Here is a 144,179-nt window from a genome sequence, read left to right on the forward strand (position 1 = left end):
AGGGGAAAAACAAACACCCAGCCTTTTCTGGGCTCAGTGCAGATGAGGAAGTAGCCCTCCTGAGCCACACACACTGTCAAGATGTAAATGCCTATACAAGAACCTGAGCTCTTGCTTAGGCAAAGGGAATGGTGTTCCTGGCCCTGAGGGAGGAAGCTGCTTTCCAACACAGACAGCCCCCAGGACAGAACAGCTAGACACAAAGGGGAGCAAGGATTTGAAGAAGCAGGTGACTGCAAAGAGACAAAAGCTGGCCTGGACCACAACAGACTATTCTTTTAGCCACACTGAACTTTGAAGGACTTTAATGCCTTTTGACTCATTTACTTTTTTTTGTCCATTTTGTTATAAACTTTTCAAACATACAGAAGAGTGGTAAGATTTTTACATTGAACACCCATGTATATACTACATGGATTTTACTGTAGCATTTTACTCTAGTAGCTTTATCATGTAGCAGTTCATCCATATACCCGTCTGTCTATCCAGCACCCTAAATTATTTTTTGATGCATTTCAGAGTAAGTTGCAGACATCAGAAACCTTCCCCCTAAACACTTAAGTGCATATATATATATGCACTTATATATATATATATTTGAGTTCAACATTGTTTATAATTTTATTTCTTTGGGGTAAAAGTTATATACAATAAAATGCAAATATCTTTAATGTACTAATCAATAAGTTTTATTATTTTTTAAAATATATTTGCTTGACTATGCTGTTATAGTTGTCCTATTCCCCACCCACCCCTTTATTCCCCTCTGCCCTGCACCACCCCTCCCAGCAGCATTCCACCCTTGGTTCATGCCCATGGGTTGTACATATAAGTTCTTTGGCTTTACATTTCCTATAGTATTCTTAACCTCCCCCTGTCTGTTATGTACGTACCAGTTATGCTTCTTATTCCCTGTACCTTGTCCTCCCTTCTCCCTCTTCCACCTCCCCACTGACTACCTTCCTGTGACCACCATTTCTGTGATTCTGTTCCTGTTCCAGTTGTTTGCTTAGTTCGTTTTGGGGTTGTTTTTTTTTTTGTAGGTTCGGTTGTTGATAGTTGTGAGGTTGTTGTCATTTTACTGTTCATATTTTTGATCATCTTCTTTTTCTTAGATCAGTCCCTTTAACATTTCATGTAGTAAGGGCTTGGTGATGATGAACTCCTTTAACTTGACCTTATCTGAGAAGCACTTTATCTGCCCTTCCATTCTAAATGAAAGCTTTGCTGGATAGAGTAATCTTGGATGTAGGTCCTTGCCTTTCATGACTTCAAATACTTCTTTCCAGCCCCTTCTTGCCTGCATGCAAGCTTTCTTTTGAGAAATCAGCTGATAGTCTTATGGGAACTCGTTTGTAGGTAACTGTCTCCTTTTCTCTTGCTGCTTTTAAGATTCTCTCCTTCTCTTTCATCTTGGGTCATGTAATGATGATGTGCCTTGGTGTGAGTTTCCTTGGGTCCAACTTCTTTGGGACTCTCTGAGCCTCCTAGACTTCCTGGAAGTCTATTTCCTTTGCCAGATTGGGGAAGTTCTCCTTCATTATGTTTTCAAATAAGCTTCTGATTTCTTGCTCTTCCTCTTCTCCTTCTGGTACCCCTATGATTCAGATGTTGGGATGTTTAAAGTTGCCCTGGAAGTTCCTAAGCCTCTCCTCATGTTTTTGAATTCTTATTTCTTCATTCTGTTCTGGCTGAATGTTTATTTCTTCCCTGTGGCCCAAACTGTTTATCTGAGTCCCGGTCTCCTTCCCGTCACTGTTGGTTCCCTGTATACTCTCCTTTATTTCACTTTTCATAGCCTTCACTTTTTCCCCTATTTTGCAACCATACTCAACCAGTTCTGTGAGACTCCTGATTACCAGTGTTTTGAAATGTGCATCTGATAGGTTGGCTATCCCTTCATCAATTGGTTGTATTTGTTTGGAGCTCTGATCTGTTCTTTCATTTGAGTCATTCTTTTTTGTCTTGGTGCACCTGTTACCTAGTAAGGGGCGAAGCCTTAGGTATTTGCCAGTGCAGGGCAACCCAGGTCACTGTGTTGTGGTACCGTCTGTGGTCTGTGGGGGAGGGATCTGAGAGGGAACAGGGCCACTTGTTCAGCTCTCTGCCAGCTTTCAATCACTTCTGCCACTGCCCACAAGCAAACTGGGCCCTTCTGATGCTGATTCCCGGGTGGGTGGGTTTGTGTATGTTCTTAGGCCCCTGTGGGTCTCGCCAACAAAATCTCCTGTGAGGCTGGGAGTTTCTTCTTCCACCTCAACCCCCACAGGTTTTTTCAGTCAGAGGTTTTGAGGCTTTGTTTCCCCTCACCTGAATCCTGTGTTGCATGGTCTGTCTCACTCCCCTGTTGTTCCTCCCCTGGGTTCCTCCCCTGTTTACCTGTTTATCTGCACACAAATGTGGGACTGCCCGCTCCGTCAGCCACCTCCTCGCCAGGTCCACCAGCCACTGCCTTGCTGCAAGTCCTCCCCACCTGGCTGTCTGTCTCTGCCCCTCCTAGCAGTCTGGATGATGTTTCTTCTTTAACTCCTTGGTTGTCGGATTTCCATACAGTTCTATTTTCTGTCAGTTCTGGTTGTTTTTTATTTTTAAATTTGTTGTTGTTCTTCTTTTGGTTCTGCGAGGAGGCACAGTGTATCTATTTATGCCTGTATCTTGGTGGGAAGTCCAAAAATCTACACTTCTTATCATCCTGCAATGACCTTTTGAAGCCCCTAGGATACCTTACATTATCCCTAGCTCAGAATGTTAAATGGAGCACACTTTCCCGTTTGGGTTTTGAACTTATTTTGTTTGTGGAGTCTCTGACTGTTTCATATATATGGGGTCCCCATGCATATGAGATAGGGGACTCAAATGTTGGAAAAAATTTAGTTTCAGGTAATAAGTAATAAGCTTAGTAATCAATGTATGTAAAAAGCGATTGCTTCAGGAACTGAAGGTATGACCCACCTTGACTGCAGGAGAGCATGAGCAGTTCCACCTTTGTGCCTCAGGAGGACTGCAAACCATCAAGATGGTCTGAAGCACTGTGCCCCAGGGGGAGATGCCCACTGTCCAGGACACAGAAAAAGACTACTGCACAGGACCCAGATGAAAGAATGCTGCAGCTTTTTATCTGATTAACTTTTCCCCTGAATTCCAATCCCCTTACCTACACTTTTTTTCTCCTTATTAAAAGGGTTGGTTTAAAATGGAATTTAGTATGGTCTGTTAGGGTACAAACCCTCCATCTTCTCAGATCACCAGCCAACTGAGTAAAGCACCCATAAAATTCAGTCCCTGTCTCTGCTTATTGGGTCTGGTAGGTGACAGACAGCATGAATTCCAGCTTTTCTGGTTTCATACATATTTATATTAAATTTGGTTATTTTCTCTTCTTTACCTTTTTCATGTCTTTTTGATTATTAGACTTGCCCAAAGAATTTGAGGGTAGAGAAAAGTTTCTTCCTCCATGACATTTGTTTGAAAATTCTTAAAAATTAGTTTGAGAACTCTTTTTCTTATAATATGAAAACAATGAGACCCCAGTTTAGGATCTTACTGATGGAAATGTTATGTCAATGGGTAGAAGGAACCAAAATTACTGCTTAAGAGCAGAGTTCTGTCTGCATTGGGCTGGAACCAATGTGTTAGGTAATTCCCGACAGTATCATTTTGCAAGCTAAGGGTATGAAATGTCTATAGTGGTAAAGGTTGCTGCTACTGCCATCTTGCAACATCAGTGGAACAAATTCTCACCATCCACAAGGGAAGGGAAGGGTCACTGGAAGGGAGGTCCTATAGTTTGCATTGTTGTGTGAAATTTTCGAGCACTATCAGTCATCTAACCCTTATAACATCCACGCATTATGTTATTGTAGCAAGGAAGTGACAGAAATCCCTGTCAAACTAGATTAAGCAAAAAGGGATGTAATAGTTCAGTTATCCAGAAAGGACAGCTTGATAGGGGCCTCACTGATAAGACAGGAATCTCAGGCAAGTTAATTTTCCCCAAAATGGTTGCAACAGTGTATGTCATCCCACAGGTCTTTCCTACAATGTGACTTTGACATTTGTCCCATCAGGAAATGGGATCTGTGAGCTCGCTCTCTCTCTTTGAATTTGGGTGGGTTTATGACTATGGCAGAAGTGGTGCTATGAGTTGTGACGGTAGGGTCTCTTGAGACACTCTGGGAACCCAGACGCTATGCTGTGAGGAAACCCAAGCCACATAAAGAGCCAAGTGCAGGCATCCTGGCTGGTGGCCAGCGCTAACCAGCAGACACATGACTAAGGAAACTCTGAGATGGCTCCCTCGCTCTTTCATGTAGCTGCAACCTCACGAGCCATCCTAAACAAGAGCCACCCCACTGCACCTAGTCAAGCCCAGACCACGAGAATGATAATGAAATTATTCTTATTTGAAGTCACAGGTTTTGGGGGTGACTTGTTATACAACAACATAATGTTTTTTTTCTTCCCAAATACAATTGCAGGTCACAGCCAGTCTGTTGAGTAACATGCCCACCCTTGGATAATCACTGTGGCTCAAGGAATGGAGTTTAGTGACCCAGCTTGTTACCTTCCCATTCCAGTATACTCTCTTCCATTTCCCTGTCAATGTCATCCCACTTTTATTTGGGTTGACAATGTACCCAGTATCTCTTGTAACTAGGCATGGGTAGGTGCTTAAATTCTGGCCAATGGCAGAGGGGTGTGTAGTTCTCTAGGGAAAGATCATGTGTTTATTTCCTATAAATCCGCATCATCCCCTGTTGCTGCAACAAGTCACCACCAACAAGTAGCTGAAAACAACACAAATTTATTGTCTTGCAGTTTTGGAGGTCAGAAGTCTCACAGAGATCTCACTGGGCTAAAGCCAAGGTGTCAGGAAGACTGCATTTTTCCAGAGGCTCCAAGGAAGAATCTGTTTCCTTGCCTTTTCCAGTTTCTAGAGCCTGCCACATGCCTTGGTTCATGTCCTCTTCCATGAACCAGCAATGGAGCTGAGTATTTCTGACATTGCATGTGACCAGCTGAGTATTTCTGACATTGCATTACTCTGATGTGAACTGTTCTCCTTGCTTCTTCCACATTTAAGGACACTTGTGTTTACATTGGGCCCACCTAGATAATCCACACTTGTCTCTTATTTTAGGGTCAGATGACTAACAACTTTAATTCTCCTTTGCCATGTAACCTAAGATATTCACAGGTTCTGGGGATCAGGACATGGATATCTTTGAGATGCCATTAGTCTGCCTACCACAGATTCTTAAGGGAGGAAGTGCCCTTTTGTCCTTTCTTCCTCCTTCCTGCTGCCTTGAATAGACTCATGAAATGTCCACCTCTGGATGGGTACTGTGTTGGCAGCCTACCAGAACTACCTTTTGGCAGTTGCTCAAATGAAAGAGCAATTGTTATCAGCAGAATTAGGGAAAGGATACAGGGCAGGCAAAAGCAACAAATGCCCCCATACAAGTGCCTTCTATAGTAATGCTACATGATCAACAGCCACCAGACTCAGGAACTTAATTTGTTTCTCTATGTCTAGCTCACAGGCCTTCAGTTGATGGTAGTTCGGCCAGGCTTGCCTGGGATTGACTGGTTTTAACTTTAGTCTGTGAATTAAGTTCAGTTGTACATTATCTGGTTCTCATTCACCTGGAGCAGCTGCTTCTTGGGAATATTCTCTTCATGACAGATGGCAGAAATACAAGATGGAAAACCAAGGCAAGTCAGTACATTTACAGCTCTTGCTTATATCATGTCTGATCACATTTCATGATCAAGTCCAGGGTCAGTAAGGTGGAGATTAGCACCTTGCCCATTCTACTGGGAAGGTCTTCAAAGGGGCACAGCACAGGGCATGGCTATAAAATTTCATTACAAAGAGAGTTCAAAGGGTTGGGAACAATCATCCAATTGACCACAGTGGCATAAACCAAACAACTCCCCTCACCAGTGGGGAAGTTTTCTCAGATTTTTCTTTATGTCCACAAGATCAGGATAGATACTAAATAATTTTCTTTTCTTCCCACTCTTTTAAAAGATACTTTAACATACATAAAAATGCAGAGACTAATATAACACTTTCTGAAATCCAGTCAGAACCCCAATCCAGTCAGAACCCCAATTTAAACATTTTTTCTTACTCAAAAGAATCACCTAGATTTGTATCCTCATCTTTTTCTACTCTGGGAACGTAAACTTATTGAGGTCCTCAGACAACTATAAATGCAGTAGTTTCTGTTCCAGAATTTGGATCTCACTCACTAGAGTTTTAACATATTTACCTTATATGGACACAGTCTTGACTTATCACAGTACCTGTATCACTTAGGAATTGCATTTGGCTGTGAGTGACAGTACCCTTTAAAAAGGTGGTTTAAACACACAGTGGACTATTCTGTTACAGAAAGAAGTCTAAAGGTAAGCAGTACAGGGATGTCAATACTTCTTCAGAGTCATCAGGATACTTCTATTTTTATGTTTCCACACTCAAGTTCTCTCCATGATTCAATATAACTGCTGGAGCTCCCTCTATTATGTTTGTTTAGAATGTCCTTTTCCTCCCTCATTACTTCATGTATATTCTTTGAAAATTAGTGACTTTATTGGAAAAGATGACCTTCATGAATCAAGGTGAATGTCCTTTGGTCAAGGGCATGAGTGGTAGAGCTGCATTTGTGACCTAGAACTTTTTGACTCCCAAGCCTATTCTCTTTTCTAGATTACTGTTGTCAATTTTTCTCTTCCTCCCTACAGCAGAACTTTACATCCATATCCTTTGCTGTGAAACTCTGTAGTGCCTCCCGTTGAAGTAAGCAGAGTGAACATCCCTGACCTGTTGACTTCAGTCCTGACTTTGAAACTTGTTTTGATTAAAGAAATATGAGCAAATATGGCCAAAGCAGAGTCTTTGAATGTGTGTACATGATGTGGACCTGGCTCATGGGGTCCGCCATATTGTGGATGAGGCACAAGAAATTCACACGGACTACTGAGTCCTGTGGAGGAAAAGGGACAGCATGGCCACTCTCTCAAGGGGAGAGAGCCCCAACCCTTGTCTTGATAAGCTTTTATTCTTTTCTGGGCACATTACATGATGGTCCTCATTTACTATGCACAGGTTCGCTTTAGGTGGTTACCTTTTACAGAAAACAAAGGAGAGGATGTTGCTAATCACATCACAGAAGAAGGATATTTGCAAATGCAAAGGGGAAAGTGGTTGAACTGGTTACACTCATCCTCGGAAGGTTTAGCATGGATTTTAGGAAGTTACAGTAAGCACTTGCTGTCTCAATTCAAGGTGAGGGAGTTTTAGCAAAAGCAAGTCTCATAGCAGTCTAGGTACAATGCAGGCCTGATTCCCCATGGGAGAACCTATCTGTGGGCATGGGTCCTGTGTATCTCGGAGTGGGAGCTGGGCCCATGCCATGCAGAATGGTCTCCTATATGTACAAATCTTGGTTTGACCTCTTGAACTTTCTGCAATCTTCCACATAAAGAACATGCCCAGGTAGTTGCTAGTTCAAGAATGAGGAGATATGTGGAACAGACCTAGATCAAAGACTCAACTTGGATTCAAGTTCAGCTAATCTCAAGGAAGTCTATCAGGGTTGTAGATGAACTGCTGCGAACTCATGAATAAGAAATACATGCTTATTTTTAGAAGACAGAGTTGTGGGGATTATTTGTTACAGAGCATTATAATAGCAAAAAACTAATATACTCACCAGATTGGTCGACTCAGGAGAGTTAAGAATATTGTTTTATACATTCTTCTGTTGAAAATGACAAGAAAGCAAGGTCTATCAATATGAAAAGCTGAGGGTAAATCTGGCACCTTATATAGTTGAATTTAGAGCCCATCATGTTGCAGAGCAATTGTGTTTCTTCCTGTCACTTACCTCTGCTTTTTTTTTTTTTGCATATTAACATCATTTTTTACTATGACACATAGCTTCTTCCATGCCACTGGGGAAAATGGCAGCAAGCAACTCTAGCTGATAATGTCCTTACAACTAGAGGTGTTGGGAATGAGTTTGGTTGAGAGATGGTCAGGTAACCCAAGAAATCATTTTTCCCTGGTATTCACTTTTTTAAAAATCATTTTTTGTTTTCAATTACAGTTGATATACAATATTATATTAGTTTCAGGTACACACCCTAATGGTTAGACATTTAATAACATACTAAGTGATCATATTGATAAATCTCATACCCATTTGACTACATACATACTAAGTGATCATCCTGATAAATCTCATACCCATTTGACTACATACATAGTTATTAGAATATTATTGACTATATTCCCTATGGTGTACTATTCTGTTACTACCAATTTGTACTTCTTAATCCCTTCACCTTTTTCACCTACGCCCCAAGTGCCCTCCCATCTGGCAACAATCAAGTGTACTCTGTATCTGAGTCTGTTTTTGTTCTTCTTGTTAATTAATTTATTCATTTTTTAGGTTCAATTATTGATAAATATGCACTTATTGTTCATATTTTTATCTTTTTCTTCTTTGTTGTCCTCTTCTTGAAGAAGACCCTTTAACATTTCGTTAATACTGATTTGGTAGTAATGAACTCCTTTAGCTTTTTCTTGTCTGGGAAGCTCTCTCTTTTTTATAACATTTTATTTATTTGTCTTTAGCACAGAAGGGAAGGGAAGGAGAAAGAGAGGGAGAGAAACATCAATGTGAGGTGAAACATCATTCAGTTGCCTCTCATTCGTGTCCCATCTGGGGACAAAATCCACAACCTGGGCACGTGCCCTGACTGGGAATCGAACCAGCTATCTCTTGCTTTGTGGGATTACAACCAACTAATTGAATCACACTGGTCAGAGTATCTGGGAAGCTCTTCATCTGCCCTTCCATTCTAAATGATAGCTTTGCTGGGTAGAGTAATCTTGGTTATAGGTCCTTGCTTTTCATCACTTTGAATATTTCTTGCCAATCCCTTCTGATGTGCAAATTTTCTGTTTATAAATCAGTGGAGGTCTTATGGGAACTCCCTTGTAGGTAACTAACTGCTTTTCTCTTGCTGCTTTTAAGATTATTTCTTTGTCTTTAACTTTTAGCTTTTTAGTTACGATGTGTCTTGGTGTGGGCCTCTTTGGGTTCATCTTGTTTGGACAGTCTGAGCTTCCTGGTCTTGTATGTCTGTTTCCTTCACCAGCTTAGGGAATGTTTCCATCACTGTTTTTTAAAATTTTTGTTCTTTCTCTTCTCCTTCTGCAAATATTACAAATGTTTTTATGTTTGAAGTTGTCCCAGAGGCTCCTTGCACTATTCTTATTTCTTTTTATCTTTTTGCTGTTCTGATTGGATGTTTTTTACTTTCTCATATTTCAAATTTCTGTTTTGATTCTCAGCTTTATCTACTCTATTGTTTGATCACTGTGAATTATTCTTCATTTCAGTTAGCATATCTTTCATTTCTGACTGGTTCTTTTTATGATTTTCATGTCCATTTTTATGCTGTTGGTGTTGTTTTCTAAGTTCATCTGCTCTTCCCTTACATTAATTGAGCATCCTTATAACCAGTGTTTTGAGCTCTGCATCTAGCAGCTTGCTTGTCTCAGTTTTGTTTAGTTCTTTTTCTAAAGTTTTGTTCTGTTCTTTCATTTGGAACATGATTTTTTTGTCTCCTCACTTGGCAGTCTCCCTATGTTTATTTCCCTGTATTAGATAGACCTGCTACATCTCCCAGTTTTGGTAAAATGGCCTAATGTAGTAGGTGTCATGCAGGGTCCAGTGGCACAACCTCCCTGTTCACCCTAAGCTGGGCATTGCAGGTGCTCTCCCCCTCCATGTGGCCTGTGCACACTGTCCTGTTGTAGTTGAAACTTGATCGCTTTGGCACATCAATGAGAAGGATTTATCCAGAGAGTGAATGGTTGCTGGGACTGGTTGCAACCACCATGGAAGATCAACTGTGCAGGAGCCAACCCCATGGAGCAGGACTTACTTCAATGGAGCTCTGGTGCCCACTGAATCTGCTCTTGATTGTGTTGCTTGTGAAGGTGGTTGGGATGTGCTTCAACATGGTGTGAAGCTGGTTCTGGGGCCAGCTAAGAAGTGCAGGCCAAGATCAGCCATGCCTATGTTTTGCCCAGGGCCACTCACTTAAGCTACAAAGTAATCTGCAGATGGCTGCTACTTGTCCTTGGGCTTGCTGGTGCCTAGGAGAGGCCAAGCTGCAAACCAAGACCTGCTGCCACTAGCACTGGTGAAACTGGAAAAGCTGGTGGTTGTGCTGCTTGTCATTACCAGAATGAAGCAGAGACAGGGAATGAATCTTTGTGGTGCTTTTTCAGATGGCCAGTGATCTGAGAAGATGGGAGGTTATGTACCCTACAAGACTGTCTTACATTTCCTTTTAAGCCAGCATTTTTTATAAGGAGGAAAACGTGTAGGTAAGGGGTTTGGAATTCAGGAAAGAGGTTAATCAGATAAAAGCTGCAGTCCGGCAATTCCCCCAACATTCTTTCATCCACTGACTGATGATTTTCTATCTGGGTCCTGTGTCGTGGGTGATTTTCTTTATCTGTGTCCTGGCCGGCAGGATGTCTCTCCCTGGAATGCAATGGCTCAGATACCATCTTGATTGCTTATGGTCTCTTCTGGAGCACAGAAGTAGAATGCATATGGTCTCCTGGAGTTGGAGTTGGCTATACCTTCAGTTCCTGAAACAATAGCTTTCTACATGCTTTAACTACTAGGCTTATTAACTATTACCTAAAACTAAAACTTTCCAACTCCTGAGTTCTCCCATCACTGGGACTGAGGCCACTTAGCAAGAGGTACACATCAGGCTGAGGCCAGAATCTGCCTTTTTGAGAGATTTTAGGAAATTCTGAAGCATGAGCCAAGACAGGCCATTCATTTGGAAAAGCCACTTGAAACAGCTTTGGAGGCCCACAGTTGGTGGGGCAGAGTCTCAGGGAATCACCAGGGCAGGGGAACAGTATGAGCCAGGTTGATGGAGACTTAGATATGGCACCCACCTGCCAGGTCTGTGCAGGAAGAACTCAGAAAAAGAACAATGGCCTCTGTTGTACTTCTGCCTGGGAAAACGCTGCCCCTTCCTGTTCTCACCCTAATGCCAGACACCTCAATTTCTCCTTATATGTCCCTAGTGCCTTTGGGCTGTTGCCCCAGTGATGGAACTCAGAATGAGTCAGAGTAAGTCTGTGCATGAGCTCTTTAAGAGGAACTGCCTAGAACTCTAGAAGCCCTTTGTCTTACTGAACCAAAATCTTTGCTGGTTTTTACAACCAGAAGTTATGGGGACTTCTCTTCTTGCCACTGGAACCCTTGGCTGGGGAGCCTGTTGTGGGGCTGAGACCCTTCATTCCTAAGGGAGGACCTCCAAAGCCGAGATATCCACCCCAATTTTTATCTGTCACACATGGGTGTGAGACCAGCCCATTCTACGTCTCTATTCCTCCTACCAGTCTTGATGTGGCTTTTTCTTTAAATCCTTAGTTGTAGGACTTATGTTCAGTTTGATTTCAGGCAATTATGAATGGTGGTTGTTTGGTAGTTTAAGTGTAATTTTGATGTGGTTGAGGGAAGATTTGAGTACTATACTACCATCTTGACTGGAAACCTTCCCTAAAATTTTCATGCTGGGATCCTTAGGAAAAATAGTCTTTCCTATACACTTCAGTTTTGATGGGATGATTCCTCAAGAATAGAAGAGGAGAAATCATTTTTTAAAAGAAGGGATTCTATTCCAGGCACAGAGGAACAAGAAATCTATAACTTAAGTTTAGGGAAGTCTGGGATACCTCACCAAAACCTTTTAAATCTTAAAGCCCTAAAAAGATTAATCCATTCTTTATTCATTCAGACTCTTTTCTTGATTAATAGTAGCTATTATGTATTCATTTTTCTTTTGTGTATTAGACATTTATTAAATCCTCACTCAATTGCACAACAGAGATTATCCCTATTTTATAGACAAAATATCTGAGGCTCAGAGAAAATAAGAAACTAGCTCAAGGTCACAAAGAATATAAGTGGCCACACTGTGATTCAAATTAAAATTTCTCTGTAAAGCTCATGTTCTTTCCAGCTCAGCACATTGCTTGATGAATTGACAGCATCCTTCATGGCCATGCTTAGACAAAATTATGTTAAGGGCCTGGGTAATCTGCCCCTCCATCCCCCTTCCAATTTACTACCCCTCACTTCCTTGCTTCCTTCCTTCCTTCCTCTTTCTTTCTCTCTTTCCTTCCTTCCTTTTTCCTTTCCTCCCCTCCCCTCCCCTCCCCTCCCCTCTTTTCTTTCTTTTCTTCACATCTTCTACTGTATGCTGATGCCCTAGAGCTGGTAGTTGATTTCTCAGTTTGCATGAATTGGCAGCAAACCAAGCTCTAGTTTGTTTATGCTTTCAACCTAAACTGTGCCAACTCCTATAACCTTAAGGGCCCTAGGCTCTAACAGATGAATCTAACCAAGTATTCTCATCAGAGCCCTCCAGGCAATGGTGTCACATGCACCTGACAGAGACTTTCAGGGTCTTACTTTCAATGACAGGCTACTAGTGGAAGAGGCTAGCCCACGGGCAGCCACACAGGGGCAGCCAGGCATATTCATTTCCTAGTGTAACTGGAAAAGACACCGGCATTTGGGCTGCCTGTCACTACCAAATCCAATAAGCAATGACAGTGATTGAATCTTTTGTAGGCGCTTTATTCAGATGGCCGGTGATCCAAGAAGAGGCGGGTTCATACCCTAACAAACCATCTCCTCTCTTTCTTTCCTGGCCAGATCTTTTATAATGGGGTTGGGGAAGGGCAAACAAGGTGTCAGCGAAAGCCTTTGAAATTCAACAGTTGCCTCCAAGGGGGAAAGGTAGTCGCTTGCTTGCTTCCTGGTACAGAAGTCTCCAGATGAGATAATCCCCAGTCAGTGACCCAGGAGGTCAACTGCTTAAAATTTAGGCACCAGGATGGGCCTTATCTGTAGTTGCTGAAACAAAAACTTAACATATACATTACTTGCTAGATTTATGACTATTTACCTTAAGTTAAATATTCCCAAGTCTTAAACCCCTATCATTAGCACTGCCACAGTGAATCACATCAACTGGGTAACTTAAAACAACAAAGTTTACTCTCCCACAATTGTGGGTGCCAGAAATCCAGACTCAAGGTATCAGCAGGGTTGGTTCCTTCTGGGGACTCTGAGGGAGAATCCACTTCATGCCTCTGTTTAGTTTCTGCTGCTGCTGGTGGACCTTAGCTGTTCTTGGCCTATAGCTGCTAAGTCCAATGCCTGCCCTCATCTTCACTTGGCCTTTATCTCTGTGTGTCTCTGTGGCTCAAACCTACCCCTTCTCTCTCTTATAAGGACACCAGTCATTGGGTTGGGGTACATCCTAAATTCAGAATGATCTTATTTTGAGATATTTATGTTAATCACATCTGCAAAGATCCTATTTCCAAATAAGGTCACATCCACAGATATGGTGTGTGCTGGGCCTTAGGACTTGAACATATCTTTTTGGGGGACACAATTCAACCGACTATAGCAGGGTATTTGGGGGCCCTACAAGTCACACCCTTAAGGATAATTGAGATTACTTCCTCCCCACCGAGTGCAGAGTCCTGTGCTGTGTTTGACATGTCACCAATTTCCCTAGAACTGGGGTGTCAAACTCATTTTCAACAGGGGCCCTATCAGCCTAGCGGTTGCCTTCAAAGGGCTGAATGTAATTTTAGGACTGTATAAATGGAACCATGACTTAACAGTTAAGAGAGAGCTCGGCGCTGCCGCTAGGTAGAAACAAGGTGGAGGGCTGGATTCGGCCCACAGGCCTTGTGTTTGCCCCCTGTGCCCTAGAAAGACTTTATGGGGGCTATCTTTGCATTGGAGAGTCACATTCATTCATTACTTAGCAAAGATACTTATCAAAAATTGTAAAACATAAGAAAAAGCTGTAGGTCTACCAATTCCTGGTCTTCCAAGGATTAAGCTATATCTGAGGCAGGGGGGCTGTTGCAAAGCAGGGGCTAGTGTGGAGGGGGCACTCCAGCGCATTCCTGCTGCACTGTGGTTTGTGGTGTATAGCCCTTTCAGGGCAAGGATGGCACCTAAATAATCTATACTGAAGTGGCTTTGCTTGCTTTTTGGACTGTTCTTAGTTACCCTAAGTCCTTTCAAAAAATAGGCTGTGTGCAACCATGCAAATAAATAAGGGAAGAAAGTTCTGACTTCTCTTCCCTGGAAGCTGCCAGGGGCAGAGATGTTGTCTTTCCCTGACCCAGGTCGCAAAGACACAGCTTCACTACAGCCTGCTTCTGCTGGGCGTTCTCAACTCCAAACACCTGTAATTTAATTTTAAATATGTTTAATCATATGGCTGCTTAAACCACCCCCATGCAACTTCCCAGACTGACTTTATCAAGGCAACCACCCCTAGGACCTTCTCTTCCCCCTCCTGTGGCTTTCTTTCCTGTCTGCACTGGGCACGTGACCTTCTGTTCAACCCCATTTTATTGATGAAGAAGCTAAGGCTTACAGAGGTGACATAACTTGCCCCATGTTTCTGTAACTTGGGCAGTGGCCTTTCCATGTCCCATAGGCTGTCTGGTTTCTGATCTATAGCACTGGTTGGTGTGGGGAGAACATCCTAGGAAAACCCACATTTTCTCTCATGGATGACCCCCAAATTATTGGAGCAGTGCTAAGGTGGGGAGCAGTACTTTGTGGTCCCAGAGCAGGACCTGTGCAGATAGTTGGGAGGGAAGTACTGAGGGTGAGGATGCATGCTAAGAAAGACCTCCAGGTTGCTAGCCGTTTGCTAGGTAATGTGCTAAGCACTTTACCCAACTTATCAGCTCATTTTCTACATGAAGTGTGGCTCCAAAAAGATATGTGATTTAGAACCTAAGAGGCTGAAGTGGGATTCAAAAGTAAGTCTGTCAGCAAAGCCAGAATGGCCGTAAAAAGTACCACGAGGATACTGTGGGCATCTCAAAGAGGAGAGGATGAAGAGTGTTCTCTACCCTGCTTCCCTTTGCTTCAAGTAACACCCTGTGAAACACCCCTGGGCTACCTGGACACGTGCAAAAGCCATAGGAGCAGGCCCAGCCCCTGAGGCTGCTGGGGGCTAATCTAAGAACACCACACCAGCATTACTTCCTGAGAAACTGGTACTACTGCTTTACAGTGACTGGGGAGGCCCCTCCCATACCTGGCAGGGCCTCACAATCACCTCAGGCACATAAAAAAGTACAGCTCATCCGGGCCCCACTCTAGCCTTGGAGATGTGACCTGCTTTTCCAAGCCATTCTTCAGGTAGCTGCACAGCAGGCGAGGGATTTCATAGCATCTTATGCTAGCCCAGTGAAATAGGGGTCACTCTCATCATCTGACTGAGAGGGGAGGTACAGAGCTGAGTGGCAGCCAGTGATCGCTAGATGGAATGCGACCGAGGGGGTGAGCAGGGCCTTGTGACCAGAGAGCTTGAGTTTGGATCCACTCACGTTGCAGGAACCTTAATTTCCTCCTTTGATTAATGAGCATAGTAATCCCCATTACACAGCAGTGAGGGGTAGTGCCACCTCAAGGCACCATAGGATCAAATTTGAGAACCAAAGAACCAGAGGGGCATGCCTGGCCCTTCAGATTCTCAGCAAATGATGGCCGTCAATTAGAGGCTACACCAGAGGTGGGCAGATGGGCCTTGGATCTAAGCCTTTTCACTCCCACAGTGGTTCTCTCCCGTGTCCACAAGAGGACTATTGAGTCATCATAATACAATCTTAGTACAGAGCCACTGCTGAGCACCAGAGCACAGTGTCTTTATCAGGACTTCCTTATCTGATTCTGGCCTGCAGCGAGGCAGTGAAACAGTGCCTGAGCACATCTGCCAGGCCCTGGCTGCCTTTCACAAGCTGGAAATAGGGCAGAGTGCTGGGCAGGTGCTTGTCCTATCCACACCCTTTTGTGTTACCAAAGTAGTGATAATTTGTTCTTGGACTCTGTCCTTTATTCATATAGATATTGCAATGGATATTGTCAGGGACAAGAGTTGGTTTGAAAGTTGGTGGGAGAAAAACTGATGAAGTGCCACACACAGGGCATCCACTCTGTGCCAGAAGCTCCTCACATAATCTTTTAATGCTCACTTCCACCCTCCAGGGAGATGTGCTTAGGCACCTACAGCCAGGTCTGTTTGAACTTCATTTAAAGTTGTTTATCTTTGGTTCACTCCTGAAACAGCCAGTGACCAAGCAAAGACTACCTAGATATGGGTACAGGTGAGGAGCTGTGGCTTCCTTCTGCCTGCGATGGTGCTCGGAGATGGCTGTGGGGTGGGAGGAGAGGACTGCAGACTTCCTGCCTTGTAAGCCCTCATCATATCTGTACTCAGGAAAGACTATCTCCCACATAAATGGCACTGCTACTCAGAAAGTCACCTCACTTGGGCCACATGTTGGGGCTTTGGACCTTGACTCCTTTGTTTCATTGGAGCAACCGTCCTCTCTACACCTGGGCTGCCAGGCCTAGTTTTTCACAGGCAGGCTGGACTGGAAGGATCACTGTTCTCAACAGCTGTCAACCATGCACTTCCCAGCAGCTATCCATCACCTATGGTCAAATTCTGTACTTTGCAACTTTGTTACCAAGACTTTGCACTACCTACGCCCATTTAATACAAGTGTGCCATACTACAGCCATACTAGTTGTCCTACTTGCTGTTTCTCCTACTACAGCGTTGGTCATGCCTGAGAGGTGTTGGAAGGGAACAACAGGCTCCTGAACTGGGGAGATCTGCACGTGAATGCTGGTTCTTAGTTTATAAGTATTCACCAGCTGAGTGACCTTGGGCAAGTCACTCTAACCCTCAGACTTCACTGTTCTTCTGGAGTGAGGTTGAACTATGTCTAGGACAGGGCACAGGCTTTGGAGGGAACTGAGAGCTGCCTGGCTTTAGAGAGCTTCTCTCTAATTCCTTTCAGCCTCAATACCCTTACCTGCAAATGTACTCTTACCCTCCCATTTGCAAAATGAGAATAGTATTATGTCCCTTACAGTACTGTGGAAGAGACTGAAGGGGAATGTCTGGCAAGGAGGGTCTGACAGCTATCTTTTTTTACTTTTCAACAACCTACATAACGCAGGTCAAGCTCCCAGTCTTTCTTCTCTGCAGCCTAACCCCTTGTCCTTCCTGGGTCTTGATGTCCCTTCCCTGGCTCAGTTTTGCCTGCCTAGCTATCTGTGGCCAAGCTTCCCCTGGGCCTCCGAGAATGCCCCATGGCAGATACAGATTTCTCCTTTCTTCTTGCTCTGGAACTGTGGACTGGTTGGACCTGAGACAAACCCCAAACACTTGTCAGCCCTGCCTTCCTCAGAGCACGAGGCCAGAAATGTTTCTGACAGGCTTAAGTACCTGCAGACTGAAGGCTCTGCCAGCCCGCCTGATGGGTGCAGCTAGAACTAGGAGGGAGAAGGAAATAGAAAAGGCCACTCCTATAACCCTTTTCCTCCCCATAGGAGATGAGTGTACTCCAGGCCTAGATCAAGTGAGATCGCCGGCCTCCCATTCCTGGCACAGGACAAGGGCTCAAATACTTCCAGACAAAATCTTTAGAAAAAGGAAGTGAGCAAGTGACATTGGGACAAAGTAAATTATTTTAAAAAACTAGATGACCAAAGACTTAAAATAATAAATGCAGTTTTTTAATTGACCTAGAGACAAAAACTACTCAGCAAGGTTAGTAACCGTTTCAGCTCCTTAATCTGTTAGAGCCATAGCCTGGACAATGTTCAAGAAGAGTGCTGATCCGTTATTTCATTCCATCAGCAGCATTAGAAAAACAGGGGATGACCATCAGTTTGGATGGAATGCATGGCTGGCAGCCATACCTAGATCCCATACTTCTTTTTCAGCTCCTCTACTTTGTCAATGTAAGCTTTCATGGCATCTTCCTTGGAAGTCCCTGTAAAGAACCAACAGACTGTTTGTCAGAGGGGCGGCATGGCAGAAAAGCAGGAGTCTCAGAGTCCTAGACAGCTCTGCTTTAACACTCTGAGGCTCGGTTTCTCACTGGTAGAGCGGGGAATCCTACTATCTACACCTCAGAGACTTGGCCAGGATTTGACTTAAAGTACTTGAGAAGCCTGGCCCACAGTGAATGCTCCACAACGCACTGAACCAAAGTGTATGGCTGTCCTGAGGCCTGCCAGTGGTCTGCTGGCCATGTGTCTCCCCTGTTGTGAGTGGTTAGCCTGAACCTCAGGAGAAAGGTTAGGCCCCCCAGACAGGCAAGAAAGCCTAAGGTGAGGAGCCATGGTGGCTTTGTCAGTCCTGCCGACTCTCATGGTTGGCTTTGCCCTACCAAGTATTTCTTTGTTGGGTTCTTAAGCTGGCAGTTAAACAGCAAAGTGAGGTACTCTCTTCTTCCCAGAGGGAAGCTACAAGAAAAGTTTTGAGAACTCTGAGCAAAAGCAGGTGGCTCTTGGAGGGGAATGAGGCAAATTTTTGCTTTTCTGCTGCTGCATAAGAGACACTGACTATATCCTTCAGAGACAGTAACACCTAGTTTCCTGGATTCCACAATGAAGGAGAGATCCTTGCTGGGAAACAAAGTGCATCTGAAGCACTAGAGAGTGCATGGGGCTTGAGGACGGTATGGAAATGCCCAATGAAAATGGAGAGTCAGATAGGTCAGATGGTATGGAACAGATAGGCATTTCTGTTCCAGTTACTTACAAATCCTATAAGTGTTTTTTATTGTATTCTGGCCCTTTTTAATTCAAGTGTTTTTCATTTGCAGGAAGACAGAGAGCTTATTCAGAAACTAGCTAGCAAGAACACAAAAGCTTGTAGGCACTTTAGTGCCAACTTTTAGGGCTTGCTGCCACAGGTGGCACGTGATTAAGTCGGAGCTGAGACACTTCTTGGCTGCTGTTGCTTAGCATATAATAGCTCCATTCACTGAGCCTACAAGTGCCAGAAGCTTGACATGCATTAGCTCATTCCTTTCTTTTTGTATGTGCCTTTCTGGCTGAAAAGGAACTGGGGAAGGTTGCTTGGGCTATGGGGTCACTGCCTGGCCTTGTGGGAGAGGAAGGTGTGAGCAAAAATCCACTTCTTATTCTGAATATATATAAAGTCCTTGTCAATATACAGCCTTCCAATCTGTTTTTCAGTGGCCTTGTCCCTGTTCCTCCTCTCCTGATAGTACAACTGCTCGGAGATGGTGCTTTTGGAAAAGGCATTAATGATATCAGGAGAAAAAGTAGGTGACCCAGTTTTTTTCCATTCTGACAGAGGTCAGACTAGTTTCTAGCATGTGCCTCATCCTCTTTGTTCTCTCCTCACCCCTTACACTCCATAATCAAGAGTATTTCATTACTGGGCTTCACAAATGAGGGAAACTGATTAGAACAGTTACCTTTTAGCTCATTCCAGGCATCCCACTTGGCCTTGCCTTTGAGGTCCAGCATCCCAGGCCGTTCTTCAAGAAGAAAAGGAAAGTCATTAGATCTCCTTCATGTTCTAATGGAAAACTCTTCAACACTCTTGCCATGAAAGCCATCTTTTATTACACCTACCCTTTTCACACTCTGTTATGAAGTTAAACAGGCCTAGGACAGTGTACAGAAATCCAAACTTAACATCCAGAGAAAGTAAGAGGAAAACTGTTCTCATTACTAGAGAGTCCTTGTCTTCTAAGTTAAGTAATTCCAATACTTCTCCCTTAAAAACCTGTATATTTTAATCAAAACAAAGCAAAAAACAAAACCAAAAACAAACCCAAACAAAAAATATGTAGTACATCCATGCACATGGCTTAAAACCCAAATGCTACCAAGGAGAATAGTATAAAGTTTCCCTCCCATCTCATATCTCTGTCCCCTGCATTGTTGTTTTCAGTTTTCTGGGTGTTCTTTTCTGTGAATTGTATGTTCATATCCTCGCCCATTTTTCTACCAATCTTTTTGATTTGTGGCAGTTTTTTTATCCCAAGAGCAAGTTTTAAGCTTTACTGTGACTTTATGCTTACACACTTGTTACCAGTTGCACTTGGGAAACACATGTACTTCTTCCCTGTGGACCTCATTTCCAGCCATGCTGAGAATGGAAACAAGGGGGACAATCACAATGCTCACAGCCTGGACCACTGTGTCAGTGGAACACCACATCCTAAGTGTTTTCAGGGATGCATTCCCAGGCTACCTGTGAGAAACTGCACCTGCAGTCATCAACCAAATCCTAGAGCAGCACATCCCAACAGCCCTTCTGCAATGATGGAAACGTAGCATTATCCAATTCAGGGGCTATTTATCTCTTGTGCAACTGAGCTCCTGGAATGGTAGTTTGTGTGAGTAAACATAGAACTTTTGACTTTATTTAATTTAAACTATTTTAGTTTAAATTTAGGTAATGACATGTGGCTAGTGGCTACTGCATTGGCCCATGAAGTCCTAGAGTGTTCTGATACCTCCCTGATCAAGAAGTGATAGATTCCCAAGCCAGTCTACCTATCCTCTTATAAAAGCAGGGCAGGACCAGTCTCTGTGAAAAACGCTACCCGGTTGAAGAGTATCTCAGCCACCATGGCCACTCTCTCTTCATTTCTCCTTTCCCTTCCTGAACAGAAAGGGGTAGGGGTGACCTTTTGTGGTGCCATGGCCACCGCTCTGAGCTCTTGCATGGACTGAATTGTGCTGTTGCCTCAGTATACACTCGAGTTTCAGGGACTTTGGGGGCAGAGTGAAAATTGGCCAAGGCAGAAAGGGCAGTATTATAGAATGTGGTATATTCAAACTATGGCTTCAAAATCTGTACCAAGATTTTTCAACAGGGAACAGTCATCAGGAAATGATGACTGTTTCAGCCAAAATGCTCTGACCTGCCCCAGGAAGCCAGCTGCTCCTTTGCTCCTGATTTCGGCTAGGCCCCACTGCCAAGTGCTCTGAGACTTTGATCTTGCCTATCTAGGGTGGAAGCAGTATGTTTTAACAAAGGTACTACTGAGCTGAGAGTTTGTGGGTCTTCTAAGCTGGGAGCCTGTGCTTCCTCCCAAGTAGATGGGGAAAGTCTTGATAATCAGTAAAGTCCTTTCAAAACTATGATTTGAATTCTGCTATCTGAGCTATCAAGAAACAATAATAGTACAGGGTCTGTAAACCAGGAACATGTCTTTGGGACCCTCTCCCAGCTTAAATCCCTGGAACATCATGAAAAATTACCATGCCCCACCCAAAGAGTAGGACCTTGGTGGTTTTGAATGAGGTTCCCACAGATTAAAGAGTTCCAGCACAAATCAAGGCTGCTGAGTTAGGTTCGATGAACAGGCGCCCTCCCAAACTCATCCCAGCATACCTGTATTTATGTCACCCACAGTTGCTTGTTTGTAGCGGCTGTAGATGAACAGCATCTCATCATCTGCTGGCTTGGTCTTGAGGTGCTTAACCTCCTCAGCAGCTTTGTCAAACTCAGCCTAAATGCCAGAGAGGGGGAGGCAGGAGTTGCAAAGGCAGTACTCCTGTAACGCAGGTGAGGAAAAACAGCGCTCCCTCAAATGCCTCCCCATTATCTACACAACAGGTCAGCTGGAAAGATTCAGCAAAACAACGATGGGAAGCACATAGGATCACTTATTTCATCAACAACTAGGTAAAGAGAGCTCTCACTATACCAGGTGTCAGGTACTGGAAATACAGTGGTGAAGGAGACAGGCTAAGACTACCTACAGTGAGAGCGTACTGGGTAGGAAAAGCAGCGTGGCCTACTGCCTGGCCACTATCAGGTCACACTGGGGAATGGCTGGGGTCCCAGTGAAGCCCTATCTGTGGATAGGGATGGCACAGGTGCTTGAAACAGCTGAGAAGGCGGCAAGTTATGAGTACAGCAGGGTCAGCGGCCTGAGTCTGTTGGGTCCCTTCCCCTGGTGTCGGTAAATCCTGTGTCGGGCTGGAGTGAGGTGAGGAGAGGAGACAAAGGTCGCTCCACACAGCTCGGTCTCGGAAAAGCGTCTACATTCAAGGAAGGGAAAAGCCTCTGGGTCACCTCTCCCCCGGCGAACCCTCCCCCTCCCGCACGCCGGACACTGGGCCCCTATTTCTCTTGACCTCCAAGCTCAGCCACCGCCTCCTTGCTTCCCCACTCTGCAAAGAGCCCCTACTCCCGTCCAGTCCTCCTTCTTGGTGGTGGACTTCGGTCCCCTTGCTCCTTCAACCCATGCGACCCTCTACGTTTAATCTTTCTACCTCAGACCCTCACTGCCCCACCGTGAAGCCTACTCGATGGGCAACTTCCTAGCAGTTACAGTTTGGATAGCGGTGTTGAGATCCCCAAACCGGAAAGTTCCGCTCGGAAGGCTCAGTCCAAAGAGCTGGGAATGAGTATAGGAGGAAAAGCGGAGCCGGAAAGACAGAGACCTTTCAGGGTTCTGGTGCCGGAGAGTCCCGACACCGGCTTCCCGCCCCACTGCACTATCGTAGTCAGGCTGGGCACACGTTATACCTGAGACATGCTGGCAGGATTACAGTGAGCTGGCGGAGGCGGACAGGAGCGGAAAGAAGTAGCTGAAGACTCGACTACCTGCACGTTTTCAAGCGCAGACGCAGGCCTTCCTAACTTGGCTCAGCGAGACAGGGACAACCAATCAGAAGCCAGTTCTACGCTAGGGCGTGGCCATTCTCTGCGGTGTAGCCAGCCTCACCCGAGCCCACGTGGGTGGGCTCGCGCACGCGCAGACTAGAGCCGAAGGGATCTCCGGGAGCAGGTGTGGACTGCGGAAGTAGGGTGCATGTGGTGGAGAAAGCGCCGTGGTCTGCACGGGGTTCTGCCCTAGCCAGTGTGGGGTGTGGTCCCTAGGGCAAAGGAGAGGGTGTGGAGGCTGAAGAGCAGAGACTTTTAAATTTGTTTCATTAAGTCCTGTGCCCGGCGGGCGCGAAGAGGCCGGAAGTTGCACCTCTGGATGTGTAACTGGGGAGTGCAAGAGGGTCTCTGGTTATCTCAGGAATGTAGAGGAGCTGCGTAGAGAATTGCGCGATGATGGGAAGCTGAACTGGTTTCCAGAAAGGCGAAGCCAGGGCCTTGTCCTCTGAGCATTTGGCATGTTTGCCCGTGGTCTTAGTTTGCCGCCCTGTTCTCCATTTGGTGCCGTAAAGTCGGGGACAGTGTCTTACGTACCCTGACTTTAACAAACTTGGCCGCGCCTGGTGCCCAGCAAACATCCCATGGTGAATAATACTTTGATTCATTCACAAATATTTACTCCACTCTTGTCAGGTAACTCGCAGTGTTCTCGGCGTTGGGGATACAGCAGAGAACAAAACAGGTAAATTCTTGCATTCCTGGAACCTATATTGGGAATAATAGTTAATGAAATAAACGATATGGAAAGTTTGTGAGGGGATAGGAAGTTGGAAGTTTCTAGTTTTACATGGGAGGGGTGGGTGGAGGGTTAAGGGAAGGCAACATTTGAGAAAGACGAAGGAGAGCAGGGAGCATTCCAGGCAGAAAGTGTAAAGGTGCCAGCAGGGAGTGAGGGAAGGGGTGAAAAGAGCTGAGGCTGAAAAGTTAAGGAGATGGCAGACTGATTAGATGATGCACAGCTTGACCCTTACAGGAACTAAGATTTTTTATTTTGAGCGAGATGGGAAGTCATAGGCTTTTGAGCAGAGGATGATGAAACTGAGGGGGGCAGGTGTTCTCCATGGGAATAGCAAGGAGCGGCACAGGTGGATGGGAGAGTTTGAGGATGATGGCTAAGAGACTAAAGGGAGAATTTCCTGGTGGTTACAAAGGAGTGGGTGAAGAGAGGGAATTGGCAGAAAATTCTCTGTAGATCTTTAAAAAGAGAGATCATTCCTTTTTAATTCCTAATTTGTGATAAGCGGACTGGACTACAAATTTCCCTGTTTACAACTGTAGGTGTTTAGAAAGAAAGGCCAGGTGGAGGCTTTCAGAAGTAATTTACTAACTTAATGTAGGTCAGACTTTATAAAATGGGAAGAAGTGGAGGTACAGTAGCATGGAACAAATCTAGTCTTCAGTCTATGAATAATTTTGAGGAAGCAAAGTCAGGCAAATTAAGACAAGTCTTGGAGTTAAGTTTGCAGAAATTACATTTGAATTGTAAGAAATGTAGTTAAAAATGAAAATTTGGAGCTATTTTTTCCCTCTGAGGCCCAGATAAAGCCTGGATTCATTTTTGTTCCATCATTAGTGCTTGCATCTTCCTTGATGGAAATTCAGATTACTGCCTGTGTGGATCAGATTTGTAGTTAACTGTATCTGCCAGTCAGTAGGTTTTAATATTAGGTTATTGTGTTTAGCATATTTGAAAAGATTAGGTACTTGTAATAATGTAATTTTAAAAATGTTCCTTAAAGCCCTGACTGGTGTGGCTTGGTGGGTTGGGCATCCTCCCGCAAACCAGAAAGGTCTCAGGTTCTATTCCTGGTCAGGGCACATGCCTGGGTTGTGGGCCAGTTCCCTGGTTGGGGGCTTGCGAGAAGCAACCAATTGATGTTTCTCTCAAGCATCAATGTTTCTCTACCTTTCTTTTTCCCTTCCTTCCCCCCTCTCTAAAAATTAATAAGTAAAACCTTAAAAAATAAAATAAAGTGTTCCTTAAAGATACGATTGAGTTTTGACTGGAGCTAAACATTGTAGAAAGCAACATTAATGTTTTATCTTGGCAGTCTCCAATTTAAGTGGGGTTGATTTGTCGGTTGCGTGTTGGGAATCTATCTCACTTTCTAAAAAAAAATTTCCACAAGGTGGTTTTGTGCCCAGATGAGTCTACAAAAGTTGCTTAAAGCAACTGAGGTATGGAACTACATAAGGATTGTGGATCCCAAGGACCAAGGTACTAAGTGACCTTGACAAGGAGGAAGAGTGTCTTTTCCTATTTATCGGGCCTACTCTGGGCCAAGTTTTGAAATACCTGAAGGTATGCTCTTTGGCCTACTTCCTGCTTCCTTCCCTCACTTATCAGTGACTCATTTTTGGAAATTGGTCACTGGGAATTGACTCCACCTATGGAAATGCTGCTTTAAGCCCTTCATTTACCACTTCTGTCCTAGGGATTGGAGTGGGAATTCAGCGTTTAACATAAAAATGGTAACAGGCCAACATCTGGGATTTAATTTTTTTTAAATTGTCACATGAGAATATGTTTATTGATTTTAGAGAGGAAAGGAGAGGGAGAGAAGGGGAGAGAGAGAGAGGGAGAGAGAAACATTGATTGGTTGTGCCTCCTGTATGAATCCCGAATGGGGATCAAACCCTCAACCAGGTATGTGCCATAACTGGGAATTGAACCCACAACCTTTTTGGTGTATGGGATGATACTCCAACCAACTGAGCCACCTGGCCAGGGCTGGGATTTAATTTTTAAAAATAAATTTTAGAGTATATTTGGAGCCAATAAATTATATGAATTTTTAATTCTGTATTTCGATTGTGTTAGAAAGGAAATTGCTCTTCATATCTGGAGAAAGTGCAAGTTCCTCAGCTCTGTTTATAGCCATGTTAGCAACTGTCACACTTTGTAATTATTTTATTTACTATTATTTTTATTTTAACTTGTTCTTCTGTCTGAGCCCACTCTACATATAAGTCAGGAAAGATAGGGATCACTGTATATTGGTCAATACCAAGCTCCAAGTGCCTGGCACTTCTTAGGCATTCAACTAATGGTAATTGAATGAAAGAAGTGCTTTTCTATGGTGAAATATATTCCTTCCGATTAGACACAAACTTGAAAACTAGCTAATTTGCTTAGAACTGAATATGAAACTATGGGCTGAAGTGTTAAGTTGGCCAAAAAGTTCGTTATATTTTTCCCCTGCCATGGCCCTAGTAGTGCTTAGTTGTCTTTAACTTCATTTGAAACAATTTTGTTAGATTGTATTGTGACGCCTGTCATATCAACATGCACTAAAAAAAACTTACCAAAATTGGTGAATTTTTGCACAGCCATTCTAATACTGAAGATGGAGAAGGTACGCAACATTTTCAGCGTATATGCTTTATTCAAGAAAGGTAAAAACGCAACAGATGCAAAAAAAGATTGTGCAGTGTATGGAGAAGGTACTGTGACTGATTGAATGTGTCAAAAGTGGTTTGCGAAGTTTCATGGTACAATTGACATTTTGGCCAAGTAATTCTTTGCTGTGGGGCTGTCTTATGCACTGGAAAATGTTTAGCAGCACCCCTGGCCTCTACCCATTAGAAGCCAGTAGCAGAAGATAGCCAACATACTCAAATTATCAAATCAATAAAGTTATTGGTGAAAATGAAAAATGTGTCTTCATTTTATGGAAAAAACTAAACGGACTTTTTGGCCAACCTGATCCATGAATTCTGGTGCAAGGACTGTGTAATTTGCCTGTGGAGATTTCCCAGCCTTGGAAACAGAACACCTGAAATGTTAAGGCAAGACAAGGAACTCCATGAGCCAGTCAGCCTAATCAACATGTCCCAATTAGTAGAGAGGCTATTGTCATAATAACAACTTGTCCTCACATTCTTGGGATACCAGCTTTGACTACTCAGTGGCTTCACTTGCTAGGTCTCAATGTAAAATCAGTTAGGCAAGATACATTAACAGTAGTGAAAACAGTTTTTGCCCAGTGGGTGTGAATAGTAATTTAATATTAGGTTTCCTGTTATCAACTAAACCTCTAATTTCTAAAAGTAACCTATCGTTAAAAAATGGACTACAGTTACAGCAAAGCTTTACCAGAAGGCAAGGGTTACAGTATTAACAAATGATGAATTCTATTCATTTAGTATTTATTTTCCAGTTTCTTGGAATGGGACTCCCAGGAAAGCTAGGAGGGGACTAGTGTGTATAAAGGGAGGGGAGGCACTTGGGAATTGCTTCTGGGAAAGGAGTGGGGAGAGGTGGGCAGATTTGGACATCTTGGTTTCATGAAGCCTGAGGAATGTAAGAACTGAGAGGGTAGGATAAGACTACAGTATAACTTTTCTCTCCTTTGTCTGTCCCTCCATCCTCTTTTTTGTATCTTTTCCTTTTCTGATAGCATAACTGTAGTGAGAGGATGCCTTAACTAGTCCCTCTGCTTTGCCATTCCCCTCTTTAGGTGTCCATATTCAGAGGAATTGCAAGTTGGGTGTAAGAGAAGAATGAGCGTGTGTATGTGTGACATGCATGTGTATGATCTCCGTTCCCCTCACCTGTTTCTGCCCAGACAACATGGTAGGGTGGTGGTTTGGCTGAGGTGAGACAGAGACCAGGGCTTGGGAGCAGGAGGTTCTGTTGGGGAAGAGTTTTATACTGGCTGGGAGTACAGAAGAAAAGACTTTCTCTAGAATTACTTAAACACAAATTTGTCATATACTGGTCAGGTGCTGCCTGTTTTATATAGAAATACTTATAATTTGGGGCAGGAATAGTGAAATACTTTATGTTATTTTGAGTTTAGTATTGCAGTTCTTGTTTATCTTCATCAGAAAGTGTCAAAAACTCTAAATCTACATTGTCTTCTTTGCCTGTTTCCTTTGTTCCTAGTTACACATGACAAGTACTTGGTAAATGCTTTGGAATTAGTTTTTAGAGGTGAATTTCCTAGTGCTTGTCAACAAGAAAATTAGAAATATTAAAATAGTTTGACAAATGCTTTGGCTGATATTTCCCATGGAGAAAAATGCTATTAAAAATTTTATTTTGAGATAATGCCATAAAACCCTAATTTTTATTTTGAGGTAATTGTAGACTCACATGCAGTTGTTAAATAACAGAGATTCTTTGTACTCTTTACCCATTTTCTCTCAGTGGTAACAGTTTACAAAACTGTAATGCCTGCCAGCATCAGTACATTGACTTTGGTATATTTAAGATACAGAACATTTTCATCAAGGATCCCTCATATTACCCTGTGATTGCCACAACCACTTCCCTCCTGCCTTTACCCCTCCTTAGCTCTTTTTTCTCAATTCTCACTTGAGGATATGTTCATTGATATATTGATTTTCAAGAGTGATTTAGGGAGAGAGAGAGAAACATCCATCAGTTGCCTTCCATATGCATCCCAACAGAAGATCAAACCCACAATCTATGTATGTGCCCTGAGAGGGGATTGAACCCACAGCCTTTGGTTGTACAGGATGACGCTCCAACCAACTTAGCCACCTGGCCAGGGCTCTCCTTAGCTCTTGGCAACCAGGAATTAGTTCTCTATTTCTATAGTTTTGTCATTTAACAATGTTATCTAAGTGAATTATTGTTTGCATCCTTTGGGATTTACTTTTTCACTCAGCATAATTCTCTGATGATTTGTCCAGGTTGTTGTGTGTTTGTTCAATAGTTTGTTCATTTTTTATCGCTGAGTAGTAATACCATCATATTACGAACTAGTTTGTTTAATCATTTACCTGTTGAAGGACATCTGTATTGTTTTCACTTTTTGGCTATTACCAGTAAAGCTGCTGCTAGTCATTTATGTAAAGATTTTAATGTGAATATATATTTTTAAAATTTAACCTGCAGTATATTTTTTCTATATCCATTTAGTCCCCTTATACCCTTCTCCCCCCAATAATCACCACACTATTGTTCATGTCCATGAGTCCTTATTCTTTTGTGCTCTATTCCTCCACCCCCTAATCTACCCTGCCCTAATGTGCCCTGACACATTAGGTGTCATCCTGTTCTCCATCTATGAGTCTGTCCACATTTCCACGTTAGTTTAGTTTGTTCATTAGATTCCACATATGAGTGAAATCATATGGTATCTCTGACTGGCTTATTTCACTTAGCATAATGTTCTCCAGCTCTACCCATATTGTCACAAAGGGTGAAATTTTCTTTTTAATGGCCCAGTAGTATTCCATTGTGTAAATGTCCCATACTTGTTTTATCCACTCATCAGCTGATGGACACTTCGGATGCTTCCATATCTTGGCGATTATAAATAACACTGCAGTGAACATAGGGGGTGCATATGTGCTTTGGAATTAGTGTTTTGGGTTTCTTCACATATATTCTCAAAGTGTGATTGTTGAGTCAAAAGGCAGATCCATTTTTAGTTTTTTGAGGTGTCTCCATACTGTTTTCCACAGTGGCTGCAGTAGTTTGCATTCGCACAAACAGTGCAAAAGGGCTCCTCTTTCTCCACATCCTCGCCAGCACTTGTTTTGTTGGTTAGTTTGTCGATGATGGCCATTCTGACAGGTGTGGTATAATATCTCATTGTGGTTTTAATTAGCATTTCTTTGATGATGAGTGATGTTGAGCATTTTTTCCTATGTCTATTGGCGATCCATATGTCCTCTTTGGAGAAATGTCTATTCAGGTCTTTTGCCTGTTTTTTAATTGGGTTGTTTGCTTTTTTGGTGTTGAATTTTCTAAGTTCTTTATAAATTTTGGATATTAACCCCTTACCAGATGTATCGATGAATATGTTCTCCCATTCTGTGGGTTGTCTTTTTATTTTCTTGATTATTTCCTTTGCTGTGCAAAAACTTTTTAGTTTGATGTAGTTCCACGTTAATTTTTTCTTTTGTTTTCCTTGCCTGGGGAGATATATCTGATAAAATAATGCTATGAGCAATGTCTGAGATTTTGCTTCTTCTAAGAAAAAGCAAACATGTTTTGCTTTTTCTAAGAAATCATGTTTTCTTCCATGATTTTTTATGGTTTTTGGGTATAACATTTAAGTTTTTGATCCATTTTGAATGTATTCTTGTGTTGGGAGGTAGTCTAGTTTCATTTTTGTGCACGTATCTGTCCAATTTTCCCAACACCATTTACTGATAAACTATCTTTAGCCCATTGCATGTGCTTGCTTCCTCTGTCAAATATTAATTGACTCTACAGGTGTGAGTTTATTTCTGGACTCTCTGTACTGTTCCATTGACCTATGTATCTGTTTTTATGCTAGTAACATGCTATTTTGATTATTATATTAGGTAGCATGATTCCTCCAACTTTGTTCTTCTTTCTCAGGATCACTGCTGCTATGTGGGGCTTTGTGGTTTCATATAAATTTTTGAAATATTTGTTCTAGTTCTGTGAAATATCTCATTGGAATCTTGATAGGAATTGCATTGAGTCTATAGATTACTTTGGGTAGCATGGACATTTTAGTGATGTTAATTCTTTCTATCCATGGGCATGGTTTGTCCTTCTACTTATTTCTATCTTCTATTTCTTTCTTCGATGTCTTATAACTTTCCGAGTACAGGTCTTGTACATTCTTGGTTAGGTTTTTTTTTTCTATGTATTTTATTCTTTTTTGAAGCAATTGTGAATGGGATTGTTTTCTTAATTTCCCTTTCTGTTAATTCATTATTGGCTTATAAAAATGCAACTGATTTTTGGATGTTAATTTTGTTTCCTGCTACTTTGCTGAATTCATTTATCAGTTCTAGTAGTTTCTTAGTGAAATCCTTGGGGTTTTCTGTGTACAGTATCATGTCATCTGTAAATAATGACAGTTTTACTTCTTCCTTTCCAATTTTGATGTTTTTTATTTCCTATTCTTGTCTGATTGCTGTAGCTAGGACTTCCTAATCTTGAGGGGAATGCTAGTAGTTTTTGCCTGTTGAGTAGGATGCTAGCAGTGGGTTTGTCATATATGGCCTTTATTATGTTCAGGTATGTTCCCTCTAATCCTACTTTGCTGAGAATTTTTATCATAAATGGGTGCTGGATTTTATCAAATGCTTTTTATGCCTATATTGATATGATCAGGTGGTTTTTATCCTTCATTTTGTTTATGTGGTGAATCATATTTATTGTTTGTGCATATTGTACCAACCTTGCTTGCATTCCTGGAATAAATCCCACTTGATCATGGTGTATGACCTTTTTGATGCATTGCTGTATTTGGTTTGGTAATATTTTGTTGAGGATTTTAGTGTCTATGATCATCAGAAATATTGGCCTATATTTTCACTCTTGATAGCTTCTTTATCTGGTTTTGGAATTAGGATAATGCTGGCCTTGTAAAATGAGTGTGGGAGGCTTATCTCCTTTTGAATTTAATGAAATAGCTTGAGAATGAGAGATACTAGTTTTTCTCAAAATATGTGGTAAAATTCACCTGTGAGGTGTTCTGGTCCAGGGTTTTTGTTTGTGGGAGTTTTTTGAGTACTGCTTCAAATTCACTAGATATAATCTGTCTATTTAGATTCTCTGATTCTTCCTGATTTAGTTTTGGAAAATTGTATGTTTCTAGGAATTTATCCATTTCATCCAGGTTATCTAGTTTGTTTTCATATAGTTGCTCATAATGTTTTCTTACAGTGCTTTGTATTTCTTTGGTGTTGGTTGTTACTTTTCCTCTTTCATTTCTGATTTTATTTATTTGGGTCCTTTCTCTTTTTTTCTTGCTGAGTCTGATTAAAGGTTTGTCAATCTTGTTAATTTTTTCAAAGAACCAGCTCTTGGATTCCTTGGTCTTCTGTATCATTTTTCAAACTATTTCATTTATTTCTGCTCTGATCATTATTATTTACTTCCTTCTACTCACTTTGGGCTTTGTGTGTTATTCTTTTTCAAGTTCCTTTAAGTGCGAAGTTAGAGTGCTTGTTTGAGCTTTTTCCTCCCCTCCCCTTTTTTCCCTTCCCCCCTCTCCCTCCTCCTCCCACTTTCCTCCTCTCCCCCTCCTCTCCTCTTTTCCTTTTCAGATAGGCCTGTAATATTATGAATTTCTCTCTTAGGATTGCTTTCCCAGAGTTCCACAGAGTTTGGATTGTTGTGTCCTCATTTTTGTTTGTTTCAAGGTATCTTTTGATTTCTTCTTTGATGCCATTGATCCATTCATTGTTAGATAACATGTTACTTAGCTTTGCATGTCTTTGCATGTTTTTCAGTATTCTTGGGATTGATTTCTAGTTTCATAGCTTTTTTGTCAGAGAAGATGCTTGATATGATTTCAGTTTTCTTAAATTTATTGGGACTTGTTTTGTGTCTTAACACGTAGTCTATTTATAAAATGTTCCATGTGTAATTAAAAAGTATGTGTATTCTGCTGCTTTGGGATGAAATGCCCTGACAATATCAATTAAATCCATTTGATCTAGTGTTTTTTTAAGGCTGCTCTGTCTCCTTGTTGATTTCTGCCTGGAAGATCTATCCATTGAAGTCAGTGGAGTGTTAAAATCCCCAACTATGACTATATTTCTGTTGATCCCTCCCTTTATGTCCATCATGATTTGCGTCACATATTTAGGTGCTCCTATTTTGGGTGCATAAGTGTTTACTAGGGTTATATCCTCTTGTTCGATTGTTCCCTTTATCATTATGTAGTGTTCTTCTTTGTCTCTTACTATAGCCTTGGTTTTTAAGTCTAGTTTGTTGCATATAAGTACTGCTACTCCAGGTTTTTTTTCCATTCCATTTGCATGAAATATCTTTTTCCATCTCTTTACTTTTAGTCTGTATATCTTTTGATCTGAGATGGTTCTCTTGAAGGCAGTATATATATATATATATATGGGTCTTGTTTTCTTACCCATTCAGCTACCCTATGTATTTTGGTTGTAACATTTAAGTCATTTACATTTAAAATGATTATTGATAGATATGTATTTAGTGCCATTTTATTGTTAGACTGTTTCCTCTGTTTTTTTTTCTTTCTCTTTTCTTCTGTTCCCTCCTCCTCAGCCTTCTCCATTTTTCTTCTCCTAAGCCCTTTAACATTTGTTGCAGTACTGAGTTGGTGTTAAAAAAACTCCATTAGCTTTTTCTTGTCTGGGAAGTAATTTATTTCATTTCTCCTTCAATTTTCAATGATAGCCTTGCTGGGCAAGGTAGCCTTGGTTGTAGATCCTTGCTTTTCATCACCTTGAATATTTCGTGCCTCTCCCTTCTGGCCTGAAATGTTTCTGTTGTAAAATTAGATGACAGTCTAATTGGTGCTGCCTTGTAGATAACTACTTGCTTTTCTCTTGTGGCTTTTATGATTTTCTCCTTGTTGTTAAGCCTTATCATTTTAATTATGGTATGTCTTTGTGTAAGCCTCTTTGGGTCCAACTTGTATGGGACTCTCTGAGCTTCCTGGACTTGCGTGTTGTTTTCTTTCACCAGATTAGGAAAGTTTTTGGTCATTGTTTTTTCAAATAGGTTTTTTTTTAAGGTTTTTTATTTGTTTATTTTTAGGGAGAGGGGAAGGGAGGGAGAAAGAGGGAGAAAAATATCAGTGTGTGGTTGCCTCTCATGCACCCCCTACTGGTGACCTGGCCCACAACCCAGGCATGTGCCCTGATTGGGAATTGAACCCACGACTCTTTGGTTCACAGGCTGGCACTCAGTCCACTGAGCCACACCAGCCATGGCTGAAATAGGTTCTCATCCCTTGTTCGCTCTTATCTCCTTGTTATTCACATGATGTGGATATTGTTACGCTTCATGTTTACCAAAATAATTCTTAAGCTTGCCTCGTTTTTAAAAATTCTTTTTTCTTTTTGCTGCTCTGTCTGGGTGTTTTTCTTCTATCTTGTCTTCTAAATCACTGATTCAGCTCTCTGCTTCATCTAACCTACCCTTTATTCCTTCCAGTGTATTATTTATTTTAGATACTGCTTTCTTTATTTTTGACTGGTCCTTTTGTATGGTTTCTATGTCTTTTCTCATGATGTTAAGTATCCTTATAATTATTACTGTAAATGCTCTATCTGATAAATTGTTTGCCTCCATTTCATCTAGTTCTTTTTGTGGAGAATTCTCTTGTTCTTGTTCTTTCATGTGGTATCTGTTTCTTTGTCTTCTCCTTTTGGCTATTTCTGTATTTTCTGCCTTAGTTTGTTAAACTAATCAGTGATAATATCATTAAGATGTAATCAGCAGCCCAGCTTAAGTACCACAGGGTGGGGGAGAGTAATTTTTTTGAGTGGGGCTGCTGCTTCTCATCAGGCTGATGCCACTTGGAGAGTAGCCCTCTGCTTAAGAAAGATGGATTCTAGAGTATGGGTAATGACTCAGCAAAGGGATCCTTTTGGCTGTTCCATCAGTTCTCTCTTCAGAGCCATCAAACCCAGACTCTCCTCAAGCAACTCTAATTCACTGTGCTTTCCTGCTGGAGCCCAGGGTAAGTGGCTGCAAATTAAATTTTGTTCGTTGACTCTTTAAGAGGCTCTCAGCATCTGCAACAGACTCTCCCTGGGAGACAGAAACCCTGCTGCTTTTCACAGCTAGGTGTTATCTGGGTTACTTTCTGGCTCTGGTGTTGTAGGCTGGGAATCCCAAATTGGGGTTTAGACACCACACTACTCAGGGGGAACACCCTTGCTGCTAAAATATCCCTCCAGAACTTCAGCTGTTGACCGTGGGAACCCAGTCAACTCTCATGTGCCTCCTCCGCACTCCCTGCCAGTAGCATGGAGAATGGTTTCTTCTGTCTGTCCTCCAGCTAGTGTTCAGTTAGTTATTCAAGATGCTTTCTCTACAATTTAATTGTAATTCCAGATTGGTTGTGGGAGGAGGTTAGTGTAGCTTCCACTTACCCCTCCATCTTCTTGGATCTCTCATGAATGTACGTTTTCATTTTTCTGGGATAAATGACCACAAATACTTTTCTGGACCATATGGCTGTCCAATGTTTGGTTTTGTAAGGAACTGTCATTGTGGCTGTACCATTTTGCATTCTTTCTAGCAGTGAATGAGAGATCCAGTTTTCCACATTCTCACCAGCATTTGGTGTTATCACTATTTTTTATTTTAAGCATTTTGATAGATGTGACATACTATGATGTGGTTTAATATCCATTTCCTAATGGCTAGTGATGTTGAATATCCTTTCATGTGCTTTTTTTGCCATCTGTATATGTATTCTGTGCAATGTCTCTCTGTGTCTTTTGCAGATGATTTGTTTTTTTTTGTTGTTGAGTTTTAAGATTTCTTTATATATTCTAGATACTAGTCCTTTGTTGGATATGTGGTTTGCAAATGTTTTCTCCCAGTTTTTAGCTAGTTTTTTCATTCTTTTAACAGTTTTTCACAGAGCGTAAGTTTTTAGTTTTCATGAAATTCTGTTTATCAGCTTTTCCTTTATGGATTGTACATTTGGTGTCAAATGAATAAATAACTCTTTGTCTTGCCTTGATCATGAAGATCATGAAGATGTTCTCCCCCCCCCCCCCCTTTGGTAAATGTTTTATGGTTTTGTGGCTTATAATTAACAATCTATTTTGAGTTATTTTTGTATAAGTTGTAAGATTTAGGTTGAGGTTCTTTTTTATTGTGCTGGATGTCAAATTACTCAACACCCATTTGTTGCAAAGTTATCAGTTGAGCATATTTATGTGGTCTTTCTCTGGCTTCTCTTTTTTATTGGTCTATGCATCTATTCCTCCACTGATACCACACAGTCCTGATTACTATAGTTATATAATGTCTTGAAATTGTGTAAATTGATTTCTCCTACTTTATTTTTCTTTTTCACAATTATTTTAGCTATTCTAGTTTCTTCACATTTCTGTATAAATTTTAGAATAATTTTGTCTATGCCTATAAAAGATTTTGCTGTGATTTTGATAGGGATTGTGGTAAATTCGTATGTTGTTTGGGGAAAATTGATATTTTTTTTACTATATTGAATCTTCCAATTTATGTGCACAGTGTATTTCTCCATTTATTTTGATCTTTGATTTTTCTCTTCTGTTTTGTAGTTTTTAGCATAGACATCCTATGCCTATTTTGTTCCATTTACACCTAAATAAATATTTAAGTGATTGCAAATGGTATTGTATTTTTAATTGTGTCCATGTGTTCATGCAAGGATATAGAAATAAACTCGTTTTTGGATGTATTTGTATGTTTTGTGATTTTGCTGAACTCACCTGTTCCAGAAGATCTTTTTTTGGTAGATTCCTTGGGATTTTCTGTGTAGATAATCATATCATCTGCAAATAGGTACAGTTTTCTTTCTGATTTTGTGTGCCTTTTATTTCCTTTTCATGTCTTATTGCACTGGCTAGACCTTGCAGCACTGTGTTGAATAGAAGTGGTGAGAGTGGCTATACTTGCCTTGTCCTGATTCTAGAAAGAAGGCATTGAGTCTTTCACCATTAAGTAAAATGTTAGCTATAGTTTTTTTTTTTAATCCTCACCTGAGGATATGTTTGTATTGATTTGAGAGAGAGAGAGAGAAACACTGATGTGAGAGAGAAACATCAGTCAGTTGCCTTCTGTACACGTCCTGACTTGGGACTGAACCTGTAGCCTAAGTACATGCCCTAACTGGGAGTCAAACCCACAACCTTTTGGTGTGTGGGATGACACTCCAACTCACTGAGCCACCCAACCATAGGGGTTTTTTTTGTAGGTGTCCTTTATCAAGTTGAGGAAGTTCTCTTCTATTCCTATTTTTCTAAGAGTTCTTATCGTGAATGAATGTTGAAATTTATCAGATGCTTTTTTGCATTGATTGATATGATTATGTGATTTTTCTTTTTTGGTCTATTAAAATGGTAGATTAAATGGATATCTTTTCAAATATGTGGACTGAACTAGCCTTGCTTCCCTGGAAGAAATCCACTTGATCATGGTATATAATTCTTTGTATATATTGCTGAATCATATGCACTAATAATTTAAGGATGCTTATGTCTATATTCATAAGGGATGTTTGTAGCTTTCTTTTTTAATTTTAATTTTTTTATTTATTGATTTTAGACGGGGAAGATGGGAGGGAGAGAGAGAGGGAGAGGAACATTGACGTGAGTGAGAAACATCAATTGGTTGCCTCTCACATGTGCCTCAACTATGGACCAGGCCCTCAACCCAGGCATATGCCCTAACCAGGCATAAAACGGGTGATCTTTTGCTTTGCATGATAATACTCAACCAACTGAGCCATGCCAGTCAGGGCTGTAGTTATTTTTTTTTTATAATGTCTGGTTTGTTATAGAAATACTAGCTTCATAAAATGAAATAGGAATGTCTGCTCCTCTTCTGTTTTCTGGAATAGATTGTTTAGAACTGATGCAATTCTTTAAATGCTTTGTAGAATTCTCCATTGAAGCCTTCTGGGCTTGGAGATTTCTTTTTCTGGGTGTTTTAAAATTATGAATTCAATATTCTTAATAGTTATAGAGCCATTTAAATTTTCTGTCTCATATTAGGTAATTGGTGATAATTTGTTTTTCAAGAAATTGGTCCATTTTATCTAGGTTGTGAAATTGCATACATAAATTTGTTCATAGCATTCCCTGTTATCCTCATGATATGTGTAGAGTCTGCGATGACATCCTCTGTTTTATTTCTGATATTGGTCATTTGTGTTTTCTCTCTTTTGTACTTTGCCTGGCTTGTGCTGATTGTTAATTTTTAATAACTCTCCAGAGAGCCAGCTCATTTTTAATTATTTTTTGTCTCTGTTGTTTTTCTGTTTAATTTTATTGATTTCTGTTTCTTCTTACTTTTTCTTTTGCTTGCTATGAGTTTGTGTTGCTGTTCTTTTTTTTTTTTTATGGGCTCTTGAGGTGGGAGCTTAGATTATTGATTTGAAACTTTTTTCTTACTTAATGTGCATTAATGTTATATGCTTCTCTTTTAGTCCTTTGTGTCTCCCAAATTTCATGGTGTATTTTTTATTTTAATTCAGGATTATATAACATTTTCTTGCCAATTTCCTAATATCTTTCTGTTTTTGATTTCTATTTTGATTCCATTGAGGTCAAAGGATACACTCTATGTGATTTTACTTCTTTAAATTTGTTATGTGTTTTTCTATGGTCCGGGATATGGTCTTATTGGTGTATATTTTGTGGGCACTTGAAAAGAATGTGCATTCTGCATCCCCTGGCTGGCATAGCTCAGTGGATTGAGTGCTGTGAACCAAGGTGTCACAGGTTCGATTCCCAGTCAGGGTACATGCCTGGGTTACAGACCATGACCCCCAGCAACCGCACATTGATGTTTTTCTCTCTATCTCTCTCTCTTTCTCCCTCCCTTCCCTCTCTAAAGATAAATAAATAAAATCTTTAAAAAAAAAGAATGTGCATTCTGCTGTTGTTAATGGAATGTTCTATAAATGTAGATCAATCATCCTGTTGATTGATGATTTAGTTCTATATCCCTGTTGCTTTCCTCTCTAGTTATTCTATCAATTGCTGAGAAAGGGATGTTAAAACCTCTCACCATAATTATGGATTTATTTATTTCCTCTTTCTGTTCCATCATTTTTTTTTCCTTCACATATTTAACAGCTTTGTTGTTTTTATACACATTAGGATTGCTGTATTTTGTTAGTGGATTGACCCTGTTGGTCCAAGATTTCTTCTTTTATTTTTTTTTGCTGTTTAGACATCTTTTTAGGGTAGGTGTGCTGCTAACAAATTCTCTTAGTTTTTCTTTATCTGAAAATGCTTTGATTTCCTCTTCATTTCTGAAGAACGTTTTCATTGCATATAGTATATGTGTTGATAGTTCTTTTCTTCCAACACTTGAAAAATGTTCTTCTACTTCCTTTGGCTTCCATGATTTATGATGAAAAACTCACTGTCATTTGAATTTGATTTTTTCCCCCCAGGTAATGTTTATCTTTTCTCTGCTTTCAATATTTTTTTTTCTTTTAGTGTTCAAAAGTTTGATTATGATATGTTTTGGAGTGATTTTCTTTAGGTTTGTTCTGTTTGGGGTTCACTTAACTTCTTGAATCTGTAGAATTATATCCTTTGCCAGATTTGGAAGATTTTTAACAATTACTTTTTTAACTGCCCTTTTTGGACTACTGTAGTGTCACAGGCTCTAAGGCTCTGTTCATTTTGGTTTTTTTAAAGTGTGTTTTTTTTCTGCTGTTCAGGTTGAGTAATTTCTGTTGTTTTATCTTCCAGTGTTCCCTCCATCCATTGAGTTTTTAAATTTCAGATATTGTGTTTCTTAGTTCTAAAATTTCCATCCGGTTCTTCTTTATAACTTCTATTTCTTTTTTTTTTCTTTTTTAAAGTTTATTTACTTATACTTAGAGAGAGGGGGGAAGAGAGAGAGAGAAGCATCGATGTGTGGTTGCCTCTTGCACGCCCCCACAGGGACTGAGTGGCATGTGCCCTGACTGGAATTGAACTGGAGACCTGTAGCTTCCATTTCTTTTGTGAGATCTTTTAATTTTTCATTTGTTTCAGGCATGTTTATAATTGCTCATTGAAGCGTGTGGTTTTGGACTAAAAACATTTGTCATACTGTTCTAGCATTGGATCATCTTGGTGTCAGCATCGCTTGATTGCCTTTTTCCATTCACGTTGAGTTCTTTGAGTTCTTTTTGGTTCTTGATATGCTGAGTGATTTTCAGTTAATCTGGACATTTTAGGTGTTATGTTCTGAGACTCTGGATTTTATCTAACACCTCAGTTTTAGTGAGTTTTTTCTGACACCTCTCTTCACAGAGATGGGGTGCTGCTGACTTGTTACTACAGGTGAGACCAGAAGTTCAGGTTCTTGATTTTGTCTTGTTGGCTTCTGAGGTGGGGTGGGGATATCACTTCCCACTAGGCCTCCACAGGATAAGCTTCTATTTGGGAGGGGTAAAATAAGAATGTCTCATTACTGCTCCCCACCTGTCTCACAGACATTGGGGTGGAGATGGGCATGGCCTAATTATGGATGGGTGGTTGTGAAAGTTCTGACTCACTGCCAGTCCTCCTCTGATACTACTGCAGCTCAACCAAAACCTGCAAGAGAAATTGAAGTAGAGAATTTTATTATTCACAGGTCCTGAAGCAGATACCTGGCACTCCTTGTGAGGCCACATGGAGTGGTCAAGGCAGGATGCAGGCAGAGAGAATGTCAGGACCTGGGGTACATGCCTTTATTAGGGCCTGTGGTTTGCTTCGGGGTTCTCAGGCTAAGGCTTGATTCGTCAGTTCAAACCAAAAGTTCAGGGTTCTGGTAAGTCCCATGGGGGTCTTATCTAAGGGGTACACAAGGGAAGGCTGTGGGAGGGGAAACTGTTGATCACAAAGGCTGTTTGGGAAATCATATAGGAACTTGTATGTCCTGGTGACACTGCTGGCTGCTATCTAGGGTATGTACTTACACGAGGAGGTGGGCAACTGTCAGTTTAAGGTCACTGTAGGTCGCTTGGCCAAGCAAAATAGATGTCCAGGTAGCAGTACAATAGAATTAGCTAAACTTTTGACACCACTGTGGAAGGGGAGAGGACTTGCTTTTACCCTCTGTGGAGGTGGAAGTGTAAGCTCCCGGTGGTCTCCACTGACCAGAAGTTCACAGACTCCCATTGCACAGACTCTGCCGTGGGGCACAAGGAGGAAGTCTGGAGCAATTCTGTCTTCCCTAACAACTCTGGCCAGTGAGCTGACCACAAACCTGAATGCCCTGTAGGGCAAGCTGGGGTTACTGCTCACTTAGTTAAAGTTGGGGACAGATTTTTATACCACCTTTTATAATTGGATAACTCAGAGGTAAAACTGCCCCTGAAGTGCACTTAAGATAATGAGTCAATTAACCCTCCAGGAAGCTTCCTTGGGTAGCCAAGGGCAGTTTTGGAAAGATTGCAACCATTGGTTTGGTAATTGGTTAACTGACAGGTTGCTTATGGTGTTTATGAAATACCTGCGGGTCTAAGATACAAATAACAGTGTTTTTGGGGAGGAAAGTTAATACTGGCTTCCACAAAAAAAATTACAGGCTTAGGGGTATACATGTGGTCCCTGGAAAGGTATTTCTTTACAGTTTACATTTGGGTCCTACGTGGTTCAGAGGGCAAAGGGCCTCCCGTGGGCCTCCCGTGTGACCTTTGGTCAGCTGGTAGGCATTAATTTTCACTTAAATTCACATCATATTTAGAACTTGGTTTTGGAGGGATTGCCTGAGGGCAGTCAGTCCAGTCTGTTTGTTTGTGCTACCAGCTAAGTGACATTTGTCCCATAGAATGCCTGTACAATGTCTGTAGAAATGGGGTAGAGAAGACAGCTAGGGGTATTGACAGGTGTTTTGCATGTGAGATACAGGAGCTAGGGCACATGTTTCTGATAGACTTGTAAGTAATGGGTATCATACTGTAGTCAGAGCCATCTGTCAGAGCTTGGCAGATTCAGGAGTCAGTTAAATTTAAGGTACTTAGAACAGTTTGAGGGAAACTCTCCATGGTGTTTTGCTTCATGAGGACTGCTCCAGGCGCAGTTCTGAAAGACAAAAATCATAAGTGAGTGATCTTCCCTACCCCTGTCATCTGAGTATGAGTTGTTCTTTCCCTAGATGCTGAGGTTATTTCTATCTCTCCACCTCCAGGAACATCTGTGTGACCCATTTCAGTAGCAACACTTTCACCAGTTTGGAGTTTCTGCACTCAGGGAAGGTCTAAGTTCTCCCAAAGGGCTTCTCACTGATGGAGTCAGATCCATCCAGGAAAATCTCCCTTTTGAGTAATTGAAGGTCGGTTGATTATGGACTTTAATTATATTAGCAAAGTGTATGCTGCCATCAACCTGGCCTCACTGACATGTCACAGAGCCACACTGCCTCCAATACCCAGAGTCCAACAATGTGCTAGGCTGCCTTTTTGGTTATGGGGTGCCGAGGAGCCAGTTAGTTGTTCCTTGATAGCTAAAGAGATTGGGCATTGTGAATCCACCCACACAATCCCAAGAAACTTTACTTGGCTAGTAGACCTCTGGATTCTGTTGGTGGAGGTGTGATAATAGCACAGACAGGGACTGTTGAGACAGAGGTTTCTGACTTGCCAATGAACAGAATGTCTTTTATATATAAGCTCTGTCCGGAAAGTATCCTTCCAGGTAATAAGAAAAATAGACATTTATCGAAGAAGGTACAAGATACGAGAATCATTGTACATAGGATAATGACACCTCAGTCCCCTTCAAAGTAGGCATCTTGGGGCCTCATACAGTTCTTCTAGCATTTCTTCCACTGTTTAAAACACTCTGCAAAATCCTTTGTTGGAATTGCCATCAGCTGCCCTGTCGTATTTTCCTCATCCTCACTGATGGTCTGAAATCTCTTCCCTTTCAAAGGTAATTTTAGTTTTTGGAAAAACCAGAAGTCTCAGGGCACCAAATCTGGGCTGTAGGGGGGCTGAGTCACCTGGATGACTTGATATTTTGCCAAAAATGTTGCATGAGGCATGGTGCATGAGCAGGCATGTTGTTGTGATGTAGCTGCCAATCTCTCATTGCATCTTTCCTGAAAGCCTTCTGAATCATCTGAACAGTTTCTGAAGAGGAATGTTTAAGCTCAACACAAAATTTGATACAGATTTGTTGCTTTATTTGCTCATTCATTTTGAATGCGATGGCCACGCAGTACACATGCTCACTCAATGGCATCTACTTGCTCCCACTGACTAGAATAGTAAAGGCATCATTGTTCACACATGTGTATGCCAGTCTACTCTCCTTGGCTGTCAGGTTACATCAATGTCATGCAAACAATTCTCATTATATTAATAATGGCTGAACTTTTTCCCAAGTTCAATAATGGCTGCCTTGTGGTGTAGCCAGTATAAAGGACCAAGTAGAATGTCCAAGGGGGACTGTATCAACCAGGGTTCAACTGGAGAAGCAGGAGCAGTAGGGACAAAATAGAATAACATAACACACATATCATACATGTTGTTGGCTTACTCCATCATGGGGACTAGCTAAGTAACCCAGAAGTCCAGAGGCAGGCAGACAGGAAGGGCTGCATATTCAGCCAAGAATATGAAGTGGATAGATCTTCATATTGAAAACTATGGACATCAGATGGTGGGGTCAATTCCACAAAATCCTGACCCACCCGTTGGACCTGTGACTCTTTCCAATGGGGGAGAATTCCCCTTGACAGTATGGACAGGGAAGTACAAGTATATATAACAAGCCATTTATACATTCACATGTAGAAACAACAATTCATTGAATTAGCCTCAAGGACCCCATCCACTAGGTCATGTTAGTTTCCCTCCCCCACTGGGAATCCTGTCCAAACCTATTAGCAGAATCTGAGTACCCTCTCCCCATGATGGGCCAGGTAGGGTGGTGACTTGGGTGCCTATATCCATAGAACCATAAAAGTTTGAATCCTTTCTCTCCCTGAAGTTCCCCAACATACTTGAATACATTCAGTCTTTCTTGGGGACAGGGAGACCTTGGTTGCCTAATCCTAATCCTTTTCCTTAAGGTTTTCTTAGAGGGTGACTGGAGGTATTGGGGGTGTGGAGGAGGAGGGTAGCTCTGTACCAGTAGGCAAGGCACACTTACTCCCTCATGGCTATTCACGGCTTAACTTAATTAACTTTTCAGTTACCCAGAGTTCTCCTAGAACCTCATTGCTGACATTTGTTTCAGCTCTGGGACTCCTTTACTCAACAGCTACAGACACAGTGCCTGCCACCTGGGGCTGTGGAGACTGAATAACCACCCAGACACCACTAGACAGCTTATTTCAATCTTCCCTTTTGCTGCATATCCTTTAAAGGTTAACTCTTACTCCCCCACAGCCACCACTTGGACAAGAACATTTGCTGCCAGGTCCCAGGGAATCTTCTTATTCCCCTAAGCCCATGGACCTTTGTCTTTTCTGTACCAGAAAGCCTTGTCTCTGCCAGCACCCCATCCTTGTCAACAAGAACTGTGAAGAGTCTAAGATTTTATTCTACTTGTAAGCTGACAAGCCAGCCTGTCAGTGAGTGTCCTGGATACTGCAGAGGACATGGGAGTTTGGGTCAGAAGAGACAAAAGGACTATATTACAGCCCAGCTGACAGCATGAGCTTCATGTTTATGTCAGTTCTCCTTGCCCTGTAAATTCCACAGGGGCAAACAGAGTGGCCCAGATGGGTTTTGTCACAGCCAAAAAACCCCAAGTTTAGGTAACCCCAATGTTGATTTTGGCAGAAGACATGGGACTCCTGGGTCAGAAACAAAGGACCATGTTACAGCCCAGCCAACAGCATGAACTCCCATGTTTGGGTTATCTCATCCTGCCCCAGACGTCCACAGCTGCAGAACCCTGAGTTTAGATAATCCAAGGAAACCTGCTCAACCTTAGCTCAGAGAGACATTATTTTTATTACACTGGACAGTAAACAAGTCTGCCTTCTGCTCTGTAGGGAGATAATATCTCCACCTTCCTATGTTACTTGCTATACACACATCCTTGAAAAGTTAGTTCAGAACTAAAGAAGCCAGCACCTCTGCTTATGAGACGTGCAGAAGTGTGAGAGACCCATGAATTGTCTACCAACACACCGGACAAGAATCAACATTCCCACTGATGATTGTGAGTCAAGAAAAAAGAATTTATATCTAAGAAAAGTGTGTGAAATATTCTTTCCAAGTGGCTAGTTAAGTCTCTATGCCTTTTGAATACTCAACTCTAAGTATTCTTACCTCCCTTGAGCAGAGAAAACAAATTACAATTTTGTGTGTTTGCTGCAAATGGAAGGTCAAAAAGGCAGGTCTGTGGAACTGTAGGTATTGATTTGTCATTGGGTGGTATACTCAAGGTGAACAGCAATCAATGGCTTATTACAGTTGTTTATGACCATTCAGGAAATGCTGCTGCTAATGCATTATCAGTAGTTCCAGCATAGAGAAGCATTTGTGAGCTATCAAATTTAGCTAATACTTATTTTGCATCTGTGCTATCTAAATACCAAAAATGTAAGGCTTTGTTTTAATTTTTTTAAGTTATACTGTATTGATTTTGTTTTTACAGTTGTCCCATTTTTTCTTCCTTTGTCCTCCTCCCCCCAGCATCTTCATTCCCCCAGGCAGTCCTCACACCATTGTTCGTGTCCATGGGTTGTATGTATGGGTTCTTTGGCTACTGCATTTCCTATACTGTACATTATATCCCCATGGCTATTCTTTAACTACCTATTTGTTCTCCTTAATCCCCTCACCTCTTCACTCAATCCCTTAAACTCCCTCCCATCTGGCACCATCAAAACACTCTCCATATCCATGATTCTGTCTTCTGTTCTTGTTTGCTTAGGTTGTTTTTTAGATTCAGTTGTTGATAGCTATGTATTTATTGCCATTTTATTGTTCATAGTTTTGGTCTTTTTAGTAATAAGATCCTCTAACATTTTATATAATGATGGTGTGGGTGTGGTGATGATGAACTTCTTTAGTTTTCTTGTCTGGGAGGTGCTTTCTTTATCTGCCCTTGGGTTCTAAATGGTATCTTTGCTGGCTAGAGCAATCTTGGCTGTAGGTCCCCGCTTTTCATGACTTTGAGTATTTCTTGCCAGTCTCTTCTTGACTGCAACATTTCTTTTGAGAAATCAGCTGACATGGAAGGCTTTATTTTTTAACCCATCTCAGAAATGGTTGAGGTTAAAGACTATAAAATCATTAATAAGTTAATACATTGAAAATGTCTTTCTCAGGAAGTTTGTGTTAGTAAAAGACGATTAAATGGAATTTTCTAATATAATAATGCTTTGAATTGAATTATACAACTGAACACTTGGGGGAAGAAAAGGCCAAGAAGTTTTCAAATGCTTGTTTTATCCTCACATGGTCCTAGTCTACAAATATATACTTAGTTTCATATTTTTAAAATTATGCTTTTGAAAAAAGTTAAGGCAATTTCCTGTTAACTTTTCATTTTTTGGTAATGGCCAGCTTTTGGTATTTTATTGTTACTGAGATAGAGTTTTAAAATACTTTTTAATTCCATGTATCTGTTTAAAAAAAAGTATGCCTTTGAAGTAGGCCAAAATAGATTAAAATGAAAGAAACATTGCACTTTTAGTTATTTGTAGTCTTAAAGGTGACTTGGTTATGATTTATCATTCTTAAGAGCTGCAGTTAAATTGAAATTTTATATAAAAATTATTTATTTGACAAAGGTAAGTTCTCTTTAAAAGGGGGATGTTTATTATTCACTTACTTAGCAGTCTGCTAGGTGCTTGTTATTTTTAAGGAGAGTAATAAATGGCATGTAGATTTTTTTCATCTCTTCCTCTGGCTTAAACATCTTTTTATTTCTGGTAAAATGACATATTTGGGTGTTATTTTGTAGTACATAGGGGATAATTTACTCAAAATCATTAAGGTGCAGTTTCAGAATCATTTGCATGTCCAGTGATTCTTGTCGCAGCAGAACTCTTCTTTTTCCCACTTTTTTATATCTGACCATCTGTCTGTGTTTTGCTTCCTCACATAAAAGAACAGTACACTATGTTTTTAGCTTCTTTTTATTGAATTGTTTCAAAAGAAAGGTGAATGGAATCTGCCCTGTAATTAGTTTCTAAACCTAGAGGGAAAAAAAATTAAGCATTTAGTGTGAGTAATATGGATATATATATATATATATATGTGGTTAGAACATTACTTCTTGTAAAGTTGTACTTTATTTATATGGGTAAGACAAACTTTAAAGCACACTTGATATCCTTAAATTTAGGGAGTAGATATACAACTTTATAGAATATTTTAGTTAAAATGATTCACTCTAGGAGCCTTAAAAATCAAGTCATATATACCACTTCTTGGAAACCTGCCACTTGCAGGGTAGCCCTGCATGCCTCTGCTGGGTTGGGGGTGGGTATAAAATCTTCCCCATGTTAACTGCCCAACTATTGAGTGCTTTTCTATGCTTAAAGCTGCTAATATGTGGCTCACTTTAGATTCCATTCTCTTACAAAAAGGTCAAGAGCATACTTTCTTAAGTACTGGAAGGCACATATACTTTTTTGTTTCTTTTTGGTAATATAGTCAATCCTCATTATTTGCAGATTCTGTATAAATTTGTCTACTCACTAACATTTATTTGTAATCCCAAAAGTAATACTTAGGGCCCTTTCTCAGTCATTCATGGACATGTGTAGAGGGGTGAAAAACATGAATCAATGAAGTCCACTTTTCCAGCTGAGGTCAAACAAAGAGACTTGCTGCCTTCTTCCAGCTCTCACACTAAACAGGTGTCTGGATTGTGCTCTGTTTAGTGTCATGCTTTTCGTGTTTTGATGCTTTTCTTTTATTGGGGGGGTGGTGCTTTGGCTGTTTTAGAATGACCCCAAGCACTGTGCTGAAGTGCTGACATGCTGTCTAATGTTTCTGAGTCCAAGAAGGATGTGTGTACCTTAACGAAGAAAATGTGTATTAGGTAAGCTTTTTTAAGGCTCAACTTATAATGTTCTTGGCTGTGAGTTCAATGTTAATGAACCAACAATACACGTTAAATTAGATGCCTTTAATCAGAAACACACGTAAAGCAAGGTTATGTTGACAGTGCAGTGAGAACCTAGGCCTGTATATATATGCCCAGAAGCCATAGTCAGTCTTCATTAATTCAGTGTTGGGGACTCCTTTATATAAAGTATATCCTCTGAGTAACCAGAACTGGTGGGCCTTTTGTTTTTCTTTTTTTAGCTGATAGAGATCAATCTAAAGTCAGCAATCAAGTATTTTGTGAGTATGCATGTTTTTTGTTTTTCACCTCCAGAGTTTGCCTCAGCTGGTTTACAGCCAGCTCCTCAGCTTGAACTTTGCTGTGGGGAGAAGAGCCAGCTTGGGAATGGGAGCAGCTGGGCTGCTGGGCGATCTGGCATTTGTCTTGGCTTTCCCTGACCATCCCATGCTGAATTTCCACCTTCCCTCTTCGTGCTGTTGGAGCCTAGGACATAAATACCAGTTCCTGCTGGCCTGTAATGACCAGGGGATTCTGGTCCAGGAAGGGGGGGTGCTGGGCCATGGCCCTTCTTGCCTCTGATGATGCAGTAGATACCTGTTAGGGACCTAGGAACTCCATGTTAGGGGATTCATTTGCAGTTTTATTTGTTTCTTTGTTTTTAAGTGTTGCTTTGCTTTGGGTATGACTTTTCCTTCATTACCCCAAACCAGCTGGGTAAGGTATGAGCCAGAACACATTTTTTTAGGTAGGGAGGTTTAAAGACCTTCTTAAGCCCTAGGCATTGTTACTTTTCAAATCCCTACCCTAAATCATATAAAATGTACCCATATCCTAAAGTAAATCTAGTATATATAATTATGACTAGAACTGAGTTGCTATTAAAATGTCATATGTGTAGATATTTAGTTAAATGTTAATTTTTAAAGTTTTTATATTCTAGAGCAGTAAGTACCCAGCCACCCCCCCCCCCCAAACATTTCATGGGCCCTGTTAAAGCTCATTGATCCTGTAGTGCAGGACAGATATGTCAGTGTGTCCTTAGGAAAGGGAGGAATTCGGGTTTTGCTCTGCCCTTCAGCTACTCTTTAATTCTCCAGGCCTTGACAGGGGCTTGGCTGGGCCTCATGCTGCACATGTTACTGTGTGTACAAAAATAAACCACACAGCTATCTTTCCCTGAAGGAACTTCCAAGCTATCCTCCTTAAACAGATGGCCTTACTATGTATGGCATGATCAGGTGCTGTGGGCAAATGGGGGCCTTCAAGCTGATTGAGACAGGGGTGGGGGTGAGGGCAAGGAGGAGCAAAGGTGTCCTGAAGCAGGTGGTCCCAGGCTGAGTTTTGAAGGATGCCTGTGTGGTCAAGTGAAGAGATGAGGGGCAGAGGAAGTTTGGAAAAAAAGTTGCGGGTAGGAAAATGTGGCAGAGACCTGGAAACAGCATGATGTGTGTGGGAAACTACAGGGTGTCATTGCTGCTGGAGTGATATTCAAAAGGTAGATTGTGGTGGTAACAAAACCATCCCAGAGGCAGGGAGGGGCTGTGTATGTGGGACTTTGTGCCATCTTAGACAAGTTTAGGCTTGTTCTGGGAAGGTGACCTGCTTCTGGTACCTCTGACTTCTGAAATGTGTTTTAGTATCCTTCAGTGAATATCAGTTGTATAAACAAGTTTCTGGCCTTCACTGTCCTTTACAGTATTTGCTAAGTTCTGTATTGTTTTCTTTTGTTTAGTTGCCTCTTTTTAAAAGAAATAGAGTTTAGTTTTACAAATAACTTTTTGTTGATGCATAGCACATCAGAAAAGTACAAATACAAGTGTACAGGGAAACAGCTTAATTATAGCCGTTCTGATAGGTGGAAATCATGATTTTTAAATATTACTGTTCTTTCAGTGCTTTTTAGCTGCAGTTCTATAAAAAGAACTTTCTGTCATCAGCTATTTGGTAACCTTGAAATACAATCTGTATAAGAAAGGCATAAAATATTTGATTATTTTTCTCATTTTGGAAAGCCAATTTTAGTAAAACAAGTAAGTGTACTTTCCATAGTCCTTAAGGAAAATTAGATAATGCTTTCTTTCACTTTCCATAGTCCTTAAGGAAAATTAGATAATGCTTTCTTTTCTTCTGGTAATATCTTCTATTGTTTAGTTACTGAGTATATATCACAACAAACTTCTGTTTTTTAATTTTTATTTTTTAATGTTTTATTGTTTATGCTGTTGTAGTTGTTCTGATTTCCCCCCCTTCACTCCCCTCCACCCACTGCACCATTCTTTCAATCAGTCCTCCATCCCTCCTCCCCTCTTACAGCTATCAGTCTATTCCATGATTCTGTGCCTCTGGTTCTATTTTGCTCATTAGTTTTTTTTTTCTTTAGATTCTTCTTGTATGATATTTGTCTTTCACCAACTGGCTTATTTCACTTAACATAATAGTCTCTAGTTCTATCCATGCTGTCACAAAAGGTAGGAATTCCTCTCCTCCCCATCCCCCCCCCCGCCCCCACTGTGTAGTATACCATCATGTAAATATACCGCAGTTTTTTAGTTCACTCATCTACCAATGGGCACTTAGGCTGTTTCCAAATCTTGGCTATTGTAAATAGTGCTGTTATGAACACTGGGTGCATAAATTCTTGTGAATTGGTGTTTCAGTATTCTTAGGGTATACTACCAGCAATGGAATCACTCTGTAAAAAGACAGTTCCATTTTTAATTTTTTGAGGAAATTTTATACTGTTTTCCACACTGGCTGCAGCAGTCTGCATTCCCACCAACAGTGCACTAGGGCTGCCTTTTCTCCACATCCTTGTCAGCACTTGTTTTTTGTTAATTTATTAATAATAGTCATTTTGGCAGGTGTGAGGTGATATCTCATTGTGGTTTTAATTTGCATCTCTCTGATGGCTAGTGATGTTGAGCATTTTTTCATATGTCTATTGACCATCTATATTTCTTTTTGTTGGAGAAGTGTCTATTCAGGTCCTTTGCCCATTTTAAAAATTAAATTGTATGTCTTCCTGGTGTTGAGTTGTATGAATTCTTTATATATTTTGGAGATTAAACTCTTATCTGATGTATCATTGGCAAATATGTTGTGCCATTCAGGCACAAATATGTTGTCCCTTTTCATTTGGCTGATTTTTTTTTTTTTGCTATGCAGAAGCTTTTTAATTTGGTGTAGTCCTATTTGTTTATTTTTTCCATTATTTTCCTTGGCCTAGCAGATATGTTGGTAAAAATGTTGGTACATGAAATATCTGAAATTTTACTGCCTATGTTTTCCACTAGCATTTTTATGGTGTCACAACTTATATTTTTTATCCATTTTGAGTTTATTTAATGTATGGTGTAAGTTGGTGATCTAGTTTCTCCTTCCTTCCTTCCTTCCTCTCCTTTTTCTCCTTTCTTTCTTCCTTTTCTCCATTTCCTCCATTTCCTTCCTTCCTTTCCTTCCTTTCCTTTTCTCCATTTCCTCCATTTCCTTCCTTCCTTTCCTTTTTTCTTTCCTTCTTTCCTTCCTTCCTTCCTTCCTTCCTGCCTTCCTTCCTTCCTCTCTCACTCCCTCCCTCCCTTCCTTTCTTTCCCTTTTTTTGTTCTTTCTTTTCTTTCGTCCTTCCTTCCTTTCTTCCTTCCTTCCTTCCTTCCAGTTCTCCCAACACCATTTGTTGAAGAGACTGTCTTTACTCCATTGTATGCTTGTGCCCCTTTGTCAAATATTAATTGACCATAAGAACATGAGTTTATTTCTGGGCTCTGTATTCCGTTCCATTGATGTGTCTGTTGTTATGCCAATACCAGACTGTTTTGATTACAGTGGCCTTGTAGTATAGTTTGATATTATGTATTATGATCCCTCCAACTTTGTTCTTCTTTCTCAAGATTGCTGAGGCTATTTGGGGTTTTTTTTGGTTCCATATAAATTTTTGGAGTATTTCTTTTAGATTTGTGAAATATGCCATTGGTATTTTAATAGGAATTGAGTTGAATCTGTACTACCCAATTTCTTTGGGTAGTATGGACATTTTAATGATAATTCTTCCAGTCTATGCACAGGGTATATACTTCTATTTATTTGTATCTTCCTTAATTTTTTTTCTTTAGTGTTATATAGTTTTCTGAGTATAGTTCTTTTATCTCCTTGGTTAAATTTATTCCTAGGTACTTTATTTTTATTTTTTTTGTTGCAATAGTAAATGGGATTGTTTTCTTAGTTTCTTTTTCTGATAGTTCATTGTTAGTGTGCAAAAATGCCATCAATTTCTGAATATTGTATCCTTTTACTCTGCCAAATTCACTTATTAGGTTGAGTAGTTTTTTTAGTAGAGCCTGTAGGGTTTTTTATGTACACTATCATGCCATCTGCAAACAATGACAGTTTTGCTTCCTCCTTTCCAATTTGGATGCCTTTTATTTCTTTTTCTTGCTTAATTGCTGTGGCTAGACTTCCAATACTATGTTGAATAGGAGTGGTGAAAGCATGCATCCTTGTCTTGTTTCTGATCTTAGTGGGAAAGCTCTAAGTTTTTGCCCATTGAGTATGATGTTGTCAGTTGGTTTCTCATATATGGCCTTTATTATGTTGAGATATGCTCCCTCTATTTCCACTTTGCTGAGTGTTTCTTTTTAATCATAAATGGGTGCTGGGTTTTATCAAATTCTTTTTCCACATCTATTCATATGTTCATGTCATTTTTGTTTTTCATTTTGTTTATGTGATGTATCACACTTATTGATTTGCAAATATTGTACTATCCTTGCATCCCTGGAATAAATCCCACTCGATCATGGTATATGATCTTTTTAATGTATTGCTGGATCTGGTTTGCTAGTATTATTTTGAGGATTTTAGCATCTATGTTCATCCGAGGTATTGGCCTTTATTTTCTTTCTTTGTTGTGTCTTTACTTGGTTTTAGCATTAAAATAATACTGGCTTCATAAAAGGAGTTTGGGAGTCTTCCTTCTTGAATTCTTTTTTGGAATAGTTTAAGAACAATAGGTGTTAGTTCTTTGAATGTTTGGTTAAATTTGTCTGTGAAGCCATCTGGTCTAGGGCTTTTGTGTGCTGGGAGTTTTTTGATTACTGCTTCAATTTTGCTAGTTATTATAAGTCTTTTCAGTCTTTCTGCTTCTTCCTGATTTAGTTTTGGAAGACTGTATATTTCTAGAAAAATGTCCATTTCACCCAGATTGTCCAATTTCTTGGCATATAATTGTTCATAGTAATTTCTAACAGTCCTTTATATCTGTGTGTTATCAGTTGTTACTTCCTCTTTCATTTCTGATTTTATTTATTTGAGCCCTCTCTTTCTTTTTTCTTGATTAGTTTGGTACAGGTTTGTCAGTTTTGTTTATCTTTTCAAAGAACCAGCTCCTAGATTCATTGATCCTGTGAATTGTTTATTTTTAGTCTCTATGTCTTTTAATTTTGCTCCAATAGCGATTATTTCCTTCTTTCTACTCACTCTGGGCTTTGTTTGTTTTTGTTCTTCTCGTTCTTTTAACTGTAGGGTTAGGTTGTTTATTTGAGGTTTTTCTGTGTTCTTTAGGTAGGTCGGTATTATTCTGAACTTCCCTCTCAGGACTGCTTTTGCCATCTCCCATAGGTTTTGGGTTGTTGTTTGTTCATTTTCATTTGCTTCCAGGTACTTTATGATTTTTTCCTTGATCATTATTAACCCATTCATTATTTAATAACATGTTATTCAGTCTCCATGTACTTGAATGTTTGAGTTTTTCCCTTGAGGTTGGTTTCTAGTTTCAAGCCATTGTAATCCAAGAAGATGCTTGATATGATATTCAATTTTCCTGAGTTTATTAAGGCTTGTTTTATGTCCTACCATGTAGTCTATTCTTTGAAAATGATTGATGTGCATTTGAGAAAAATGTATATTTTGGTTCTTTGGGGTGAAATGTTCTGTAAATATCAATTAAGTTTATTTGATCTATAGTGTCATTTAATGCCACTATATCCTTGTTGATGTTTTGTCTAGAACATCTATCTACCCATTGTTGACAATAGGGTGTTAAAAACCCCTGCAATGACTGTCAGTGGCTGTCTGTCTCTTTTTAAAGTCCTCCAAAATTTTCTTTATATATTTAGATTTCCTTACATTGGGGGCATATGTTTACAACAGTTATATCTTGTTGGACTACCCCCTTGAGTATCATGTAGTGACTTTCTTTTACTCTTGTTATGGCCTTTGTTTTGAAGTCCACTTTGCCTGATATAAGTATTGCTGCCCCAGCTTTTCTCTTAATGTCCATTTGCATGGAATATTTTTTTCATCTCTTTACTTTCAGTCTGTGTATATCTTTTGCTCTGAGGTGGGTCTCTTGTAGACAGCATATATGTAGGTTGTGTTTTCTTATCCATTCAACTACCCTATGTCTTTTGATTGGAGCATTTAATCCATTTACATTTAAGTTTGCTATGGATAAATACTTATTCATTTCCATTTTTTCTGTTTGTATCTGTATTCCTCCCTCTATTTCTTCTACTTAAAGCAGTACCTTTAGCTTCCTTTGAAATACTGGTTTGGTGGAGATGTACTCATTTAGCCTTTTTTTTTTAAATCTGAGTAGCTCTATATTTCACCTTCCATTTTATTATTTTTTAAATTATTTTATTGTTATTCAATTACAGTTGTCTGCATTTACTCCCACTTCTCCTCCCCCCAGCCAAACCCACCTCCCTGCCTTGGTTTTGTCCATGGGTCCTTTATAGTTATTCCTGAAAACCCTTCCCCCCATTATTTCTTCCCATCTCTACGCTGGTTACTGGCAGATTATTCTTAATTTCAATGTCTCTGGTTATATTTTACTTGCTTTTTTCTTTTGTTGTTTAGGTTCCTGTTAAAGGTGCGATCATATGGTATTTGTCCCTCTCCACCTGGCTTATTTTACTTAGCAGAATGCTCTCCAGTTCTATCCATGCTGTCTCAAAGGGTAGGAGCTCCTTCATTCTCTCTGCTGCATAATATTCCATTGTGTAAATGTACTGTAGTTTTTTGATACACTCATTTACTGATGGGCATATAGGTTGCTTCCAGTACTTGGCTATTGTAAATTGTGCTGCTATGAACATTGAGGTGCATAGGTTCTTTTGGATTGGTGTTTCAGAGTTCTTCGGGTAAAATCCCAGCAGTGGAATTGCTGGGTGAAAAGGCACTTCCATTTTTAGTTTTCTGAGGAAATTCCATACTGTTTTCCACAATGGCTGCACCAGCCTGTATTCCCACCAACAGTGCACTAGGGTTGCCTTTTTCCCACATCCTCTCCAACACTTGTTTGTTGATTTGTTTATAATGAGCATTCTGACCAGTGTGAAGTGGTGTATCATTGTGGTTTTAATTTACATTTCTCTGATGGCTAGTGATGCTGAGCATCTTTTCATATGCCTATGGGTCCTTTGTATGTCCTCCTTGGAGAAGTGTCTGTTTAGGTCATTTGCCCATTTTTTAAATTGGGTTGTTTGTCTTCCTGAAGTGGAGTCATGTGAGTTCTTTACATATTTTGGAGATCAAACCCTTGTCCAAGGTGTCATTGGCAAATATGTTTTCCCATATAGTTGGTACTCTTTTTCATTTTAATACTGTCTTCTTTAGCCATGCAGAAACTTTTTATTTTGGTGAGATCCCATGTGTTTATTCTTTCCTTTATGTTCTTTTTCTTTAGGGGACATATCAGTGAAGATGTTGCTGTGTGGAATGTCTGAGATTTTCCTGCCTATGTTCTCCTCTAGGACTTTTATGGTGTCATGACTTATATTTAAGTCTTTTGTCCACCTTGAATTTATTTTTGTGTATGGTATAAGTTGGTGATCGAGTTTCATATTTTTGCATGTAGCTGTCCAGATCTCCAAACACCAGTTTTTGAAGAGGCTATTTTTACTCCATTTTATGCTTCTTCCCCCTTTATCAAATATTAATTGATCATAGAGACTTGGGTTTATTTCTGGGCTTTCCGTTCTGTTCCATTGGTCTATGTGCCTGTTTTTATGCCAGTACCAGGCTGTGTTGCTTACAGTTGTCTTGTAATACAGTTTGATGTCATGTATTGTGATCCCTCCTACTTTCTTCTTCTTTCTCAAAATTGCTGCAGCTATTGGGGTTGTTTATGGTTCCATACAAATTTCTGAAATCTTTTTCCTGTATCTGTGAAATATATCATTGGTACTTTAATAGGTATTGCATTGAATCTATAAATCACTTTGGGTAGTATGACCATTTTGATGATGTTAATTCTTCTAATCTGTGAACATGGCACATGCTTCCATTCGTTTGTGTCCTTCTTAATTTCTTTCTTCAGTGTTGTGTAGTTTTCTGAGTAAACATCTTTTACTTCCTTGGTTAGGTTTATTCCTAGATAGTTCATTTTCCCTTGTTGCTATATCCAATGGGATGTTTTCCCTGGTTTCAGTTTCTGATATTTCATAGTTGGTGTACAAAAATGCCTTTGATTTCTGAATACTGACTTTGTATTCCACTGTTTTGCCAAATTCACTTATTAGATGGAGTGGTTTTTTGGTGGAGTCTATAGGATTTTCTATGTACACTATCCTGTCATCTGCAAACAATGACAGTTTTGCTTCCTCCTTTCCAATCTGGATGCCTTTTATTTCTTTTTCTTGCTTGATTGCTGTGGCTAGGACTTCCAATACTATGTTGAATAGGAGTGGTGAAAGCATTCATTCATCCTTGTCTTGTTCCTGATCTTAGCGGGAAATCTCTAAGTTTTGCTTATTGAGTATGATGTTGGCTGTAGGTCTCTCATATAGTCTCTCATATACGGCCTTTATTATGTTGAGGAGTGCTCCCTCTATTCCCACTTTGCTAAGTGTTTTTATCATAAATGGGTACTGTACCTTATCAAATGCTTTTTCAACATCTATTGATATGATCATATCATTTTTGCTTTTCATTTTGTGTGATGTATTACATTTATTGATTTGCAAATATTGTACCATCCTTACATCCCTGGGATAAATCCTACTTGATCATGGTATATGATCTTTTTAATGTATTGTTGGATGTGATTTGCCATTATTTTGTTGAGGATTTGGGTGCCTATGTTCATCAGCAGTATTGGCCTGAAGTTTTCTTTCTTTGTTGTGTCTTTATCTGGTTTTGGGATTAGGATAATGCTGGCTTTATAAAAAGAGTTTCGGAGTCTTCCATCTTCTTGGATTTTTTTGAATAATCTGTGAAGGATAGGGGTTAGTTCATCCTGAATGCTTTGTAAAATTTTTCTGTGAAGCCATCTGGTCCAGAGCTTTTGTGTGTTGGGAGTTTTTTGATTACTGCTTCAATTTCATCAGCTGTTATTGGTCTGTTCAGGCTTTCTGCTTCTTCTTCATGAAGTTTTGGAATATTATATTTTTGTAGAAATTTGTCCATTTCAGCTAGGTTTTCAAATTTCTTCACATACAGTTCTTCATAGTCAATTCTTATAATACTTTGTGTTTCTGTGGTATCAGCTGTAATCTCTTCTCTTTCATTTCTCATTGTGCTTATTTGTGTCCTCTCTCTTTTTTTCTTGATGAATCTGCTTAAAGGCTTATCGATTTTGTTTATCTTTTCAAAGAACCAGCTCCTGGATTCTGTGATCCTTAGAATTATGCTTTTAGTCTCTATGTCATTTAATTCTGCTCTGATCTTGGTCATTTCCTTCCTTCTATTTGCTCTGGGCTGTCTTTGTTGTTGTTCCTCAAGTTCTTGTAGGTGTAGGGTTAGGTTGTTTATTTATTTGAAATGTTTCTGTCTTTTTTAGGTAGGCCTGTATTGCTATGAATTTCCCTCCCAGGACTGCCTCTGGTGTGTCCCACAAGTTTTGGATTGTTGTGAGTTCATTTTCATGTCTTTTCAGAAACTTTTTGATTTCTTCATCCATTCATTGTTTAACAGCATGCTATTCAATCTCCATGAATTTAAGTGTTTCGGGTTTTTTTCCTTGAGGTTGGTTTCTAGTTTTAGTCCCTTGTGTTTGGAGAAAATGCTTGGTATGATTTCAATTTTCTTGAATTTGTTGAGGCTTGTTTTGTGTCCTATCATGTGGTCTGTCTTTGAAAATGTTCCATGTGCATTTGAAAAAAGTGTATTTTGTTTCTTTGGGATGAAAGACTATATAAGTTAAGTCCATTTGATCTAGGGCATTGTTCAATGTCACAATATTTGTTGATGTTTTGTTTGGCAGATCTATACATGTTTGACATTGGGATATTAAAATCCCCTACAATAATTGTGTTGCTGTCAATATCTCTGTTGAAGTCCTCCAAGATTTTCTTTATGTATTTGGGTGCTCCTGTGTTGGGTATGTATATATTTACAATGTTAATGTTTTCTTGGTGGATTCTTCCCTTGAGTATTATGAAGTGACCTTCTGGGTCTCTTTTTATGGCTCTTTTTTTGAAGTCTATTTTGTCTGATATGAGTATTGCCATCCTGGCTTTTTTTTTACTGACCCTTTGCTTGGAATATTTGTTTCCAGCCCTTCACTTTCAGTCTGTGTAGATCTTTTGTTCTGAGGTGGGTCTCTTATAGGCAGCATATGTGTGGGTCATGGTTTCTTATCCATTCAGCTATTCTATGTCTTTTGATGGGAGCATTTAATCCATTTATGTTTAAGGTTATTATTGATAGGTACTTATCCATTGCCATTTTTTCATACCTGAAAAAATGTGTTCCTCTCTCATTCTTTTTCTTACTGTTCTTAAAGCAGACCCTTTAGCATTTCTTGTAAAGCTTGTTTGGAGGAGGTGTATTCTTTCAGCCTTGTTTTGTCTGGGAAACTCCTTATTTGGCCTTCCCTTTTTAATTGAGAGCCTTTCTGGATACAGTAGTCTTGGTTGCAGGCCTTTGTTTTTCATTACTTGGAATATTTCTTGCCATTCTCTTCTGTACTGGAGCATCTCCATTGAGAAGTCAGCTGCTAACCTTATCAGGGCTCCCTTGTATGTTACTTCCTGTTTCTCCCTTGCTGCCTTCAAGATTCTCTCTTTGTCTTGAAATTTTGCCATTTTAATTATGATATGTCTTGAAGTGGGCCTGTTTGGGTTCCTCTTGATTGGGACTCTCTTTGTTTCCTGGATTTGTGTGACTTTTTCATCAAATTAGGGAAGTTTTCCATCATTACTTTTTTTTTAAGATTTTATTTATTTATTTTTAGAGAGGAAAGGGAGGGAGAGAGAGAGAGAGAGAGAGAAACATCAATGTGTGGTTGCTGGGGGTTATGGCCTGCAACCCAGGCATGTACCCTGGCTGGGAATCAAACCTGAGACACTTTGGTTCACAGCCCGTGCTCAATCCACTGAGCTATGCCAGCCAGGGGCCATCATTACTTTTAAACACATTTTCTATGCCTTGCTCTTCTTCTTCTCCTACTGGTATCTCTATTATATGGATATTATTATATTTCATGTTGTCCTGAATTTCCCTTAAACCCTCTTTATTCTTTCTGAGTCTCTTTTCCTTTTCTTGCTCTTTCTGGGTGTTTTTTCTACCTTTTCCTCCAGCTTGGTGATCCAGTCCTCTGCTTCATCTAGCCTGCTTTTGATCCCTTCTACTGTGTTTTTCAATTCAGAAATTGTATTCTTCACTTTCTCTTGGCCCTTGTTGATAGTTTCTGTTTCCCTTTTCATGTTGATATTGTTTGCAGTGAGTTCATTGTAGTTTCCCCGTAGTTTCTGGAAATTCTCTGTGAGTTCATTGGGCTTCCTGATCAACATTGCTTTGAACTCAGTATCTGATAGTTGAGTTGCTTCTATTTCTTTTAGCAGTCTTTCTGAGGCTTCCTCCTTTCCTTTCATTTAGGGGTTGTTTCTTTGTCTTCCCATTGTTTGTGAGACTCTTCTTGTTAGCCTCTGCTTCTTAAATTGATCTGTTCTGACTCCCTGGGTTTATGGTGTGAACTTCCATGGTAGAGCTGTGAGATTCAGTAGTGAAGTCTCCTTTATCTCCTGAGCTTGCTGGTCTTGGGCTGTAATTTATGTTGGCTCTCTGTATTCTTCAGGTTTTGATTCCTGTTGGGTCTTTCTTTGGTGGGTGCTTCCCTCCAGCTGGTTAACTGAGGTTCACTTTGTGTCTTGTATTCTGTTGTGTGGGTGTGGACAGGTTGTGCTGAAGCTCGTTCTTCTGTCTGTGTGAGGTTTTGAGGCTTCTCTCTTGCTATTGTTCAGTTGTGTGTTCTGGGTAATTGCTGTACCATTTAGTTGTAATTCCAGATCGGTCCAGGGTGGAGGTTAGTGTGGCTTCCATTTACTCCTTCACCTTCTTCCGTTATTATCTGTTGGTGGGTTTCCTGTTGCAGCAGGTATACTGGTATTCACAGCTCCCACCTACTCTTTTATGTGATCAGTTGGAGGGGGAAGGCAAAATGGATTAAGACAGTGAGAATGTGTTCTATAGTATTTAAAACACTGACCCGTAGAGAAGAGATAGGAGATCCTTTGGCTATGTAGAGTGTTAACAGTGATATTTCACCCAATTAGCCACTTTTTAAGAAGGGTAGAAAAAGATAATACTCATGTTGGGCGGGCAGTGGCGGGGAGGACTGTGAGTTGGATCTAGAAAGCAGTGAGCTTGAGGGAGGTCAGATTACGAGATATAGTGAGTAACAGATAGAAAACAGGTGTAGTGTGTGAGAGAATAGAATTAACCACAACAGTGATAAAGTTGCACAAATAGTGAAGGGAGCTAAGATCTCGGAGGGGTGCTGTGTAGTATTTTCAATTGTATGGAACAGCAATTAGTTACAATTGTAATGGAGTAACAATCACATGACATTATCTATATGATCTGAGTAACAAGAGTGGGAAGTACACAACCTAGAATAGTATGCTATTGGAATACAAGTGAAGTGAAAGAAGGAAAATTAAAAGTACAGTATGAAAGAGAGAACAAGGAAAACCCATCAAACAATGCAATTTAACATCCAAGCGAAGACTAAACAGAAAGAAGAGAAATTAAAAAATACTAATAAAATAAAAGATGTAAAAATAATGAAAAAAATAATACATATATACAAAAACTTGCGAGTTCTCTGGAATAGCAAAGTGAAATTTGTCTCACTGTCTCAGTTGTTGGGATGACCCATCTTTGGATCTAACTCTGGTCTTTTCACAGCTCCGGGTTTTATTGTCCCACTTGTAGGAATAAAAATAAAAAAAAAGAAAGGAAGAAGGAGTAAAAAAAAAAAAAAAAAAAAAAAAAAAAAGGAAGAAGGAATAAAAAAAAAAAAAAAAAAAAAAAAAGAAGCCTCCTACTGGCTTAATACAAGCCAGGCCAGTTCTACGAAGCCAGTTCTGCTGGTCTTCCTGGCTACAGCAGGGTGAGGGGGTATTGGTTTTGTTTTTCTCCCTTCTTGTGGTTTTTCGGGGATGGGGGTCAGTTCTGAACTGCACTTGTTGTAGTTGCCCAGCTTCCAGTCCAGTTCTTTAGTTTGCTGCTTGGCCTGCACTGTACCCTTCTTTGCCCAGCTTACACTTTCAGTCCATCAGTTGTGCTGTCCTTGAGTTACTCCAGTTAGGGGCAATTCACACACCACCTTCTCGCTCTTTGCTGTCCTAGATGCTAGGGACTTTCAAAGTCTCTTCTGGGTAGTTTGGCTTCCCACTGAGTTAAGTCTTTCTGGGGATTGCTAATTCTCTGAGCCCTGCTGCTGTCCTCTGTGCGAGCATCTCTGCCTTCCTCTTAGCAAGCCAGTGGGCCCCTGTGGGGGCGCTACAGTGGCTACCCTGGCTGACGCAGGTGGGCCTCTGCTACTGCGACTGAGCAATGGGGTTGGGCGCACAGTGCCTCTTGCGGTGGGGTCAGGTGCTCGCTCTGCCCCCTGAGCTGTGGGCGTGATCTCTGGGCCTCTGCTGCTGGGGCAGGGTGGGCAGCTGCTGAGCTGCAGGGTTGGGCACACTCTGTCCTTGGGGCTTCAGGTGTGAGCTGCAGCAGCAGTTGGGGTGGTGGGGTCTGGGGTGTTCCATCCTGGGGTCTGCTGCTGTGAGTGCTCAGCCTCCACTGCTGGGGTGGGAGCGCAGTCGCAGGGCAGTGGTGTCCGGCTTGCACTGGCTTCTGCTGCTGCAGTGGCGTGAGGGGTGGCTGGGTCCGTCATGCACCACTGGGTTCATGGGTGTGGTTGGTTGCCCCGCATCTCTGTGGCTGGGGGTAGGGGTGCAGCCGAGGTCATGGCAGCAGAGGTGGGCCCATGCTGAGGCTGTGGCCCAGGCTGTGGAGGCTGCTCGAGCCAGGGGTGGCAGGGGTGACTGCTGCGGGAGAATTCCCTAAACAGCCACCAAATGCCTCTTTTTTTTTCTTTTTCAAAATTTCCTCCTATTCAAGTCTGCCTTCCAAACCAGTGCCTGGCTTCTCGCACAGCCCAACTCTCCAAGCAGCCTGAGGACTATCCGGGTCAGGGTCTGTTATGGCTCAACTCTTCTCAGTTGGCCTCCACAGTCTCAGTGGGTGCACACTGCCCCTGTGTGTTTGCCACTTCGTCCTTATTACCCCCAGCAACCTCAAGCATCCAGGTCCATCCTGGTGCTGCTGAAACCTCCTTGTTTGGCAGGGGAGGGAGCCATTGACCTGGCTCTCTCCTGAGAATCCTGTGGTAGACCCAGCAGGCGCTGGGCCTAGGGCTGCAGCTTCTCTGGTCCCCATGCTGGTCCCAGGGACCTTATTGTCTCAAAGCACTCTGCTTACTGTCTGATTTTTCAATGTCTTCTACAGTTTTGGCTTCCAATCTTCATATATGCTGAGATATCATTGGCTGTTCACTCTGTTCCTCTGAAGATCGTCTAGGTGTTCTACCCATGTACAAGGGGAAGTGGACTCTGCTCGCACCGATCTCGTGGCCTACTTCACACTTTCCATTTTAAAAGAAAGCCTTCCAGGATACAGTAGTCTTGGTTGCAGGTCCTTGCTTTTCATTATTTGGAACATTTCATGCCAATCCTTTCTTGCTTGTGTCTGTTTAGAAATCAGCTGATAGCCTTATTGGAGCTCCTGTGTATGTTACTAGCTGTTTCTCCCTTGCTGCTTTTAAGATTCTTTCTTTGTATTCAAATGTTACCATTTTAATTGTGATGTGTTTTGGATTGGGCCTTTTTGGATTTATCTTGATTGGATCTGTCTGTGCTTCCTGAACTTGTGTTACTTTTTCCTTCACCAAGATAGGGATGTTTTCTGTTATTATTTCTTTAAACAGATATTCTGTTCCTTCCTTCCTTCCTTTTCCTTCTGGTATACCCATGATGCGAATATTATTGTGCTTCTTATTGTCCCAAAGCTCCCTTAAACTATCTTTGTTCTTTTTTTAAATATATTTTATTGATTATGCTATTACAGTTGTCCCATCTCCCCCCTTCACTCCCCTCCACCCTGTACACCCTCTCCGACCCACATTCCGCCCCTTTAGTTCATGTCCATGTGTCATACTTATAAGTTCCTTAGCTTCTACATTAGCTTCTCATACTATTCTTACCCTCCCCCTGTCTGTTTTCAACCTACAATCTATGCTACTTATTCTGTGTTCCTTTTCTCCTTCTCTCCTCCTCCCACTCCCCTGTTGCTAACCCTCCATGTGATCTCCCTTTCTGTGGTTCTGTTCCTGTTCTAGTTGTTTGCTTAGTTTCTTTTGGTTTTGCTTTAGGTGTGGTTGTTAATAAACTATACATGTTTTTTCTTTATCTTCTTTTCTTAGATAAATCCCTTTAACATTTTATAAATAAGGACTTGGTGATGATGAACTCCTTTAACTTGACCTTATCTGAGAGGCACTTTATCTGCCCTTCCATTCTAAATGAAAGCTTTGCTGGATAGAGTAGTCTGGGATATAGGTCCTTGTCTTTCATGACTTGGAATACTTCTTTCCAGCCCCTTCTTGCCTGTAAGGTCTCTTTTGAGAAATCAGCTGACAGTCTGATGGGAACTCCTTTGTAGGTGACTGTCCCCTTATCTCTTGCTGCTTCTAGGATTCTCTCTTTTGTTTTCACCTTGGCTAATGTAATTCTGATGTGCCTTGGTATGTTTCTTCTTGGGTCCAACTTCTTTGGGACTCTCTGAGCTTCCTGGACTTCCTGGAAATCTATTTCCTTTGTCAGAATGGGGAAGTTCTCCTTTATTATTTGTTCAAATACATTTTCAATCTGTTGCACTTCCTCTTCTTCTTCTGGTACCCCTATGATTCAGATGTTGGAATGTTTAAAGATGTCCTGGAGGTTCCTAAGCTTCTCATTTTTTTGAATTCTTATTTCTCAATTCCTTCCTGTTTGATTGTTTCTTTCTTCCTTCTGGTCCATTCTATTGTTTTGAGTCCCAGTTTCCTTCCAATCACTGTTGGTTACCTGTGCATTTTCCTTCATTTCTTTAATCATAACCTGCGTTTGTTCATCTAATTTGCGACCAAAATCAACCAATTCTGTGAGCTTCCTGATCATCAGTGTTTTGAACTGTGCATCTGATAGGTTAGCTATCTCTTGATCACTCAAAAGGATGAGTTCTGGGGCACTGATTTGTTCTTCTGTTTGATCCATCTCTCTCTCCTTTCTTTTTTGGTCTGGTTGCTCCTGTTACCTTGAGGTGTGGAGCCTTAGGTGTTCACCAGGGCTGGGCACCCCAGTCCCTCGATTGTGATGTCGTATGTTGGGGTAGGGTTGAGAGGGAACAATGATGGTAGCTCTGTTCTCTGTGGGACCTCAGTCCCTTCTCTGGGTTCCTGGGCTGTGTGCTCTGCCCTGCTCCACAATCGTCACTTCACTGGGTCTTCCGCTGCCGCTTGCGTACTCAGGGTCCACCCACTGTGATCTTGCGCGCCCCAGATGCCTTATGTGCCCCCCGGATGCCTTATGCGCTCAACTCTGCTCTCAGCGCTGCAACCCGCTTCTGTGTGCTCGTCTCCGCCCCTTCTTCTGGTCTAGATGAACGGGTCTATTTCAGCCTCTTGGCTGTCCAACTTCCATTCAGATAAATTTTCTGTCAGTTCTGGATGTTATTCTGCCTCTAAATTGTTGTTGTTCCAATCTTGGTTGTGCGTGGAAGTACGGTGCGCCCACCTATGCCTCCATCTTGGCGGAAGTCCTATCTTTGTTCTTTTAAAGTCCTTCTTTTGTTTTGTTGCTCTGTGTGTTTTTTTTCTACCTTGTCTTCCAACTCGCTGATTCATTTCTTTCCTTCATAGTCTGCTTTTAATTTTTTCTAGGGTATCTTCATTTCAGATATGGTATTCTTCATTTCTACCTGCTTCTTATTCATAGTTTCTACATCTTTTTTCATGCCGATTTAGTTCCCACTAAGTTCCTTGTAGTTTGTTCACAATGTTTTATGGGCATCCTTACAACCATTGCTTTGAACTCTATGTCTGATAAATTGCTTGCCTCAGTTTTATTTAGCTCTTCTGGGGATTTCTCCTTTCCTTTTGGTTGGGGGTTGTTTCTTTGTCTCCTCATTTTAGCTGACTCTTTGTTTGTTTCTGTGTATTAGATTGATCTGCTTTGACTCGACTCCCTGTCTTCATGGGGTGGTCTCATGTGGTAGGAGTCTTGTGGCACTCAGTGGTGCAGTTTTCTTCATCTCCTGAGCTGGATGATCCTTTATGAAGTTTATATGAGCTCTCCTGTTGTATTTGGGTTTTGATTGTTGTTGGCCTATTAGTTGGTGGGTTCTCGCCTCTGGCTGGCTTATTGAGAGTCCCAGCCATCACCACATCTTGTTTGCTCTTGTACATCTGCTGATACAATGAAAGAAAACAACATGGTGAACAAAACCCACACTAGCAAAAATACCCCCAACAACAACAGCAATATCAATGTAAAATGAGCAAAGATTAATAAAGGTGGAAAGAGAATAAGAATATTATAAGAAATAAAAAAAGGATATGACATGAGTAAAGAAAAATGCTTGTGAGAAGATGAGATAGGAGAAATAGTAAGAGTAAGGAGGGAAACAGAATTGCCACAAAGGTTTGAAGAAAGGGAAAAAATAAAATAAAATGAAGAGTAAGAAAGGGACAGAAGAAGAAAGAAATGGAGTAAGAAAAGGGGAAAGTAAAATGAGATAAAAATAAATTTTTGAAATAAAAATAGTAAAAAAAGTAGGAATAAATTTGAAGGAATAGAAAAATGTTAAAAAGGTATACAAAAGAAAAAATAATGTAAATAATGGAAAAGAATGAAGTGGAATTTGTCTCAGCAGAATTTAGTGCTTGCCTGCTAGGTTCTCCTTCTGGATATGACTCTGGTGTTGTCTAAAGCTGGTATAAGCCAATGTCAGATGTTGTCCCTGTCTAGCTGTAGGTAGCCTGTTTAAAGTTATAAGCAATCCACAGTCTGGCTGTCTCCTTCAGGCTTGGCTCAACTAGGATGGTCCTTAACTGCTTTTCACTGCTGGCTTTTTTTCAGCATAAGGCCCACAGGTACTGCCTGCACTTGACTTTATCTGCAGTCCTCCCATTAGTCTTAATCTAGCCACTGACCTGTCTGTTTCTGAGAGAGGTTCTGATACAATTGGGAAGATGGGCCCCCTGGATCTCCCTTGGGAAGAGCTGTTTAGATTTTAGGTGAGATGGTGGGTGTGTTCCCTGTCCTTGCACCGCATGTCTTGGTCTGTCCCAGATCATTTCCAGTAGTAGTGAATAGTTCCTAAAGAGTTAGCAGTCTGTTTCATGTGAGGGGCCGATCTGTGTAAAAGGGTCAGCTCTTTCCTGCTTGGATCTGATGGCAGTTCTGTATAAGAGCTGAAGCCTCTGTGCCCTTTTGTGGTTGCCTGGTTTGTCTCCAGAAGCCTTTTGATAAGGGTCTGTAAGCTGAGACCAGATCTGTTGAAATAGGGCTAGCAGGTTTCCCTTTGTTGGAATTGTAGTCTGTAGGGCACTCAGTGAGGGGAGAGTAGCCCCTACTCAGAGCTAATTCCTGTAGTCTTTACCAGAGATTTGGGCTCTTGGTTCCTCAGGGGGGCTCACTGTTGGTTCAGGATGGGCACATTCAACTTTCCTCTTTGCAAGAGTGGGTAGCTGCTCTGGATGGACTTAAAGGGATGGATCAGAAGTCTCCCTTTGAGTTTGGGGCAAGACCAGACCACACTGGGGACTAAACTAACTTTCTCAGTAGGAGGCTAAACTGTCTGTCCTGCTCTCAGGCAATACCCTCCAAAATTCTCACTTTGAGAGTCCCCGTTTGAGTTTCTCTTTCTTCCTCCTGCAGAAATGCACCCAGTAGGGTAATCTTGCACTTGGCAGGACTGTTTTAAAGAGTTTCCCTCTTGGAGGTGATGCCTGCAACCCTGCAGGAGGGGGATGGGTACACCTTTCCCGTCCCAGAGGAGTGTATTCTGTAGGGAGGTTTGCCTTGCTGCCAAGTATCTTGGGTGTTCAACTCTCTCCTAGTTCTTAGCCCATGGCCTCTGCAAGAGACATAGACCAGAACTCTTTGTTCCTGCAGACTCCAGTTTGCTTGCCAGCAGAGCTGGGCAGGGCCCAGAAAACCCCTTGTTGCACAATTTCTGATCTCTCTGCCCAGCTGGTTTCAGTGAGCTAGAACCCAAAGAACCAGTGTGGCATGGCATGGCTGAGAAAAGTTCAGAATGGTCCTGTTTGGAGTTTCTCTTTCTTCCCCCTGCGGAAATGTACCCAGTTGGGGAATTTTGGACCTGTCAGGACTGTTCTTCATAGTTTCCCTGTTGGAAGTGGTGCCTGCAACCCTGCTGGGGCAGATGGGCACAGGTGTTCCTTCCCAGAGGATTGTATTCTGCAGGGAGGTTCCCTTTACTGTCAAGTATCCCATGTGCTCAACTCCTGCCAGTTTTACTCCCAGCCTTCACAGGAGACACAGTCCAGAACAATCTGTTCTGAAGAGCCCCCAGTTTGCTTGCAAGCCAAGCTGGGTGGGGTCAGCAAACCTCTTGTGCAAATTTCTGATGTCCCTGCCTAGCTCGATTCTCAGGGAAAGGATCTAGAGATCCAGTGTGGCTTGGAGCAGCTGAGAAAAGTTCAGAATGGGTCAAAAAATAATTTTCCCATTCTACTAGGTTCCTTCCTTAGTCTGCACTTGTATAGTGAACTCTTCAGCTTGGTGCTCAAACCATAGGAGCACTACACGCTGAATTGTGATATCTGATTTTCACAGATAGGGTGGAACCTCACTGCCTCCCTCTGCCAGAGCCCACAGCCTCCCTTTCCCTCTCTATTGCTGCAGGTATCCTTAGGACCCTGCAGTTCCAAGGGGAGGGAGCTCCACTGCTGCAATTTCAATTTCTGGTCTCTGCTGGCAGGGCAGCTGTGCCCGGGTCCTTGCCTGGCCACTTGTCAGTTACTTATAAAAAGTTTCTATGCTGTATCTGCACTGCAGTACTGAGTCAATATCTGAATCTTTGCATATACAACCTCCCCAAGGAGTGAGATGTCTCTCAAAGTTGCAGCTGGCTGCAGCCTGCAGGTGCCTCTGACATACCTGGTTGTGGCGACCTGGTTGCTTTAGTAGTCTGTGCCCCTATCTGGAGTTCTCCAGGTTGGCACCTCAACTATGGGAGTGCTACGTGCTATATGTGTGTGTGTGTGTGTGTGTGTGTGTGTGTGTGTGCGCGCGCGCAGCCTGGGTCTCAAAGACTTGGTAGATTTCCCCAAGTTACCTCTGATTGGGGTTGGTAATCCCAGCATGGATCTAAAGCTCTTGCTCCAAGAGAGGAGGAAGCTTCAGAGCTGTGATTTCTGTCTGGTCTCTCAGCTACAGTAGGAGCCACACACAGAGTATTTTCCCTTCCACTTATAAAATCCCATTACCAGATGGTATGAAGCATCTTCTGTACTCCTTGGCTTCAGAGCTTCATATCTGCTAAGATTCCATTGATCAGGTTGGTTGTTGGAAGATCTGTTGAAAATCTGGGTTGGGGGCAGGAACAAGTGAACTCAGCTTCCACCTACTCAGCTGCCATCTTTGGATCCCATATTACAACAAATTTCTGATGAAGATGACAGTATGACAGTATAGTGTTCACCAGAATTAGACATTAATACAAATTAGGGGTTTTAAATTGAAAGCCTCAACTATTTAAGTATAACATTTGGGCTGCTTTTTATTAAGTGAAAAAAACCCAAACCTACAGTTACAAGGTAGTTGCATAATGCCTGGCTTCCTTGGTTAGACCATGTACATGATTTGTTTAATTGTACCTGGGAATCTGGTATCTTTATCTGCTGCCTCTATGAGCTGTCTTTATGCCCAAATGTATTTTATTCCAAGTAGAGTAACAATAATAGCAGCTACTTTTTATTGATTCTACTATGTGAGATCCCAGTGTCACAGTCAAGAGGTAGAATTGATATTTAAACTGCATCTGTCTAGCTCTAACCTCTGGGGGCTGGGACTGTGTTCTAGGCTTTCCCAACCTGTGTGGGTATGTTTTGGAGGGCATCTCTATTATTTTGGGGGCTTAGGTAAGAGGGGGAAGTAGTGGTCATAATTTTAACAAACCTGTTAACACTGCTTCTGAAATGCAGAAGTTCTTTATAATATCCCTTCCTCAAGAGGTATTCTCTATTAAGTACTCTAGTCTATTTTAAATTGTAATTTTTTAGGTGTTTGCTGAACTGCTATTATGTGGTAGATTCTAGGATTGGAATTTTGGAGAACATTTCAAACCAGATTTAATAACAAATAGCATAGTAGCTAATATTGGGATTTTTAAAAGATTTGTTAATTTAAACTCTACCTCTAAACAAGATTGTAAGGTAACCCCTTACCTTATTTTAGAGGGAAATATTATTTCCAGTTCTAGGAACCATTCATTTAATTATGCACAGTATGCTAATTATAATTACAAATTATTTTATGTATTAAAACAGTTTGAACTTTCATTTCCATTATGCTATATATTCTCTCAAACCTAGTAAAATATTTGTATAAGCATTCTACGATTCAGAGAGACTTTCTAGGCCAAATTAGTGTGGCATGTTGCTATCTATTATAAAATATTCCAAATACACTAAAAAGTATAAAATATAATCTACTATCCATGTAACTAATGGCCTACTCAAGACATAAAATGCTACCAACATGATCAAAGTGCATGTGATCTCTCTAATTGTATACTCCTTCCTTTGCCTTAGGGGTAACAACTAATTATTTTCTTTTAAACATGATAAAAGCTGTGTTTTTGAACCTTGTGTATGCAAAAGGTGGTATATTCTCATTCTTTGACTAGTATTTTTTTCATTCACAATAATATTTTTAAGATTCACCTATGTTGATATATGTAGCTGTTCATTTTTATTGCTTTTACTATCCATAATTTACTTACCTGTTCCCCTCTTGATGGACATTTGTTTCCAGTTTTTGCAATTAACAAATATTGTTACTATGAATGTTCTTTTACAGTTCTCCTGGTGTACATAGGTGAGAGATTCTGTGGGGTACCTACCTATGAATGAAATTGCCAAATCAAAAGGTGTGTGTATCTTCAGCTTTACTCAGTGTTGCGTCCTAAAGTAGCACCCATTTGGATGCCCGCCTTCACTGATTAAATTCTCATTGTTCTATACCCTTGCCAACACTAGGTGTTGTCAGACTTTTTGTCAGTTTGATGAGTGACATATCTCACTGTTATTTTGAATTCCTCTGATTACTAGTAAGACTGGACATCTTATATTTTTTAGTATTAAAGGTATTTTTTTCTTATCACGTGTATATTATGGCTGAAAATTGTATGTAAAGTTGAAAGTTGCATGAAGTAGTTACTACTAGATATAAATATACTATATTAGTATCTTTAAAGCATTGGGAACTTTGCAGATATTTTTGGAAGAAATAATTCAGGGCGATTTTCTGGCAGTATATTAGAGGAAACATGGACTTTGGAATTGAATTGATGCCTGAGTCCTAACTTTTTTTTTGTTTATTGGCTTTATGACTTTGGGCAATTTGTACAATCACTCTGAGTCTGTCTCCTCATCCTTAAAGTGAGTTCAGTAATTTATGGTTTGGTGATAGAATCATGAGATAACATTAACACCTGGCACACAGCCCTGGTACTTAGTTTTAGGATGAAATAAACATACTCACATTAAAAAACACTATAAAAGACTGGTAATACTATATCATATAATTAAATCAACACTGAAATCTGGCACATTTGTACGATTAAATGTGACTGTTGATAGTTGAGTCTGAAGCATACGTCATCGCAGGGCCAGGGGCGGAGACCACCAGCATAGCTACACCAAGGCAGCTGTGTGTGTGCCATGCCTCTTTCTGTGGCAGCCCCCACTGGTCCCCATGCATGAACTGCCCCTCACACATGTCACTTGTGTTCATCTTCTGTGCCCTGCCAGCTTTCTGCTAATCAGAACATCAGTGACTGTGACAAAGCTCTCCAGGTCACAGTGGATAGGAGCGAGTAACCTGGAGACTCTTGTGGGTGTCCCAGAATCTGGTTTGGGTTTGGGGACTCTGCCAGACATTATGGGAGAGATGGGCTGTGTGTCAGAGAGCTGAAATGCAGCCCATAACTGTGAGCTGGTGTTATTTAGACTATTCTTGTGTCCCTTGCCACAGGAATTTCTTCACATGGCTTCCAAAGAAGTGACCATCACAGTTCGCCTCATTCGTTCATTTGAGCATCGAAATTTCAAACCTGTGGTATATCATGGAGTTAATTTGGACCAAACTGTAAAGGAATTTATAGTATTTCTAAAGCAAGGTATGAGACATCTTGGTCATTTTGTTCTGTTAGTGTTTTGTTAGTATTACACAGATAGTAATCTTTTTAAAAATATTTTGAAAGGCATCAATCGGTTGTAATAGAGGTTATAACCCTGGCTAGCTCCCGTTCTGGCCTTTGAACAGGAGCAGAGGTGTCACCCTAGGGCTCATTTAGCAATGTGCACCCTTGTCAGAGATTACTACCACCAGAGTTGGCTTCTCTCTTTTTTTTTTAAATTAAAAAAAAATTAAGGCGTAGGTTTGCTTGTAACAGGCTTATACACTTGGAGGCTGATGGCATTGCCTGGCTGAGCACACAGAAGGCCTCCTGGGGGGCGAGGCAGGAAAGTGTTTCACAGCCAGGAAATTGGGAGAGCTGTTACTCACTGTGCTCGCAGGAATGATGGCCGGGCGACTGGTGCTGGTTCACCACTGCAGAGCTCCAAAACGGTCAACGTGAAGTTAGTCTTTATTTGGATCGGTTCTTGATGGGTTTCTAACTAATGTTTTTAATTGTTGAAGTGTTCCAATCATCAACATTTGATACAACATCTAGAATAAGCTTCTTTAATTTTAATTCAAGTGTTATTTATACATGTACAGATCTTAGTGTATTGTTTCCTGAGTTTTGACAAATGTATCACTTTACATTCCAAGTTATTTATTTTTTACTTTGGCATAATTTCAGTCACAGAAATATTGTCAAAAGAGGACAAAGAATTCCTGGATGCCTTTACACAGATTTCCAAACGTCAACATTTTGTTACATTTGTTTTTTTCCCCCTTTTTTCATTCCTTATGCTCCTTACCTCAAGGCCATTTGTTCATCCTGAACCACCTACAAGTATGTTGCTGACACATTCTCCTGTACTTCTAAATATATTAGTGTGTATTACCTGAAAACAAGGAATTCTCTTGCATGACAACAGAACAATGATGAAAACCAGGAACCTAACATTGAAAAAATGCTGTTATATGATTTACAGATCTTATTGAGATTTTAATTGTCCCAGTAAAGTCTTTCTAAGGTCCTGTTACATTTAATTCCTTTAACCTGAAATTAATTTATTTAATCTGTAGTCTTATATTCTATTTCATCATATTTGTAATTATGAATAGTAGAAACCAATTATTGTATAGATTTAGGTTATGCTCTTGGCAAAGAAATTGTGGAAGTGATGCTGACTTCATTAGAAGGCCCTGCTGTCCACTGGCTTCATTATGGGCTGTGGTAACTTGATTAGTTCAGACAGTGTCTGCCAGATTTCTCCTCTGTAACTTTTAATTATAATTGAAAAGTAAGTTGTAGGGGTGCCTTTTGAGATTATAATGAGACTATAGGATATATGTGAATATCGTATACTTCTCAAAATTTCATACACTACCATTCTTTGATGATTCTTGCCTGAATCAATTATTATGATGATGATTGAAAAATGGTGATTTTTCTTATTCCATCATTCCTCTTACCCATGTTAGTCATTTTTGTACAGTTAAGGAAGAGCTTTCTACCCCATCCCACCCCATTTCATTTACTTAATCAATCATTTATATCACTGTGGACTCATGGATTCTTACTGTATTGAAAGGATTATAATTCTTCATTATCATTATTTATTTTGATGCTCTGATTATTCCCATGTTGGCATATGGTAGCCCCTTAAATCTAGCTCCATGTCCTTTTAACATGACCCCGTTATTCTTTGAGCACTTCCTTACTTTTCAGTACAATAAGACATTCCATACTTGTCCTGTTCTTTCTGTCCCCAGACAGGGGTTGGCCATTTCTCTGAGGGGCTCTGATCCCATTACTTGGGAATAGTATTGGGAAACCAAGATCTTGACTTACATATGTACAATGTAAATGTGCAACATAGCTAGCTTTTTTGAATGTTGTGAATTCTTCACATTTTACTTCTTGACTGACTTTGTAAATTTTCTAAAGTCTTCTCCTTCACTTTTTTTTTTCTGTCTAATTTTAGGTAGTTTTCCTGATCAGTATTACTTAGTAAGGAGTAGGTGAGTTATATAGATCATAGAGAAGACAGACTAGTCTGTTGTACTTGGTGGTGACTATAAAAGATTCATAAGGACATAATTATTCCTTAAAGTAACTCTAGGCTTATTAGAGTGTGTATTTTTGTTGCTGTGTTCTTAATTGTTAGAGGGAGATTCAGACTTGGTACTAAGATATTGCCAACTACGGAGTATCCCGCTTTTGAAAGAGTATCACCAAAAGCATAATCAGGTTTTGAAATAAAAACAAATTCCTGTATTTTTTATTTTAAAATCAATGATGTCCTTGGCACAGGGCAGAATAGGTTCTTCTTGAATTCCTCAAACATAAAATGTAATCCTGAAGCTGTTAACAGTGTCAGGGGAAGATGTGATCTTCCGGGGGTCACTGTGTTCTGTTCTTCGCAGGTGCTGTAGAAGGCCTACCCATTAAAACAGTGGTGTGGGTCACAGCTAGAGGCTCAGCTCTACTCACACCTTTCACCTGTGTAATAATTTAAACACTACTTGATTTGATTGTGCATGTGGGAAATGTGTTCCACTGACAGAGAGATAAACTTCTGGGGTACAGATGTTTTTGAGTTGTGGAATTTGTGCCCAAGCCTGTGGAGCTCTGAAAGGTTGGTAGATCACATATTCATCTTTTTAAATTTCTCATCCAAAGATATGTTTACTGATTTTAGAAAGAGGAAAGGAGAGAGAGAGAGAAACAAACATTGATGTGAGAGAAACATCGATTTCTTGCCTCCCACATGTGCCCTGGTGTACATGTGGGAGGCACATGTGGGAGGTGTACATGTTTTTGGTGTATGGGATGATGCTCCAACCAACTGAGCCACCTGGCCAGGGCCACATATACAGGTTCTGGCACAAATAACACCCCTTTTTTAACACAACGGCTTTTATTATAAAACCATAAGCATGTACATTTTTTTTGTAATTCTGTAACATAACAATATCACACTCATATTGACATTTTATATGTCATAATGACATTTTAAATGTCATAATGTACACTATATGACATTTTAGGTGAAATGTTCAAATTAAAACTATAAATTATTACACCCATTTTATTACCCTACCAACCACATTCAAGCAGGCATTACTTCTGCTGGACCCTGTATATCTTCTATGAATTGTGTACATACAAAGACCAAGTAGTTTTGTGCTAGGAAATTTCGAAGTAATAATAATTGTGAAATTACTGTGTACCAGGCAGTGTGCTAAGAACTTTAACTAGATTATTTCACTTTTACTTCACAGCATCCCTCTAAATTAGGAATGCTATAGCCCATTTTTCAGGTGAAGAAACTTGCCTGAGATACATGGCTAATAAAGGCAAAGCTGCCTGCAGTTCAACCAGGCAGTTTAACTGCACGTGTGCTCTTAAACACTACACTCTTGATTCTTCTCTAAGGCCTCACTTGCTTAAGTAGGATCCTTGGAATAAATGGGTTCACTTAGTGTCAAAGGGGTCTTTGATTTAGTTCATCCTGCTCTAGTATTTTGAACACTGAAAGCTAGAAGGATGGTTTGACACTGACATTGTGAATTTTTCCCAGATACAAATCCTTCTTGCCTTTCTATTTTCTTGTAGTCACTCTTTACCATCTGTAGCCTAAACTTGTTACTTGCCATAATTGTATTTCTCCTCAACTGAGAAACTTTGATTAAAGTTGACCCACTCTCCATTGAGAAGGACTATATGTACTATAACATCATGGCATTAAAACACAGGGAAGGATGTTAATCAGATATTCTGATCAGAGAGGAAACATAGATATTACCTTATATAGTTGATTAGTTTTCTAGATTCAGAATATTATACAAACTAATTATGTAGATAATATAAAACATTTCAATTCTTTCATTTGGAAGCATTTTAATACTTTGTCATACCTTAGATCTTGCTTCTGAATGTTAAATCATTTCATCTATAAAAAAGAAGCAAGCTGTGGAGAGTTTGTCTAACTTTCCAGTTCATGACTCCTTTTTAAATACTCCTGATGACAAGTTACTTGGTCAAGTGGCATGTTCCATCGAGTGAATACTAGAATAGTTAGAACATTTTTTTATCTTTTTATTATTTTATATATTTCTTCATACCTAATGCTTGTCCCCAGGTTTTTCTATTATTAACGTCTTATGCTGCATTTGTTGCAAATAATAAACCAATATTGATGTTGTTATTGATATTGATATGTTATTGATGTGTTATTAACTAAAGTCCATAGTTTATTCAAGTTTCCTTAGTTTTTATCTAGTGTCTTTTTTCTGTTCTAGGATCACTTCTAGATATCACATTACATTTAGTTGTCAAATCTCCCTATGCTGCTGTGGGCTGGGATAATTTCTTAGACTTTCTCTGAGAACTTGGACAGTTTTGAGGAATACTAGCCTAGCCTATCATAGGATGCCCATTTATTGGAATTTGCCTGCTGATTTGACTGGCTTATGGACTTTTGAGAGGGAGGTAACAAAGATAAAGTATCACTTTTATTACATCATGTCAAGATAACACACTTTCTACGTGGTTTATGATTGTTAATGTTGACCTTGATCACATGACCAAAGTAGTGTTAGGTTTCTACACTGTAAAGTTACTCTTTTTGTCTCCCTTTTCATACCTTACTCTTTTTAAAATAAATTCTACATATGAGTGAAATCATAGTATCTGTCTTTCTCTTTTTGATCTATTTCACTTCAAGATTTATCCACATTGTTGTAAATGGAAATATTTTGTTCTTTTTATGGTTAAGTAATATGCTATTGTATACTTATACCACGTCTTCTTTATCCATTTATCCATCAATGGACACTTAGGTTTTTTCCATATCTTGGCTATTATATTGTAAATAATGCTGCAGAGGACAGAGGCGTGCATATACCATTTTTAATTAGTGTTTTATATTCTTTGGATAAATACCCAGAAGTAGAATAGTGAATCATATGGTAATTTTATGCTCTTAATTTTTTGAGGAATCTCCATACTGTTTTCCATAGTAGACGTACCAATTTACAATCCCACCAACAGTATGCAAGGCAAGGGTTCCCCTTTCTCCACATCCTCTCTAACACTTGTTATTTCTTGTCTTTTTGATAATAGCCATTCTACAATAATAAATGTGAGGTCATATTTTTGATTTGCATTTCCCTAATGATTAGTGGTATTGGACATCTTTTCATGTGCCCATTGGCCATCTGTAGGTCTTTATTGGAAAAGTATCTATTTAGATCCTCTGCTCATTTTTTAAATTGGGTTGTTTTCTTTTGTTGTTGATTAGTGTGAGTTCTTTATATACTTTAGATTTTTAATTTTTAAAAAAGATTTTATTTATTTATTTATTTATTTATTTAGAGAGGGGAAAGGAGGGAGAAAGAGAAGGAGAGAAACATCAGTGTGTGGTTACCTCTCCAATGCCCTCTACTGTGCTGTGAGGACCTGTGCTGCAACCCAGGCATCTGCCCTGACTAGGAATCAAACCAGTGACCCTTTGGTTCATAGGGTGGCACTCAGTCCACTGAGCCACACCAGCCAGGCCTATACTTTAGATTTTAACCCTTTATTGGATATATGATTTGCAATATCTTCTTTTGTTGAGTAGGTTGCCTTTTTGTTTTGATAATGGGTTCCATTGCTCTGCATAAACTTTTTAGTTTCATGTAGTTCCATTTGTTTTATTTTTTGCTTTTGTTGTCCTTGCTTTTGGAATCACATCCACAAAACATCACTAAGACTGATTTCAAGGAGCTTTCTACCTATGTTCAAGGAATTTTATGGTTTTAGGTCTTACATTCAAGTCTTTAATCCATTTCGAATTAATTTTTGTTTATAATTTAAGATAGTAGTCTAGTTTATATATTTATTTATTTTTGCAAGTGGCTGTCCTCTTTTCCCAACACCATTTATTGCAGAGACTGTCCTTTTTTCATTGTATATTCTCAGTTCCTTTGTCATTTGTTAATTGTCCATGTATATATTTGGGTTCATTTCAGGGCTGTCAATCTGTTTCCTTGGTCTGCATATCTGTTTTTGTTTTAATATCATACTGTTTTGATTATTATGTAGCTTTGTGGAATAGTTTGAAGTTAGAAGTATGATACCTCCAGCTTTGTTCTTTCTTAAGATTTCTTTGGCTATTTGGGATCTTTTGTGGTTCTATACAAATTTAGAACTTTTTGTTCTAGTTCTGTGAAATGGGCCTTTGGAATTTTGATAGGGATTGCATTGACTCTACAGATTACTTTGGGTAGTATAAACATTTTAACAGTATTAATTCTTCTAATTCATGAGCATTCCATTTATTTGTATCTTCAGTTGCTTTCATCATTATCTTTTAGTTTTCATTGTACAGATCTTTCATCTTCTTTGGTAAATTTATTCCTAGGTATTTTATTCTTTTTGATGTAATTATACTTGGGTTTATTTTCTTAATTTTTCTTTCTAATAGTTTGTTATTGGTATACAGAAACACCACAAATTTATGTATTCTGAGACTTTACTGAATTTGTTTATTAGTTCTAACAGTTTTTTTGGTGGAGTCTTTAGGGTTTTCTATAGAAAATTTTACATTTCTTACTGATTTGGGTGCCTTTTATTTCTTTTTCTTGCTTAATTGCTATAACTAGGACTTCCAATTCTATGTTGAACAAAAGTGGTGAGAATGGGCATCCTTGTTTTGTTTTTAATCATAGAAAATAGAACTCACCTTTTCACCATTGAGTATAATATTAGCTGTGGTTTTTGTCATATGTGGCCTTTACTATGTTGAAGTATGTTTCCTCAGTACTTTGTTGAGAGTTTTTATCTTAAATGGGTATTGAATTATATCAAATGCCTTTTCTGCTTCTATTGAGATAATCATATGGTTTTTATCCTTCATTTTGTTAATGTTTTGTGTCACATTGGTTGATTTGCGGATATTGAACCATCCTTGCATTCTTGAGATAACCCACTTGATCATGGTCTTATGGTCCTTTTAATATATTGGTGAGTTCATTTGCTCATATTTTTGTTGATGATTTTTGCATCTTTGTTCATCAAGAATATTGGCCTATAATTTGTGTGTGTATGTGTTGTTTTTGTTTGGTTCTTCTATCACAGTAATGCTGGCCCCTTAAAATTGTTTGGTAGCATTCCTTCTGTGGAGGAGAGACTATTCCATGATATGACTACTGTCTGTGCCATGAACTGGACCCAGGAAAGAGTGGAGGTTGCTTTCTGCAGCCCCTCTCCTTGTCCTCAGAGACTGTGTACTAAGACTTTCCTCTTCAATTTTTTAGGAAGAGTTGGAAATAGATGGGGATTAATTAGTGTTTGCATGTTCAGAAGAATTCACCAGTGAAGCTGTCTGGTCCTGGACTTTTGTTTGTTGTGAGGTTTTTGATTACTGATTCAATCATCTTACTAGTAATAAGTCTATTCAGCTTTCTGTTTCTTAATGATTCAAGACTAGATTATATGTTTTTAGGAATTTATCCATTTCTTCTCAGTTGTCCAATTTATTGGCATATAATTGTTCGTAGTAGTATCTTATAATCCCTTGTACTTCTGTGGTATCAGTTGTAACTTCTCTTTCCTTTCTGATTTTATTTGAGACCTCTTCCCTTTTTTTCTTGGTTAATCTAGGTATTTGTCAGTTTTGTTTATTTTTCATAGAACCACCTCTTAGTTTTATTGATGTTTTCTGTTGCCTTTTTAGTCTCTATTTTATTTTCACTCTGATCTTTATTATTTTCTTCTAACTTTGGGCTTTGCTTGTCCTTCAAGGTAGATTATTTATTTGAGACTTTTCTTATTTCTTGAAGTAGGCCATATTACTGTGAACTTCCTCCTTATTCTGTATCCCATAGATTTTGGTGTGCTATATCTCTGATTTCATTTGTCTTTAGGTATTTTATGATTTCCACCTTGATTTCTTCAATGACTCATTGGTTGTTCAGCAGCATGCTGTTTAATATCCATATTTTGTGGTTTTTAAAGTTTTCTTCTTGTAAGTGATTTCTAGTTTCATACCGTTGTGGTTGGAAGATACTTTATTTGATTATAGTCGTCTTGAGTTTATTGAGACTTGTTTTGTGGCCTAACAGTTTTCAATCCTGGAGAATGTTCCATGTGCCTTTGAGAAGAATGTATGTTCTGCTGCTTTTATATAGAATGTTGTTTATATATCTATTAAGTCAATCTGGACTAAAGTGTTGTTGAAGGCAGATGTTTTCTTGTAGATTTTCTGTCTGGGTCATCAATCCATTTCTCTGAATGGAATGTTAAAGTTTCCTACTATTATTGTGTTGCTTTTAGTTTCTCCCTTTAGGTTTCTTAATATTTACTCTACATATTTATGTGTCCTTATGTTGGTTGTGTAAATAGTTGGCCAAAAAGTCCATGTAGCTTTTTCCATACAATAAAAGAAAATTTTCATTTTCACCAATAAGTTTATTGATTTGGATATTTTGAGTATGTTGGCTATTTCCCACATGTTATTAATGTTTATTGTTCTCAGTGTCTTGATTTGATGCTATCAACTTCATCTGTTGTACCCAACCTTGGAACATCAGACAGTCAGAAATCTCCAGCACGAAACTTAGCAAACCACTTTTGATATGTTTGATCAGTCACAGCACCTTCTCTATACACTGCACAAATCTTTTTTTGTGTGTTTCTGTTGCAGTTTTACCTTCCTTGAAATAATAAAGCATAATATGCCAAAATGTACAAACTTTCTTCCATGTTCAATATTAAAACAGTTATACAAAAATCCACCAATTTTGATGTTTTTAAAAAGTGCACACTGATATGACAGCTGTCACAATATAACCCAGCAAAATATTTCAAGTGAAGTTAAAGATAACTAAGCACTAGTAGAGCCATCTTATGGAAAAAACCAAACTTTTACCCACCCAGTATTTACAAATGTTATATCCTTTTGTTGGAATGTTCCTTCTATCATTATATAATGCCCTTCTTGGTCACTTGATGTCATCCTAGAGGTCCCTTAAGATATCCTCACTTTTTAAAATTCTTTTTCTTTTTTGCTATTCTGTCTTTGTGTGTCATTCTTTTGTCTTCCACCTCACATGGTTCATACTTCTACTTCTTCCAGTCTGCTGTTGAACCCCTGTAGCATATTTTTTTAGTTTATTTATAACTTGTGTTTGCAATTTTTAAATATTTTTATCTTTTTGTTGAAATTCTCACTGTGTTCATTCATTTTTCTCCTGAGTTCAGTATGCATCTTTATGACCATTGCTTTGAACCCTTTATCAGGTAGGTTGCTTATATTCACTTCATAAAGGTCTTTTCCTGGGGATTCATTTTGTTGTTTGGTTTGGAACATATTCTTTTGTCTCATTTTGCCTGACTCTTTGTATTCATCTATATATTAGGCTAGTCACCTACTTTTCCCAGTCCTGAGGGAATGGTCTTGTGAAGGAGATGATCTGTGGGGCTAGAAGCAGAGTCTCTTCTGGCCACCAGAGCAGGTGCTCAAGGGCTGTCCCTAGTGTGTGCTGTGTGCGTCCTCTGTCTGTGTTGAGGCTGTGGCTCTGGTGAGGCTGGGCTGGATGTGGTGTGCTTAAATAGCCAATTGTGACATAGCTGCTGTGCATGGTGAGAGGGGTTGGAGGTACTCACGTGTTACGGTTGCAGTGTGACTGGTTTGCAAGGAAGGTGGGGCACAGGGTGCTTGGCTGGCTTGGTTACAGTGTGGACTGCTGTGAGAATTGGGTAGGGCTTGGTGCTCTTCTGGCCCAGTTTTGGTGTGGCTGCTATGCAGGGTGGTTAGGGTGTGGGACACTCCCCCAGCCCAGTTGTGATGCAGGGTGGGCAGAGCACACCCACTGATGCTGCTAAACTAGTGGGAGGGCACCAAAATAGTGCCCAACAGCTCTCATCACCAGCTGGTTAGAATGAGATCTCAAGAATGGTTCCACTAGTGCTTCCATTCCTGGTGAAAGACCTAGCAGTTGCTTGCCTGGCTTGGTAACAGGGTGTCTCTCCAGCAGCTGCTCTCAGTTTAGTAAGTGGGTCTCTCTCACTTTTTAAGCTGTTGCTTTTGTGCTGAATCACAGGGCAGTGGGTCTGTGCCTGAGTCCTTTAACAGCAATTTCTCCATTCTCTACAGTTCTACACTCCTCCTGGACTTAATCCCTTTGGATTTTCAACACTAGATATTGGGGGTAGGGGTGCTTAATGTGAGGCACAATCTCTTCACTTCTCAAGGGAGAGTTCCATATTTTTTTGCATCTCTATTGGCTGTGGGACATTGAGACTGGGGTGGGGTCCCTGCCTCTCCTACTTGTCTTGATATGTCTCTTTTATCTGGAGGCTTTGTATTTGGCTGTTTCAGCTCCTTTTCAGAGTAAAATTATTACATACATATTTGTGAATTTGTTGCATCCATGAGAGGAGTTGAATTCAGGATCTATGTATGTTGCCACCTTGAACCGGAATCTATGCTTTGTTCCTTGGAAAGAAGTCACTGTGCAGAGACCACAGTTAAGGAGCAGGGAGTTATGAGTGGAATATTTGCATAATTTATTTGGAATTCTTCTGCATGGGAGATTTTGGTTCTTTTGTTGCTCAACTTGTCCTGGATTCTGTCATTGGAAGCTCTTTACATTGGCTTTTGGGCCTCTTTGACATTTGTGTGTGTGTTTGTATGTGTCATTTGAGTACTTTTTTACCCTGTGGTTTGCTCCAGTCTTACCTTGTATATTTCCTGTCCCAATCCTAGAATCAGCCATTCCTCCAAGAAACCTTGGTTTCTTTTATTGGAGAATGCTATTAGAAACCAGATCTGGATGCCAGGTGTGCTGATTACTACTGGAGTGTCACTTCTTTTAGGCTCTCTCACCTGACAGAGAAAAGAAATATATCAACCTATCAGCTAGTGTATTTGGACATATCCATAAGTATTTTCATTTTACCACCTGTATCTATATGTTAAACATGATTTCTTACTGATGTTTCCAGCTCTAATCCATTGTCAGTTGGGTCTTTCTAGCTTCCTCAAACAGTGAGAAACTGGCTACAAGCATCTTCCCTTCATTTACTTGTTTAATTCCGTATATATTGTAGCAGCATCAGAATTGTTTGCCTGCAACCTGTGGGAAACAGCTTGATATTAACTAGACTATAGTGCTTTTATGCAGCTCCTTTTGCTTTAATCTTACAAAATTTATTGCCCAAGTTATTTAAGTCAACATCTTTGTTCCATTCCCTCCAGTAAAGCTGTTTTCATATATTTGTAGTACAGCTAAATTCTTTTGTCACCATCCACATTCTTTCCTGGGATCCCCTGAACTACTAAATGTTGTTGTTGTTTTGCTTTGCATACATCAAGGTTCATTCTGTACAGTAAAGTTCTATATGTTTTGACAAATGAGTATAAACTCATGTAGCCACCATTACAGTTGTTTCGCTGCCCTAAAAATCCCTTGTTCATCACCTGCTCATCCTTCCTACCAAGCTTCTGGCAGCTACTGATCTTTTCACCTTCTCTATAGTTTTGCCTTTTTCACAGTATCATATAATTGGAATCAAAATATTTAGCCTTTTCAGACTGGCTTCTCTCACTTAGAAGCATGGATTTAAGTTTCCTCTATGTCTTTTCATGGCAAGTCATGTCTCTCTAGTCTCTTTTCATCTGGAATAGTCCCCCACCTCTTTTGTCTTTCTTTGTATTAAATTTTTTTAAGAAAAATCCAGGTTGGAGTTTTATAGAATGTCCTACAATCTGGATTTGTCTGTTTTCCTATGATTTGGTTTAGGTTAAACATTTTCAGCAAAATTACTGTGTAGACAGTAGCAGGAGAACAAACCTACAACCTGTGGTCTGATCTGACCTACCTCCTGTTTTTATAAACAATGCTTATTGGAACACAGCCACACTCATGCATTTACATATTAGGTATAGTGCTTTGCTGGTTTGCTGGTAGAGTTATGTAGTTGTGACAGAGACCGTGGTTTACAAAACCTAATTATTTACTGGTGGGCTGTTACAAAAATAGTTAGCTGACCCCTGATATAGGTGGTTCCTTCTTGTTGCATCACATCAGGAGACACTTTGTATTACCTTGTCCCATTATTGATGATTTAGATTGAAATCATTTGGTTAAGACACTGTCTACCAGATTTCTGTGTTATAAAAGTACCTTTCTAATTAATAAGTAGTGTATGGAGTGATAAATATAAAAACTATTTCTCTTTCTTGTTTCTAATGATTTTAGCTCCTATCGATGAATCACTAGTATTACAAAATAGGATTTATTTTTTACTTTGTTATTCCTGGCATTCTGTGAAGAAGCACTTCCCCAATGCCTGTCTTTTTTTTTTTAAGAAAGGAATGGGTTAATTTTGCAATAGCAGAGTCATAACACATTATCATCTTATCACAAAGGTACTATTCCTTCTAACACAGTGTGGATGTGATGCGGTCTTGTTTGTACTATACAATGTTTTGTAGATTCTTTAGTTTAAATACTTAACTCTATAAATTTAAAAACAAAAAATAATCCTCTGGTTTCTGTGGCTGTGACATATATGTAATGAGAGTATAACAAAAAGAGTGTGCTAACTTAACAGTAGTTAGTGGTTAACTTTAGGAAGAGAAAGACAATGGGATTAGGGAATGATAGAAAGGTTTCAACTGTGTTCATATCATATTTAACAAAAAATGTAAAGGATCTGAAGCAGTTATGACAGTCTTAATTTGTTAAATTTGGTGTGTGGGTTAAATGAATTTTTTGTCCTCTCCTTCATACTTTTTATTTTTAAAAAGATTTTATTGACTTATTTTTAGAGAGAAGGGAAGGAAGGGAAAAAGAGAGGGAGAGAAACATCAATCAGATGCCTCTTGCACACTCCCTACCTGGGACCTAGCTCACAACCCAGGCATGTGCCCTGACTAGGAATCCAACCAGCAACCTTTTGGTTTGCGGAAGGATGCCTAACCCACTGAGACACACTAGTCAGGACTATTCTTTATACTTTTTAATGTTTAGATTATTTCATAATTAAAGTAAAAAGCATCTTCATATGCTTAACCTTGGAATCTTACCATAATATCTGATAGAACCCCTTATTAGATTAGAATTTTGCCACACTCTTCTGATTAATGTTATATCTTTGTTATTCTTGCCCATACAGATTAGCCATTGAATTAGTAAATTTTTTGCCACTAGGTATTTGTGCTTTTCATGTAGATCCACCGTCAAATAATAAGATACAGATTGTACCACTTCTATTTTTAGAACTTTTACTATGAGGTAAAAGAGGGGAAAAGGCAAGTCAAGAAATGTGAATAGAGGACTTGTGGGCATGGACAATGGTGTGGGGATTGACTGTAGGAGCGGGGTGGAAGGGCTCAGGGCAGAGGAAAGCAATGGAAAAAAGGGACAACTGTACCTGAACAACAATAAAAAACAATTATTTTATTTACCATTGGTATTTTAATAATTTTCCTGAGTTTATTGATTTTTATATTGAAGTATATGTAAAACATTTGAGACTCCTTTGTGGCATCCTAATACCAGCAGTATATTTATTAAGTTGCCTTATTTTTCTAATAATTAATCTTTCTATAGATGCCTTATTTGAAGATCTAAATGGATGAGTAAAGTTAATGGTTACCTTCTTGTGACCTTCCAGTAGTAAAATATTAAATTGGTTTGTGCAGAATTCTACAGTTCTTATTTCTTCTGTAAAAGTTCATTAAGTTCTAAAGTTAAGGTCAAAGGTAGGAAAACATAAAATGAAAGAAAACTCAGTGCAAAGTGGGAAATAGTTTCAGAATATAGTAGATATGCCACAGACTTTTGCTTTCAGCCAAGGTGGAGTAACAGGTACTGGACTTCCTCTTCTACTGGAAACAACTACAAAACTATGCAAAAATACATGAAACAACAATTTTCAGATATTGGATATCAGGTAGCACAAGACGGTGGTCCCCAGAATGGAGGAAAACAACTGGTGACCCCTATGATTGTGCCGTCTTACTGCCTGGAGAGAGTGTGTAGGACACAGAGCAGAGCAGGGGGAATCTAGGGAGAGCATGGCAAGTTTCATGAGTTAAAGTTGGATGGAGCTGGCAGTCTGGAGTGGAGCCTGGAGAGTCCGCAGGGCTAATAATGGAATAGAGAGAGCTGTACAAAGAATGAGCTCTGAAATTTGCATGGCATCTTGGGCAATTTGGAGAGCATGAGTCATCAGTTGAATATGATCAACACAAGTGTGTAAGGAAGCTACCAGAAGCCAGGGAGAGACCTGCATGACAACAGCAAAAGGCAAAATGCTCAGAGCTGATAAAGGGCTGGGAATAGTTTTTATTCATACCAGCCAGAGTGGAAAACCAAATACTGGATCGAGTATCTGGACGGGTGTTTATGCAATAGTAGGGCAAAATTAACACTAGACTAAATCCTGCTCTTCTCTCACCTAACAAAGCTGAAAAGCAAGACTCAAAGGGATCTGTTGCCAAGTAATTTAACTGTGTTCCAAAACAAAGCTCAGGGTGTTTATAGGAGTGCAAAAATACCCAGCTCTAAACAAGATAAAATTTACAATGTCCTGCATCAAATCAGAACTTATAGCTGTGTAAAGAAACAAGAAAAGATAAAGCATAATTAGAGAAATCCATCAATTGAAACCAACCCAGAAATGCTGCAGGCGACAGAATTAGTAGACAAGGACAAATAAAACAGTTTTTATGTGTCTTCTTTGGAGAAGTGTCTATTCAGGTCCTTTGCCCATTTTTTAATTGGATTGTTTGTCCTTCTGGTTTTGAGTTGCAGTAAGTTCTTAATATACGCTTATTTCTAATATTAACCCTTTATCAGCTGTATCATTGGCAGATATGTTCTCCTATACAGTGGGTTCTCTTTTCATTTTGTTAATAGTTTCTTTTGCTGTGCAGAAGCTTTTTAGTTTGATGTACTCCCCTTTGTTTATTTTTTCCTTTATTTCCCTTACCCTAGGAATCATAGCAGTGAAAATATTGCTTTGAGAGATGTCTGAGATTTTCTGGCTGTGTTTTCTTCTAGAATTTTTAACGTTTTACAACTTTCATTTAAGTGTTTTATCCATTTTGAGTTTATTCTTGTGTATGGTATAAGTTGGTGGTCTTGTGTTATTTTGTTGCATGCACTGCTCCAATTTTCCCAACACCATTTATTGAAGAGACTGTCTTTACTCCATTTTATGCTTTTGCCACTTTTGTTAAATATTAAATGGCCATGTAGCTGTGGGCTGATTTCTGGGCTCTGTGTTCTGTTCCATTGATCTATTATGTGTCTCTTGTTATGCTAATACCAGGCTGTTTTGATTACAGTGGCCTTGTAGTATAGTTTGATATGAGGTATTGTGATATCTCCAACTTTGTTCTTCTTTTGAAGATTGCTGAGGTTATTTGGGGTCATTTTTGGTTCATATAAATTTTTGAAATATTTGTTTTAGATCTTTGAAATTCGCCATTGGCATTTTAATAGGAATTGTGTTGAATCTATAGATTGGTTTAGATAGTATAGACATTTTAATGATATTAATTCTTCCAATCCATGAACATGGAATATGCTTCCACTTCTTTGTATCTTCCTCAATTTCTTTCTTCAATGTCCTATACTTTTCCAAGTACAGATCTTTTATCTCCTTGGTTAAATTTGTTCCTAGGTACCTCATTTGTTTTTTGTTGCATTAGTAAATGGGATTGTTTTCTTAGTTTCTCTTTCTGATAGTTCATTATTAGTGTATAAAATGCCACTGATTTTTGAATATTAATTTTGTAGCCTGCTACTTTGTTGAATTCATTTATTAGCTCCAATAGCTTTTTGGTGGAGTCTTTAGGGTTTTCTATGTATAATACCATGTCTTCTGTGAAAAATGACAAATGCATTTTCTACATCTATTGATATGATTATATGGTTTTTATTCTTCATTTTGTTTATGTGGCGTGTTATGTTAATTGATTTGTGGATATTGTATTAACCTTGTATCTCCAGAATAAATCCAACTTGACCATAGTGTATGATATTTTTAATGTATTGCTGGATCTGGTTTGCTAATATTTTGTTGAGGATTTTAGCATCTGTTTTTATCAGGGATATTGGTCTATAATTTTTTTCTTTGTAGTGTCTTTATCTGGTTTTGGAATTAGGGTAATACTGGCCTCATAAAATGAGCTTGGGAGTTTTCCCTCCAGATAGCCAATAGACATATGAAAAAATGCTCAATGTTACTAGTCATCAGAGAGATGCAAATTTAAACCACAATGAAATATCAGCTCACACTTGCCAGAATGAGTACCATCAATAAATCAACAAACAACAAGTACTGATGAGGATGTGGAGAAAGGGAAACCCTTCTTTTCGTTTTTTTAGGTTCAACTGTTGATAGTTCTGAGTTTGTTGTCATTTTACTCTTCATAGCTTTGATCCTCTTCTTTGTCTTAGATAAGTCCCTTTAACATTTCATTTAATGAAGTCTTGGTGATGATGAACTCCTTTAATTTGACCTTATTTGGGAAGCACTTTATCTGCCCTTCCATTCTAAATGATAGCTTTGCTGGATAGAATAATCTTGGATGTAGGTCCTTGCCTTTCATGACTTTGAATACTTCTTTCCAGCCTCTTTTTGCCCGTAAAGTTTCTTTTGAGGGATCAGCTGATAGTCTTATGGGAAGTCCTTTCTAGATAACTGTCTTCTCTTGCTGCTTTTAAGATTCTCTCCTTCTTTTTCATCTTGGGCCATGTAATTATTATGTGCCTTGGTGTGTGCTTCCTAGGGTCCAACTTCTTGGGAACTCTCTGGGCTTCCTGGACTTTGTGAAAGTCTATTACCTCTGTCAGATTAGGGAAGTTCTCCATTATTTTTTCAAATGAGTTTTCAATTTCTTGCTCTTCCTCTCCTTCTGGCACCCCTGTGATTTGGATTGAAACATTTAAAGTTGTCCTGGAGGTTCCTAAGCCTCTCCTCATATTTTTGAATTCTTGTTTATTCATTCTGTTTTGGTTGAATATTTATTTCTTCCTTCTGTTCCAAATCACTGAGTCCCAGTTTCATTCCCTTCACTATTGGTTCTCTGTATATTTTTCTATATTTCACTTTGCATAGCCTTTACTCTATTTTGCATCTCTACTCAATCATTTCTGTGAGAATTCTGATTACCAGTGTTTTGAATTCTGCATTGATAGGTTGGCTGTTTCCTCATCGCTTACTTCTTTTTCTGACATTTTGATCTGCTTTTTCATGTGGGCCATGTTTCTTTATCTTGGTGTGCCTGTTATGTTGTAGGGGGCGGAACCTTAGGTATTTGTCAAGTTGAGGCAACCCACTTTGTTTTGTTGTAGCACTGCATGTAGGGAAGGGGCCAGAAAAGGAACAATGCCACTTGCTTGGCTCTCGCCCCACTCTCAGTCACTTCCCCTGCTACCCACAAGCAAATTGGGCCCTTCTGGTGTGCATTCCCCAGGTGAGTGGCTTTGTCTACGGTTTAGGACCATGTGGGTCCCTCCAAAGAACTCTCCTGAGGGCTGAGAGTTTCTACTACTTTCACAACCCCCACAGATTTTTACACCTAAAGGCTTTGAGGCTTTAGTTCCCTGTGCTGAAATTATGGGTTGCACAGTTTGTCTTGCTCCCCAGTTGTTCCTCCTGTGCAAATATGGGAATGCTCAGCCCTCTAGCTGCTGCCTCACCCACCTGGTCTATCTCCTTGTTGCACTTCCTCTCCTCCCATTCCCCATCTCCGCCCCTCCTGCTGGTCTGGATAAATGTTTCTGCTTTAACTTCTTGGTTGTCGGACTTCCACACAGTTCAATTTTCTGGTAGGTGTGTGTGTGTGTGTGTGTGTGTGTGTGTGTGTTTTTTTTAAATTTGTTGTTGTCCTTGTTTTAGTCGTGGAAGGAGGCAAAGTGTATCTACCTCTGCCTCTATCTTGACTGGAAGTCTGCACTTTAAGTATAAAGAAAAAATCAATTGAAGGTAAAAGTATGAAAAAGTTATACCATGTTAATTACTTATCTAAGGAAAGCTGGAGTAACTGTGTTAATATCAGATAAAGTAGATTTCAGAGTAAAGAATATTAGTAGGGATAATTACTATCACTTTATAATGATAAAGTATCAATTAGAAAAGAGGACTTTCCCTGGCTGGTGTAACTCAGTGGATTGAGCATGGCCTGTGAACCAAAGGACTGCCAGTTTGATTCCTAGTCAGGGCACATGCCTAGGTTGCAGACCAGGTGAGAGGCAACCACACACTGATGTTTCTCTCCTTCTCTTTCTCCCTCCCTTCCCCTCTCTAAATAAATAAATAAATAAAATCTTAAAAAAGAAAAGAGGCCTTAATGATCCCAAATATGTAGGCGCCTAATAACAGCTTCAAATGAGAGAGCAAAAACACAAGTTATCAGTATCAGGAATGAAAGTTGTGATATCACTACAAATTCTCTACAGATAATAAAGGAATATTTTGAATACCTTTATGCCATAAATATGTTTTCCTAGATAAGCAGACACATTCATTGAAAGACCCAGACTACCAAAGCTCACTAAAGAAGAAAGAGACAACCTCAATCATCCTGTAGTATTTTAAAATGAACAGTAGTTGAAATAAACTCCATTCCTAGATGGCTTCACTAGTAAATTCTGTCATACATTTAAAGAAGAAATAATCCTAATTATATAGACACTCTTCCAGAAAATTAAAGAGGAGGGAATATTTCTTAACTCATTCTCTGAGGCCACACCCACTCTGATATGAAAACCAGAGAAAGAAATTAGAAGGGGAGTGGTGGTGGGAAGCTACTGACTAATAGCTTTCATGTATAGAAATGTACATATTATTAACCAAATTTAAGCAAATCAACTACAACAATGCTTAAGAAGGAATAATACATCATGATCATGTGGGGCTTATCCTAGAAATTCAAAGGTGGTTAATGATTCAAAAATCAATATAATTCATCATATTAATAGATTAAGAAAGAATAATCATATGATTGTTTCAGTGGATGAAGACAAAAATCCAGCCTCCATTCCTGGTAGAAACTCCCAGGAAAGTAGGAATAGAAAGGAACTTTCTCTGCCTGATTAAGGATATTTATGAAAAACTGACACCCAACATCATACTTATGATGAAAGACCGAGTGCTTTCCTCCTAACGTTAGGAATCCGGCTGGCGTATCTGCTAGTGATCACTTTATTCAGCATTGCACTGGAGGTTCTAACCAGTTCTTTCGGGCAAGAAAAAGATAAAAGGCATCCCTACTAGAAAGGAAGAAGTAAAGTTGTCATTATTCACTGTTGACATGATAATCTATATAGAGAACCCTGTAGAATCTGTAAAAACACTACTAGAAATAATAAAAGCTTAGCAATGTTGTAGGATACAAAGTCAACATGGCAAAAATCAATTGTGTTTCTAGTAATATACAGTTGGAAACTGAAAAAATTATAGCTTCCAAAATTTGAAAAACATACATTTGACAAAGGTTTAAAACTTTTACACTGAAAACTCTAAAACATCACTGAAAGTTAAAAAGACCTAAGTAAATGAAGAGATATACTATGTTTATGGGTCAGAAAAATCAATATGGTTAAGATGTCACATCTCCTCAAAATCATGTCTATTTCCAATCTCAATCAGAATCTCAGCAGGCTTTTTTCCCCTTTCAAATGATGTCAAACATACTTTAAATTCTAGAAATAAGTTATTCTAACTTATTCATAAATTTGTACATAAAGTAAAAAAGACTCATAGTCAGAATAACTCAAGAAGAAAAGAAGTTGGAGGAATTACACTCTCTGATTTCATGACTTAACTAATATAAAGCTCTATTCAGACAGTAGTGTATGCAGCATTGATACATAGATGACATATATATCACTGAAAAAAATAGTCCAGAAATAGACATACACATATGTGTTCAATTCATTTTTGAGCAGACATTTTCTAGGAGGAGGTGATCTTTCCAAAAAATATTCCGGAACATTTGGATATCTATATGCAAATAAATGAACCCCAACTCTTACCTCCTACCATATACAAAAACAACTTGGAATTGGTAAGACCTAAATATAGAAGTTGGGACTATAAAAATTCAGAAGGAAAACAGGAGAAAATCTTAAGAGACTTTGGTACAAATTTCTTAAAATACAGAATGATGATCACAAACTGAAAAAAAATTATTCAGGCTTTATTAAAATAAAAACTCTTGCTCTTCAAAGTATACTATTAAGAAAATGAAAAGGCAAACCACAAACTTGGAGAAAATATTTGTGAAACATATATCCAACAAGGGACTTGTTTCTAGAATAATAATAGTTAAAATGAATTTTTGTAACTGAAATAAGACTTACAACCCAATTAAAAAATGGACAAAAGATGTGAACAGACACTTCACCGAAGAACATACATATATATCATGGCAAATATGCACATACAGTGATACTTATTAATCTTGAGTGAAATGCAAATTAAAACCACAGTGAGCACACACCACCACCTCTAAAATGGCTAAAATTAAAGAGTTTTATTAATTAAACTAAGTTTTTGGCAGGATCCTAGAAAGAACTGAAAATGATACACTGATAGTGGGAATGTTAAAAAGGTACCACTTTGGAAGATGATTTGGCAGTATCTTAATGTTAACACATGTACCTCCCATACAATTCAGACATCCCACTTCTATGTCAGGTGGAAGTATATGTCTCCGTATGAGTACTCATAGCCTTATTTGTAGTAACGCAAAATGAGAAATGACTTTTTCCATAAGGAACTATTTGGTCTTTTTCTCTTCTTCCTCAAGCACTTTTGTTTCTGTTTCCATTACAGCTCCTATCTTACCATAATGTCTTGTCTTGTCTTTTCTTCTGCTATTGCAGAAGAGGACTGCTTTAGTTCTGCCCTTCTCAGTGCAGCAGAATGGGTGCTAGGAGGGCTGGATTCTTTTCTTAGTTAGCTCTTGACACTGTGGGCTGACCAATTGCCTTCTTGGGGTGCCATATTCTTAATTACTGATCGAAGGGATTAAATTACATGTATTCATTCATGAATATTTTTGAGCACCTGTCATGTCCCAGGTACTCTTTTAGATATTAGCAACTCAATAAAGAAAGTGATCTCTGCCCTCATGTAACCTGTATTCATTAACCTATTATATGCCAGCCACTGTCCTAGGTTTGGGGAAGACAGGCTTTATTGTCTTAATCTTAAGAAATTTATGAATTATTAGGGAAAAAACCCCAAAATAAGTAAACAGACAAAACTAAAATTGTAAAAATTATTCTGAGGTAAACAATATGAGAGGGGACCCGTCTTTTAGCCGGGCTGTCAGGGAAGGCCTCTGTGGTGGTGACACCCAAGCGGAGGTCTAGAAGACTAAAGAGAAAAGGGGCTCGGTCCTATCTCTTCTCCCAGAAGTGTAGATTGAACATAACACAATGGTCTGATTCCTTCGATTTTAGACATCTCTAAATGATAATGGTTTTGTGGAGCAGCTATTCTTTACTTCACTCCTTCAGGGGGCTTTCATTGTCTTTTTCAGGAAATATAAATGGCAGTAAGTTTATTGCCATTTATATGGCAAATAAGGAGATTTAATTCTCCTTTTTGAAGTTTAATTAATACACCTTTGGCCCATACTTTATAAGTGAATGGGAAACCAAAAGGATAAAATGAAGCTTCTGTACTCTGGTAGGCCAAATGTGGCTTGAACAGGAGAATCAGACTTGGAAGATTATTGGCCTGTAGTGATTTAAAAGTCAGAAAAATTTCACCTAAACCCCCAGCCTTTGAGCGTTTCCATTTAAATCTTTAGGCAGCCAATTAGAACTGAATGGCAGCAGCCATCTCTGATAAAATATGTCCACCGATGTTTGTTGGCATCAATTCAGCACCAATAGGAATCCCCTGTTTGGGGTACAGTGAAGAAGGAAATTATTCAGTGCAGACAGCTCCATTGTGTTACAACAGGGCTGTGAGAACAGCATGACTGTGGAACAGCTCAATAGTGTTATAGCTCAATTATGAAGCAGCACAGCTGTGAGGTGGTGCTCAGCAGATGCAGCTCTTCTCTGTTCCCGTGTGCTCCACTTGCTCCTGTTCACTCTGCTCTGCCCTGTGCCATGCTGTGCCCTCCTGCTCTGTACTGGTCTACTCTAGTCTGCCTGCTCTGCTGTGCTCTGTTGTGGTCTGGCTAGACATCTTTGGTGTTTCGTCTCTGGTGTTTTAGCTCCAGCCAAGGAAATGCAGTATTTAGTCTTTGGTGGAAAGGGAAAATGTACTCTTTGAGCCAGAGGGGAGCTGGTTTATACAGAAGAAGTTCCCACCCCTGGTCCCTGATTGGTTGATCTTTGTGCAAATAAGGAGTCCAAATTCTCACAGTTTTATTCAAAAGGCACTGTCCTGACTGGTCAAAATGGAGCTGCTCTGATTGATTGGTGGAGATGCTGTACAGCTCTGATTGGATGGGGAAAGCCTCAGTCCTATTGGTTAAAATACAATTTCAAGAACTTCTTTGTAAGGGCTGGCTCAGATGGCAGGAACACAGTGTAGGCAGGTAGTTGTGGGAAGCAGGCAGTTGGAAGCAGGTGGTTCATTGCGGGCTTCTCCCTGAAGTGCAGTTTGTGTGAGAGTCCCCTGCATAGAAATGGCTGCTAGGCTCTGCTTTTAAATTTGAGACCAGTTAGCTACCAGGAGCCCTTCTTCGAAGGTATTTTCTTTTTGCAGGCTCCATAGGTGCATGCTGTTACCTCTAATGGCCACCTTCTGCTTCACTCACTGATGTCATCTAGCTGGCCTCGTGTAAATTAGTTTGTCTAAGAATCATCTCAGGAAGTTTTTATTTTATATTTAAACATTTGTTCTTGGAACCAGCCTGCTGGAAGTCTGATCTACCAGTGCTGGGCTGGGTTATTCTAATGTGTACCAGGAGAGAATCACACTCTTAAGACATAACCCTGGCTGTGAACATACCTTTGTTACAGGATTTATACAGGAGTATGGACTTCCAAGAGTGGGGACTTGTTTTGGTAACTTCTTATTGACCTTGTCATTAAAATATCTGGTAGTAGATACTTTAAATGCTTATAATATAAATGAATATATTGTATTTTAATTTCAGTATGTGTTTGACCTCTGAAAAGAAAATGTACTTAAAAAACATATTTCTAAATTCAGATGTATGGGCTTTTAAAGTTTTCTTTAATAGATAACACATTCATGTGGTTTTAAGATAAAAATATAAAAGGGGATACAGTGAAAAGTCTCCTTCCCAGTTCCGTTCTCTATCTGACCAGTACAGCATGCTCCCTCCCATAAAAGTATAAGAAGAGCAAATTTTTATTTTTATTTTTCTTCCTTTTCAAAAGTTAGCTTAGTAAAAATATGCTCAACCCTATGCCTTCTTTTCTCTCAACATATCTCGAAGATCTTATCATATTAACAGAGAGCTTCTTCCTCCTTTTTTAGTTGTTTTGGTTTTACAGTTGAAAAATGTTTCATTGTTTGGGCATATTACATTGTTTATTTAACAAGTATCCCCATTGAAGGACATTTGGATTTTCCTAAGCACTTATTATTTTAAACAATGCTAAAGTTAGTACATTTCTATGTATGTCATTTCACACACACATGCATACACGCACAGAAGAATGTGCAGTCTATATGATAAATTCTCCAAGTGGAATTGATGCACGTGTTATTTTAATGTATATTACCAAATTGCCCTCTGTAGGGATTACAGCATCAGATGTTGTTAAAACTAATCTTGATATTTGCAACACTTTTAAAAAAATATTTACTCTGGTTTTGTTTTCTTTGTCAAATTAGGTTATCTGAATTTTGGTAAGAGTAATGGATTGTTCTAGATCAGAGGTGTCAAATTCATTTTCACTGGTGGCCTCATCGGCCTCCAGGTTGCCTTCAAAGGGCCAAATGTAACTTTAGGATTGTATAAATGTAACTACTCCTTAACAGTTAAGTGAGAGCTTGGTGCTGCCGCCAGGTAGAAACAAGGTGCAGGGCCGAATTAAACAAGGTGGAGGGCCGGGTTTGGCCTGCAGGCCTTTTGTTTGCCACCTGTGCTGTAGATCACTGGTTTTCACTACTAGCCAAAGACTCTCAAGGAGTTCCCAGATTGGTATGCTAAATGAACATTAGCTAGACAGAAAATAATATCTCACACACGTGTACTATATATTTCAAATGTACTCAATTGTATTTAAGCACACTTAAATTACATATTTAATTTACTTGTTTTACTTGTAAATATTTAAAGTAAATATTTACTTGTAAATGTTGTGAATATTTACATATTTAAGTTACATATGTAATTTATTTGTAAATTACACTTAATTTACAAGTAAATTAAATATAATTTCAAATTGTATTTAATAAAATGCCAATTCATTTAATAGTGTTACTGAACTAAGAAGTTCAGCTAGTAACAGCTCAGCATCTAATCAGTGGTTCCATTGTTTTAGATTACCTGGGACTTTGCTGGCATGTCAGGTTCATTTTGTGGCCCATCAGGTTTTTCAAAATAGCTTAGACTGGAGGCATAAGAGAACAGAACCAAAAGACTGTGCATATACTCTGAGTGTCTATTTGAGTATTTTGTAATAAAAGTAATCTTTTTCTTATAGATGTTCCTTCAAGGACCAGCCTGCCACCACCATTCAGAAATTATAAATATGGTAACAAACTTTTCTTATTCTTTTAAAATATATATTAATGTAAAGTTACATTAGTTTTGTCTTGATTTGAATTTAAATTTGGCTTTCAAAAATGAATTTATTATCTATAAATAAAAACCAATATGGAAGTGTATTTAGAAATACAGGGAATCTAGTAGTGTGTTGTTCAGGTAAATTGTAATCATGTAGGGAAGTCGCCTATTTGTGAGGAATAGCATGTTTGGCAAACTATGTCAAAACACGAATTTCTTTGCCAGGTAATCAAAAAAAGAGAAATGACTAAAGACTAGGAATTAAAAGATTTTTAAAAAGAGAGAGATTTAAGATTTTAAATGCCAGTAACTTTGAGCATGTTATATAGCAATTTTTATGTTGCAGTTGTTGATTTTAAAATGTAGTAATAAGGCAGTAAGCTGGGTTTCATTATTTGTTACAAAGATGGTACAATTAATTATTAACCTTCAGCACACTGATACTCCCCAAACTTTGAGACTTCTCTTGAGAATTATGATATACCTAGTAAATATTTCTGCTAATTGGTACAGACATTTTAAAGTATAAATATTTTATTGCCTTAAATCAATTTTTGGAGTAGCTTTTAATTCTGTTCCCTTTTGGTAGAGCAACTTATGGCCTAAAATTATTTGAAATCACAGTCTTCCCTGTGCATATGCATTTTAATAACCAGAGACTAATTGTGAGGTCATAAAGGATAGTCAAGAAGAGGTTGAAGGCACTGAGTGGAAAGTGCTTTGATTTATTGGACTTAAAGAATTTACATACTAAATATTGAGTAAGAGAAAGGAATAAAAAGCATGATTAAGTAAATATAAAATTTCTCAATTCTGGCTTTCATGGCGTATTGCTTTAAGCTTTAATCAATCTACAGATGCCATTTCATTAAAATAATTATATATGGCTTCCATTTTTGCGTGGTCTATATGTATATTCAAACTTGTGTTTCATGTAAATTCTTTTGAAAAATAAGTTTTAGATAATGAAAGTATCAGAACATCTGACTACTAATCATTATGCTGGATGATGTAACTTACCTTATTAACATCCTGTCCTGGTATTCCTATACTATTAAGAGAAATTGGCAGAAAAAAAGGAATACATTTATCTTGAAGAAATTAGAGAAGTGTTAGGGTTTAGACAGACTTCTAGTGATTCTGTCTAAGTTTGACTCTTCAACAGTCTGCTGCTTTGTGTTCAATAAGAAAGGCCGAAGTGTTGTTTTCTCGCCTGTCATTGTCCTCCAGTACTGCTACATGCCCAGTGGGAGTAGAACATTTTGGGTGGTAGAGAGTGGAAAGGGTACAGAGGCGAATTTTGGTTTGTCAGTTGCTCTCTCCATGCCCTTGGATGAAGGGCTGGCTATAGAAAGTCTGAGATTTCTCAGAGCCCTTCATTTATTTATAAATGTCTTCCTCCCATTTAACTGGTACCTACATCTATTACTAATTTACCTTGATCAGACTGTATGTTCCCACAGAGAAGGGATGTTATTTTATTTTTAAATCCTTATTGCCTAGACATGTCAGTTGTACAGTGTGGGGCTGCTAATCCTATTTGTTTTATAAGGCTGTATGAGATTAAACAGTGCACATGCAAACATGTTAAATACTCCACAAATATAAAATACTATTTTTATTTTCATTAAGTTACTTTCCTTAAAGGGTTTGCATTAAGGAAACAATACCCACAGATATTGTTTCTGTTAATAATAAAGATTTTGAAGAAGTAAAAACAAGTGAAAGAGTTTTTTAACAAAGAAAGGGACATTAATACAACATGTTTTGCTAGCTTGTCATGTCTCCTTTCTTACCCTGATCCCAAGTCTTACCAATTTCTATTAGAGAGAAAAATCTGGTGAAAATTTCTGTTAAAGCATTTATTTTCTGGGACTTCCGGCCAAGACGGAGACATAGGTAGACACACTGTGCCTCCTTGTACAACCAAGATAGGGATGACAACAACAATTTAGAAACAGAATAACAACCAGAAATGACAGAAAACTGAACTGTAAGGAAGTTGGACAACCAAGAAGTTAAAATAGACATGTTCATCCAGACTGGTAGGAGGGGCAGAGTTGGGCAGCTGGGTGGAGAGGGGTCGTGTGGCACAAAGAGCATTGGGACGGGTTGCATAAGACCGCAGTGGGCAGACGCTGGGCGCAGAAGTGGCGGCTGGCAAACCCCAGCCAAGGGGTGGCAACCAGCAGACCCAGCGAGGCGGCAATTGTGAAGCAAGGCACTGCGTGCAACCCAGGATCCCAGTGCTGTAAAATAGAGCCTTGGGGCACTGATTGAAAACACCTGTGAGGGTTGAGGCACAGAGAGAAACTCCTGGCCTCACAGGTGAGGTTGTTGGAAAGACCCACAGGGTGCACAAGCCCACCCACACGGGAATCAGCAACAGAAAGGTCCAGTTTGTTTGGGGGAAGCAGTGGAAGGGACTGAAATGGGCAGAGAGCAGAGCAAGCACCATTGTTTCCTCTCGGACCCATCCCCACATACAGCATCACAACCCAGTGACTGGGCTGACCCGCCCTTGTGAACACCTAAGGCTCCGCCTCTCATACATAACAGGCGTGACCAGACCAAAAAAAAAAAAAAAAAAAAAAAGATGGCTCAAACAGAAGAACAAATGAAAGCCCCAGAACCGATCCTTTTAAGCAACTGAGAGATAGCCAACCTATCAGATGCACTGTTCAAAACACTGGTGATCAGGATGTTCACAGAATTGGTTGATTTTGGTCGCAAATTAGATGAAAAAATGAAGGCTACATACAATAAGTGAAATGAAGAAAAATGCACAGGGAACCAATAGTGATGGAAAGAAAGCTGGATCTCACATCAATGGAGTAGACCAGAAGGAAGGAAGAAACAACCACATAGAAAATGAAGAAATAAGAATTCAAAAAAATGAGAGGAGAGGTTTGGAAACCTCCGGGACATCTTAAAACGTTCCAACATCCGAATTATAGGGATACCAGAAGGAGAAGAAGAACAACAACAAGTGGAAAACTTATTTGAACAAATAATAAAGGAGAACTTCCCCAATCTGGCAAAGGAAATAGACTTCCAGGGAGTCCAGGAAGCTCAGAGAGGCCCAAAGAAGGTAGACCCAAGAAGGAACACACCAAGGCACATCATCATTACATTATCCAAGGTAAAAAATGAAGGAGAGAATCCTAGAAGCAGCAAGAGACAAGGAGACAGTAACCTACAAACGAGTTCCCATAAGACTATCAACTGATTTCTCAAAAGAGACCTTACAGGCAAGAAGGGGCTGGAAAGAAGTATTCCAAGTCATGAAAGGCAAGGACCTACATCCAAGATATCTCTATCCAGCAAAGCTTTTGTTTAGAATAGAAGAGAGATAAAGTGCTTCTCAGATAAGATCAAGTTAAAGGAGCTCATCATCACCAAGCCCTTATTTTATGAAATGTTAAAGGGACTTATCTAAGAAAAAGAAGATAAACATGTATAGTAAAATGACAGCAAACTCACAATTATTAATAACCACACCTAAAACAAAAACAAAGAAACTGAGCAAATAGAACAGGAACAGAACCACAGAAATGCAGATCACATGGAGGGTTAGTGACAGGGGAGTGGGAGGAGGAGAGAAGGAGAAAAGGTACAGAGAACAAGTAGTATAGATAGTAAGTAGAAAATAGACAGAGGGGCACAAGAATAGTATGGGAAATGTAGAAGCTAATGAACTTATAAATATGACACATGGACATGAACTAAAGTGGGGGCATGTGGGTGGGAGGTGGTGTGCAGGGTGGAGGGGAGTGAAGGGGGAAAATGGGACGACTGTAATAGCATAATCAATAAAATATATTTTAAATAAATAAGTGAATGAATGAAAAATTAAACAAAAAAGAAATATGGCCTAAATGAAAAACCATATCGAAACTCCAGATAAGGAAGTAAACAAAATGGAGATTAGCAATCTATAAGATGCAGAGTTCAAAATGCTGTTCATAAGGATGTTCAAGGAGCTCAGGACCACAACAGCATGAAAAAGATCCCGTCAGAAATGAAGGATACACTGACTGAAATAAAGAACAATTTACAGGGAAACAGCAGTAGAGTGGATGAAGCTGAGAAGCAAATCAATGATTTGGAATATAAGGACACCAAAGACAACCAATCAGAACAACAAGAAGAAACAAGAATCTCCACCCCCCCCCCCCAAAAAAAAAGACAGTATAAGCAGCCTGTGGAACAACTTACAGTGATCCATATCCACATCATTGGGTGCCAGAAGCATTAGAGAAAGAGCAAGAAATTAAAAATTTATTTGAAAAAATAATGAAAGAGAACTTCCCTAATTTGGTGAAGGAAATAGACATGCAAGTGCAAAAAGCACAGAGAATCCCAAACAAGATGGATGCAAAGAGTCCCACTGCAAGACACATAATTAAAATGCTAAAGGTTAGAGATAAATAGAGAATATTAAAAGCAGCAAGAGAAAGAAGTTAATTACCTACAGGGGAGTTCCCATAAGACTGCCAGCTGATTTCCCAAAAGAAAATTTTCTGGCTAGAAGGGATTGGCAAGAAGTATTCAAAGTGATGAAAAGCAGGGACCTACAGCCAAGATTGCTGTACCCAACAAAGCTATCATTTAGAGTTGGAGAGCAGATAAAGAGTTTCCCAGACAAGAAAAAGTTGAAGGAATTCATCATCACCAAACCATTATTATATGAAATGCCAAAGGAACTTGTTGAAGAAAAAGAAGAGGATCAAAACTATGAACAATAAAAACATTTATCAACAATTGAATCTAAAAAACAAACTAAACAAACAAGAAGAACAGACCCAGAATCATGGATCCTGAGAGTGTTTTGATGGTTGCCAGATGGGAGGGGTATGTGGAGAATGGGTGAAGAGGTGAGGGGATTAAGAAGTACAAATTGGTAGTTACAGAATACCCATGGGGATGTCAAGTACAGTATAGGAAATGGAGTAGTCAACTTATACATGTGACCCATGGACATGAACAATGGTGTGGGGCTTGCTTGAGGGAGTAAGGGGTGCTGGGTGGAGGAGGAAAATTGGGTAACTTAATAGCATAATTAATAAAATAATTTTTTAAAAAAAGAAAGAGAACTTAAAACTGATATTACAGAAATATGAAGGATTATAAGAAAATACTATGAACAATTATATGCCAAGAAATTGGACAACCTGGGTGAAATGGATAAATTCCTAGAAACACACAATCTTCCAAAACTGAATCAGGAAGAATCAGAAAACCTGAATAGACCAGTTACAACTAATGAAATTGAAGCAGTAATCCAAAAACTCCTAGCAAACAAAAGGCCTTGACTGAATGGCTTCACAGGTTAATTTTATTAAACATTCAAGGAGGAACTAATGCCTATCCTTCTCAAACTATTCCAAGAAGTTCAAGAGAAGACTAAGCTCATTTCATAAGGCCAGCATTATCCTAATTTCATAATCAGGTATAGACACTACAAAGAAAGAAAATTATAGGCCAATATCCCTGGTAAACATAGATGCTAAATCATCAACAGAATATTAGCAAACTGGATCCAGCAGTACATACACCATGATCAATTGGGATTTATTCCTGGGTTGAAAAGTTAGTACAATATTAGCAAATCAGTAAACATGATGCATCATATAAACAAAATGAAGGATAAAAATCACATAATCATATCGATCAGTTCACAAAAAGCACTTGATAAAATCCAGCACTCATTTATGATAAAAACCCTCAGCAACATGGGAATAGAAAGATCATACCTCAATATAATAAAGGCCATATATGACATAACCCACAGCCAACATCATACTCGATGGGCAATAACTAAAAACATTTTCCTTAAGATTAGGAACAAGATGATGTTTGCTTTTACCACTCTTATTTAACATAGAACTGGAAGTTCTAGGCATGACAATGAAACAAGATGAAATAAGAGGCATCCAAATTGGAAAGGAGGAAGTAAAACTGTCATCATTTGCAGACTACATGATAATGTGTACAGAAAACCCTAACATTTCAGGATACAAAATTAACATTCAGAAATCAGTGCCATTTCTATAGACCAATAATGAACTATCAGAAAGAGAGTTAAGAAAACAATCCCATTTATTATTGCAACAAAAAACAAGGTACCCATGAATACATTTAACAAAGGAGTTAAGAGATCAGTACTAGGAAAATTATAAGATGCTGAAGGAAAAAAATTGAAGCAGATAAAAATAAATGGAAGCATATACTGTGTTTATGGAGAAGAAAAATTAACATCATTAAAATATCCATACTATCCTAAACAATCTACAGATTCAACAGAATTCCTATTAAAATACCAAAGGCATACCTGATAGATCTAGAACAAATATTCCAAAAATTTATATGGAGCCACAAAAGATCCTGAATAGTCTCAGAAGTCTTGAGAAAGAAGAACAAAGTTGGAGATGTCACACTACCTGATATCAAACTATACTACAAGGCCATAGTAATCAAAACAGCCTCGTACTGGCAGAAGAACAGGAATAAAGATCAATGGACCAGATTAGAGAGCAAAGAAATAAACTCATGTCTTTATGGTCAATTAATATTTAACAAAAGAGACAAGAACATACAGTGGGATAAAGCCAGCCTTTTCAATAAATGATATTGGGAAGATTGGACAGATACATGCAAAAACAAACAAGCAAACAAACTAGAACATCAATTTATACCATACACAAGAATAAACTCAAAATGGATAAAATACTTAAGTGTAAGTTGCAAAATCATAAAATCCTAGATGAAAACATGGGCTGTAAAATTTCAGACATTTCTTATAGTAGTATTTTTGCAGATATATCTCCTCTGGCAAGAGAAGCAAAGGAAAAAAGTAAACAAATAGGACTACGTCAAGCTAAAAAGTTTTTGCACACCAAAAGACACCATCAATGAAATGAAAAGGGAACCCACTGTATTGGAGAATATATTTGCCAGTGATACATCTGATAAGGGGTTAATTTCTAAAATATATAAATAACTTGTACTACTCAACACCAAGAAGATAAAAAGCCAGTTAAACAATGGGCAAAGGACCTGAGTAGACATTGCTCCAAAGAGGACATACACATGACCAATAGACATAGGAAAAGATGTTCAAGGTCACTAATCATCAGAGAAATCTAAATTAAAACCACAATGAGATATCACCTCATACCTGTCAGAATGGCCATCATTAACAAACAAAAAGTTCAGGCAAAATGTAAAGAAGAGGGAACCCTATTCTGTTGGTTCCCTTTGAACTATTATTGGTGAGAATGCAGACTGGTGCAGCCACTGTGGAAAACAGTATGGAGTTTCCTCAAAAAAAATTTAAAAAGTAACTGCCTTTTGACCCAGCAGTCACACTTCTGGGAATATACCTGAAGAGACCTAAAACACTAATTCAAAAGAATATGTGCACCCCTATGTTCATAGTAGCGTTATTCAAAATAGCCAAGATCTGGAAAGAGCCCAAGTGTCCATCAATATAGGAGTGGATAAAAAACCAGTGGTACATATACACACAGAGATATAACATAGACACACACAACAATGTGGTGATATCCTGAAGGAAAGGCAATGGAGGAGTAGGTAGAGGTAGGCAAAGTGAGGTTGGGGGAAATAGGGATGGAAAGAGACTTTATTTAGGGTGGTGGACACATGAGGCAGTCTGCAGATGATGTTTGGTTGGGTTGTACACTTGAAACCTGAAAGATTTTGTGTACCAATGTCACCCCACTAAATTCAATTTTTAGAAAAGATAAAAAGACTATGGAGTGAAGGAGGGATTGAATATAGCAGGTTAAATGGTGTAAGCCTGCGAAATAGTGAAAAACCAGGAGGCTGATATTGGTATTCTTTGTGCATTAGCAGCTTTTTCAGATTACCAGTTATCTTTGATAGTGTTTGAATTCTTGGAATGGTAACGACTCCTCAGAGTGATCATTTGACCCACACACCTCCCCCCACCTTCCGTCACTATATCTATTCTGAGAGATTAGTAGATATTTTGGAACTGTTTTTGTTGTCTCGTTTAATTTAAGACAATATTTTTACATTGTTTGCTATTATTAGCATTTAGCAACTTCAAAAATCAGGATAGAATAATGTGGTTCACTTTTCTTCTAAGGGAAATGTGCATAGCTGACTTCAGGTTATGGCACACACACAGTTGTGTGTGTCAGAGAACATGGCTTTAAAATACCTTTATACAGTGATTTTTAATTTTAATTGCATGCAAATTAATTTTTCTTTTACTATATACTTGATTTTTAAAAGAAGCTGGTCATAAGTTAAGGATTTAATTTCTCAACTTCATAGCCACCTTTCTCTCATACCACTTTAAAAATTTGAAATGAAGTTTTAGAATAATCTTTGTAAAAAGACAAATTGTTTTTTTCTTTCAGATAAATTAAAGATTATTCATCAAGCACATAAATCAAAGGTATGTTTCATGTGTACAGTGTCTGGCACATAGCACATAATGTTGGTTGACTTAGTGAATAAATGAATACATTTACTTCTAAAATATTTTCATTATCATAACATTTTTTATTTCGTAAATACCCTTTCTGCAGCTTTATTTTTTCATTAAAGAAAATTCTAAGTCATAACCCTATTTAGTAGATCCTTTAAAAAGTGTTAATTTTTTTAAAAGGATACATTTAATATATCAAGCAAATATGTAGCATAAAATAAGCTTAAAACTTTGTAAATTCTGATGACATATGAAAGAAGCCACTTACCTGGCAGTCTCTTTCACTTTCTTAATCCTATACCGAGAGAAAGGAGCCAAAAGCAAATAAAACTAATCTGCTTTTTCTGACTTGACTCTCATGTTATGTAAGAGAAGGCCCAGGACTGTGGCTCTGGGGAGCAAACCTTCTAGCTCCACAGAGGGCATGGCCTGCAATCCTAACGAATGTTGTTTTACCTGCCCCAAAGAGAACTGTTTATTTATGTGTGTATTATATGTTTACATTTCTGTTTCATTACTTTTTCAGAGTAATTGTTTTATGAAGTCACAATCAAAGGTTTGCCTCTTACACAGGCAGACTAGAGTGATTCTTTTCCTTGAATGTCAATGACCCTTACATTCACTCCTAATTATAGTAGTAATCTTACTCTTATACAAACTACTCAAGGACAGGGGAGCAGGTCTTATTCTTCATAGCACCAATACTTAGTACAGTGCCCTCATTCATAGGAATGTTTCCATAACAACTTTTGAATGAAGTATTTATTTATGAATTCACTTAACGTCATTCCCTTCTCTGATCATAGATACCCTCCATAAGTTCAGTCAGTTTTCAAATAAATATATACCAGAGATTGTAAAGAAAATAGCATGAGGGTATGTATGTTGACTATGAATTTGTAACTTAAAAAAGTATTCTTTTTCTGTAATTTGAAACCACACATTTATTCTCTTAGAGTTCGGGAGGCCAGAAGTCTGAAATCAGTTTCACTGAGCTAAAATCAAGGTATTGGCATGGCTGGTCTTTTCTAATAACTTTATGTTTACACACACACACACACACACACACACACCAAGAACTGCATATTTTAACAGTATCCATTGTCAGATGTTTTCAAATTTAATGCTCACATATGTCTGGGGCTGTGGTTTGGAATCTGTATTTTGTATGGGTGCTAGAACTTCTCTCCACTGTACCTGGCCACAGACGCCAGCCATTTTCTCTTCTCCAGATCAGGAATGTTTACAGCCTCATCTCTAAACTGTGGAGAATAGGAAGCTTGGTTTTATTGTACAGGGTGTGTGTGTGTGTGTGTGTGTGTGTGTGTGTAGTTAAAACTAAACACTATGCTCTTCGAAGAGGCCCTCCTCTTCAAGGTTCAAGCAGGGTACCTAATGACCATGATCTCATCTAAAATGTGCCCTGCAAGTAATCTAGAATTTTTAAAAATAAATGATGTTAACTGTACCATAACAAACTTACCAACATAAGCTAACAACAATGAGCTAAGTATCACAAAACAAAAGAAAGAGAGAGAAAGAAAGAGAAAAGAAAAAGAAAAGAAGAAATGGTTGTAGAGTATCTCATGCTATTCTCCATTTTTACTTCATTAAGCTTGCTCATTTGCTCATGTTTCTTAAATTGATAATAAATTGTTCCTTTATCCTAATGAAGACCTAGTTTAGTATATTCAAATAATCAATATTATGACATTTGCTTAAAAACCAGGAAATTTTCTTCCTGTAGTTGGAAATATATTAGAGTTGTTTCATATATGTAAATGTGTTTTATCCTGGCATGTTGGAGTTGTACAATTAGGGCTTATTTTTCCAGTCGAACAATGTATTTATTTAAAGAGGGATTCTCAGAGCAAATTAAGTTACTTAGACTGTTTCTGGAATCAGAATTTATAAACTTTTATCCAAATTATAACAAATTTAGTTAAGTAGACACCTGGGGATGATTCTTCAAGTTTCCTCTTCAAGTTCCATTAAGAAAGGGGTTAATATATTTTTACAGAAACCATTTTAAAACTTTAGAGTAACTTCTCCCACATGTCCTCATCTGCGCCTTAGCCAGCTCCCAGATCTTTGTCACATCACCCATCTTTCATTCCCCACCTGCAGGACCTTAAGCATCTCTGAATCCAGCCTATCAGCTTTCCAACCCAGCTTTAATTTTAGTCTCCTTCTTCAGCCAAAGGAAAGGGCTTCCAAATAACTCCTATATCTTAATGAATTTATTCACAAAGGTAATTTTCCTCATTCCCCTAACTTTCTAAGTTTAGAGTCAGTTTCTTTTGTTTAAGATTTTATTTATTTATTAACAGGGAAAGGGAGGGAGAAAGAGAGGGAAAGAAATGTCAATGCCTGGTTGCCTCTCGTGCACCCCCCACTGGGGACACGGCCCGCAATCCAGGCATGTGCCCCAACTGGGAATCGAACCGGCAACCCTTTGGTTCACAGGCCAGCACTCAATCCACTGAGCCACACCAGCCAGGGCTAGAATAACTTTCTTAATTACAGTTACCAGGTATGTAGAGAAATTTCTTCCCATCACCACAGTAAAAAGGCTGTCCCACCAGAACCTTCCATTTGGACTGTGAGCTCAATGTTGAGTGAATAAATCAATACAGTGCAAATAATTATCATAATATTATTTATGGTTATCAAGAAAATGTATCTGTATGTATATTATGGATTGTAATCAGTAGGCTATATGTAAAGTCAGAATAATACCTGTTAAAAAAGATCTAAAATAAAACCTCTAATTTCTATCTTATATTTTGTGAGTTTAAAAACCAGGTAGTTATACTTATTAAAAGTTTACAAAGGGAAGAACCCTGAAATAACTTTATGTGAAATATGCAAGATCTTTAAGAAGAAAGCTTTGAGATGCCAGTAAGGGTATTTTGTTGTCCAGACTCATTGAACTGAACACCTGAAGATATGTACATTTTATTCATGGGAAATTCTACCTCAATTTAATTTTATTTAAAAAGTACAACATGTGAAGAGGGTTCCAAAATAAGACTTAAATAGAAATGCTTAGGATATTTTGGGGGTGAAGATGCAGCATGAAGCTATTAGGTCTTTATTCGTTTATAAATTTAATGCCACCCCAACAAAATCCTAACAACAGTTTCATATATATAAATATTCATATATACATAAATATATGAATATATATGAAACTGATTATAAAACTAATATGCAAAATATAAATAATGAAGAATAGTCAGGAAAATGAGAGACATGAGTGGCTAAAGCATAAATTAGACATATTATAAAACTATAATAATTAAAACAGTATGGTACTGTCACATGAACTGTTAGTTCCATAGCATAAAATTGAAAGTCCAACAATGGACCCAAATATATATGGGAAGTTAGTTTATAGTAAATGTGGCATTTTAAATCTATGGAGGATTTAATAAATGTTATTGGGACAACTGTGTAGACATCTAGAAAATGGTTAAGTTTAATCCAAATCCTTTTCTTTATACTAAAATAAATACTCGTTAGATTAATGATTTAAATGGATAATGAAACCCATACATGCGGACAGAGATGAAACAGATGGAACATGAGTGGATGACTTGTTCCAGCTGGATGAATGGGTGCATAGAGGGTTCATCATACTATTCTCTACATTGTATGTTTGAAATTTCTCATAATTAAAAATTTAAAGAATGACATTAATTAAAATGCTTGAAGAAAACATGAAATTTTAAAAGTAATCTTTGAGTGAAGGTCTTTCTAAGGATGATAGAAAACCCAAAAACCTGAGAGTAATTTCATTTCACTAATTATTTATTCAAAAAACATTCAGCACTTCTATTTAAAAATGCTATAGAAAAAATCAAAGAACAAAGGAAAAATGAGGGAAAGTTTTCTAACTTGTAGAAAAGGCCTAACTTTTTTAGTATATACTGGTACTAAATATAATATGTATATTTAGTATATAATGATATTCTACAATCCTATTTAAAAATTATCCTACAAGTTAGTTAAAAAGCAGAAAATATTCAAACTTTACCCATAATAAATACAAATTAAGACTACATTTAATTTATATCCATTAAGTTGGCAAAGATCAGAAGGTTTTGATAATACAGTGTGTCAGCAAGGGTGTGGTAGTGTTAATGTAAATTGGTACCAGTTCTCTGGAGAGTAACTTTACAAATTAGAGTTTGTCAAAATAAAATTTTTCAAAATAAAAGTTGCCAGTACTCTCTGACCCAACATTTCTACTTCTAGAATTTATCTTACAGATCAAATGTGTACATACATGCACAGGGATATTTGTTGCAGGTTTGTTTGTGGTAACAAGAGATTGGTAACCTAAATGCCATCAGTGGGGACTCTGTGTGTGTGTTTGTGTGTCCCTTCAATGGAATGTGCTGCAGTCTTGATAAATTATGAGGCAGCTCTTACACTGATTTTGAAAGGTTTTAAGCTATATTTTAGGGGGAAAAAGTAAAGTGTGAGAACATAGCATGTGATATGCTAGTATTTGCTTGAGGACATTTACATGCACATCTGTGCCTACATGTACACATACAAGACAGTCTCTGTGTGGCACACAGAAATTAGTACCAGTTCTATGGAGAAGCACCACGGAGCTGGTGGATAGGGGTTGAGAGGAGACTTACTTTCACTCTCTATCCATATATACTTAGAGAATTTTATATCATGAGTATGTACTACCTATTCTAAAATGAGTTTTTAATAAAGTTTTTTTCCTTCTTTTGATCTGTGTTTTCTGGAGGTCAAGCCCCTGTGCTCTTTCGTGAGGGAGGTTGTGATCTCTGGAGCACGGCTCCTAGATTTCCTTTGGCTGCTGAGAGGCCTTCTGTCGATGCTGCCTGTCAGCCACCTTCTAGAAATAGAATAGTTGCTGCACAGCTGCATTCTGTGCAGTGATACTGTGTGTGCAACTAGTGGTCTCCTCTGTATGCTTTTTAGGAGCAGATGTCAACTCAAAATTTTCTCCTATATTTACAACTTTAAACTGGATTTGTAAATATTATTGGAGACCAGATTCATCCACCACCACCCCAAATCACATAGAGAAATGTGACAGTTAATATGACTTGGGATCAAGTGTTTATTAGCTAAGGCAAGGTTTTTTAGACATGTGGGCTTTTGGCCATCAAGGTAAACTTGTTTCTCTCAGAAGTCAGACTCGTCAGAGCTCAGACCTCAGACTTTGGTTCCATGGCTGACCAGCCATGTACTCTTGGCCTGTTTCTCAGCCTATCTGATTTGTCCTAGAATATTGTGAGAATGAGATGATGATGATGGTGATGATGTTGATGATGATACTGTGAGAATGAGATGATGATGATGATGGTGGTGGTGACAGGAGTAGCAACAAGAAAACACTTAAGAGCTAACAGAGTTCCTTTTTAAAATATAGTTTATTGATTATGCTGTTATAGTTGCCCCATTTTTTTCTCTCCTTTATTCCCCTCCACCCTGCACCCTGTCCCCAGCATTCTCCTCTTCCCCTTAGTTCATGTCCATGGGTCATATATATAAGTTCTTTGGCTTCTCCATTTCCCATACTATTCTTAACCTCCTCCTGTCTATTTTGTATCTACCATTTATTCTTCTTATTCCCTGCACCTTTTCCCCCATTCTCCTCCTCCACACTGATAACCGTCCATGTGATCTCCATTTCTGTGATCCTGTTCCTGTTCCAGTTGTTTGCTTAGTTTGTTTTTATTTATTTTTTTGGTTCAGTTGTTGATAGTTTTGTGTTTGTTATCATTTTACTGTTCATAGTTTTGATCCTCTTCTTTTTCTAAGATAAATCCCTTTAACATTTCATATCATAAGGGCTTGGTGATGCTGAACTCCTTTAACTTGACTTTATCTGGGAAGGACTTTATCTGCCCTTTTATTCTAAATGAAACCTTTGCTGGATAGAGGAATCTTGGATGTAGGTCCTTGCCTTTCATGACTTGGAATACTTCTTTCCAGCCCCTTCTTGCCTGTAAGGTCTCTTTTGAGAAATCAGCTGATAGTCTTATGGGAACTTGTTTGTAGGTAACTGTTTGCTTTTCTCTTGCTGCTTTTAAGATTCTCTCCTTCTCTTTCATCTTTGGTAATGTAATTATGATGTTCCTTGGTATGTTCCTCTTTGGGTCCAACTCCTTTGGGACTCTCTGAGCTTCCTGGACTTTGTGGGAGTCTATCTCCTCTGCCAGATTGGGGAAGTTCTCCTTCATTATTTTTTCAAATAAGTTTTCAGTTTCTTGCTCTTCCTCTTCTCCTTCTGGCACCCCTATGATTTGGATGTTGAAATGTTTAAAGTTGTCCTGGAGGTTCCTAAACCTCTCCTCATTTTTTTTTGAATTCGTGTTTTTTCATTCTGTTCTGGTTGAATGTTTATTTCTGCCTTCTGCTCCAAATGTTGATTTGAGTCCCAGTTTCCTTGTCTTCACTGTTGGTTCCCTATGCATTTTCTTTTATTTCACTTTTCATAGCCTTCACTTTTTCCTTTATTTTGTATTTGTACTCAGTCATTTCTGTGAGCATCCTGATTACCAGTGTTTTGTTTTAAGATTTTATTTATTTTTAGAGAGGAGACGGTAGGGAGAACGAGAGAGAGAGAGAAACATCAATGTGTGGTTGCTTCTTGCACACCTCATACTGAGGCCCTGGTCCACAACCCAGGCATGTGCCCTGACTGGGAATCGAACCACAACCCTTTCGTTCTCAGCCCAGCACTCAACCTACTGAGCCACACCAGCCAGGGCCTGATTACCAGTGTTTTGAAGTGTGCATCTGATAGGTTGGCTCTCTCTTCATCATTTAGCTTTATTTTTTCTGTAGTTTTGACCTGTTTTTTCTTTTGGGCAATATTTCTTTGTCTTGGTGCGCCTGTCATGTTATAAGGGGTGGAGCCTTAGGTATTCACTAGAGTGGGGCATACCACTTGCAGCATTGTGGTACTGTATGTTGGAGAGGGGTCTGAAAGGGAACAGTGCCACTGCTCGGCTCTTGGCTGGCTTTCAGTCACTTCTCCCACTTCCCACAAACAAATTGGTATGCTCAGGTGCTTCTGGTGCTGATTCCTGGGTATGTGGGCTTGTGTACATTCTAGGACCCTGTGGGTCTCTCCAATGAACTCTCCTGTGAGGCTGGGGGTTTCTCCTGCCACTGCAACTCCCACAGATTTTCACACCCAGAGGTTTTGAGGCTCTACTTCCCCATGTTGGAACCCTGGGTTTCGAGGTCTGTCTTGCTGTCCAGTTGTTCCTCCTGGTTTATCCGCATGCAAATGTGGAACTGCCCCGTCTGCCAGCTGCTGCCTCAGCACTCAACCTCTTCACCCCAGCCGCCTGTCTTTGCCCCTCCTACGAGTCTGGATGACTATTTCTCCTTTAATTCTTCAGTTGTCAGACTTCCATACAGTTCAGTTTTCCAGCAGTAGTGGTTTTTGTTTTTAAATTTGTTGTTTTCCTTCTTTTGGTTGTGAGAGGAGGCAAAGTATATCTACTTTCACCTCCATCTTGGCCAGACATTCCCAGAGTTCTTGCTGTGTGACTGATACTTCATCTCATTTCATCCTTACCACAAAGCAATAGAGAAGATGTATTCTTCTCCCCCTTTTTTACAGATGAGGAAACTGAGTCTAAGAGAGGCTATGTAGTTTGTTGAGAACATACATCTGGACATTGGTAGAACCTGAATTTTAACCCAGGATGAGCTCCAAAGCTCTGTGCTACAGTGCTGTCTCCCTAGTACTTTCCACAGTGTGTGCGCTTTGTAGATACTCACTATCTATTCACTTCTCTCCTTACAATGATGGGAGTAGAATATAGCTTGATTATTGCTACGACCTAAAGTAACAATTCTGTGTTTTTGAGAAATCTTACCAAATATGAAGCACATAGAAGTACTGATAAAGTGAAGATTTTCTTTTTTTCTAGACAAATGAAATTGTGATGAGTTTGGAAGATGATGACAGACTCCTATTGAAAGAAGACAGTACTCTGAAAGCAGCTGGAATAGGTGAGAACAAGTGCTGTACAATGCCTGCAAGGTGCCGGGCTATGTGGGATCATCTGCCCGATTAGATCTAGATAACTCATCACAAAGTAAATGCTATCCTTGGTGCCCTTTATACTCCCTGATAGTTATTCAGAGGAGGAGGACAAGGATGATGTACATTCAGACCATTTGACTGAGGGAAGTGGTTATCTGTTCTCTAAATGTTCCGAATGCAGATAGTTCTTTTTAGAAGATATACTCAGAATTCTGCTGTGGGTTATTTTAAGTAATTGACAGGTTATTACTCAATAACCTGCTTACTCTTAACAGCATCATTTGAACTGATGGTGTGAGAGGCCCGGTAGAACTGATGTGGAATGATGAAGGGAGATGTTTGTGGAAGATGCAGCATCATTTCTGATAGTTGTCCAAGTCACTCAGGGCCAACCAAGCCATGGAGTTTCAAATAGGAGCCTAGTGTGGGAAGTTGAAAAATGGACTGTTTTAGCATTTTACCCTGGAAAAGGCATGTAGTTCTAGTTTAAAGAAATACTGTGTTACATATTTTGTGACCATTAGAGGTCACTCTAATTCTACTGATATGTACAGCTAAAGATTATCTAGCAATAGGAGTGAAGATTTTAAAAGAGGTGTGAGCGGGTGAAGGCATTGTGCCTCTGACAGCTTTGTGGTCAGTGACTCTAAAGAAACAGCATGAGTCACACTTCATAATTATTTACATGCACTGGTTAAGGAGCACTCTTTTTTAAAAAAAAATATTTTATTTATTTTTTTTAGAGTGGGAAGGGAGGGAGATAGAGAGAGAGAGAAACATCAATGTGTGGTTGCTGGGGGTTATAGCCTGCAACCCAGGCATGTACCCTGGCTGGGAATCGAACCTGCGACACTTTGGTTCGCAGCCCGCGCTCAATCCCCTGAGCTATGCCAGCCAGGGCTAGGAGCACTCTTAATGAGGTCCATGTGAGGAAGACTTTTTTTTTTTGACAGATGTTGAGTTATTTTAGTCACAAATGTCAGAAATTCACTTTTGAGTGATACGTGTGGCTAAAGTGAGTTCCTGATGCATCTTACAATTTAAATAGGATTTTAAATAGCATGTTATGAAATCTTAGACTTGTTTTTTATGTCTACAGTATTTCCTAGATTAGTGTCTTTCTGTGTTATGAATACACAAGAATGACCATATTATTATATATAAGGTTGATTGCTGTTATTTGAAAAAACAATTTTTACTTTAGCATTTATTTCTTCAAATGCTATTATGTTATTATAGCAGGTGGTACCTGTGTTATCAAGGCAGATGGCCCCTAAGAGCATAAAGCTATAAAGAATATAGCAGACTAGTATTGATGTAGTAATTGACAGATCTATGGAGAAGACTGGAAAATTCAAAAACAAACTAAACAAAGTAAGATTTTACAGTTTGGTCAATTTTTGGCAACTCACATAGTGGGGAAAGAATAAATTAGCCAGAATATGATGTTGGGCTCATTGTCAAAGCATTTGAGAAAATAAAATTAAAAATTTTTATCTCAGTCTTTATTCCAAAATAAATTCTAGATGGATTAAGTGTTATAATGTGAAGTTAAAAAATGTAGTCCAATAATTTCATAATCTTGGGGAGCGGAAGAGCTCTCTCAAGATTACGTATAACCGTGAAGTCAGAACCATGAAGTGGGGAGAAGTGAAAGATTTGACCACATTTAAAAATAATATGAACAGAGTCAAAGGAGAAGCAATAAACTATGACAAAGTATTTGCACCATAATGATTCTGTTGTATGTAGTGTGCTGTAGTATACCAGTCTAGTGGTTAAGAATTAGAGCCTGGATCCAGAATGCTTGTGTTCACCACCTGATCTGCCACTTACTGTCTGAGTGACCTTGGACCAGCGATAATTATGACTTGCAGACATGAAGAATGTGGTAATGTTGGGAATGGATACTCTTCCAAATTACGGTTTGGAAGTGTGCATTACCTGTAATTTTCTGTTGGTCAGTTTGACCAATAAGACTGCCTAAAACTTAAAGTGCTGTCATGTCTATTACCAAACCAACAGAAGCTGCTTCCTCAAGCTCTGTGACTCCTGCAAGGTGGTAATGTATCTTCAGAGAGGTGACAGTGTCTTCTCTCATCTTTCCTGTGTGTGAATCACTGATGTACAACTTTATTTATTGACTGAAAGTAGAATACATTGTGTGATACCTTTATTGTTTAAAAATGTATATGTTGACAGGTCTGTAAGTGTATATGGAAAAAAGATAATTTGCCAACATTATAGAAATGGTTTCTCTGGGAGGTGAAATTGCTAAACATTGATTTTTTTCTTTCTTAAGAAAAAAATTCTTATGTTACTTAATTGTTCTTATAAATTAAATTTTGTATAGTTTACATATAAATTAAATATATTACTTGTAAAGAATAAAGTCCTAAAGTTGGAGAAAATTGATTTCAGTGAAGGCTCTGCATTTTACTTGCTTTGTGACCTCTCTGTAAGCCATTCAACCTCTCTGAACTTAGATTTCTGTGAAACAAAACAGAAATAATTAATCCTACTTGAGAGGGTTGTCTGAGGGATGAGTAGAAGAATCAAAGCATCTGGAGGAATGCATGTAAAGGCCCTCAAACATACTTTATTTAAAAACCTTTTTGGAAATGGCAATTGGCAAATGTTTGAATAAATTAAAATATTGAGTTGTTGCTTTGTCATTAATTTCAAATTTATGTACTTGACCACTCATAAAGGTGAGAATCAAATCCATCTTTTTTGTCTTTCTTGTTCCCAGGCAATAGGCCTTTGATCAGAATCAGACCCCTTTCATGAATTCTCCACTAGTTTCAGGGCAGTACAAGAGCTTCCACTGCCCTCCTGCCTGGCAGGCCGGAGGGGGCAACTTCAGCCCCCTCCGGGGCTGCAAGAGCTCCCCTGCAGCCCTGGTGGGGGCAACTTCAGTCAGTGCCCAGACAATTCTCTCTTCTGCTTAATCCTCTCTGTCGCCTAGAGCAGGGTTGGTGTGCTCCAGAGAGCAAGCTACACTTTATGCAGGGGAAGGAGGTCCCTGGGGAACTATAGGAAATTCTTAGTGGCAGTAGAGTTGTAAAGATGATCCTTGAATTGTGTGATTTTTCCCAGGGAATTTGCCCTCCCTTGGTGCCGTGTCTGGTTGGGTTTTTAAGAGGTTTGAGAGAAAAATTCCAATTCATCACTCTCTCCTTTTTACCACTTGATCTTGCTGTGGAGCTGTCACTCTGCTATCACTGCCAGTTGCCTTGGGAATAACGCCAATGTAACAAATTTATCATTATGACTTTTCTGCAGAATTCATGAAAGGAAAAAGAAAGACTGTGAGGGGGAAAGTTTGGGGAACAAACTTGTTTGAAGATTTCTTTTATCACAGAGAAACTCTCCAGTTCCTACTCTGGCCTTTTATCTGCATTGCAGATCCCAATTGTATATTCTAGCTGACTATGGAGGAAGTTTTTGTTTGTGGACTTAGTGCTAAAATTCATAAGTAAAAAGATTTGCTTTGTGGAAGGAGGAAGAAGGCTTTGTAACAATTCTAAGTAACCTAGAATTGTTACTTAGAATTTAAAGAATTTTACCCTGTTTTTTAACAATTGTAATTTTATGGATTAATTCCCCTAAGCAATGAATTTGCCTGTAAGGTTTTTCTGGTGATGTTTTATCTTTCACTTTGCTGTATTCAACAATTATTACATCTTTTGAATCCTCTCTGGTTTAGAAAAGAAATTGTGTCAGGAAAACTCTTCTAAAGCCGGTTGTGTTTTATTGGAAAATTTTAAAACGAGATAGTGGGCCATACCATAAGTGCTGATCTGGGGGAAGAGTTCATGTCAAGCCAGATCCTATAATAATTCCAAAACTCCTTTGTGCTTTGGTTTCATTTTGTGTGTCACTGCTGTCGTCTGTCCACAGCCAGAGCCCTGCTTTGTGCCTGGCACCTTTGGTTGTCTCCTGCATACAGCAAACATTGTAGGTGCCTTGCCTCGCATATCTTTATCAGGATCATGTTTGATTTGTATTTCCAGCGTGTTAAGGTGGCTGTTCTTCACATCTGCATCGTAACAGCCATAGTCTGGGACTCGGTAAAGGAGGCACTAGGCCCAGAGATTGGGGATTCAGAGCAGGGGCCATTGTGAGCTTCCCATAGATTATTCTTTGTTTTTAACCCTCCCCTCGTCACTGTGGAAACCACAGGCATGGGTCCTGTCTGTCAAAGGTCAGATTTGTTTCACTATTTGTTTGCTGCAAACTGGAGTTTGAAATCTCTGTCAGCTGATCTAAAATGGGCACTTGGACCAAATATAAAACAAAAGCCACGGTCGTTGGGAACCTCGTTGCTAGATTGTTGACCTTTGGTGACAACTTATAAATGTAACTCAGCTGCCAGCACAATTTTCAATGATTTGTAGATTAGGATTTTATGAAACTTGGATAGGATATATTCCTAGAGCAGGAGAGAGGGTGAACTTAGTCCTTTGGGTCTCGAATTGTTGCAGAAACCACACCCACCTCTTCCTGCATTTTTTTGTGTGTGCCAGTAATCTGCAATTATTTTCACATTACAGCCTGCCCTGATCATTAGTGATCTACACCACAAAGTCAGTGTAGATGTGTCTGTTTCTTCTCAGACAGCAGTGGTTGTGCCTCATGCTACTCTGGTGCTGACTAGTACAAGGCACAGTCTTAGAAACTAGGCAGTGAAACTGTCACAGTTGGGCACAGGTAACCAGGTTCTTGGTGATGGAGGACAAAGAATTGAACTGAACACACAGAGTTTATAGCATAAAGAAAGAGAGAAGATTTATTAAACGATAGTACACTCACAGAACATGGGAGCGGGCCAACTCTGAGCAGAGATTGATCCCGTGGGCCGGAGGAATTCTATCCTTATAGGGCAGAAGCTTCCTGGCTAGTTTTTGGCAGGCTTCTATTGCGCATGTACAAGTAGTTGCATGTCAAAGCTACCGCGCATGTGTGGTCTCCCATGATTTTCTTGATTGGCTACTAGAGAAGGAAGTCCCACAATGTTAATTCATTATAATGATATTATAATGAATCAGGGGTTGTGTAGCATCTTCTGCACTGGTGCATTCTTGAGTCACCATGATTCAGCATTTTTCCAGAAAGCAGGAACAACCGGTCTAGGGGGGGGCCTTTGTTATGTATGTATGACCTTTATCTTAGCCCTGCGGCACCTCTGGAGCTTCCTCCTTCCTGACTATCCCCTGCCTCAAACCCTCGTCAGTTGACCAGTTTATTGAGGTGCTATTTGAGTTTTAAGTATATTGCATTTAATTTTCCTTGAGATTTTACATTTAAAATTGGTTTTTCATATATTATTTTATTTAAAGTCATTATTATTTTCTGTAAAGGTATACATGTGTGTGTCTGACCAGTTTGGAAACATAAAATTGTTGATTTCATAGCCAAAGTTTGAAAGTTCTGCCTTGTGTTCATGCCATTAAACTTGAAAGTCAGAATTAAAATGATCCACAAGTGTATTTGGAGGGCTCTTACTTCATTTCATTTGATAGTAAGACAAAGGGATGAACTGGCAGTCTGTTTATTGGATTTTAGATTGTATGTTCATTTCAGATTCACACGCTAAGGCACCGTGCACCCAAAGTGCACTGCTGCCTGCAGCACTTTTAATTTAAAGTCAGGTGCCCTGGGGGACCAGCATACAGCAGACTTCCCGAGGATTCTTTCCCAGCCATTTTAAATAGAATTTGGGAAGCAAGAATTTAAGGGAAAATGGTAGAAAGGGTGATTATGTAGAATTTTGGAAGTCTTTTGTAGTTCATTTCTACTTTAATGGACAACTAAATTTGCAGTATAAGTACATGAAATTATTCTCTAATTTTTCAACAGAGTTTTACATATTTTTTAAAACATTATATTCTATTTCTGTTTGAGGACCACATTTCTAAAGTTTAAAATCCTTTTTCTACTTTTGAGAATTCATAGTAACTTTTAATTTGTGTTGTTTTCCAATTTATTAAGGATGAAAACTTTTTATCATCCTGAAGCATTTGAGTTTAATTCATTTATCAATCTAGTTTTCTTGAAAAAAAGAAAGCATTCATCTGAAAATAAAATGTTTATCTTAGATGATCTTATTTTGAGCCTGCATTATGAGAGATGGCATAAATACTTTATATGAATAATGGATTGATCTATAAGGTAATTAGACCCACGAGAACCTACTGTCAAAACAAAAATGCTTTGTCCCTTCTTTATGTAGCTTATTCTGAACCTATTAGAAATGTACTACACAGTTGTATGATATATCAGTTTCTCAAAAAGTGTGCAGACAAATGTGAACTACAGTAAGTGAATGTTATAATTACAGTTAGCATGTATTGACTGAAGTGCTATGTGAGCAAAGCACTATGTAAAGTTCTGTATGTAAATAACATGTCGTAGATAAAACCTTGCACTGTGATGATTAAGAAGAGGGTACTTTTGCTCATTCTCCATTAGAAGGATGATTAGAATTACTTGCAAGTTATATAAGTCTCCTTTTGGGTTTGCTTTCCTTCAAAAAGTAAACTTCAGGAGAGCTTTGTTATATAAAGGATAGATCTCAGTATCTTACCTTTGTATATTGGATTTTTTGAAGCCTTTTTTCAACATTTTACTAATTTCAAGTGTGGAGCCTCTTACTCATTCTTTTAAGTGCTTTTTTTGGGGGGTACATTTTTTTTGGTACAATTTAACTAAATGTACCCCTTCCCATTGATTTCCAGTTTTTCTCTGCTGTATCCTCTCCTATGCTCCCCAAGGCTCACTGTGATGAGAGTTTGCAATCTGATTTTCATCAAGATTGATCTTCATGTAGTGGACTAGACTCTGGGTGACTTTATTTTCTGCTTTCAACATTTCTGTAATGAGAATGGGTAACTTACAATTGAAATACATAAATTTGATATTCTTAAAACCTGCACAAACATTTTCAATAAAATGCCATGCTAAGTCTTTTATTTTCTTCTCTTGTGGCAAATTCTAATAATGAGATGAGAGTTGTAAACAAGGTGTTAATCCTTGGCATTCCTTCTTATTATCCTATTTATTTGGCTTGAAGAGTTTTACTTCTCTGATTTTAGAGGATATGTTAATTGAGTGATCAGTATTCATTACAAATAATCTTGTCTGTTTTATACATTCTGAAGGCCCTTTTGCTCTTTTTGTAAAAGCTAAGCAGACTGTATTAACTTCTGATTTAATTTAAAAAACGAATGTGGAACTTGTTGGCACAACACCTTAAAGAATTGCATGTTTAATAATTGGAAGGCTTTCCATCAGCTTTGTCTCCAGTCTGCATTAATAATGTTGCTGACTTATTGTTTTAGAAGACAGAGTCCTTGACCTGCTAGGTTGAAAGAATTGTGACTGCTCTGAACCTTTGTGGGTCCTTTAGCTGTGCCATATCCCCTGTGAATAATTAGAGGTATTTGAAGGTATTACGGTAGAAGCCAATTTGTGTCTTTCACTTTGCATATTGTTGAAGCCTTATGAATTAATCATAAGCAGGCAAAAAATTAACTTCTTCAGACACATATTTTGATGGGTCATGAGGGAGAATGTAAAGTGATCTGTAAAATATTCTACTGATCCTCTGAGTATTAAATTATTATACCTACAGGCTAATTTCAGAGGAAAAAAGAGTTTTTCCTCCTCCCTCAGTAATTGAGTAGCAAATTTGAAAAAAAAAACCAAAGGTTTGTTATTTTCTAGGACTCTTAAGAGGACTATAAGTGAGCAAATTTACGGTTTCCTAAAAGCCAGATTCTTTAGTTAATTCTTGTTTTTAATTTTTTGTGTATTTTTCTTTTTACATTAAATTATTTGCATCCTGGATTCTTATAACTTCAGTTTATACTTCTTGTTGATTTGGTGAAATGTGAAACCAAAGAAATAACTCCTCTTTCTCATTTTAGGCATCTACAGCACTGAATCAAAGTAATGTGTGTTTCTATACTTGTTTAAAATCCAATTTCACATTAAAATTATTTTCCATTTTCTGCTTTTCTTTTTTTCAGCCAATGAAACTGAAATTGCATTCTTCTGTGAAGAAGATTATAAGAACTACAAAGCTAATCCCCTTTCATCCTGGTGAAAACCTCATGGGGGCTTCCTTTTTGCATACCTATATTAAGCTCTTTATTCCACTAGTGAGTTTTGAAATTGAGAAATAAACTTTAAAAATTAATCCCAGGCTCTGCTATTTGAGTTAAAAATCTGCTGTTTTCTCTCTGCAGGTCTCATTTTTCTTTCCTTTTTTTTTAATTGTAAAATAATATATTTATTTGTCAGAAAAACTTTGGGTTTTTTATAGTGAAGAAATAGTTTTTTTAAAAAATCATGAAATATTGGTCTTTAGTCATAATGTGTTTTTCTCAAATTAGGGGTTATTTTGGTGACCTGCATGTTAGGTTCCTTAAAGAAGAGTATAAGACTAAAGTGATTTTGTTTATTTTTTATTTTTTCATAGTTTCTAATTAGAGCCACTGTTACTGTCTTTGACTAGGAGAAATTATAAATCTCTTATGCTTATTAGTGCCATCTTTTCGCTCATGGCGATACACACCACCATACATGAAATTTAATTGTGTATATTTTTAGGAAGGTTTCTTATGTAAGAGGATTTCTTCTTTTCTTTTAGTATTTCAGCCTACACAAATAACACTGCTGATTTTTTTTTTTAATCGAAGTTCTGTTTTCTGACTTATGAAGTAAACTATAATGGACTCAAACTAATTTGTTTGGAGAGAGACAAAGCAACAGTATATTTGGACTTTATTGAGAACAAGTCTAAGTCATGGAAGACACATTCTTCCAAAATGATACTTTCAGTTCCTAAGAATGACTGCCTGCCAGCACCTGAAGAGTAGTTATTTAAAAGGGGCCTCTAAACAGCACATATCTAAGCAGAAGTCCTAGAGGGGTCGGTTGTCTCTAGAATTACTCATGAACCCTTCAGATTGTCATTAGGGAAAATTGGTTTTATGGTGGTAGAGGCTACCTTGAGAAAACCCATTTTTTTAAAAAAAAACCTCAACTTTGAAAGTCTGATTAACATTATCAGAAAATACTTTGTTGAAAGATTTAATAAAGCCTATTTTAAAAAGAAATTTTATTTATTTGCTGTTTCATTAATTAAACAAACTACTGAATGCACAAATGATCTAGGCTTCTAGGGAACTAATAAAGAATAAAGTAAGAGATATAAGATGGCAGCAGAGTAGGTAGAAGCTACATTCATTTCCTCCGAGAACCAAAATGGAATTACGACTAAAATATAGAACAGTCAACCTGAATAACCAACTGAAGACTAGCTGAAGAGATGTCTTATAACCAAGGACTTACAGAAGAAGCTATATCAAGACCGATAGGAAGTGAGATGTAAAAAGGTCTGGCGTTGCTCCCACAGGCAGCAGCTGAGGTTCCAGAGTGATATCTCAGCTGAGGAGGGTTTCCCCTGAGAAATGTGGAGTTTCAAGCCCAAGTTGACGTCCCCAGCACAACGCACCAGAACCTGGAAGAAGCATCCACATAACATCTGGCTGTGAAAAGCAGTGGGGTTTCTGTACACCAGGGAGAGACAGGAATCTGCTAGAGACCCTAGTGCCCTCTTAAAGGGCCAGCACACAGAATTCCTTTGCATCCATTCACCCTGGGCTCTGGTGGAGGGAGGATGGGGCAGACTAGAGGCATGTGAGGAGAGACTGGGTTTTGTGGCTCTGGGTAGAGAGTTGAGGGGAAAACCCCTGAGATCCCCTGTGCTGAGTCACTCTACTGAGCCACACATGCCATCTTTCTTCGGTGGATCATGCCCCTTTGTGCAACCTCAGCCTGGGGGAAAACAATTGCCTGACCCTCTGGTTTTCCTGTCGACCCATCTTGTTACAGAACAAACAAGGGGGGGCCTGGGACGATATACTATTATTGACAGAAGGCCCTGGGTCCGTTATGTCCGCCACCCTAGGAAAGACGTCTCTCAATGCCAGAGATTTGTGAAAAGGAAAGGAAATGTTTATTTAATGCTATACTAACTTAAAGTAGTGACCTAATGTCTTTATCAAAAATCCTAAAGTCCCTAAAAACACCCACAAACACACAGCCCTTCCTTCCTTCCCCCTTTGCCCAGTCCAGAGTACCGTATCTCAGGAAAGGAAATAGAAGTCCATGGCTCAGGCAGTCCTCTGGTTCTTCCTCTCAGGGCTGCAGGAGTTTCCACTCTGTCAAGGCCGCGTGGTTCCCCCTCTCTCAGGGCTGCGGGAAGGGAGAGTCCCCACTCTGCCAGGCCACATGGTTCTCTCTCTCAGGGGTGCAGGAGTCTCCATTCTGTCAAGGCCGCATGGTTCTCCCTCAATGGCTGCCGTGTCTGGGTTTAAATCCCCTGCGCCAATCTTCTGCAGCCCCATTTCCAACTCCTCCTATACTCGGGCACACTTGCCCTCAATCTGCTGTCTTCTCTAGCTTTTCTGGTCGCCATCGTGGGTCTGGGCAGGTGTCACCCCATGTCATGGAGCCAGTCTTCTCCCAGCTCCCACGCAGGCGCTGTAACTCAGGGGACCTGCCTCCCAGGTCCCATCTTGGGGGGGAGGTCCCTGTCCATCCCCCTGGCCTTGAGCATGGCCATAGCTATTTAGCATATCTAAGTGACCAGCCAAAGGCTATAGGTATGCTAAATGACCATGCCATGGATTAGCTGCAAAGCTGCCCTGCATGTTCTTGCTCTGTGTGCCCCTTCCCCCAACTCACACCTGTTGGGGAAGGGGTGAAGACACCTTAAAATCTCCCGGACACCTTGAGTTCTGGAGCCCATTTCAAATGCCTATTTGGGGTCCCCCCCTCTTGGCTGCACCCTGTAACAATCTTGCAGAGCTTCTGCCCTGCTAAGGAGCCAATGTTCTGGGCTAGGGTGTAGTATTTGGGGCAGACCCAAGGGTTGTTAGTGACTGAATTAGTGGCATAGGATCTGGGGCCATTCTCCTCCCTTTCTTGTGATCCTAACTGACACCTCTCCACCACAGCAGATCCACTAGCACCACTCTCTAAGCTCCCAGCAGCCCCACTCCCTTGACTCTTGGTGGCTCCACCCTGTTGTGGCTTGGGCAGAATCTGGGACAGTCTGAGTTATGTGGCTCTGGGGCAGGAGCCCCATCCCCCAACTTTCCGTAGACCTGACTGGCATCTCTCCTTCTCTTGACTCCCACTGGCCCCTCCCTGCTGAGATTGGGCTTCTGGCAGAATCTGAGACAGACTAAGTGGTGTGGCTCTAGAACGGGAAATTATTACCTTACACACTCAACCAGTGCAGAGCCTTCCCTTCACGTGGCCAAATCTTGATCTGTTTAGGCCCAGTAAACTCTGCTGGCCTCATCCTGACAAATCCCTGAGACTCGGCCCCACCCCAAAGGTATTCGAGCATGCAGCAGGTTGCAGCTTAACTTAGTATACACTGGGACATTTACTAAATGTCCTCAGACCCAGCACTGGCACCATGATTGAACCTGTGTGGATCTGGAGAACACCTCTCTCTCTGACAACCTACCTTATGCAACTTAGAGCACTGCCAGAGGCTTGTTCAGTGACAGTCTAAGAGACAGCAGGCAGGTGGAGGCAGGGGGAGGTGGACTACAGGGTTCCTAAGGACTTTTGCTCACCTGCCCCTGCGTCTAGTGCTGGTAAAAGTGAACCTTGGTCACTAGTGCTTGGTCATTCTCATGCACACCCAGGCCCAGCACAGGCACCCACAAACTGTGGTTCACGGTGTAGCTCCAAACACGTTGCCCAGGGCCAGTAACAGTGTCTGATAGAGATCTGCACCAGATACCCATTCTAGAGGCCCCAGAACCAGCACACCCAATGGCCAGCTTCAGACAACAGCAGAGCAGGATCCAGTTAGCTTCACAAGCAGCAGAGCTCTTGGCAGGTACCACCCTGCTGAGGCAAATTCCATCCTGAGTGGTCAGCACCTACACAACAGCTCTTACACTGTGATCAGAGTTGATCTTCACAGTCAGCCAACCTGAGGGTTGACACTATACACGGATGGGCCAATAGTAATCAAGTCTCAATTACAACAGGAGGGACCATATAACCCATACCAGGGACATCCCTGGAGCACCTAGCATAGGTCATCAGTGAGACAGTGCCACGAAGTTCCATGGGACACCTACTACATCAGGCCACCTCACAAAGACTGGGAGTCACAGCAGATCTAATACATAGAAACAAACAGAGAGGTAGCTAAAATGGGGGGACAAACATGGTCCACCCCTGGCAGGTGTGGCTCACTTGGTTGGGCGTCATCCTGCAAAATGAAAGGTCATGGGTTCAGTTCCTGCTCAGAGCATATGCCTGGGTTGTGGGTTCAGTCCCCAGTTAGGGTACATACAAAATGCAGTTGATTAATGTTTTTCACATCAGTGTTTCTCTCCTCTCTTCCTCCTTTCCTTCTCTCTCTAAAATCAATAACCATGTCCTTAAGTGAGGATTTTTAAAGAAGAATACACTGGAAGGAATAAACAGGTTAGATGAAACAGAGGATCAAATCAGCAATTTGGAAGTCAAGGTAGTAGAACAAGTTAAAGCATATTTCATTTGCTCATTTTGTGTTTTTTAATTTATTTTCCCCATTTGTTCATTTTATAAATATTCAATTTACACACAAGTTATTAAAGAAAAACTAAGCATATCTTTACCAGTACATTTTCTTTGTAATGAACAGTGAAAAAGAATGCACATATAATCTTTTATTTTGGTGTGTATTTATTTTTCTTATTAGAAAGTTACATATTGGCTTTTTTCACTTAAAAACACAGATGTAAAATAGTAATTGAAATATATTATGTATGACTATAAAGAGCTTTTACCAGGATTGAAAGATTGGTTTAAAACTATAGAAAACCTATTGATATAATTCACAAAATACATAGATTAAAGAAGAAATTATGCTTATCTCAATAGATGCATTTGGTGATATGCAAACCTATAAATGAGTAAAAACTTAGAATGCCCTCAATTTGACACGTGTTACCTGCAAAAAACTACCTGCAGAAAATCTTAATGAAGAGATGTTTAAGCAAACCTATTAGATGTGACTAAGACAAGGATGACCACTATCACCAGGACTACTCAGAAGTTTTCTGAAGGTCTGATTGTACTGGATACAATAAGAAAAGGTCAGAAAAACCACACATATAGGACAGGAGGAGACAAACATTTATTTGCTGAAAACATGATTGCAAGAGAATCAACTAACAAATTATGAGAACTGTTAAGAGACTTCAGGAGTGCTTGATAATGGACCTAAAATAAAGTGCATAAAAGATATAAAAATGTTACTAGAGAATATAAAAGACCTAAATATATTACATATTTGTAGATGGAAGCTTTGGTGTAATACCAACATCCGAATCATAGGGATGTCAGAAGGAAAAGAGGAAGTGCAAGAAATTGAAAACTTACTTGAAAAGGTAATGAAAGAGAACTTCCCTGATGTGGAAAAGGAAATAGACATGTAAGTCTAGGAGCACAGGAACTCCCAAACAAGTTGGACTCAAAAGAGAACCACACCAAGACACATCATAGTTAAAATGCCAAGTTTAAAGATAAAGAGAGAATCTTAAAAGCAGAAAGAGAAAAAGAGGCAGTTACCTACAAGGAGTTCCCATCAGACTGTCAGCTGATCTCCCAAAAGAAACTGCAGGCAAGAAGGGGCTGGAAAGATGTTTTCAAAGTGATGAAAGGCAAGGACCTACAATCAAGATTACTCTATCCAGCAAAGCCATCATTTAAAATGGAAGAGCAGATAAAGTGCTTCCCAGAGAAGGTAAAGCTAAAGGAGTTCATCAAGACCAAGCCCTTATTATATGAAATGTTAAAGGGACTTAACAAAAAGAGAAGATCAAAACTATGGACATTAAAATGACAACAAACTCACAAATACCAACAACTGAATCTAAAAAACAAAAACAAACTGAGCAAACAACTAGAATAGGAACAGAATCACAGAAATGGAAACCACATGGAGGGTTACTAGCAGGGAGTGGGAGAGGGGAGAATGGGGGAAAAGGTACAGGGAATAAGAAGCATAATTGGTAGGTAGAAAATAGGGGGAGGTTAAGAATAACATAGGAAATGGAGACGCCAAAGAACTTACATGTACAACCCATGGACATAAACTAAGAGGTCAGGGATTGCTGGAGGGAATACTGGGTGGAGGGAAGCAAAGGGAAAAATTGGAACAACTCTAATAGCATAGTAAAATATACTTTAAAAAACCAGATACTATATTTATAAAGTTGGCAAAAAGTGAAGGATTTGATAATAAGCATTGGTAGTGATGTGTGCCAACACTGCCAGTTGGAGTATAAATTTGTGTACAGTCACTTAAGCAATTTGGTGTGGCATCTATTAAAATAATAAATGATCATATTCTATTGACATAGTGGTTCCACTTCTTAGAATCTTTCCCAAAGAAACTCTCCTTTCTGCAGAAGGAAGCATTTGTAAGTGAATTCACTGCAGTGTTATATTTACAATAGAAAAACACTATAAACAACCTAAATGATGTCAATAGGAGAGTAGCTAAATCATCCATGGTATATATATATTCTGGATTACTATTTATTTTAAAGCAGTGAGGGGCATCCATGTTATTTACTGATGGACGATCTTTGAGACATCTTGATGGATGAAATTGTAGAGGAATGTTGGGAACCTCCCTGCCTGGTATCAGAAGCTGTAACCCCACCAAGGCTAAGGCTGAGGGAACGACCTTGGACCTTACGCCAGCAAGGAGACAAAAGCTTATCTCCCTGGCAGGAGCGCCACTACTGCTCCTTTTACTTGACCCTGCCTGGCCCCCAATGCTTGGTTGGTTAGCCAGTGACAGGTAAGATTCCCCAAGGGGGGAATGATCTAAGACAGGCATGATCACATGGGAGGCCCCAAAGAAAGGACTTGGGGCTACAGCAAAAGGGGGTGATGGACCCCTGCCACTGAGCGGACCCCCTCAGCTTTGACAAAACCTGAGTCCTCATTGTCTGTGAGAAAATCTCCTAATCTTTTGGCTGGCTTACTTCCCTTGCTCCACCTAACCCTGAAACAATGACAGAGGGTGGTGGAGCCCTGTGCTGGAAAGGGCAGGTTCCCTGGGCAATCAGGCCTAAGAAAGAATATGTAAAATTCTGTGAAATCTGCTTTGTTTAGATGCTCTCAATTAAATAAGGGTCCAAGCAAGAAGTAAGTTTGTTCCTCAAAGTTTTACAGCTCTTTTGCTATCTGACCCTGACTCAAAATAGGCCCTCAGACTTCTTTGTTATCTATTGTTTGATTCTTACTTCCTGGCAATGATTAATGAGCTTTACCTGAACTCCTGTGTAAATGAACCCAATAAAAGCCTGCTCAAGCAGAAGAATGGGGCACTCTCCCCTAGGGAGGGTGGCCATGGCATTCCCCACTAGAGAGAGTGGCAGTTTCATCCCTGTTTCCCCAGAGGACCTGGTTGTCTCTGTGTATGTTTTTCTTGTGTTTCAACGAGGCATCCGCAGCATTCCAAGGTCACTACCGGCCGGTGGTCGTATCAGAGAAACTCAGAAACTGATGTCATTTTTTTAAAAAAAGCACAAAGTGTTAATATATAATTGATATATATGTGCATGAATATAAACATTGTAGGACTTCTGGCAAGATGGAGTCATAGGTGGACGCACCGTACCTCCATGCACAACCAAGATTGGAACAACAACAATTTAGAGGCAGAATAACACCCAGAACTGACAGAGAATTTATCTGAATGGAAGTTGGACAGCCAAGAAGTTGAAGTAGACCCGTTCATCCAGGCCAGTAGGAGTGGCGGAGAAAAGCAGCCGGGTGTGGGTCGAGGGGCGCCGAGAACAGGGAGAACTGGGCGCATAAGGCAACCGGGAGCACGTAAGGCATCTGGGGCACACAGGATCGCAGCGGGTGGACCCTGAGTATGCAAGTGGCAGCTGGCAGACCCAGTGAGGTAACGATTGTGGACCAGGGCAGAGCGTGCAACCCAGGATCCCAGAGAAGGGACTGAAGTCCCAGAAGAATGGAGCTACCATCATTGTTCCCTCCTGCCCCTGCCCCCACATACAACGTCACAATCTAGCGACTGGGGTGCCCAGCACCAGTGAACACCTAAGGCTCTGCCCCTCACCATAACGGGAGTGACCAGCCAAAAAAAAAAAAAAAAAGAGAGAGAGAGAGAGAGAGAGATGGCTCAAACAGAAGCACAAATCAGTGCCCCAGAACTCATCCTTTTGAACAACCAAGAAATAGCTAATCTATCAGATGCACAGTTCAAAACACTGGTGATCAGGAAGCACACAGAATTGGTTGATTTTTGGCACAAATTAGATGAAAAAATGCAGGTTACTATAAAAGAGATGAAGGAAGATGCATGGAGAACCAATAATGATAGGAAGGAAACTGGGACTCAAAATAATAGAGTGGACCAGAAGGAAGAAAGAAACAACCAAACAGGAAAGAAAGGAGATACAAGAATTCAAAAAAACGAGGAGAAGCTTAGGAACCTCCAGGACATCTTTAAACATTCCAACATCTGAATTATAGGGGTACCAGAAGGGGAAGAGGAAAAGCAACAAATTGAACACGTATTTGAACAAATAATAAAGGAGAACTTCCCCATTCTGGCAAAGGAAATAGACTTCCAGGAAATCCAGGAAGCTCAGAGATCCCCCAAAAAAGTTGGACCCAAGAAGAAACACACCAAGGCACATCATAATTACATTAGCCAAGGTAAAAATGAAGGAGAGAATCCTAGAAGCAGCAAGAAATAAGGGGACAGTCACCTACAAAGGAGTTCCCATCAGACTGTCAGCCGATTTCTCAAAAGAGACCTTACAGGCAAGAAGGGGCTGGAAAGAAGTATTCCAAGTCATGAAAGACAAGGACCTATATCCCAGATTACTCCATCCAGCAAAGCTTTCATTTAGAATGGGAGGGCAGATAAAGTGCTTCTCAGATAAGGTCAAGTTCAAGGAGTTCATCATCACCAGGCCCTTATTTTATGAAATGTTAAAGGGACTTAGAAAAGAAGATAAAGAAAAAAATGTATAGTAAAAGGACAGCAAACTCACAATTATTAACAACCATACCTAAAGCAAAACCAAAAGAAACTAAACAAACAACTAGAACAGGAACAGAACCACAGAAATGGAGATCACATGGAGGGTTAGCAACAGGGGAGTGGGAGGAGGAGAGAGGGCAAAAAGATACAGAGAATAAGTATCATAGATTGTAGGTTGAAAATAGACAGGGGGAGGGTAAGAATAGTATGGGAAATGTAGAAGCTAAAGAACTTATAAGTATGACACATGGACATGAACTAAACGGGGGGATATGGGTGGGAGAGGGTGTACAGGGTGGAGGGGAGTGAAGGGGGGAGATGGGACAACTGTAATAGCATAATTAATAAAATATTTTTTTTTAAAAGAAGAAGTACAAAGAGGTAGTTACAGAATAGCCATGGGGATGTAAAATACAGTATAGGAAATAGAGCAGCCAGAGAGCTTATAAGCATGACCCATGGACGTGGTGTGGGGATTATTTGCGGGATGGGGGGTGCTGAGTGGAGGGGGGCAAAGGAGGAAAAACCAGGACAACTGTAATAGCATAATCAAAATATAATTTAAAAAATAAAATCAATAAACATAAACAAATAATAAAAACATTGTATACACATAAATATACACCAAAGAATATACACCAAGTTGATAACATTGATTACTTCTGGGGAGATGACTAGAATTGGCAGGTGCAGGTGGTAAAAAGCCTTTTGTGTAAAATTTAGCTTTACAAGGAAAATGTATGTGTAAAAACTAATACATGTATAGAAATTAAAAGAAACAAGAGGAAACCCATGAGGCATTGCCATGAACATTTTGGCATATTCCACCTAGAGTGTTCGTCCTGTGTACATTTTTCAGTATTTCTGATATTTTCGGTGAGTTTTTAAGTTTTATTCCATCTGGGATATTTTTCCTATGTGTATTTTTCAGTGTTTCTGATCTTTTTGGTGAGTTTTAAGTTATACAAGTAATATTTGTATATTGGAAACAATGAATTCTAATGTAAAAAAGTAAAAATTCCCTTCAAAGTTCTCTCCTTTGCACAGCTTGGTGTTCATCCTTTGAGGGTTTTTCTGCACATATATCATTATTTTAACATATCTTTAAAATTTTCATGTTATGTATTTTAAAGCATCATTCTTTTAAATATGGTGGAGAAGTCTCATTCTGATTTTCAGTCATCACTATGTGCCAGACAGTGCCTGTATTTTCTGTATCCTCTCATTTACACCCTCCATTTGGGGAGGGTGGGAGATGGGGCTATGAGTAGCCCCATCTATGACATGAAAAGGACAATGCCCACCTCATAGAATTTGGGGGTCAAGTGAGACATGACTACAGGGCATTCAATAAACATTGCCTAGCGTGAAGTAACTGCACATGAAATGTCTGTTGATGACTACATGAGCAGTGCAATATCCACTTCATTTTGGAGTGAAGAACCCTGATGCTGTCAGATATTAAGCCTTTGGCCCAGGCCTGAAATCTGATAAAGAGCTGGCTTCTTCTGGCTTCAAATCCCATGTTCTGCCACTCTTTGAAAACAAGGAGTATGAGGCCTTGGAAAAACATGGTAAGAAGGCTGTCAGCCATGGGCCAAAAGACACTGCCCTATTTCTATTGTCTGGCATTCCCTCTACATGCATTTTTGCCATTCTCAGTTGAAGAGAACTTTTTTCTCATCTTGTGACAAAGGGACACACAGGCCCTAGCACCATTAAGTATCCAAGCCTAGTTTGATGTGAGTGTGAGGAGTTTTTTTTGCCACAGCAAAGGTGTTTTATTTCCCTTCTCTTTTCCTCTTTCAGACATGCTGGAGAGGTGATGATGCTTGTGCCCATTTGGGACACTCAGAGAGGTGGCCTGGCCTGAGCCTCCTTAGAAACCTGCTGCCGATTGCTAAGGAGAGGAGGGAAGGGAAGAGTGAAGCTCACCCATTTCCTGCTTGGAGGGAGTGGGGAGTCTGCACTTGCTGAACCACACATATGCCTCATGGGCAGAGAAGTCTAAATATGTCAGTGTCTGAGGACCCAGACTCTTGTCATCTTTTTTTCATCATGTATGCATGCATATGTGTTAGGGTAAGGGCTCTTGATTATTGGTGACTGGCAGATTCCCTTCATTTTACTCTTAAAAATCTCATGATTAATTAGATGAGCAAAGGTAGTTGGAGTAAGGGGAATAATCACTTAACTGGTTTTAGGTTAATATTTTTACCTGTACCATCAGAACAGTGGGTCTTGGGTCTCTGTGGGCTGGGAAAGTACTATCTCTCATGTTGAACCCACAGCATAAAACTCACTGCCACTCTTGACCTTTTGCTCAGCACATCCAGTACTGAATGGGAGGTGAGGATGGGGCGGGGAGAGCACAGCTTTCGTCGTTTCTTTCCATCAAAGGAGATATATTTATTCAGCGAATGAGACCGAGACCACTTCCCCTATCCCCAATGTGCATTTTGGTTTATAATACTAACTTGACTTTGGATAATGGCCCATGGAGGCTCATTTTTTTATTGTTAGTCAGTGAGATGATCATATAATGTGTAATGATTTAAAAGAAATATACAGGATATGTGTCATGCTGCCCTACAATGTGCTTTTTTTTTAGACATCAGTGACCCTACTTTATTCTGTGCTTCTGATACTTTACCTGAGTATTCAGTAAGTAATGTCACTCAAAAGCAGTGAGTCTTAAGGTGAAGAAAATCCATTTCAGGTCCCAGATGATGGCATACCACAATTGTAATAAGTGAAGGCATATCTTTTGGGAAATGCTGACTGGAGACTCGAGCATTTGGTTTCAGCCTCATCCCAAGAAAGTCTAAGACACAGGAAAATGCCTCCACTAATAATGATATTCTTGAGGTCAATCAAAGCAGTGACCAGAGTGCTCTAACAGGAGTAAGGCAAATGTAAGGTTGATGATCCTGGTAGCTTCTTTTCTCCACTTCTTATTTGGTGGGACATGAGGGCCCAAAAGATCAAGAGCTGTCATTTTCAGTTCTTTCAGTGTTAAATTCTGTTAAGCAAACCACCTAAATCTCATGTAATTTCCTGGTCATTGCCCCTTCTTCCTCCTGTGGCACCCAGCTTTGTGCTTTCTGCCATCATGTTAATATCGCTTGCCTCTACATCGACTTCTTACAGACACCTGAAGGCTCCTGTGCCTCCAACCTTGCACCTGGCTCATTGCTGCTCTCTCCAACACTACTACTTGTGCTAGTTCAGTATAGACAGGTCTTCCAGTGGCCTCTCGGGTTATTGACCAGCTTAACTGCGACATTTTTATCATCAACTCTGTTGCAGCCACCTGCTCCCACAGTCACACTTTACCCATAGACATGATCCATAATCACACCCTAGTCCACAGCATAATCTCAATGTCATGCCCCGGCATTCTCTAAGCACTGCTCCTGTCTTTCCATTTCTCTCCCTCTGCTGCCCCCAACAGCAGTCCTTCAACTTCACCACAACTACAGGCCATTGGTCCTACCGTCTTTTCACCGCTCCTTTGTTGGGAACCATCCTGCCTGGTTTCAGGAGCTGTAACCTCTCCAACAGATGAAAAGCCCCCACGGCTAGGGGACCTTGGGACCATAAGCCACTAAGGAGATGAAATTTATCCTCCTGGCAGGGGCACAGCCTCTGCCCCCTTTGTGTCACCCTGCTTGGCCCCTGGAGGATGGCTGGATAGTCAGCAATGGGTAAGATTCCTCAAGGAAGGAACAACCCAGACAGGCACAGTTGCAAGGGGGCCATCAGGGGATTTAGGGGATTATGGAAGAGGGACAAAAGACCCTCACTGCTTGGCTTTATCATAGCCTGAGTCATTCTGTCTGTAAAAAGTCTCCTAATCTCTTGGCTGCCTGCATCCCCTACCGGATTCAGGCCTGAACAATGCCGAAGGGAGGTGCAGCCCTTTGCCAGAACAGGTGGTCCCCGGTTGGAGACAATCAGGCCTAAGAAAGAATGAATAAACTCCTGTGAAACCTGCTTTGCTAAGAATGCTCTCAATTTAAATGTTAAGGGTCCAAGCACAAAGTCAGTTTGTTTCCCAAGGTTTTACAGCTGATTGGTGTCACCCTGTCTGCTGTACCCTGACTCTAAAGGACCCCTGTGATCCCAGAAATGTTATCTGTAAACCATACCTCCTTTCTTTGATATGCATCCCTATGCAAGCTAAACTCCATAAAAGCCCATTGAGAGAGAGGCTAGACACCTTTCTCCTCTGAGAGACTGGTCAGCCTTTCCTCCCCAAGCAGATCATGTCTTGGTACACTTATTCTCATCCACAGTGGCCAGGGGAGCTCTGTGGGCAGAGGCCCCCCACACCCCTTTTAACTTAATTGAGGTTCTCTGGCTCTCCATCATTCCTCCGTACAGACCCATGCTTCCCTCACCATCCCCACGTCCCTGGGTTTAATTCTACTCTGTCTTCTCCACACTCTGCCTTATCCACACCTGGATATAATCATGCTGTCTAACAGCTTTAGTTCATGACTACTATACTCACGTAAGTTCCTAACGCCACCCTGCAGCTCCACATATCCCTAGTTCCTTACACTCTCCCATGTTCTTGGCTCTCACCTCCTCTCCTCACTCTGAGCTGCCATCCTTGCTTCCTGTTTCACTGAGAAAATAGAGATCATCAGAAGATAGCTTGCTCGTGCTTCGCCACCATGTCCCCTCTTTGTGATTGTGGTGACTAGTAGTGTCCCTTTTTAAGCCTGCTTGAGCATCCATCCCACTGCCCCTTGAGTACTCATGAGCACCTCTCCTGCGTCAGCCCATCTCCTCTCTCCAGCAGACCGTTCCCACCAGCACACAAATGTGTGTGCTGGTCTCCCTTCTTGACCCCCGTCCACAACAGTTGTTCCATTTTCCTTTTACAGCAAAAGTCCTTAACAGAGTTATCCATGCCCTCTTTTTTTCATTTTCTCTCCCCTCATTTTTCTCTGAACTTTTCATTTGGGCATCTGTCTTCATTATGCTACTGAAATAGCTCTGGTCAGGGTCACTAATGGTTCCCCTGTTGCCAAAGGAGTATGATTCTCTGTCTTCAAGTTACTTAACTTATTGCAAGCATTTGATGCAGAGAATGAATTGACATACTCCTTCTTGCAAATATTTTCATTTGGCTTCCTGTGCTCTGCTTGTCTTTTGCTGTTCCTTCCTCATCTCCTTAACATTTAAACGTTGGAGCACCCAGGACTCAGTCCTCTGCCTTCTCCAATTACATCACTGCCTTGTCTCATGCATTTCACAATTTTAAATAACAACTAGATGATGCACATTCCCAATTTTATACCCAGCCCGGATCTCTTCCACGAGTCACACACTTGTTCATCCACCTGGCTACTCCACATTTTCATTAAAGTGGCTAATAGGTATCAACTAATAGATATCTCAGGTCAGAAACTGAGCTTCTGAGTTTTCTTCCCAAATTTGGTTCTTCCTTAGTCTCCTCCACTAAAGGAAAGAACTCTAGTTATCTATTTTTCAGGTCAAAAACCTTGGACTTATTTCTCTCTTTCCTCCCATCCCCAACATCCAGTCCATCAATTGTTTGGATCAATTATTTGATCTAGCTTCAAAGTATATGCTTTATCCAGCCTCTTATAACTTTACTCATTACTGCCATCTGGTACAAGGCACTGCCATCCCTCACTTTTTAAGGGGGCTCCGTGCCCCACTCGTATCCCACTATAGTTCTCTACCAGTAGTGACCATGCTGCTTCTAGAACACAAGTCAGATCTTGTCATGCTTAAAATCCTGCCTCAGAGAAAAAGCCAGTTTCCTGATGAGGCTTAGTTATCAGGTTCTATGTGATCAGCCCTACCACCTCTGTGACATCATCTAGCATCTCCCCTCACTCTGCAATAGCCACCTTGGCCTTTGTTCTCTTCCTAGTGCACGCCAAGCATACTTACAGTTCAGGGCCCTTGCACTTGCTCTTCCCTCTGCTTGAATTCCTTTTCTCTCAGTTATTTCTATGGGTTGTCCTATCATTTTTATCAGGTTCTGCTCAAATGCCATTAAAGAAGACTTCCTTCTCATCCCATATAAAATAGCAGATGCCTGCCTCATGAAGCAGTCCCTGTTCCTCTGACTCTAGTTTTTTTTTTTAATCCTTTTCTGCTCTGCCTTTTGCTATTAGAATGTCCCCAGTATATATAACTGTGCCTGGCACTTAGTAGGCCAGCATAACCCTGATCAGTGTGGCTCAGTTGCTTGGGTGTTGTCCCTTCAATGTGAAAAACCGGCAGTTCAATTTCTGGTCAGGGCACATGCCTGGGTTGCAGGCCAAGTCCCCGATTAGGGGTGTGGGAGAGGCAACTGATCAATGTTTCTCTCACACATCGATGTTTCTCTCCTCTTTCTCCCTCTCTTCCTCTCTCTCTAAAAATAAATATTTTTAATGGATTAAAAAAATAGGCCAGCATAAATATTTCTTGAATGAATGAATGACTTTAAGATTGCATTTGAATTTTAAAGGAGAACTTTACAGATTCTTGAAGCTCATCTCATAGCAAAGTATATCCATGTAGATTGGATAAATTCTAGAAGCTTTTTCACTTGAAACAGCCATCCAGATTTATGCACTGATGTAGACTGGGCTCTGGAGTAATTGGTTAGCATTTCAAATGGAATTGAAGAAATGAGATTAAGAATCTTGTTAGTAGTTTGCTTTTATTGGTCTGAATCTGATTGCCACCGCACCTGGGTATTCACACAGCTGGCAGTTCTTTTCTGTTCTGCAGTTCCTCTGAGTGCCTGGGGCGACCCTGTGCCTCCTGTTCTGCTTTTTCACCAGTGGGGAAAAACCCTGTGGTGTTATTCGCAATAGGGAAGGTAGTGTCCTAGATTGTCATTTGTTCTGTTTGAACTGTCCCTGGAAAGCTGAGCAGAAAACTGAACAATGGATTCTACAACTGTACAAATTACAGCAGGGTTTTTCCCCCACTTGCCTTAAAGCAAAGTTGCTTGTTTTAAAAGTGACCTAGAAGTGAACCTGTGGTGACATTTAAAATCACACAAATTGAAAAAGGCAAATGGTGCATTTTTGCATGTACTGGAATTATTTATATTTCAGTGTTTGCTTTAGGCAAATATGATGAGGAATAAAGAGCATTGGCTTTGCAGTCAGATGTCTCTGGGTTGGAAAGATGCAGGCACTGTGACTAGCTTAGAAGTGTGACCTTGGACTAGCACCTAATCTCTCTAGGTCTCAGTTTCTTCTTCTGTTACATGGGGATAATCATACTGACCTCATAGAATTACTTTGAGGCTTCAGTAAGATAACAGAGTTTGGTGCCTGGCACACGCGTATTCTTTTTTTGGGAACAACTGTCACATTGCTATTTCACAGAGGGACAGTTTAGTCACAGAATGAGGGTTTTCCCACATCAAACTTGGAGCAGGGGAGCCAGACCTTTTCCTACAAGGTAGGTATTTCCTGCTGCTCGGTGATTCTTCTCAACCCATCAGCTTCAATAGCACAACCCAGGGACAAACTCATTTTCCTAAAAAGATTTTATTTACTTATTTTTAGAGAGAAGGGGAGGGAGGGAGAAAAAGAGGAAAAGAAACATTGACATGAGAGAGAAACATCAACTGGGTACCAAGTCCAAAAACAGACACATGGACTGACCCGGAATCAAACCGACAACTTTTCACTTTGTGAGACAAAGCCCAACCAACTGAGCCACCACCCACATCAGGGCCAGACTCATTTTTTATTCTTTAAGAATTCTTCCTCTCCTTTCACTTTCCTGAGGGGCCTTGCCCTCGGATGCAGCCAACCCTCAGGATATTACCTGTCAGATGTTCCTTATACATATCACCTTTCTTCTGGTTGGAATTGTTCCTAATTAGGCCTGAGTTAATTAACAACAGCAAAACAATTAAAATTCCTTTTTGTAAGAATAATGACATCCTTTTTACTATTCTCTGGGTGTAACTTGCTTAAAAGAGGAGTAGGGTGGAGATGGTAAAATAAATGGATACAGAGGTGGCTGTTTAAGCAAATACAGTCTTTGAGAAGAAAAGTCTTGCAAATACAGGTTTTGCAATTTTAGTTTTCCAGATACCTGCCCAGGTTTTGTTTTTGTTTTTCTGTTTTGTCTTGGGTGGTTCCCCCACCCCCCACCCCCCTGATTAATGCCTGGCCATTCATTAATCTGTAGATCTTGTCAAGCAAGCTCTTCTTCCAGAATAACACCTTTTCTGCTGTTCTAATCAATATTCATTACACCGACTAGAAGTCCAGATAGGTCAAGTCGAGGTTAATCTGCTCCAAACGTAGTTCTGTTGCATGCTGTCTGCCACCAGGTGTCAGCAGAGGCTGCCTGGCCCTTGAAGATGTGAGGGCTGAGAGAGTGGAGCTGTTAGTTAATGCTTAGTGGGTAGGTTCATCCACCTGTCAAATGGGCTTTACAGTTCTTTAACTGACAGTAAAAGCCTGCAGCCTGTATATGATATGGAATGTTATATTATGTTCAAAAGTGATCATGTAATTGCTGCTGCCTAAAATTTATATTTATTTCAAAAGCCTAATTATTTCAAAGCCAATATCTAAAACTTTAGTTACTTAGACCTCTATAATATTAACTTACTTTTGAAATGAATGCCAAAAATGTGTTAATGCTTTAGAAAATGCTCCTGCTTATTTGTTGAGAATGATTTTCTTAAAGTTAAGGATTGAAAGGTGGCAAGCAAGTTTTAATTGTTAAAGGCTTCCAAGCAGAGGTGAAATGCTTAAACAAATTCCTTCCCAACCAATGATCGGTTTTAGAGGATGCTCTTTGCTGGGCAGAAGGGCTTGGAGACTATCTTCTGTGTGTGGAAAGGGGAACCTGAACGCAGTGCCCGGAGCTGTAGCAGCAGAGTGACCCCACCTTGGGAATGCAGGAATTACTGACACGAGGTAGTGTCTCACCTCCCCTTCAAAGGCTGGATGTTCTCACACGTGATTAGGCAATACCATTAACTTTTGAAGTAGTTAAAAAAAATCCCTGTGTTTGTTTCTAGATTACTTTAAATATTACAAAAAACCACTTTAAGGTAGTGAACAGAATGAAACACCAGTTTGTCATGGTGCAGAACTGCCTCTGTGGGCTCTGTTTATGGTTCAGCTGTTTGGCTGAGGGTTGAGTTGGTGCTAAGAGCAGTGCCTGAGAGTAGGTTTGAAGTGGCAGGGTCTCTTTATAACTTTGGAGACTCTGCTGGTGTCTAACTTCAATCCCACTGTCAATGCCACTCAGCTTTTTAATGCATACAGCATAGCTTGTAGACACTTTTAGACTAAGATGTGGAAGAGAGACTTGGTCATGTGTAAGATGAAACATGGAAGCTGGGAAGACAGAGGAAACCCCTAAGAAGGCCTATTTGAGGTAGGATCTATTTCAACCCCTTCCAGCTTTCCCTGTTCCAAATTCCCACAGCCCCAGGCTGAATGAGATCCCCTGACCTAGTGAGCATTCTATGGTCTTAGGTCTCCCATATTTGATAGAAATGTGTTGGGACCTGTTGTGCAAAGGTTCTGGTAACTGGCCTTCCTTAGGGTCTCCAGATCAAGGGGATAGAGTAGTTTACTGGGTCAGGAATTAGTGTGTGGTTCTCTGTATTGTTTCTTCCTCTCATTCCAAGGTAGTTGGGTTCTTTGGTGTCCTCGGCCAGGGTTGCTTGAAAAGTTCAAAGCAGAAGCAGCTTGAAGACAAATTATTTCAGTTTTTCCTGAAAGTCTTAACTGGTCACACAGATTTTGCTAGATGGCTTGAGGTAGAGGGGAAAATAGGAAAGGCTAGGGGGCTGGAGTGATTCCCTAATCACTCCACCCCCTAGGCCTATGGGTTCTACCACTGGCAGGTATCTGTGTTCCAGGGAGGTAGGCTGACTTCAGAGGGCGATTGCTAGCCCTGAGCTGGCCAGTATGCCCATTCTACTCAAGACCTCCACTTTAAATTGACCTTGAGAGCTTGTTTGGAGGTTCTAGCAGGGGAATGCAGCTACTCATATTCCTTTGATGGAAGACCGGTCCTCTCCCCTAGTTGGGAAGGTCATCCTCTTTGATTGAGCACAGAGCTTCAGGAGGGATGCGCATGGATTGTGGAAGGAAGAAGGGGACACCTGCCTAGCCACCGTCCCACATCCACATGTGATGGATAAAATTTGGGAAGGATATCTCAGGAGCGAGGAGACCCAGCCCCATACCAGACACGCCAGTCCAGGGTTCGAGGGCCAGGAAGATAAGTCCCCACAATTTCTGGCTGCAAAAACCAGTGGGGATTGAGTCAGTGGAAGAAATGGCTGGATCCCAAGCAGTGCTGCTTAACAAACCCACATAGGGACTTACTCAGACTCACTCCCTCTGAGCTCCAGCACCAGGACAGCAGGTTAAAAGGCACCAGAGGCATACAGGGAGGAACTGAAGTGTCTGGCATCAAGGTGGAAGCTGGGGAACAGCTTTCTGCCAGACAGAAAGGTGGGCAGAGACCATTGTCCCTTTTCTGAACTTTCCCCCCACAAAGCCACAGAGCTGGGAGGTATATGCCATATCCAAGACTCCATAAACCTGGCTAACAGTTTACCCTGCCTTGGAGATTCCTTGAGTCTCCTTCCCACCCAACTTATAGCTGTTAACAGTGGCTTTTTCATATAAATAGTTGGTCTTGGCTCCTGCCTCACAACTTTCTTAATCCTCTCAAACAAGCGAGAGCCAGCCTCAATGGCCCTAGCCCACATACTCCTTGCTAATTGGCCCTAGGCCTGGCACTAGCAGCAGCCAGCCTAGATTCACAGCCTGATTTCACAGGGGAATCTCCAGAACAAGGAGCAGCCATCTCATTGCTTTATTGCCCATAGAGGGTGGCTGCTTGGCCTGCACCACCCAGGAAACCCCAGAGCCTATGTACCCAGTGAACAGCTACAGACCATGTTGGAGCATCACCACCCTGTCCTTGAACAGCTATTCCTCCATGGGGGGCAGAGGTTGATGGTCATTGGTTATAGCCAATCCTTGCAGCTGACTGGACTGGGTAAATCTCTCTCATTGATCTGCCAATAGCAAACAAGGCTCAACTACAAGAGGAGGGTTCACTCAGCCCACATGAAGGGTGTATCTAAACTAGTCAGCTTGAGTGATAGCAAAAAACAACCAGAACTGCCAGAAAGTCAAACTGTATAGAAGTCTGACAACCAAGGAGTTAAAGAAGAAACATTCATCCAGACCAGTAGGAGGAGTGGAGATGGGAGCCAAGGTGGAGAGGACTTGCACCAAGGTGGTGTCTGGAGGACCAGGGCAGGCAAGATGGTGGCTGGTGGATCAGGTAGTTCCATATTTGCCTATGGATAAAATGGGAGGAACAACTGGGGAGCAAGACAGACTACACAACCCAGGGTTCCAACCATGGAAAATAAAGCCTCAAAACCTCTGGCTGTAAAAATCTGTGGGGGTTGTGGCAGTGGGAGAAACTCCGACCCTCACAGAAGAGTTCATTGTAGAGACCCACAGGGTCCTAGAACATATACAAACACATCCACCCAGGAATCAGCACCAGAAGGGCTCAATTTTCTTGTTGGTAGTGGGGGAAGTGACTGAAAGTGGTGGAGAGCTGAGCAAGTGGCATTGTTCCCTCTCGGACCCTCCCCCCACATACAGTGTCACAACCCAACCAAGTGTGTTGCCCTACTCTGGTGAATACCTAAGGCTCTTCCCCTTACAATGTGGTAGGTGGACCAAGACAAAGAAGTATTGCTGTAATGAAAGAACAGATCAAAACTCCAAAAATAGAACTAAGTGATGATGAGATAGCCAATCTATCGGGTACAGAGTTCAAAGCACTGGTAATCAGGATGCCCACAGAAATGGTGGAGTATAGTCACAAAACAGATGAAAAAGTGAAGGCTATGAAAAATGAAATATAGAAAAATATACAGGGGACCAACAGTGAAGGGAAGGAAACCAGGACTCAAATCAATGGTTTTAAACAGAAGGCAGAAATAAACATTCAACCAGAACAGAATGTAGAAACAAGATTTCAAAAAAAAATGAGGAGAGGCTTAGGAACCTCCAGGACAACTTAAATGTTCCAACATCTGAATCATAGGGTTGCCAGAAGGAGAAGAGAAAGAGCAAGAAATTGAAAACTTATTTGAAAAAATAATGAAACAGAACATCTCCAATCTGGCAAAGAAAATAGACTTCCAGGGGGTCCAAGAAGCTCAGAGGGTCCCAAACAATTTGGACCCAAGGAGGATCACACTGAGGTTCATCATTCATTACCCAAGATGAAAGATAAGGAGAGAATCTTAAAAGCAGAAAGAGAAAAGGAGGCAGTTACCTGCAAAGGAGTTCACATAAGACTGTCAGCTGATTTCTCAAGGGAAACCTTGCAGGCAAGAAGGGGCTGGAAAGAAGTATTCAAGTCATGAAAAGCAAGGGCCTACATCCAAGATGACTCTATCCAGCAAAGCTATCATTTAGAATGGAAGGGCAGTTAAAGTGTTTCCCAGATAAGGTTAAGTTAAAGGAGTTAATCATCACCAAGCCCTTATTTTATGAAATGTTAAAGGGATTTATCTAAGACAAAGAAGAAGATCAAAACTATGAACAGTAAAATGACAACAAAATCACAACTCTCAGCATCCGAACCTAAAAAAAAACCAAAACAAATGAGCAAACAACTAGAACAGGAATAGAATCACAGAAATGGAGATCATATGGAAAGTTATCAGTTGGGAGGGGGAGAGGGGAGAATGGGGGAAAAGGTACAGGGAATAAGAAGCAAATTAGTAGATACAAAATAGGGAGAGGGGAAGAGTAGTATAGGAAATGTAGAAGCCAAAGAACTTATATGTATGGCCCGTGGACATTAGCTAAGGTGGGGGATGAGTGCGGAATGCTGGTGGGAGGGGAGGTGCAGGGCACAGGTGGGTAAAGGCGAGAAAAAAAATGGGACAACTGTAATAGCATAATCAATAAAATATAATAAAAATAAGTCTCTGTTGAATGCTTAATTTCCTTTTTTTAATGGTGAATAGTCCTTTTTCCTTCCAGATCAAACCATGTGCATGCAAAATTAGAAAAGCATACCTCAAGTCAGTATACACACTCACTGTCTTTTCATGTTACAATTACAGTGCCCTCGTCAATGCAATCAGTTCAGTTTTCTGAGCAGAGGTTCCTGGTGGTAAGGACTTGGTCTGTACTAATCCTTCAACAGTCACAATTGCATATGCAGGCTTTCTGTTTCCTTTGTCTGTATAACTGCTTCCACCAGCATAACTGCTTTCTAGTCTGCCTCTTTTAGAGGATGGTTCTGTCAACAAATCCCTTCTCAGAAGAGGAAAACCTTATCTCCCACAGCACATTCTAATGGCTTCAAGAAAAATGACTTTCAGGGCTTCCAGAAATTCCAGCTACAATTCACTTAGTGGTCTGTCTATTGACCACAGGATATGTCATTCTGGTATCAATGAAAAAGGTCTACAATTCCATCCCCCACCCCCCACTGTTAGTTTTACCTAGTTATTAGACTCTGGCCTCCTTTTCCCTCACTTGTAGCACTCATTTTTCCAGTGTCCCTTTGCCTTGCAATGTGATTGCCCTGTCCTGAATAGGAGCTTTTCTGCCACCAAATTTGGTTCCCCTATGGGTTTGAGATAGATCAGTTCAGGCTGACTTCCTTTGGCTCCCTCAGCCAAATAAGGAGGGCCCCCCAGGGCTTGAGAGGCCCTGGCAAACCTGACCATGTGCACAGCAACCATACTGATCTTCCTCTTTTCTCTCTTCTGAGCTTCTGCTATCTGCCACAGGCAAATTCCCTTTTTTTCAGACCATTTTCCCATTTCCCTGATCTTTGACAAAGCAACTCTAATTGCAGTATAGTACAGTAGTTTAAAGACCCATTCAGTGGCCAACATTCTCCAGTGTCCAGATTATATACATTAGCCAAACAGTATTACAATAAAAAAAGGAAACATTTTCTTAACTTCATGAGCATAGGTCAACAAATCACCCAGAATTCACCCCAAAGGGCTGTTTTCCAGAATGGAGGCTCCCCCACCATTCTACCAGACAGATCTCTGTAATATCACACAAACCAGAAGGAATTCACCCAAAAGGGCGATTTTTTAGAACAGAGGCTTACCCAATCCCCCTGACAGAGCTCTGTAAACCAGAAGACACCTTAATTAAAACAGAAGATACCCTTTTTACCAAACAGAGATCTGTAATATACTAGACAGCGCTCTGGAAACTAAAAGTCAACAGAAGGCACCCTTTTACCAGACAGAGCTCTATAAACCACAAGACACCAGAAGGCACATTTTTAAATCCAGGCCTGCAAGCCCTGGCTGGCGTAGCTCAGTGGATTGAGTGCAGGCTGGGAACCAAAGTGTCCCAGGTTCGATTCCCAGCCAGGGTACATGCCTAGGTTGCAGGCCATAACCCCCAGCAACTGCACATTGATGTTTCTCTCTCTCTCTCTCTGTCTATCTTCCTCCCTTCCCCTCTAAAAATAAACAAATAAAATCTTAAAAAAAAAAATCCAGGCCTGCAGTCCTGAACCAGTTCAGAAAGGGCAGTGATTCAATTGAAAGTGAAAGCTGTAGGGAGTGCCGAGAATTGGAGGAGAGTCCCTAAGTGAAATCACTTGGCAGCTGCTAGGGAGTCTCCAAATTTGCACTCCAAGGCCTCCCAGTCCAGGCAGCAAAGGGACTCCCTGCCAAGTACCCAGACTTACTAGAGGGTCCTGAAGGTATCCCACCAGAGTCGCTAGAATAGGAAACTGGAAAAGTAAGTGTTCATGCTGCCTGTCACTACCAGAACCAATAAGTAGAGACAAGATTGAATCTTTATGGGTACTTTATTCATATGGCCAGTGATCTGAGAAGACAGTGGGTTACATACCCTCAAAAACTATCTTAACATTTCATTACAAGCTGACATTTTCTTGGAGAAGAAAGGGTATGTTATAGGTTTGGAAGAAAAGTTAATTGGATAAGAGTTGTAGTGCAGCAGTGGTTATCCTAGTA

At 39.8% G+C, this 144,179-nt stretch overlaps 2 protein-coding genes across 10 annotated transcripts; one reads left to right on the forward strand and one right to left on the reverse strand.

Annotated features, from left to right (window-relative positions):
- Window positions 1–17,674: 17,674 nt before the first annotated feature.
- DBI (diazepam binding inhibitor, acyl-CoA binding protein) lies at window positions 17,675–22,646 on the reverse strand. The gene is made up of 4 exons (XM_028533486.2): window positions 22,492–22,646; window positions 21,349–21,466; window positions 19,415–19,477; window positions 17,675–17,956 (listed from the first exon to the last, which is right to left on the reverse strand). Exons 1-4 carry the CDS (start codon window positions 22,498–22,500, stop codon window positions 17,883–17,885), a joined length of 264 nt encoding a protein of 87 aa, XP_028389287.1. The 5' UTR covers window positions 22,501–22,646; the 3' UTR covers window positions 17,675–17,882.
- C4H2orf76 (chromosome 4 C2orf76 homolog) lies at window positions 22,646–120,222 on the forward strand. 9 transcript variants are annotated; one of them, XM_036023625.1, is made up of 9 exons: window positions 22,646–22,753; window positions 23,263–23,311; window positions 47,292–47,330; window positions 69,408–69,477; window positions 70,584–70,728; window positions 95,391–95,441; window positions 103,885–103,922; window positions 111,899–111,980; window positions 120,048–120,222. In XM_036023625.1, the coding sequence occupies exons 4-9, from the start codon at window positions 69,457–69,459 to the stop codon at window positions 120,122–120,124; spliced, it is 414 nt and encodes a 137-aa protein (XP_035879518.1). In that variant the 5' UTR covers window positions 22,646–22,753; window positions 23,263–23,311; window positions 47,292–47,330; window positions 69,408–69,456; the 3' UTR covers window positions 120,125–120,222. The 9 variants fall into 9 exon arrangements, with proteins under 9 accessions (XP_035879518.1, XP_035879517.1, XP_035879514.1 ...); XM_036023621.1 differs by having other exon boundaries at window positions 22,709–22,773; XM_036023624.1 differs by lacking the exon at window positions 47,292–47,330.
- The last annotated feature ends 23,957 nt before the right edge of the window (window positions 120,223–144,179 follow it).

This window comes from Phyllostomus discolor, chromosome 4, assembly GCF_004126475.2.
Source record: "Phyllostomus discolor isolate MPI-MPIP mPhyDis1 chromosome 4, mPhyDis1.pri.v3, whole genome shotgun sequence".
Lineage (NCBI taxonomy): Eukaryota > Metazoa > Chordata > Mammalia > Chiroptera > Phyllostomidae > Phyllostomus > Phyllostomus discolor.

Bases quoted from the DNA above. Each gene is read 5' to 3' on its own strand.
- C4H2orf76 (XM_036023625.1), top strand. From the start codon at position 69,457: ATGAAATTGCCAAATCAAAAG. The intron at 69,478-70,583 runs GTGTGTGTATCT...CCCTTGCCACAG, and splicing joins TGAAATTGCCAAATCAAAAG to GAATTTCTTCACATGGCTTC. The intron at 103,923-111,898 runs GTATGTTTCATG...CTTTTTTTCTAG, and splicing joins ATCAAGCACATAAATCAAAG to ACAAATGAAATTGTGATGAG.
- DBI (XM_028533486.2), bottom strand. The intron at 19,478-21,348 runs GTATGCTGGGAT...TTCTTCTTGAAG, and splicing joins TGTGGGTGACATAAATACAG to AACGGCCTGGGATGCTGGAC. The intron at 17,957-19,414 runs GTAACTGTTCTA...GGTTCTTTACAG, and splicing joins TGCCTGGAATGAGCTAAAAG to GGACTTCCAAGGAAGATGCC.